The sequence below is a fragment of the Carettochelys insculpta genome, chromosome 31, assembly GCF_033958435.1.
Source record: "Carettochelys insculpta isolate YL-2023 chromosome 31, ASM3395843v1, whole genome shotgun sequence".
Lineage (NCBI taxonomy): Eukaryota > Metazoa > Chordata > Testudines > Carettochelyidae > Carettochelys > Carettochelys insculpta.
In genome coordinates, this window is record NC_134167.1 from 6923236 (window position 1) to 7067414 (window position 144179).

At 42.4% G+C, this 144179-nt stretch overlaps 1 protein-coding gene across 1 annotated transcript; it reads left to right on the top strand.

Moving 5' to 3' along the window:
* Window positions 1-34298: 34298 nt before the first annotated feature.
* KCNU1 (potassium calcium-activated channel subfamily U member 1) lies at window positions 34299-114684 on the top strand. Its single transcript, XM_074981909.1, has 24 exons — window positions 34299-34340; window positions 35891-36002; window positions 37492-37567; window positions 37943-38018; window positions 39090-39260; window positions 40965-41056; window positions 44963-45073; window positions 49542-49647; window positions 50232-50314; window positions 52493-52562; window positions 53556-53711; window positions 57387-57499; window positions 58550-58618; window positions 60461-60547; window positions 60682-60782; window positions 69792-69891; window positions 86499-86598; window positions 90632-90856; window positions 91418-91595; window positions 100245-100322; window positions 107237-107376; window positions 112109-112303; window positions 113507-113604; window positions 114576-114684. The coding sequence occupies exons 1-24, from the start codon at window positions 34299-34301 to the stop codon at window positions 114682-114684; spliced, it is 2688 nt and encodes an 895-aa protein (XP_074838010.1).
* Window positions 114685-144179: the final 29495 nt, after the last annotated feature.

Sequence of the window (144179 nt, forward strand, 5' to 3'; positions counted from 1 at the left end):
AGGAGAAAGAGGTTTGAGTCTAGTTCCAGGAAGGCACAGAACAGCTCACAATTGTTTTGTTGTTGAAGATGTAGTTCTTAAAAATATATATATGCAGTTTCTTGCTTTGGAAACTTGGAGCAATTGGAAATAATTACTGTGGCTCCACTCCTACAAATACTTAAACGTGTGTGTGACTTTACTCACTGTGAGCCACATTTTCAAAAAACATCAACTCCCAAATGAGGCACTTAAACATGAGTCAGATTTTCAAATGTTCTCAGCACCCAATTCTGGCTTCTAATCAATTTTTAAAATTCTGCAATTCTGGCTAGTGCAGAGCAGGGATACAAATGTGTGTGTGTGAATGTGTTTGTGTGTGTGCACGTGTGTGTGCACGTGTGTGTGAATATACACATTCACATGCACGTGTGTGTTGTTCGGTATGCGTTGCACACTTTTCAAGGAAGAAGTGAAAAAATATATTGAAGATCAACCTTACACACATAGGGGTTCTTCAAAAAATAAGCTAAATTAATTTAAAACATATTGGTAATACTGATTATACACATTTGTGTGTGTTTGGCTTTAACGACTAGTGGCTAGCATTCAAAGTTTAGACACAACACATCCTGCATCTTAGCTGTGGGCCAGGTTCGATGACCCTTGTATTCCCATCTAACTCTATTATTATATGATTTCCAGTTTGTGGCTCTGACTTCCATGTCATTTTGAACAGGTCATGTAACATTACTGTGCCTCAGTTTCCCTATTTGTAATAAGGTTTGATAACATTTAGCATATGGTTGTAAAATACCTTGAGACTGTCATATGAACAGGACTGTGTATGCTAAGTCTCTCAATGCCACACTTAGGAATATACTCTACTGTAAACGTATGCTTGTTGAAGTAAATGGAACTTAAGCATGTAGCTAAAAATAAGCAGACACCCAATTTCTGTCCTGAATGGGTATAGATTAGAGCATGTGCTTCAGTGACTTTCCAAACCAGGGCCTAAATAATATAGGTTGTAGTTTTTATTCACATAACTTTCCTAGGCATCATCTGTACTTGTGGCCTGAAAGAATGAAACCTATACTAGCATCATTTTGTTCTGATGAGCAATGAGTTTAAATTGCAGCAAGAGAAGTTTAGGCTGGACATTAGGAAAAATTTCGTAACTGTTAGGGTGGTTAAGTACTGGAATAAATTGCCTATGATGCTTGTAGAATCTCCATCATTGGACATATTTAAAGCACCTAGTACAATAGACTTTGATTCTTGGTTGAGGCGCTAAAATAGTAATATACCAACAATAATAGTAGAAAATAATCATCATATTTCAAAGATTTTTCCAATACCCAATTCAACAGACCTTAAAATATAAGAAATGTAGTCAATAGATAAATGTCCCATATACCTTTCCAATCAGTTTAAAGCCTATGTGGCAAATAGGAAACTTGCCTTTATTCTTTTAACGATTGTGTTACATAAAATTTTTTGCCTAAGAATGCAATTCCAGGTGAAGTATTCTATAAGGAAATATGTTATTCTCAACTCTAGTAGAACACACATGCACAAATTTACCTGTTTTTCCTAACCTCGGGTAATTATTGAAATGATCTGAACTGGGAACACGTAGCTAGAGGAAGAAGAGAGGTGGCTGGAATGATGAGCTGTTCCAACTGAAGCCAGTTGGTATTTAATTCTGCAAAACAAATGCTGTAATTGCTAAAAAGTAATAAAACTTTACATTACATTAAAGAGCATAATAGGTTTTCTAAGAGGATTCTATTAAGTTTAGCACACTGGAAATATGCTATTTATAAATGCGAGCCTTGCAAAATGTCAATAGCTTGGTATTTACCTAGGAAATTAGGCAACCACATAAAAATTAATAATTATATTAAAAACACATTTAGAGATTCTCTCGTTAGTTAAATTAATTACATAATCTTAATAGCATGGGTGGTACATAATGGTGCTGATTCCCAAAGCTCTGAACAATAAAAAGAAATGGAGAGAAAATGGGAACAAAAAAATGACAAGCTCTTTCTACCTGCTCATTTTATTTATTTTTTTAAAATGTGTGCTCGTTAATTTATTTTCAAGGTCTGTTCCTATGGCAAGAAACAGAAAAACTCACCCTGTGGTTTCAGAATCAGGGTTTTGGGACCATTGAAAGGCATCTGCCCTTATGACCCTAGTAGGAGAGAAGAAGAGGCCCTTAAAGTAGGGCATGCATTGAGACAACAATTTCCCTCACCTTGATTAGACAGCAGGGGCCAAAACGGTTGGAGGACATCAACTGAGCTCAGAGGTTGTGAGTGGTCCATAGGAGAGTACCAGGCCCAGTGAGGGACACCAAGCTGAGAGCCCCATGCAGAAAGATGGACAGCCTATCTCCAAGAGCAAATATTGAGCAGTTTCCAAGCCCTTTCAGTCTTGGAACTCTCTGCTGAGAGTCAACATGTGTATTAATTGCGATCAGTTGTGCCTACTGCTGGTGAGAGGTGGTCTAGGTCTGGGATCTGAGGGTTGGGCCAACGGTAGAAGGGGTGAGGCCTAAGGAATTCAGCCCTCCGTGCTGCTCCCCTTCCCTCCCAGTCTTGTGCAAAGGTGCAGCAGGGTTTCCACAGCAATTTGATTCCACAGAGCACCAAGCCCCTTTGAACCACAGGCCGGGAGGTAACTTCCCTCTTTGTCTCCCCCAGCTCCCCCACTTCTCCCCGCCAGGTGGGTCTGATTGTGGTGGGCAGTAATCTGTATAGCTGGCACTTGCTTACTAGGAACCGGACTAAGACCCAGTCACATGACCATCACACTCTTACCATGCAATAAGATGTTTTGATCACCACCAATCCTAGCTTAAATCCAACAGCCCAGTAGAAAAAGTCATTGTAAGTACTGACCTTTGGAGCTTTACCTTCATTACCAAAAGCAGGAGGATGGGGGTTTCACATCCAAACTGCTAACTTCAGTAGGCTATTTCAATGTAAACTAGTGGAAACAAGGTGCAGTAGTTTTTCTTCTTTGTAGGTAGTCGAGGTCATCCCTATATCATGGAGTGGAGTTTACCATGATGGCCTGCAACAAGATAGAAATTACAGTACCTTGTTTCCACTACAAAGTTATATCAAAAAAGTTGTCTTGAGTTAGCTATCCATATGTACAACCACACCCTGAGAAATAGCCCAAGATAGTGAATACTACATATGTGCAAATTTGCAAGACTGTTTGCACTTTAGTTTCGGTTAATCTTGCATTTCTAACTAGGCTTGCATTGTGCAGCACTTTGAAACCCAAAAAGTGGAGAAAGGAAAGGAAAGGAAAGCCAATACTAGTAATTATGCAGATATATAAACAGTTACCTAATTGTACTCACCTGTCTGCTCCACCTCCCTCCTCAGCAGTGGAAAAGCAGCAAGTTTCCCTTTTACTGCAGGCTATCACCACTGTCACTTTGATTCCTGCAGTTCTGAAGTGCTCTCTCGCACTAACCATGGAAGCTGAATTTCTGCTGGGCACATTTCAATTGGCTTGATTTGTACTGCTTCCCCCCGACCCCCGTTCTCTCTCTCTTGCTGTTCAGGCTTTTGTTTTGTTTTAATAGCTGTCATTTCTAACCAAACATTGTTAGTGAAAAGATGTTTAAGTTACGTGATGTGTCTCTTGTGGGGTTGCTTGTCCATGTGAATTTTAAACGTGGCTGCATGCCTCAGACAAGACAAAACCCTGTGCAAGATATTTAACTGAGGTGTGCTGAGTTGTTTATTGAAACCACAGGCAACACTGGGAGAATGCTGACTTGTAACAAGGTAAAACAGCTAGGAAAGGGTTAAGGGCTACTTGCCTGGCCCATGACTAGTAAGAGATTTAAAGAGGGGTGCTGAGAGGGGCAAGGGGAAAACAACTGAAGAATTGCTTTGTTTTTTGCTGCCCTCAAATTTTCTGTTTAACCAGTAAATTGTGTCCTGAAGAAAGAGGATGAAATGAACTTTAGCATAACATTGGTTCCTTCCTGGTTAGGGCAGAGAGCCCAGCAGTTGACATGGCTCCACCTGCTTTATTACATATTCACTGATTCTGATTTGATCACCATGACTGACCAAGCCCCCTCTTCACTTACACAACCTAAGGCTACATCTATACTTAACTGAACATTAACCTGGTCAGGATCAATCTTCTGGGGTTCAATTGAGTGCACCTAGTGGCGATGTGCTAAATCAAACCATCGGGGCTCAAGAGTTGATCCTGGTACTCCTCATTCTGACGAGGAGTAAGGGAGGGTGACGGAGGAAACTCCCATTGACCTCCCCTCTGTGAGGATGGCCTGATAAGTCAATCCTAGATACATCGATTCCAGCTATGCAATTATCTAGGATGGACTTTCAGCATTCATTGAAAAACTACATTTTTATCATGGATGCCTTACAATGTTTGTGACAGGTAAGAATATGAGAGATCCCGGTAGATTTTAGCCTGTTAGGCCCTGATCCAGAGTCCATTAAAGTCAATAGAAAGACTCCCACTGACTTCCATGGGCTTTGGATCAGGCTGTTAACCAGCCTGGCTATGTATCTTTCAGGCTGCAAATGCTATCTATCTATCTATTGAGCTATATATAGATCTATATGCTTTACTGATAATTGCCCCATGTGCATAGAGTTCAAGTAGTGTAGCAGTGCCTGCTATTTATGAAGAAAGACAGGAAACTGAGATGCCAAGTTAGGAGGGCTAAATATATTCACAAGAAGCATAGTTGTTTGTTCTGGGAACAATTCCATTGCTTCCTTTGCAGGTGTATGAAAGAACTTCCAGAGAATATCTCAAAGTGCATCTGATTATTATTTGTTTAATCTGAATTTTCTTATATTTCCAGCCAGTCTTAACTTAGCACATGCAAATGATTTTGTTGTTTACCGCAGGCGTGAGCAAGAAGGTCAGTTCTACTCATGGTTTACCAACCGTATTTCTGTTGATCAGTTAGCTTCCAATGTTGCATTAAGGATACAGCCTAGAGAGCTGATTCTACTAGTCTTGGTGTTTATATGAACCCAACAGAAACACCTTGATAGGAAGGGAATCAGAGAATCACAGAACACTATAACTGGAAGGGACCTAAAGAGGTCATCACGTTCAGTTCTCTGCCCTCTTGGCAGGACCAAACACCATCTGGACCATCCCTGATAGGTGTTTATCTAAGGGGGAATGGAGAGAAAACATTTTGCTTCAGTTACTGATCACAAAAATCCACCTGAGGATATAAGGCAACCCCATTATTGATCCCAGGCCTTGGCTCATTTCTCAGTTTGTTTGTGGCACCAAATTGAGACACTAAATTACAAAAGGTACCTGGCATGGGTTTAGTGCCACACAAAGAAAGCTTCAGTTTGATTTATCACAGTACTTTATACATGTGCAACACCTTTTATCTGAAGTTTTACAACTCTACATGCATTAATTAGTTTTAACCTCAAAACACACCTGGATGGCAGGTAGACTCTCTTCACCTATGGCTACAATGCAGCTACCTCTGGTACTGTGTATGGCAGCTGTTTAGCAGAGTGACACAATACCACACAACACTTTAGGACAGGAAATGAATAATACACTATTCACTGTGAAAGTATAGCAGCAGGGTCAGGTGGTATTAAGGAAGAAAATCACAGTTATCTATACAGGTTTTAGGCTGGCCCACAGAGGCAAATTCCCACTCTATTCTTCAAAAAAAATGCCAGGGAAAGTTTAGTACAGTAAGGTATTGAGAGTATCAGTTTTGTGTCTATATAAAAGACAACACTTCCAATAATACAGTGTCTCTTTTCACCATTGCTTAAATGTTTACACAGAAAAAAGCATGACACATTTATAGTAAATTGAAACCAGTATTCACAAGTGCTTTGGAGATCTACCGTGTTCAGAGTCCTAGTTGGCCCTATCTGCTTAGACCCAAATTGTATAAGGTATTGAGTTACTTTATTTTGAACTCGGTGCTGTCCAATCAGCACTGAAGTTTGAACTAAGGGGTTATTTCAAGGTTTCTGCTACTTGTCTCATGAGAAGGGGCAGCAGACATGGAATAGCATGCTCAAAATAGTGCTGCATTTGTATCCTGAAATAGCAACTCTAGGGCGAAACACCACAGTGGAAATAGCAGCACTATTTCGAGCATGGTATTCCATTTCCACTACCCTGGTCATGAGAGGGGTAGCAGAAACCTCAAAATAAGGTAATTTGCATTGTGCAAATAGTGAAAGCTATTTTGAGTTATGTCCACAGTGTAGCCATAGCCCTAGAGCCAGATTTTCAAGAACTCAACATCCAACATGCTGAGTGAACACATTTGGAAAAACTGGTTTATGAGCCCCTAATCTAATATCCTGAAAACCCAACAGCGGTGTTTCCATTGACTTTCATGGCAGTTGGGTCAGGCTCCAAAGAATATACTAACCTTAAACACGTGGGTAGTCCCCCTAGAGCCAGTGGGACATATCATGATCTTAAAGACACATGCGCTTAAGTTCTTTAATTTGTTAAGGCCTGAATTTTGAGAAGTAGATGGACAGAAGCAACAGATGGCATTGCTGAAAGAGGATAAAAAACAAGAGACACTTCTGAGTTTCAGGGTGTGTGGGTGTGAAAATGAATAGAAGCAGAGTAGGAGGAGTGATTTACTATTTTTCAGAATAGACTTAGAAGGGAAAAAAAGAGCAGAGAAGAGAGTCCTTGTAATACAGCAGGAAAGCAGAAAGAGGAGGCCAAAGAAGGAAAATTATAAACCACAGAGACTATTCTGGGCAAACATATCATCCGAGTAGAACACCTTGTAGTTCTTGCTCAGAGACAATAAATGTTACAGCTTTAGCAGTGAGGAGAAATGAGAACTGCCATTCCCAAAGGATACAAAATACATCTCCACGTATGACAAGCAGTTAACATTATGGATAGCATCTGCCTGGGCTTTTATCATGATTTAAATTTGTTTTCCATTCAGCAGGCTGAATTGCAGGAAATTATATTGAAATGTGTACAAACCACCGGTTACAAATTTTATTATAGCCTCTGAGGTGATCCTACTGCAGGGAGAGAAGTTTATGAGCAAACATGAGTGCAGGGTACTTAGTCACCTCTGATATTTGCAGGCTGGATTGGAAGATGTAATTGATTTTCTAATAACAGGGAGAATTCTTGGCTGGAAACACAGTATTGTGACTTAGCCTGTGTCTAAGGGGCAGGTCTACACTAGGGAGCAAAGTTGAACTAAGTTATGCAGCTCAAGCTAAGGGAATAGTGTAGCTGGAATTGATGTAACTGAGTTTGACTTATTGCAGCATCCCCACTGTGAATGGTTTGCAGGACAAATTCTCTCACTGACTTTTTGTATTCCTCACGACCACGTGGAGTACCAGCATTGACGGGAGTTGATCAGCAGTCGATTCAGAGCGTCCCTACTAGACCTGCGAAATCAATCTCTGGGTGATCAATCTCCTGAGTGTTGATCTACCAGTAAGTGTAGAGAAGCTCTAAGTGATGTCATCAGCATGATATAGTCATTTTATTCCTTTGTAGTGACTGGTTTGTAGGATTATTTGCTAACACTCTTTCTGATGGTATACGATGCTGATGACCATTAGGCTCATTAAAGAGTCCCTGGTGTTTTTCACAGGAACAAGGGTGTCAGGTGAAAAATGTCACAGTCCTGGTGGGCAACTGTCCTACAGGGTAAATTCCAGAGAATATTACTGAGTCTGTATCATAAAAAGGCATTCATTTCTTTAGGGAACAAAGCCTCAGTCTCCTCTAAACTGGTTTTCACAAAGGTGGCCTCAATTCTCATTTACACTAAGACCCTTTCATTCCACTTTTGGGGTGAAACCGTCACATAAAGATGTCAATGTGAGTTTTGACATTGGCTCAAGTGAGCTCACATTTTCACCTGGCAATGGAAAGAGGTATTAGAGTGGATGTAAATACAATAGGTAGTGAGGCTTGTTCATGCCATTGATGTCAGTCATGTTACTCCTGATTTACAATGATGTGAGCAGAGAGTTAGGCCCCTGTGAAGTACACATGAACCTTTATTTCATTCCACTGAAGTCTGTAGACAGCTAGACACTCTCCCTGAAAAAGAAGGGTGAGAAATAAATAGGAGTAGAGAAAGTTGCACATTCTGGATCAGTTTTGTTTCTACTTTCTACATAAAAACAATTCTCCCACCCCTGCACACCCACACATTCCTTCTGAAATGACTGTTTGGGTCCTGGTGAAAGTTGCCTGACTGACACTGCTAGAGAAGGGAGCTGTGCATTTTATTGACTGATGGATTGATTGATTTCAGTTTCGGTAGCACCAATCTCAAATGCCAAGTAACTGACAAAGTTTAAAAACCAGCACCAGTTGTGCTATATATATATAAAATCAAAAACTGACATTTCACTCTACAGCTCAATCAAATGATTTGCCAAGACAGACTGTGAAGGGTTTGCCTGTGGACTTTGATGCGAGTGGATCAACATTTGCATATTCACATTGGGTCGTGATGTTCTCTTGGATATGTTACATGTTTACCATAATTCTGTTGTTGGCTAACTCCCACAAATGGGAATCAAAACTCCTGGGTTGTGCTACAGGCTCTTCTACAGACTTGACTATGCAATAATTTGCAGGATTGGGGGTGGGGGTGTCTGCTCTTAACTTAGCACAATGGGATGCTGCTCTTTTGTGGAGCCCTAGGCAAAATAATAATGAATACTATTTTCTCCCTTTTTCAACTGTACAATGGCAATTAGCTCCCAAAATTTGGCATCTAAGGCTCAGATCTTGCATCTGGACACAACAGAATTCCCCCAACACAGAAAATCTCAGCTGAGATAAACTCTTCAGAGCAGGTTTGTTGCAGCCTTTCTTTGGTCTTCTGCCTCTAGAGGCTATGTTTTTATTCCCAGCAATGGACGGGAAGCTAAGCATGAAACAAACTTCCCCCACCCTACATTGTTCACTGGCAGAGAGGGGCCAGGAGAAGAGGAAAAATAAAAGCATTCAAGCACCCAAATGTAAATTAATGGCACTGAATTAGACTGTTCTGTGCAGGGCAGCTGTCAAAAGAGCAGTATCTAATGGGAACATTTACAGTGCAGTAAGATACCTGCCACTGGCCTGTTCCAGCAGCCTTGTGCTCACTGTTTCATTGCAGTGTAGACTTCTGGGCCCTAGGACATTGTGAGAGGGAAGGGTCCCAAAGAGCAGAACACCTTCCCACCCACTCCTCAGGGCAGCGGGACCAACAGCCACCATAGGCCTGGAGGAGCAAGGAGTGAGGGGGCCACCTTCATGTTCCCAGAAGGGGTGAAGCCTTGGGTGGAAGAGGCAGGGCCAAAGGCAGTCAGCCCTCAACGCCACCTGGAGCACTGCACTGTTCCCGTCTTGCACACAGCCTTCAAAAGCCAGGTGGAGTGAAACTGCAGCAATGGTGGTGGCTGGGAGCTCCATGCCCCTTTGAAACATCAGACCCCAAGGCAATGGGCCCCGATGCAACTTCCCGCCTTGCTCCCAACCCCACCCCGCTAGGCAGGATTGCCTGATGATCCTGGTTTTGGGGGTTTAATGTGATGTGGATTGGATGGAGACTGCCTTCCAAAAATCTTACTTATGCAGCAGCTTTACATGGCCTTTCCCATTCTGCACACCTTTATCATCTTAGTGTTTGATTATGAGCTTCTCCCAGCAACCCACAGTATAGGGTCTGGGCTTCCATTAAAGTTATCTATCTAGGTTTTTAACTGTACTGAGCATCAGCCAGAGCAAAGAGCTGACCACAATTTGCTCAGGAGTTAGGTCTGGTTAGCATCCAGAATATCTTTGATTGAAAAATCAAAGCTAGAAAAATCTCATACGGATAATTTTATATTTTGGCTTTTATGGCACATGTTCCTGTCATCCAGGGAGGGTGATTGTGCCCAGAGCAGATGACCCAATATGGTATATTGGCTTCTTGTCCTAGTTGAAAACAGAAGTACAGACATAGGTACAACCACAATTTTAAGAAAAGTAACACATTTCTTTCAAATAGTAACAGAGAGGGAGCCGTGCTAGTCTATATACTATCAAAACAAAAAGCAGTCAAGGAGCACTTTAAAGACTAGCAAAATAAAGCTCACAATAAATTATTTTTCTAGTCTTTAAAGTGCTACTTGACTGCTTTTTGTTTTGATTTCTTTCAAACTTTGGACAAAGGTTCTCTAAGCCACTTGGTCTGTGACTCGTATTTGTGGGTGATGAGTCAAGGCAGTGGAGTTCTGTGCTGTCAGGACTGTGTACTTCTTTGGCATTATTGGTTGTATGAGAAGCAAGCAGCTCTGCACTAGCAGCTTCTGGTACCCACATACAGCCCCGGTTGCTGCGAATGGAATTTTCTCTGTGAGCACCACCTTCAATTGTTTTTCTCTAAGTACAGGACTCTGGGAAAAATTGCAGACAAATTATACCAGCCAGTCATGCCCTCACCTTTACGTCTCTTTCTAATCCAGAGCTGAAAAAAATCTTCCATACTTATGGAAAGAGCTGTTGCTGAAGCGTGAAGCTGACAGCTAGGATGCCAGGGATTCTATTTCTGGCTCCATCCCTAACATTTGCACATGACATCACCACCTTGTGCCTCAGTTTCCCTCTCTATGTAATGAGATAACAAGATATTGTCAGGGTCAGCAGAGCCAACAGCTACTGCTAGCCCCAGGGCAAGGTGGGTGCGCACGGGGCCAAGTCCATGCCCCAGAAGAGGTGGGGCCAAGGGTGCAAAGGGCAGGGCCAATGCCAGTCAGCTCTTAGTGCCACAGAGACCACAGTGTTGGGCTTTTCTCACAGCCACAGCACTCCCACAGTAGCAGCAGCCAGAGTACCAGACCCCTTGAAATGCTAGGCTCTGGGATAACTGTCCCCTGTGTTACCCCATCAGTAGGCCTTGTCAAGTTTCATTATTTAAAGTTCAGTTACTGTTAGTAAGCAAAAATATGAGGTATCCTCAGTGCAGCAGGACCTATCCTAAATAGGTGCAAAGTGCTTTAAAGGATCCTTAGATGAAAGGCCTAGAGAAAGGGGAAATATTACCATTAGAAATTTCACTGAAATGGGTTTCTTAAGTGGTTTTCTTCAACTTGCTGGAGATACACTGGTGCAGAGTTCTGACATTTATACTTGAATTTATTTCCTGACTCCCTCCCCTGCTTCCACACCCAGATATGAGTTCTCATCAGTATTCCTGCTATACCAATTGGTATCAGTATGGTTCTCTTTCCCTGAGCTTAAAAACTTACCCATTTCATCTGCTGACAGCTTTATGCAAGCAGCTGTAAAGTTTTTTTTTTCTATTGCTCATCTTACCTGCGCCAGTGAACCTGCATCTCCTGCTACAGAAAGATGGATAGTGGGTTATTTTTATATTTTGAGCCAGATTTATGCATGCCTCAGAACTGCACGAAACCAACCACGTAATGAAAATATATATTAGCAAATGTGAGAAATGTTATGCCAAGTCTTTTCTGAACATTTCCACATATATTTCTCATATTTCTGATTATTAATATATTATCCTTAAACTCATAATGGACAGTTGACATCAGTGTCATGAATGAGAGAGATGTGAGATAAATCATGTCTCAAGTGTACTATATATATCATCATCATCAACAACCCTGGGCTCAGTGCCCATTGGTGTCTGATGCCTCCCTCACTACTTCCTTCCATCTTTCCCTGTCCAGTGCAGAGTGGCTTAGTTTCTGTAGGTTAGCTCTGAGTCAACTTATTGACCCAATGCTGAATGCTCGATTGGTGCCATGGACCTTGCTTATTTGAGTGATGTCCTTGCCGGCATCTTTTATAAGTTAGTCATACTGGCATCAGATTTCATTCATAATGTTGTTTCACAATCAATGCATTGATTCTCATCTGACCGATCCTTTTCCCTTATCTAGGCTTGGGACTGGCATGGAAACCCTAGAGGCCTCAAGTCAGAGTTTACTATATATATATATATATATACACACACACACACACACACACAAATGTGGTTGTATCTATAACTGCCCACAGGCAGACTCAAACCTGGGACCTCTGGAGCATAGTGCATAAGTCTCTACAGTTTGAGCTAAAAAACCAGGTCGTACTCACTGGAGGCTGTAGAGGAAACTTGTTCTTTCTGTGTGTAAGTAGTCTAGATGCCACCCCACGGGACAGTGAACCACACCTAGGTGTGTGGGTTACATACTTCCCCTAGCCGAGGAAGCAATCCCAAATTCTGGAGACCTAGTTGAAATCCTGGATGAGCTAACTCAGGCAGAGTTTGTTTAGGTAGGGTTAGGTTGGGGGCCTCTTCGGATGGATGGGTTAGTCCTGGGGGCTAGATTGAGGTTTAGGCAGGTTAATCCTGGGAATAGGGGGCAGATTTGGGGCTGAAAAGGGCTAAGCCGTATATATCACTGTTCTTAGGGATTCCACAGAATTCTGTCAACCTTAAAAGGGTTCCATGGCCAAATAAAATTGGGAAACTGGTCTATAATTTGAGATAAAAGTTAACTGACCCTTAGCTAAGGCTGTAGAGGACATGCATTCCTTCTCTATGTAAGTGGTCTAGGGGCCACTACATGGGATGGTGAAGCACATCTAAATGTGTGCATTGCACATCCACATGTACATACTCACTGATATACATACTTAAATGCATATACAGTCACACACAGATGAACATGTATATAACATGTAATGTACGCACAAGCATATATGTATACACATACATATTCTTACAAGTATATCTGTATGTTCACACATTGAAACTGATCTTCTGAGCATTTCTCAATGAAATATGAAGCAGGGAGGGGGAGGAATGTTTTTAACAAATATGTTGCTTTCCATAGCCAGTTTAAAACTCTGTCAGTAACTCAAGGATTAGTGCAATAAAAAAGAAAGGAAAAAAAATTAGGTTGCACAATGTAGAGAGGAAAAGTTTCTCTTTTTTTCTCTCAGCATTAATCGGAAAAGGCTGAAATGCAGAATATCAATTCTCTTGAATAAAATAGACAGAATATAAATAATTCTTAAAATATCCAGTCCTCAAAAAGTTAAAAAAAACATCCAAATCACAGTCTGAACCAGGGAATAACAGTATCTCTGCTTTGCCCATGCTCTGTATGCTCCAAAGCCTTTTGGCTTGTCTGGTAATTCTGAATAATACAGGAAGCTGAGACGTGTATATGAAACCTGGATTAATCTGTGAGATTTAATCTGGGGTTTGCTAGTACTTGGCAAATCCTGGAGAAATCAAGTCTAAAATTTCTTCCAAACAGGAACCATATATCATGTCTTGCCATAAGATGTTGTTTGATGACAAATTCCTTCTTCCGGGACATTTTTTTTATTCTTATTGAATTTAGTGCTAGCGAAAGATTTCACATGAGCACTTTAGAGTACTATGCAGACCACAGTCTTAAATTTATTAGCACAAGAATTATTAGTTTTATTACAGTAGCTCCTAAAGGCCCCACTGGGGACATTGGAATGATAATGAGCCAAGTCTTGTACTGAGGTGATGAAAAAGCCAAAGAGTTTACAGACTCTGCAAGAGATAGGACTGATAATCGCAAGAGATTAAATAAATAAATAAATAAATGAGCAGGAAGTGAGAGACAAGGTAAATAGTGGAAAACTGTTTGTTGGCTTAATAAAGAGAAGTATCAGCATTCTTAGCATCTTAGCCATTGTTAAGTGATTTGCAGGTATCTCCATACCTGCACATTTTTAAAGAATGGATTTGAAAAATATACAGTGCAGCTACCCTTAGCCTGGACTCTGACCAGGTCTACTCTAGACCTTAAAGTCAGTTGTAGAGATTCTATTACACCTAAGGCAACTGCCTACCTGAAATCAATGTATCTACAATCAACTTATGTGGCAGTTCTCAATGAGGGAGACTGACAGGAGAAACTCTTCCATTAACCTTCCTTACTCCTCACAAGATTGAAGAATACAGGAGTGACCGTTGAGCCCTGATAGTTTGATTTTGTGCATCCCCACTAACCAAGTTGGTCACCTGGGTAGTATAGATGTACCCTCAGTCTCACAAGCATCCCTGTAGCTTAGACATTTAGCTGTGGTTAGGGAGATCTTAGAGCAGATAGGAACGGTTTTGTATCACATTTCTGGGAAACGAAGAAGTTTACACTAGAAAAAAATTATTATTCTTCCAAGGTCCCTGAGAAACAAGCATTTAAGGTGTTTAATGATTAAAAACCTGATGCCCTTGAACATAAAAGTCAGATAAAAGAAATGCCAGGGATCCTAATGCCACTGAAATGATAAACATAAAGGGAGCAATAATGAATCAGCCTGAGGTGATTACATTCTCTAATTAGAACACATGTTTCATTTAGGCATGTTAATCTTTGTCTGTCTGATTCACTTTGGTTAGACTAACCTATATCCAGGGTAATTTATTTATTTTTTTAGCATAACATACATGTAGTATCACAAATCATTATACGTATGGCTGTTCTTCCAAACCATTATGTTCTAAGTGAACCACAAGACCAACAACAAGCATAATGGAGGAGATTTTAAGTGACAGGACTTAAGTGATGTCTTAGTTAACTCCCATTGCAATTCAGTGACATATGGCCCCCAAATATATTAGTCTCCTTCAAAACCCCCTCCGGTATCTCTGAAGTCAAGAAAGGGGCTTGATTTCAAAGAAGGACTCAGTCATATGTTCATCCTAAAACTGTATGTGATGTAAAACTTGTGCTCTTTAAGAGATTGAAGTCCCCCTGTAAACGTAAGGCTAACACACTGAAAGCTCATTTCATGTAAATCCATGTGACTCCACATATGTGACTTGAGATTAATGGAGCTGTACCATTTAAACCAGCTGAGTCTTGTCTGCTTGCCTAATTCTATGAGAGTCCTGACTGATGACAGCAGTTGAATTAACAGCGTTGGTTTCTGCAGGACCTAGATGCTCTTTGGAGGTTTCTTAGCCTGGTACTCGGTAGCCTGATCAGCCAAAAGTTTTGAGACTGAATAGTACAGACTCAGGTGTGTAAAAGCCAAGTACTTTTCCTGGATTCCTTCCAGATGCTTCTGCAGATATTATAGTACTAGATAGAATATTAGCAAGTTCCTCTTCTGGATTGAACCATCAGCCTCACTGAAACCAAAGGCCTAATCGTTTTTATGATCTGTAATGGTTTGAAGTCATGCTATATTGCAAATTGCTTGCTAGTTGGCCTGGTGAGAGCAGAGACTGTCTTGGAAAAAGTAACGAAGGTTGCATTAATAACATTCCAGGTTACTTTAGGACTTTGATGCAAATGCTGTTACAGTCTGCTTTTCGCCAGAACTCTTGTCAATATTATTTACCCATTCATCCATTTTCACCCTTCTGCTATACTGTACTCATTCATGTACTTTTTCATTGCTGAGAAATTTGCAAATGAGCTGATCCACTCTGATCTCTTGGGCCATGTCTACACTACAACATTACTTTGAAGTTGCTTATGTCTACACATACATTTCCAAGTAGGGTGTTACTCCATTCCTGGGAATGGAGTAAGGACTTTGAAGTTGGGCTCCCTTACTTCGAAGTTAACTTTGAAGTAAGGGAAACGTGTAGATGCTCCTCAGGCTACTTCGAAGTAGCCCCTCACTTAAAAGTTAACTACAAAGTAGGATCCTACTGCAGACATACCCTTGGAGACCTTTCAATTTGGATCCATATTTACTTATGGACATTTTGGGATGTAGAAGGATAACAAGGACAATGCAACCTTAAAACCTTATGGTTTCTACTTCAACACTTGTAGCTATAACTTTCTGCTCTTGTCCTTAAGCAAATAATTAAACTTTATGTGATGAGAATTACATTAGCACAATGATTTCTATCATAGACCATCACTAGGGTTTGAACTCTCTGGCACACTTCCCTACCATCTGAGCTTTGTGCTGAGTCACTTTGTTACCTAAAAGCAGTAGCAGGTTGTTATCTTCCATATGAATTAGCCATGTGAGGAGGGCACAACTCTTCATATAAGCTCTCCTCACTGCATGTTTGGTTTAGATATGCTGCAGAAAAAACCATAGATATATAGGGTTTTACTGGAGCACAGTGACAATTCTCCATTGGAAAATCTGGTTTACTTCAAAAAAGAAATAAGAAATTCAAAGGTGTAATAAACAGCCTATGATTGTTCCTTGCCCATCTAATTCATAGAGTAAGTAGAAGATATCGTATATTGCTCTTCTTGGCTACGTCTACACGTGAAGCCAACATCGAAATAGCTTATTTCGATGTAGCAACATCGAAATAGGCTATTTCGATGAATAACGTCTACACGTCCTCCAGGGCTGGCAACGTCGATGTTCAACTTCGACGTTGCGCGGCACCACATCGAAATAGGCGCTGCGAGGGTACGTCTACACGCCAAAGCGGCCCACATCGAAATAAGGGTGCCAGGCACAGCTGCAGACAGGGTCACAGGGCGGACTCAACAGCCAGCCGCTCCCTTAAAGGGCCCCTCCCAGACACAGTTGCACTAAACAACACAAGATACACAGAGCCTACAACTGGTTGCAGACCCTGTGCCTGCAGCATGGATCCCCAGCTGCCGCAGCAGCAGCCAGAAGCCCTGGGCTAAGGGCTGTTGCCCATGGTGACCATAGAGCCCCGCAGGGGCTGGAGAGAGAGCATCTCTCAACCCCCCAGCTGATGGCCGCCATGGAGGACCCGGCAATTTCGACGTTGCGGGACGCGGATCATCTACACGGTCCCTACTTTGACGTTGAACGTCGAAGTAGGGCGGTATTCCGATCCCCTCATGAGGTTAGCGACTTCGACGTCTCGCCGCCTAACGTCGAAGTTAACTTCGAAATAGCGCCCAACGCGTGTAGCCGCGACGGGCGCTATTTCGAAGTTAGTGCCGCTACTTCGAAGTAGCGTGCATGTGTAGACACAGCTCTTGTGTATCAAGGAGCAAATGCTGCCTATGCTCACAAATACTGAGGGTCCTGTGTCAGTCTGCTGTGAAGAATTGGAGAGGGAAGGATAAGATGATCAAACAGCACAGAACAGCTACCTGATTCTCCCTTGTCTTTCTCTTTGCTTGCAGATTCATACCCATGCACAAAGAATGGCAAATTCTACTGGATCAGAATGGTCATGTTTTCGCATTCTGCCCAGATGAAAATAGTATCACAAAGTAAAAGGTGCTGTTGAACTGAGCTTTGGGAGTTGAGATTTTTGGGTTCTGTTACTGGCTCTGTTGCTAACTCACTGCGTAGGCCTGGGAAACGAGCAAGAGGAGAGAGTAACAAAAGCTGCCTCCTGGGGAGCCCAATAAGGCTCACAGGGTTTAATTTGCAGCTTCAATGAATCAGGGGATATGAGGAATGTGATCATGGCTCTTAGTATACACTGTGCAATGAACACCTCATGAGGTGGCAATGAAGCAAGCAGGGATCCAGATTGACACTGGAGGTAAAAGACCCATAAAACTCACAGGTAAAGGCAAAAATAGAAATATAATTAGTAATCTGTTGAGTGAGTTTGCTGAGAAGAGTCAGAGTGTCACCGAAGTAAATAGTAAGGATGATCCTGGGGACAGAACACAGGTCTGGGACTCAAGAGATCCAAGTTTAATTCCATACACCCACAAGTTTCCATTATGACACTGGGCAAATCACTTAATCCACCCTGTGCCTCTATTCCCAATTTGTAAAATGGGAGAAATAGTCCTGGCTTGTAGGAAAACCCAGTGATTGAAAGGTGCTTGGATATAGTGACCAGGGTTCTGTAGACAGCCAGATGGAAGCTTCTTTTTGAGTCTGTTTCATCCTTCTGCCATCCTTCACAAGGTTCTCCTTTTGAAACACCCCTGTGCTACAGATGCTGGTTCAGGCATCTCTGCAGCTACCCAAATTTTGTGTTTCCATGGGCTTGCAGAAGGCAGGAATTGCCCCAGTTTAAGTCTATTTATCTCACGCTACCATTTTCCCTGTAATGCCTCTATGCACCAAAGAAGTCATGGAAGCAGCGCAGAGCTGGTTTGGTGCAGGGCAGATGGCTTTGGCTACGTGTCCAGAGGGCACAACTGAGAAATCCATGCGACTAGCTTTCACTAGTGTAGCTGGCAGCAAGTTTCCTTAAATGTGGTGAAGATGGACAGTGGCAGCTTGACTTTCTCCTCTCCTCCTCTGGTGATGAAAGTTGAATTTTCAGTGCCTGCTTAATACTGAGATTCACACTTGGTTGTGAGCCAAGCCTCACATATGCAGCCTGGGCAGTGTTTCCTCTAATTTTTTCCATCCATGGGTGCAATAAATTTTGTTATGTGCACTGAGGCACGTGCAGATGTGCACCACCAGTAGAAACACATGCTGCCAGCTGTAGGGGTCTGTGGGTACTCTGCTGATCAGCTGGGCAGCACCTGAATCTCTGCTGAGTGGCCACCCAAGCACTCAGCTTACAGGGAACACTGAGCCTGGGAGCTGGAATCCAGGAGTATTGGCTCCAGATACACAGGGCCTAGAAAGGAAGGAAGGAGACTGCCCCTTGAATGCTCTCCAGGTTGCCTGCACTCTGGAATTAAGGGCCATATTCTGGAATCACACAAGATGCTGCCAAGGTCTAGCACACAGCCTGCACTTTTCCTGGATATCAAAGGTGCACAGCTCCTGTTTTTAAAGTGCCACTTCTCTCAGTTCCAGTCTCTTCCTTTGAGAGTCCTTCCTTATGTTGCCTCCAAAGTGCAGCTAATTACAAGCTGTCACCATCCCTTATGTACTCAGTCTCATATTATTCCAATGGTTTTTGTACCCTCATTAGTTTTAAGAGGCCCCCATCAGGTAAAACATAATTTCCATATCAGTGTAACTGAGCCAATCAAGCAGGTTGCCTAAAGCTTTGAAAACCCTTCATTAGCCTCAAGGATCCCTTTATAATGACTGCAAAACCTGAGGGAGCTTTGGAGACCAATTGAAAAGAGGTTGTCAAGGTCAGAGACTGGTGGACAGGATTCAAGATGCTCCTGCAGGAGGAACAGGTCATCCTGAGACAAGCCATGGAGAGCACTGGAGTATCAAGCAGATGGTGTGTCCAGGAGCTGCCATTTTAGGGATGAGACACAAGACTGAGAGCCTGACCCTTCATGCTCATTAAAGGGTTTGTGGGGATGTCTCTGCAATGTTTGGGGAGTTTGTTTTAGCTTTCCTGATGGAAATATAAGATAAACTTTCAAATGCCATCTCAGGAGCCCTCAGAGAGCTTCAGAAAGATCTTAAGGTTTACCAGAGGACTCCCTGGGCACTGTGCCCATCCAACAGGTCTTGGTGACAACTGGAAGAGGACTCAGACCCTGCTGTTCCTGAAAGCAAAGCCTTCAACCAGCTAAGCTAAGATTAATATCCATTAGCAATATAGGGCCTATGACATCCAACTGAGCAATTCCCATGCTTTCCAGTAGAGGGAAGTGGCTTGTTTACACACTGGCCACTCTGCTACAATGTAATCGCTTCCATCTTTAAAAGACACTCTTCTTGCCTAGTGTCCATGCTGCATTCTTTCACTGAGGCAGCTGAGTCCCAGCAGTAGGTGCAGCAGTTGCCACCTGCTCATTTAGACAGAGCCTATAAAGCTGCTGGCGGCTGTCTCTGGCAGAGAAGCAGCACAGCAGGAACATGAAGGATTATTATTATCATAAAGAGAAAATGAGAAATGATCTCGTTCCTAAAAAATATGCCGCACTGTGAATATCCTCCACGCAAACACGTTTGATCCTCTGTCACATTGGGCAAGCTTCTCATATTAAGCAGAATAATAGCCTTTCTGAAGAAATATTAGTAGGTTATTTTCCTTTTGGTGCAGTTGGCTTTAAGATGAGGGCCCTGCCTATTGCACTGTCAGTTCATTTAGTGATTATTAGAGAAGCAGGTGATTTCTATTAAAGGGAAGTGACAGACTGTTCATTATGTATAGATGCATGTTTATTAAATTGGAAGTGTAGAGCAAGCAGCCAGTCTCATTCACATCCAAATTCCAGATCCATCTATTTTATTTTGCAGCTGGAAGTTTCAGAGCATAGCTAAAGCTGAAGCAGTTCACCAGACGGAGATGCAAAAGTGTCATGTTCATGCACAGATGTGTCTTCTATAGAAAACATGAGATTAAACTGGGGAAACACAACCTCTTCAGCAAGTCACCCCATTGAATTTCCCAGCATCTTAACTAGAGAGTTTTGGGAATGAAGGGAGGCACAAAGATGGCATGAGGATTCTGTCTTTCAGCCTAGACCTGCTGCTGCCACCTAGGTGTGTCATGACGCTTGACCAAATAGGAACGTAGCAGTTATTCTGTGTGCCCATCCAAGTAAACAACCTGTCTCTAAGAGTAGCCAGCACTGGCAAGAATTGTGCATGCAGTGGACAATTATACTGTACTCTGTCCATAGGAGAAGATTCTTCCCAGCTTCCATCAGTTATTGCAGGGGTCAGCAACCCCCAGCCAGGGTGCCAAGAATGGTCCATGAGCCAATTTTCATGGGCACATGAGGTGGGAGCTCAGCCCTACCCCTCCTCCCCCAGGCAGCCAGGAGCTCACTCAAAGCCATGCCAACTGTGGAGTAACAAAAGACAAGCTAATGCTACCAACCACCACCTAAACAGTAAAGCTCTGCATCTTAATGTATTAATAAAGCTGTTGTAAGTAGGACTATTAGTGACATTAAAAAGTATCACTGGCATTCAGACTGTACATAGAGGTCAAAAGGTCAGATTTTGGCACTTTGCCTAGGAAAGGTTGCTGATCCCTGAGTTAGTATTTTGTTTGTTCCCTGAGGTAACAGAACTTACATCCCCTTTTTTCTTCTATCTATCTATCTGTCTCTTTTAAAGTGTGTCTGGCTGTGAGTCCATCTGTCAGTATGCCTGTGAGTCTGTTTGTTCAAAAACTCCTCCTACACTGTAAGGAAGAGGACCACCAAATTTGGTACGCAGCTTCTTCTTACCCTAACTTAAAGTAAGGTTGGGGTTTCATTGTGCCTGGAAAATGGGAAGTGCCAGAAGTGGGACTGTTTTCCGTACCATGGAAAGGGAGACTACAGAGAGAGGAGGGACATGAAAGGAAGGGGCTCTGAGAGGAGGGCTGTCATACTGTGAGTGGCCACTGAGGGCAGCTGAAGCACCAAGAGAGTGGCCGGTAGGGCTGGGACTCTACCATCTTTCCTGCCACCAGCCTGGGTAAGCTCCCACAACTAGCAAGAGAGTCAAAGAAAAAAAAAAAAGCATACAAGCTCCACTTAATGGTTGGCCATGCTTCAATGCAATAGAAATAAGAGTAGCAGTGGTTTAAAAAAAAAAGGGATTTTTCTTTTCACTTTTCCCAAAACTGTTTCATAAAGACATGTTTGTTCCCCTCCGATGTCTTCATTAGGAACAGAGAACGTCATTAATTTTATCTGTGTGTGCATGGTCATGTGTGTATTAGTGTCTCTATTGGACAAATCAGAAATTCTCAGGTGTGGCTCATAGGTTTTATAGTGATAGTATCTAATAGAGATTTTCCTGTAGCTCAGGTAGTAGAGCTCTTTGCTTTTGGAGGAAGAAGAGCTGGTATCTATCCCTACAGCAATATTGAATTTCTGTGACTGATTTCTTTGTGGCATGGTGACGATCAAGTACCGTAGGCCCACACAAACTTGTTACAACACAGATCATCTGACAATAGGAAATGTAGTTAAGTGACTTAAGAGCAGGCCTGGAAGCCAGGGACAACTGAGCAGATCTAGTCAGGATTTTTTTTTTTTTTTAAAGTTTTCAAACACTGCTTCCCCCCAAGGGGAAAGTGACAATTTGCCAAAACTGAAACTTGTTGTGGGGAATGGTCAATTTTGATAAATGTTTTACCTCAATTTAAAACAAACACCTAAACAAAACCTTGCTTTAGTTTCCATATTTTCAAAACATTTGTCGAAACATTTTGATATTATCTAAACACAATTTCTGGTTTTCATGCTCAAAATAGCTTTTTATTTTGGAATTTTTGCTAATTATAGTAGAGAGGGGAAAAATAATGCTGAAATTCAGAAGGAAAACGTTTGAGTGATCTGGATGGAAACATTTTTTGTTTTGTGAGTTTTTGAGAATTTGACTTTTCATCTTAATGAAGTATGGGAAATTTTTTCAATCTCTCAAAAAGGGTTTTGTGGGAAGGGTGAACCATTTGCCATTCAATTCTGCTCCTGGGGACTGACCCCAGCTCTCCCACTGACTACTCATTTGACCCGTTCCTCAGTTTTCTAATTTGTAAAATGAGGAAAATTCTGAGTAATTTCTCAGCAGAAGTGGTTATGGAATTTTAATAATATTTATACAGAACTTTTGCACATGCACGTCTCATTCCCTCTCTCTTGGACATGGGCTGCATGCCATCCCCCAGAGCTTTTCCACCCTGTATTTAATTTGGTGTGTGTACATTTGTGAAACATAGTCTCCAACTGACTTAAAATAAAAATCTCTGCTATCTGGTGAATGCCGCTTCCTGGATTGTGGCTCTGTCATGGTGAAGATCTGTATTCTTGCTGAGTGATTGTGATTGGTAAATGACTTGGTTCTGCTCTGGGGAGACAGGCCTAAGAAATAAACTGGAGGTGTGTTGAGTCACCAGCTGGCTGCAAAATGTACAAATGCTGCCCCTTAGAGGCTGCAAGTCCTTATGGCAGCACAGCCTCAGAAGGAATGAACTGCACTCCTCTTTTGTTGTCATTGTTGTGTACATACACTGATGTCCTACCTGGCACAGGAATATACTGCTGTCTACATGGGACATTGCCTTGGCATGTAGGGTGAAAACATGCCTGAAGCCATGTGCTTGCACATGGGTATATGGCTCTCCACTTAGCTAAGCAGTGCCTCCCAGCCTATACTGCCCTCCCTCCCACCAGAGCCTGTCCCTCTTACGTGTCACCCTCTATCTCGTGGCAAAGCCATGAACAGAGTCCTAGAGTCCTAACCTGGTGCCTTTTTCAGGAATATCCTCCCTCCCAAGTGTTCTATTTTAGATCAACCAGGGGAGGAGGAGGAAGGCTGTTACTACAGTGCTTTGGGTTTCTGCACTGTAGTTTAGCAGCAGTAATAAGCAGGGAACGTACACCAAAAATCTTGCCAACAGAAGTGTTTTCCCCCTTTGAGACGTGTATCCGAGGTTAGCATTAGTCTGTATATGCAAAAACAATGAGAAGTCCTGTGGTACCTTATAGACTAACAGAGTTATTGGAACATAAGCTTTTGTGTCCAATAACCACTTCCTCAGAGGGTCTTTGCCCACAAATGCTTACGCTTGAACTAATCTGTTAGTCTATAAGGTGCCACAGGACTTCTTGTTGTTGTTCTTCTTGGAGAATCCCCTTGGGTAGGTTCCATACCTGGCAGTTCTACGCAGGGTCAGAGCTTCAGACCATTTTGCTCACTCCCTGTAACTTATGATCTCGAAACTGTTCGAGAAAAGCTGGGCAAGGAAGAGAGGTTGGGAGACACAGCCGAATTCAGTTGTGTATGAACGAAATGTGCAAAACCAGGGGCAAGTTACTCAGCTTAGGACAATAGTCCGTGTATCTCCCTTTGGGAACTGGTTTCAACAGCTTTCAATTCCTGGCTCAAGGGCTTTGGAATCTTAGATGGGTAGCTGATTGTAACTGTGGCATATCAAAGTCTAGCGGCATACCCACAAATAACAACTCTGCCCCTTAACAGTCTTCACCATTCAAAACACGTCCCATTTGTTCCAGTCACTCACAGTCCCGTTTGGCTCTCAGATGTGAGGAGGGAGGGTATTAAATAATTACTGTATTTAAAAGCTACAATAAGACATTCTATGCCCACCAGACGGCGATCCGCTAGGCTGTTATTTCACCATTCGATTTTCATGTGCACACATTCCCTCATTCAGGCGAAATCATCACTTCCACTCTCAGCTGGCCTGATTGCATAAAGAAGAATCTGATTGCATTATTCATCTGAAAAGCTTCATAAAAGACTTTTTTTAAAACTCTTGAGGAGACCTAAAGCTTTTGATGAAATTATATTTCAATGGGATAAAAAAAAAAAGACTGAGTTAACCGATTACATCTGAGCTCAACTCCCTCACAAGCTGCAGATGTGGTGTCTGTGGTAGAAGATGGGCTGTTGTTTTTATTGAGCAATATATTGAAAACGGCATGTTGTGTTGCTCCTTTCTATTGTTCGTCCCTCTGGCCCAGGCCTGGTTACCACAGCACTTCAAAGGATCTTTCTTGTATTCCAATTTAATGGCATGTGAGCTAATCGGTGAGGAAATGCTGCCACCTATGGACAGGAAGGTAGAATGGTAACTTCTCAAGAAGAACAGCTGTGTTTAGATCACATGTCCCCTCCAGTCCAGCAACAGAAGCTGGTCCAATAAAAGATATTATCTCATCTGCCTTGTCTCTCTGGCATCCTGGCACTAAAACAGATGCAAATTCTCTGCAGTCAGTCCGATCTGCCTCCTGTTCTTTTCTGGAGGGTTGTGAAGCTGAATTTGAAAGAGGAGTTTAGTTTTTTCTTAAAATGAATGGATGGAGATTAATAAACCAGGCTTTGGACAGAAGAGGAAGAGCATTCCCCTGTTTAGTTTTGGCCCTCTGAACCCTTTTCATCATCTCTTGTTTTGAAATATAAATGTCCTATTCGTGTATTTCTCTTTGAACAGATGGACACAGACAAGAACTCACAGCTGATCATCCCTGTCTCAAATGGTATGGGTGCTCAAAGGATGGAGCAGTTCTGGATTCAAATTTTCCAGTTATTCTCAATTCTTGTGGCATCATTATTTATATTGCGGTTGTGCTTGGAGGTCCCAATTGAGATGGTGCTGCACAGAGACCCAGTCCTTCCCCTATGGGTTTACAATCTAAATAGGCAAGATGAAAAAGGAACAAAAGAAAGGAAGGCTTGTTCCCCCAATTTTGCAGACCAGAAACTGAGGCTCAGAGAGACTAAATGGGATGCCCTTTTATTTAATACTCAAAGGCAGTGCAAGAGTCAGCAATTAGACCTGATTTTCTGAGATCCAGACTAGTCCTTTAACCACGAGACCATCTTCTCCCATAGACCTCCCTCTGTGAGGACAGCCAAGTAAGTCAATTGCAGGTAAGTTGATTCTAGCTATGCAATTGCTGTAGCTAGAGCTCATATCTACAATCGACTTCAATGCCTGTTGTAGGCCTCACCTATGAGACAAGAATTGCTTAAAAGGTTTTCCAGGGAAAAAGCTAGTGATTATTTATGAAGTGAATAGTAATACAGTGTGTCACTACTGCAAAAATGTATACAGAGGTATCCCTAACAATGAGAGATGGCCCAGATTCAAAAACCCTGGATCCAGATGTGTCTTTTTGCATTTCCAGCTCTTCTCTTCCTATAAAAGCAATAACATCACACTGCTACATGTTGATAATGATGTCACAATCAAACTACAAAAGCATCATATGTCTCAGAATGTCACAGCTGAGCAGTGGAAGAAGCTGAGACAGAAGCAGGCAAAGGAAACTGAGCAGTACTAACATGTCTGAGGACAGAACCTACTGTAAAAAATATGTCCAGTTTGCTTTTATCCTCTCCTCTCTGTCAATTTTCTTAGGAGGCCTGTTCCTCATATTAGTTGCCAGGATAGCCAAATATACTTACAGGTTCATCTCAAAGTACATTTGCAGTTCAAAGGTAAATACAAAGTCTTCTCAAAATAGTGCATGTTTGGATGCTGACATAGGCAAAAGATGATGGAACTCTGGAGCCTTTTAAATTTGGTTACAAAAGAGCTCAGAATTCTTAAAATTATGCTCCAAATTGGAAAGTTCTCTGCCTGGATCTTCAGCTCTGTTCTGCTGAACAGATCATATGTCCAGGGAAAATTCAGTCATTTGGCATGAATGATTCTGTACCTTACTTGCTCATTAGACATGTATACATATACTCTTAATCAATTTGTCTCAAACATGTGTGCACACCTGATCAGACTTAAATCAAACGACTTAAGAAAAATAAAGTGTCTAGTTCCTATTGAATTTCTGTGGGGTTTGGGCTCTTAACTCCCTTTGGAAAACTTAGCTGAAATCTCTCTCAACTACACTGAGACCATCTCTACACTGACGTTTACTCTCAATCTACGTCTGTTACAGAAATAGAGTAGCTGAAGTTGACATACCTACTGCGGCATCTTGCATGTGGTAAGCTCTATAGGGGCTGCTCTCCCATCGAGGCTGGCTACTCTTCTCATTTTAGTGGAGTACTAGCATCAACAGGAGCAAGCTCAAAGATCAATTTATCATGTGTAAAGTAGATACAATAAGTCGATGGCCAGTGGCTAAATCGCAGCTGTGTCAATCTGCTGCATAGCGGAGACAAGGCCTTACACAGTTGCCCACAGAATGCATTAGCATGTAAAATGAATGAATCTTGAGAGACTTGTGTTCATGTTACACACTCAGGTTGCTTAAATATGTGATGTCAAAAGATTTCCGAGCTTCTTAGCTATGTCATACTGTGCTATCTCCTGCCATTGGGGCATGCCACTTTATTAAGAACTGAGGATTTGAGATTATCAACACACCTGGATTGTGTGAGCAGAATATGAAGGGAATACCTGTGGTGCTGGCAAAGCAGAAGGTATCCTTGTTTGCCAAAGAGTTTAATTAATTTCTGATTATTGGGTGTCTTTGGCTGCTAGAGCAGATGTGGGGTTTATTGCTAGCTTCCTACCGATGCTAGAGCTGGAGAAATTCTGAGTGTAAAAGAATCTGGGCTCAGCATGATATCTTCTGTCATACACAGAGAACAGAAGCTCCAAAAATAAGTGATAAGGCAAGGAAACTAAAAGACATTTGCATTTTTGATCTGATTGTCTGAGTATTGTGATGCTCACTGTTTTCTACCATTAGACTAAATCTGCATTGGGTATGTGTTCTACTAATTTATAGCCATACCAATAGGACAAGAAAGAAGCCTGCTAATGTGTCAAATGAATTACAGCTGTGCTGACAAGGACAATGAAAGCCCCAGACCTGGGACATGTTGGGGTCACAGATAAAAGGAAAAACAGGATTGAATCCTGCAGGCTACCTTAAAACAACCACCCAGATCTGGGATATTCCAAGGCATAAGGGACAGTGATGAATGTTTAAATGATCCAAACCTCATCAGCTGAATTCATGCCTGCTGCATGCAGGAGGGCTGTCTCACAAAATCCACAGAAGCTGTGCTGGCCTACTCCAGGGCAAATTTGACCCAAGGTGTGTTCCTCCAGTCCTAGGTAACAAAAGGTCATAATGTAAGGATTGTTGGCATACATCATCCAGGAAAATATAAAATACTCCATCCTCAGGCAGGCCACTGGTCCAGGTGCTCCTATATACTATCCAAAACGGTGACCTTCCCATAGTGCTTTAGAGGAAGGCAAGCAAACCTAATGTCATAGACCTCATCAAATGCACAGTGCTGTTCATAGAGGTACAGCAGCACTAACGGCTTCCATGGGCCTATGGTTAAGGTGGGAGTGGGGCCGTCACCTTGCCCTGAAATGGGCAGGGGCAGGGCAGAAGGGGCAGGGCTTAGGGCACTCAGTCCTGGGCCCTTCCCCATGTTTCCTCAGCATCTTTGTTACGTAGCACAGTGCTCCGCAGCATTTTAAACGGACCCGGGGGAAACTGCCCGCTATGCCCCATGCTGCCAGCAGGCCTTTGCGGGGTCACATGCCTTTTCCATTCCCTGCAGTCAACTGATACCTTGAATCCTGAGGTTTGATTATTCTGGAATGCGGTATAATTCGCATTTAAGTTCAGTTTTACAGCTGATTGATGGCAATAATGCTGCTGGGAAAATACTCTTTCCCTGTTTTTGTCTCAAAATAGTGTGTGTGTAAAGAAGCATTTGTTTGTGTATCCTGTATGCTATGTTTGCCCTCAGGTGGGTAGTGGAGGATTTCGGTATGTGTGTTGTGCAAGTAGTTTGTGGGGGGTTGATTTTCTTCTGGCGGTGTGTTTTCATTAGATTTCAAACACTTACTAATTGATTATGCAGTCATGTGACTACCTTGTGGCAGACTAGAAATTAACCTAAATAATGAGGTGATGTGATGGTAGGGAGCTATTGAGTTTCTCCAGCATGATTTCTAGCCAAGTGAAGTTCAGCACAGCTCCTGCCAGCTCATCCAAGGGAATTCTTCCTGCTAGCTCCCTTGGGAGAGCAGCAGACTAGGAACGAATAAGTCCTCTTTCTAGTCTACCTATTGTGATGTGTTGCGTGCATATAGCAGGATCCCATTCAGTGTCTTTTTGGTATCTTTGCAAGCTGTGTACTATTTCCGAGGGCCCCAGACTATGTGTGTTACTCGTAGGGAGGACACAACCAACATGCTCAGTGGATGCACGAAAAGAGGAACATTTCACTTCGCTGGGAAAGAGCCTTCCTGGAGTTGGTGGAGATGATGCTGTCAGCTCAAACACGTGTGGGGCGTGTGCTGGTAAGTGGATTGGTTGGCAGGGTTTCATCCAGCATTCCCTGTAAGCTGAGCACTTGGCAGCCACACAGGAGAGATTTAGGTGCTGCCCAGCTGATCAGCAGAGCACCCACAGCCACCTGTTCTGGGCAGCATGTGTTTCTATTGATGGTGCACAGCTACACATGCCCTGGTGCACCTACTAAAATTTAGGGAACCCTGGTTTCATCCCCACCTAGGGATGATAAGACATCTCACACATACCTTCTGAGATTCATGTAGCAAGGTGAATGACCATTGGTAGATCTTTGGTGAACCATACACAGCAATTTGCCCCGTACCCCCAAACAAACATCCTTAGGCTGGGAGGGAATTCTGAAAAGTCTCCCTAAACAGAAGGAATGCATGTGAAATGGTAGATATTTACAAGCCTCTCGTCACTCCAAGTCAGGACAGAGGCAGGTTGCTGGCTCACGTTGCATACTAACTTCATCCTGTCGCTAATCAAAGGGACTCTGTCCTCATGACTCATTTGGTTCTTGTCTCCTTAACAGGGACCTGCAAATACAGGCATCAGCTGTGATGCCTATTTATTTAATGTCACTCCACTAGACTGAGAGGACCTGCTCCTTTCATCGAACACCTTCCAAAGAATAACAATCTCTGTTCACTCACGGACATAATGAAGATGATCATGTCAATCATGATCATGACTGCCTATAAGAAATGCCTATAAATGAAGTGGTCTAAAAGTTATTCCAGATCAATGCACAGCAAAACTGACATCAGCCTATTTCTTTAATGTATATGGGTCCCAGGGCTTTATAGCAGAGAGCTCCTTATTTTTGCATAATGCTTTGCATAAACATAAAAAAAACACATCTCCACCCCAAATGGCTTGTAATCTAAGATAAACAAACATTATGAACTAGACAAAATCAGGCCCAAAAATGGACCATATAGTACTGGAAAGAAAATCCATCAACAGTCTCCTTTCATTTCCAGAAGTGTTGGGTCAGGTTACTGCTACTTGGCATCAGAACTTATTGCCTTACTTCCCTATGTGTGTTACATATATGGTAAATTGGCATAATATATTAGGCTTTACTGCAGCTGTGTCAATTTACACCAGAGATGGGTAACCAATACTAGTGTGTGGGCCACATGAGTGACCTCCTACATTTTGGTGAGCCATAAGATTGTCTTGATTAGAACAAGCTCCTGGTATAGGGTAGTTTTGCTAACTGCACTTGCATACCTAGAATTTTGTGGTGTGCAGTCAGCATGCACCTCCCTTCATGTGCCCTTGTTTTACATACGTGTCCCTTTAATAATAATGGTAGAAAAAAATTACATGGATGGAAGCTACTGGAATCTGGCAACCTTGCACATGGGCAACAGGAAACAGAATGTCTTGTGGGCCATACATAGAACCCCAATAGGATGTGTGTTGCCCACCCGTGATTTACAGCATCTGAATACCTCTTGTGATCAGTGTTCCCTGTAAACTGACAGCCGCTGCTCAGCACAGATTCAGGTGGCACCAGCTGATTAACAGAGCATGCACAGCCACCCACAGCAGGCAGCATGTGTTTCTACTGGTGGTGCACATCACATATGCTTCTATGCACACAACAAAATTTTTTCTGCCTGTGGATGGAGAAAATTAGAGGAAACCCTGTTTGTCACTAACCTAAATTAAAACCCATTTCCTTCTTTGTCATGGAGGTCAAATAACTGTTTCCTGAATTTCTCCCCAAAGCCAGTGATAAATACCATAGGGATGGCTTAGAGATACCTACAAAATCTGCCATTTTCATACAAGCAGTAATATGACCTCTCCCGCTCAATGCCTCTTTTTTTAGGTGATGCTGGTGTTCCTGCTGAGCATTGGATCGCTCATCATTTACTTTATCGACTGTGCCTTGTAAGTAGCATCTGTATGTTTATCCAAAAGATTTATTGTGTCCTCGTATATGGGAATAAGCTGTAGAAGCCCAAAGTCATATATGTTTTTACCAGGAGGTTTTGTAGGTACACGTATAGGCAAAGAGCCTTAGTGAGTTGCATGCCTGTAGAATTTCAGTTGCAGTTGGGAGCCTGGCTTTCTAAGGTTCATTTGAAAATAACAGACAAATTTTAGGGAGGAAATGGCCTTATAGCTAAAACCCAGAAAAGGAATCCAGGAGTTCTAGACTCAGTTGCCATCTTTTGGTGGCCTTCACTGAGTTGCTGAGGGCCAGGTTTTCAGATCAGTTCCCACCTAAGTAAAGCGGCCAGATTCTCAAACCTACATGGTTTATCAACCAGGAGTTCCCACATGAGCTTCTTGAAATCACTTTTGATCATTTGACCTCATTTCTGTGGACTGAGCATTTTTGAACCTCTGATCCTGACTTATTGCCCCTTCTGCAGAACAGGAATGATATTTCTGTACTTGCAGGTTTGTTATAGGAATAAACTCATTAACGCCTGTGAAGTGCTCACAAGCTAAAGTGATGAGGTGCCATATAAATATCTCACAAAGCAATCTACAAATCAAATTGGCTTCACTTCAGAATTAAATGATCTTCTTCCCCTGTTGCTGATGCAGCCAAGTTAGATAATATCTACCTGACAAAATCCAGCTGCTTCTCATAACATCCACAGCAATAAAGAAGATAACTGATGATTCTGCTGATGATGTATGAGGCAGAAAGGCATCTATATAGTTCCTGCACAGAAGCATTCGATTGGAATTGCTAAAAAGAGTGGAACCCTATTTGTGTTCAAAAACATTGACAGACCTGGTGTTGGGAAATAAGGGGCTATTTTAAAATTTAGTTGTTCTGAGGATAAGAAACTGTAGAAATGTAACTTTGTGACATACTCTGATCTAGAATATCAGGCTGTGCTAATATCTTCTTAGAGTTACCCGATTGAAACTGATCAGTTGGGAAGGTTATTTTTCTAAAGGAGACACACACAACAGAGAGCAGTTATCTAATCTGTCTGAATGGAAAAGGGCAATGACAAGTGAAAAGATCCCTTCATGTCCCCGTAGGGAAAAAAAGGGAAATAAACTGAGTTATACTTTAAAATTAAGTGTTTGTGGTTACATTGTAGTTACACTGTAGTTACAAAAAACAAAATGAAGCAAAACAACCAACAAGAAGTCCTGTAGCACCTTCAAGACTAACAAATTTATTCAGGCATAAGATTTCCTGGGCTAAAACCCACTTTGTCAGATCCCATGAAAGCTGATGCCCAAATAAATCTAGTAGTCTAACACAGCTACACCTCTAATACTGTAGTTAAATTAACTAATTATGTGCTGAACCTCTCTAATCTGGCATCCTCAGGACTTGCCCGGTGCTTGACGAGAGAATTTGCCAGACCAAGGGAGGTCAATATTTCCTAGAACATTACCAACACTTCCACAGCTTACTGGGCTCCTAGAAGACATTTTTGGGAGGTGGGGGGTAAATTACAGCTAAATAACAGCACAGAACACTGAGAGCCAGGACTAGTGACTGGAAACAATTTTTATGGGAAACTTGGCCATAACCATGATAAGTAGTCATCCAGCTAACTAAAACTATTCCTGTCACAAAATTAATCTATGCAATATGTAAATATTTAGTTTACAGGCACATTAATTGTTTTGTACTTAATGCTATAATTATCCACTTGGTCATATAGTTAAATTTCCAGTTTTGCCACGTTATTAGCACTGATTTGTGTAAGAAAGGATAACTAACATGTAGTTATAGTGTAATTACAGTATAAATACATTTACTGAATTATGTAATGTGACCAGAAAAGGGAAACATCATGTGACATTTTTCTCATCAAATTTCCTTAAACTTAATTAACTTTTTTTTTCTTTTCCACTCATGAAGCTGCCTATTTCAGACAGTCTTGGAACTAGGTCTTCATGCATTCAACACCCACAGCTGGGGACAGGAGACTGGACTGTGTTACTAATCTGGCCTATTTTTTTGGTGTCTAAATTGGAGTTGAGGTCTTTCTGAAAATCTGGCCTTTGTAAACCAATTTGACAGAAATAAAATAACTAGACTGAGTAGTACTGTAGCCTCCAGCAATCTGTCACCCAAATACATATATTTTCCAGGAAGTACACAGGGATAAAAGAGATATTAGTATCTAAAGCCTTGTGATCTATTTAATATGCCACAGCAGTGTTTCTTTTCTCAGCACTTTATTTGGACTGGCGCACAACATGGGGAAAATAAATGGAATGGTAAAACAAAATAAATAAAATATAAAAGGTTTGGAACAAACTGAAGTGAGTTCAAACAGCAAGGGTAAACCACAGAAGCAGAATTATACATCAAGTGCAATCCAATATTGTGTTTAATCCCAAGATATCAGAAATCTGCCAAACAGCTAGGTGTAGCTGCAGAAGGGAATGAGTTTCTTTTCAAGAAACAAACAAGTACTTACCCTTATTTGTATACTATTCTCTCCATGAATGCTAGAAATTAATTTTTTAATGGATTGACCTATAAGGCTAGATTAGCTGGTCAGATCTCTTCAGCTAAAATGCCCCCAACATGTGAGAGTCTTCAGATGGCATTCCAGCAGCATAGCCAACCCTGGCATAGATGGCATGTCAAAAATAGCAGGTGTGAGAATCTAGCGATCTCTCAGGGTGAAATCCTGGCCCCATTGAAGTCAGTGGTGGTTTTGCCATTGACTTCAATGAGACCAAGATTTCATGCTAGGGGTATGCCTATTCTGCGTGTGAAAGTGTGATCTTCTCATGGGTGTCTACACCCCAGCTCGCTTTTAGCTAGCTAATGCGGGTAACAACCAGAGTGAAGATGTAGCCGAGCAGGGTTTATCCCAGGTTAGCTGCCTATATACAAGTTTGCCAAGAAGCCTGGTATTTGGCTTGCCAACCCATGCTGAAACCTATGTTTCCATAGCTTCCCTACTCTTGTCATCTACACAAACAAGATTAAAGATATCATAGACAGGTCTTTGCTTTGTAGATATAGCCTACAATGAAGTGGCGAATCAAATGTTATGCAGAGATATGAAAATTAAGATTTCCCATAAATATACTTGCTTTTTGAGTCAGGGAATCTTTTAGCTAACTCACTAATGTTAATGCAAACTTGATATTAGTTTACACGTCCTAAATCATCAAGAAAGCTGAGATATAAGTTGCTTGGTGGGTTCTTAACCAAGGGTTTGGGCACATTCCATAAGTGAAATAAGACAGATCAAAGCTGTTGAAAGCTTATCCATTGGTTATAATGGATATTGAATCAGGGCTTAAATGTGTAAATGAGACAACAACTGGCAGGTACACATGCACTTATCTTTTCTATGTCATAGCCCTGCCAGTGCCTCTGTTACATGGCACTACAGAAAGCTCAACAAGAGAGAGAATAAGAGTTAGAATAGGGGTCTCCAAATCTTGGGTCCCATTCCCAGTTCTGCCCCTGCTTTAATGTAGGAACTTGGGCAGATCACTTAACACTCCTGTGTCTCATTTCACTTGGGGTATGATCCAATGCCTACTGAGGTCAATGGAAAGACTCCTGTTGACTTTGATATGCCTTAGCTCAGGCTGTGGATCATCAAAAATATGGTGGAATAATCCCTAATTAATAGGCATAGTGCAATAGTTTAACAAACTAATTAGTCAAGCCTTTTGAGATTCCTGCATGAAAAGAGTAATGCCAATGCAAATGATGATGATTTTTCCTCCATTAGTCCGGTAGAGCACTATCAGTCCTTCGCAGACAACACCCTTTATGTAGATATGAGCTTCAATGCGTTCTTCCTCTTCTATTTCGGATTACGGGTAAGGGCACTTTACAACTAAGCTCAATTAAAGTTCTAACTACTGGATGATTATTTTACATCACAAAGAAACACGATAGGAATATTTTTCCTCTCTTCACAATATGAAGCAGGAATTAATTCAACTGAAATCAGTGGGTTTACAGTTATGATACTGGCACGAGATCACAATCATCTCCCAAATAGTGACTGGTAAGAGAGATTGGACATTCCTGAGAGCAAGACGGAATAAATCCTAATACCAGAGGCATCATTACAAATGGCTAGTTTTGGATATCCTTCCTCGTGTTGCATAGGACAGCATACCACTCCACCATCATCCCAATAGTGAAGTAAGGTATTCTTTCGCCATGTACAAGGTCATCAGACCCACTCCCCAGAATTAACAGCTGTAGTGGAATGGTGGTCGATGGCTATATTGGCATCCTGGCATCACAGGATCTGAACTCCGTTCCCACCTTTGCCACAGACTCCCTCAGTGAGCTTAGGCAAGTTTTGCTCTGTAAAATGGTGTTGCAAGCTTCTTTAGAGTTTGTGAGGCTCAGGTATCATGCTGATGGGGGTCATAATGATAGGTAAGATATATGTACCCCCTTATGAGCCATGTTGCTGCCAATTAAGAACATAAGATTTGCCCTATTGGTTCAGACCATGCTCATGCTTCAGAGGCAAGTGTATACCTTCTTCACTGCAGAGTCAATCTCTATTCTTTCTGTGGTGGGAAACTTCTTCTCTATTCTGACAGTCAGGTCTGTGCTTGGAAGGGTAAGATCTGACTGCCTTCACTTAGCTTTTGTAGCCACAGTATAAATGTTATCATGTCTCGTAACAATTTCATATCCTTCTGTTTCTTAATCTCTCTTTTCCCTTAGCCAGATAAATTCTTGATCAAAGTCAGTGCAGTTTAGCTAAACTAGGGATTAATTTGCCCCAAGCTGCCCTGTTTGAAAATAAACTAGGAACAGTGCATTGGGCACCCACAGAGGTGAATTGAGAGAGCGTGAGAATGAGCTGTATTCTGCAAAAGAAACCCCATCCTCCGCTTGCTAACCAGTTTTTCTCTCTTTGATGGGCTTCAGTCTCTCAAGGCTTGTCTACACTTGCCCCCAACTTTGAAAGGGGCATGGCAATCAGGGCCACAGGAGATTACTAATGAAGTGCTGCAGTGAATACGCAGCACTTCATTAGGATAATTCTCCTCCTCAGTGACTTTGAAGCATCAAACTTCGAAGTGCCGGCACGCATGTAGCCGCGGGCACTTCAAAGGGCCCACACTACTTCGAAGTCCCTTTATGCCGCAAAATGTTGAGTAAAGGGACTTCAAAGTAGCATGGGCACTTCAAAGTGCCCACGGCTACACACATGCTGCACTTGGAAGTTTAACACTTCACAGTTGCCGCAGGGGAAAATTAGCCTAATGAAGTGCTGTGTATTCACCACAGCACTTCATTTGTAATCTCCTGTGGCCCTGATCATCATACCCCCTTCGAAGTTCGGAGCAAGTGTAGATCCAGCCTCAGTGTCCTTCTACTCTTTGTCTGTTTTCTGTAGTTTATGGCAGCAGACAACAAGCTGACATTCTGGCTGGAGCTCAACTCCATTGTGGATTTCTTCACCATCCCACCAGTCTGTGTTTCCTTCTATTTGAAGACGAACTGGCTTGGTAAGTAGCACTTGGGGATCTGGTTCCCCATCATTATTTCATGTCTCACTCTCAGACCACCTTTTATTTTTAACTTCAGAGAGCTGATGGTGTCTCCTATCTTCACTTCCCTGCACTATGGAAGCTGCTGTTGTGTGAGTGGAGGGCAAAATTAGGACCAGGGGGCAACAGCAGCCATTATTTGTCCTGTGAAGAGAACTGGGACAAGCCATCTGCACAGATGAAGTTCTGCTTCAGGCATTTTTATCTGTCTAGGTTTTAATGCCATACCTGTTGCTTGTCTGAGCCCAGGGATGAGACGTTACTCTCCCAAGGAATTCAAATGAGAGAGTGCAGTGCTTCTGCTATAGACTAACTTCCTTGTATATTTTGTTGTGTAATGCTTAAGGCCAGTCTCCACTTATACCTCACTTAGGACTTTGGATACTGGCCTAGTCAGACCATTGGACTGACCGAGTGTGGCCGTTCTTATGTGTTGTAATCTTCTGACAGTGGCCAATTCCAAATGCTTCAGACAGAATGAAGAAAATGGGGTAATTTACTGAGTGATCTATTCCCTCATATCCAGTTTCACTTTCTGAAAAGGGTTTCCAGCCCCTGCAAGATTGTCCTGAAGTCCCAGGAATTAAAGATTAACCTTTAATTAAATATTATGTCGTGATGAAACCTCCAGGTATGTGTCCTACCAAAATTGTCAACTCTACTTCTGAGATTGAAGATTTAGGGACACAAACAGAGGGCTACATTCTGACCATCTTGACTAAAAGTCATGGATGGGCATAGCTTCCAGGAACTTATCTAACTCTTTCTTTTTTAATTCATTTTTGAATTTTTTGAAACAGTTTAGCTTTTGACCTTTGTAACATCCCCTGGCAATAAATTTCACAAGTTGATCATGTTGTGTCAAAACGTACTTCATTTTGTTTGTTTTAAACCCACTGCCTATAAATTTAATTAAGTAAACCCTGCTTCTTGTGTTAGATGAAGGAGTAAATAATATTTTCTTAATCACTTTTTCACACCATTCATGCTTTTTTATATTTCTATCATAACCCCCCTCATCTATCTTTTGTCAAAACAGAACCATCCCACTTTTTTTTCACCTCTTCTCATATGGAAGCTGTTACATACACTTAATCATTTTATTGCCTTTCTCTGTACCTTTTCCCAATTCTAATATAGCTTTTTGGAAATGGGGGCAACCAGACCTGCACAGAGTATTCAAGGTATGGAGGTACTATGGATATATATAGATACAGATATGGGATCCTCAGACCTTATATTTTCTTACAATACAAGGCCTATTTTGAGGGCTTTGGATATTGAACTCAAGAGCTGCATAGTCTTGTAGCACAGTTAGCTATAACATCTGCTACAGATGAAAATAGCAGTGTGTACTTGCATATGTGTGTACTTAAGCACACAGAGACATAGGCTTGTTGCTATACATTGCTTTTCCCTGTCCTCTTCCTTTGCTGTTTTCCCCCAGGTTTGCGGTTTTTGCGAGCACTCCGATTGTTAGAACTTCCCAAAATATTGCAGTTTCTCAAGATCACCAAGACTAGGTAAGTCAAAGCCTGGTCAAATGATGTCTGCCACATATCACTGGCTCTTGGCTTCTGCGTTTTGGCTGGCTTAGGAAAGGGAGGAAGTAGATGTATTGCACTGCTGGAAACTTCTGAGCCAGGATTCCATGTGGATCCATGTGTTGTATTTGGCCTCTGACCCTAACTCTGAGCTGCACAAACTTATCCATAGCCAACTTTGTGGCTCTGGCTGATCTATTCAGATGGAAGAAAGAAGACCAACAGTATTATGCCCTGCAGGAGGTCTCCTGCCAGTGGTTGGGGGTGGTAGGCAGGTGGAGTCATGCAGGCAAATGTAACTGTAATATAACTTTTGCAACATCTTTAAGGAGCTTTTCCTCTTCTTGTCCCCAGTAATTCAATCAAGCTGACCAAATTGTTAGCTGCGGTTCTCAGCACCTGGCTCACATCTGCAGGGTTTATACACTTGGTATGTACGGTCTGCTCCATTTGCTTCCTGGGTAACCATAAAACAGTACTAAGACATATTCTCTGCGTAAACTTTGCTTGGGGAATGTAGTCTTTTCTTGAGAAGATATGGTACAGGGGTAAATATTGGTCTGGGAGACCACTGTCAGGGTATGACGATCCTACAGAGATTGTACCAGCATAGATATGCAGTCATATCTATGCCAGCATCACTCCATCAGATAGAGTCAGCCTACATCATTAGATGGATATGGAGTCCCCTGTCCCAAACAATGGTACCCATGGTGATGGAAGCATTCTTCCATTAAAACAGCTGCTTCAACACTTGGCTAACATCAGAATAGTTATGTCTGTCAACGGTATGTATATTCCACACCCTGGACTGACGTACACCAACCAACTTTGAAGTATAGACAAGGCCTAGAATTAGCAAATCATCTTAATTGGAAAATAGGATAAAGAGGGAAGTACTTTTTTCTTAGCTACGTAGGGACAAGTTGTGTCTTGGCAGGGAAAAAGATGATGTGGATTCAAATATTCGTTGCCCAAGGGCGTAGGGTACTTTTAAACATTGACTCTAATTCTCAATGTTGCAACTGAGGAAGGAAAAGTTTACATCAACACACCATGCTTGGTTATGTTCCCAGATTAATCTGCATTGGTACAAGCCCCATTTGTGTTGTGTAGCATGTCTACATCAGAGGTTTGCATTTATGTTTTTCTGGCAAATAAGTTCCTCAACCCTTGCTCAGGAGGCAGGTGAAGGAGTGAAGCCCTATCATATGTTTAAATACCTGAACAGGGCAACTGGCAAATATTCCAACTGGGATATCAATAGCAAAGAATAGTTGTGACTCTTTCTAGGAAATAAACAGTAGATCCTACAGCAGCAAGAAATGCTTCTTTGAGACATTGGGGAAAATAGAGATGCAGAGACAGCAGCAAGATTGGCTACTCAATGAAACCCTTCCAAAGAGCATTGACTCTTCCAGAGTGGGCTGAAATGCATCTGTGACAGACTCATAAAATGTCTCCCTTCCAAACCTTCCCTGATCTTTTATCATTCTGGCAGGTGGAGAATTCAGGAGATCCTTGGGTTGACCATCAAAATTCCCAGTACCTGAGCTATTTTGACTGCTTATACTTGATAATGGTGACCATGTCAACAGTTGGCTTTGGAGATGTTGTGACTAAAACATCTTTGGGTCGTATTTTCATGATTTTCTTCATCATTGGTGGTTTGGTAAGAAACCATTATCTCCTTTCCACAACTGGCCAATTCTCTGAAGTTTAATGCAATGACAAGATGTTAGTTGACTTAGATACCAACAATCCAAATTCAAGGGCCCTCACTGCCAGTGACAGATGTAGTCATGACCAGCTGCACACCAAGGAACTGCACTTACTTCCCGATACAAAAACAAGGTGATGTTCAATGAAATCCAGTGGTAAAAATACAAAATGGCTGAAAATGAATATTTTTGTTCTGAACAAGGCACAGTCAGTCTGTGAAATTTACTTCCATGAGATACCATAGAGGCCATGAGCTTAGAAGGATTCAAAAAAGGGTTGGATATTGACCTATAAACAAGAATACTCAAGATTTTAATGGCAACCCCTTTTTAAAAATGCAAATATTTAAGTCCTCATGCTTGAGGATACCACCTAATCTTTGACTAATCAGAGTCAGGAAAAAAATACTAGCTATATACATCATTTCAGATCACCAGATAATCATCAATAATTTGTATTGTGCAAGAGCCTTATGAGGTAGGGATCAATTATTTACCTAGCTAGCTCAGCTGTTTGGCGTATGGTGCTAATGATGCTAAGATGTTGGGTTCAAGTCCCATGCTGGCCAGGTGATACTCAGAGGTAGATGGTCTGTCTTTCCTTGGTGGGAGAGGTCTAGATTGGATATTAGGAAAAACTATTTCACTAGGAGAGTAGTGAAACACTGGAATAAGTTACCTGGGCAGGGGTAGCAGAATCCACTCTCATAGTCTATTTAAGTCCTAGCTTGACTTTGCTCTAGTTGGGACTGGTCCTGCTTTCAGCAGATGATTGGACTTGATGACCTCCTGAAGTCTCTTCTAACTCTGAATCTATTCCCATTTTAAAGATGAGGAAATGGGACATAATGATAGAATAAATGATTTGCCCCAGGTCACAAAGGGAGATTATGGATAAGGTGGGACTAGAACATAGTTCTTTTGAATCCCAATTATGTACCTCATTCCTTTCAAGATCGTCCTTCTACCCTTGTAATAGGTAGCTGGGGTGGGTAAGCTGACTCCACTCAGAACTACCTACTTCAGGGTTTCTTGCACCTTTCTTTGAAGAAGCTAGTATTGGCAAGTACCAGAACAAGAATATTGACTTCCCTGGACCCTGTAACCAGCATGACAAATCCGATATTTACCCAAAGGATATTACCCCCTTCATCTTCAGGATGATTGTCAGACTAGCAAACAAATTCTCATCTGTGATAAATGACTCACAATGTAGTTTATGCAATTTAGCATGGGTGGTTGTGTTCACTCCACAGACTCCTGAAGGGATTCATGTGGCCCAGAGAGGGGTAATTAAGTTAGTAGGCTGTGCATAGCAGGAGATTTAGTCTTCAATGCCAAGCACTAACTGAAGATGTAGCTGATCATGGACAGCTGTAAGTGGGGGCTTGTATAAAACCAGGAAAAGAGTGCTGAAAGTAGTTACAGGGTAAAGGTCTATATAGTGATCTGGCCAGTAAGTGGAAGCGATTCCTAGAGACCAAGAGGGGTAATGGAATGAGTGACAAAAGGAAGTCAGAGTGGGGGGATTAAGGCTGGGGAAAGCTAATTCCCAGATGCAGCCTCAAGGGAGCACACCATCTATGACCAGAACCTGGGACAGTAGAAAAAGCAGAGATGGCTCTAAGAAGGATTTTATTTCATGACACTTACAGGTCCTGTTTGCAAATTTAATCCCTGAAATTGTGGATATCGTTGGAGTCAATCAACAATACCAAGAATCCTATGAGGTAGTGAGAGGGAGAAAGTAAGTCTGACTGTTTACATTGTCTTTGTAAAACAAAGAACAGTTTAGTAGAGAGGCTTCAAATTAGGTTGGAGGAAATAAGAAGGAATATACATCTTCACAAAATAACTTGAGTCAAATGGTGACACCTTCTATGTACCCACCCATACATGTTGGCCCTCATCACTGAAGTATTTAAGTGCATGTCTAGTTGTCAACAGCTCTCTTCAATATGAGTTTTATTTCTAAGGTAGATCTATAGGTACAACGCTGCAGCAGTGCAGCTCTTCTGCAGCACATCTGGGAAAGACTGGCTGCTGTTCTGCAGCACGTCTGGGAAAGACTCTTCTATGCCAACAGGAGCGAGCTTTCTGGTTGGCATAAAAATACCACCTCTGCAAGTGGCAGAAGTTAAGTTTGTATAATTAGTTCTCCCATCAACATAGTGCTGTGCACGAGTGCTTATTTCAGTGTACGCTTATGTCACTCCAGCAGATGGGTGGTCTAGTTACACCCCTGAGGATGTAAGCTGTACCAGCGTAGGCCATAACATAGACTTAGCCTAAAAGGAGAGGAAGTATAAATTAGAGAAAGAAGACACCTATCATTTCTATCCTTTTTCTATCAAACCAGGCAAGACTGTTCTGGTATATTCTTTGGTTTTTTGTCCATTCTATTTTTCAGTAAAACAGGTTGGAGTGTTTCAAATTATAAAATTCCAGTGAAACACATAACTGAAATTTAAAATTTCGACAAGAACAAGGTGGGGGTGGGGGTGGGGTTGGGGAATTGTCAGGAGGTCAACATTTTTTCATAATTTGAATTTATTTATTTTTATTTTGAATGAAAAATAAAGGAAAATAGATCTGTTAATTTGCCTTGACCTGTTGGTCAACCAATTCCTATTTTTCAATGTCTCTAGTGATGGGGCTCCTACCATTTCTGGGGAACTTTCCCACAATCTGGAAGAAATCACTTGTAGCAGTTTCTTCCTGATATTTATTCTAAATTGATCTTAGTGATAGTTTCATAGACAAATAGCTTTTAACGTTAACAGGGTCCAGTATGTTCATCTAATCTAACCTCCTGCATAACAGAGAATTTTACCCACTAATCTTGCATCAATTCCATAACTTGTAGTTGAATTAGATTATTGCCTTTAGAAAGACACCCATTCTCGAATTATAGATTTGAATTGATGAGAGTCTACCATATACAACATAAGAATGGCCATACTGGGTCAGACCAAAGGTCCATCAAGCCCAGCATCCCATCTGTCGACGGTGGCCAATGCCAGGCGCCCCAGAGAAGGAGAACAGAAGACAAGTGATTTATCTCCTGCCATCCATCTCCTGCCCTTGTTATGAAGGCTAGGGCACCATACTTTATCCCTGGCTAATAGCCATTTATGGACCTGACCTGCAAAAATTTATCAAGCTCTTTTTTAAACCCTAATAGAGTCCTGGCCTTCACAGCCGCCTCGGGCAAGGAGTTCCACAGGTTGACTGTGCGCTGTGTGAAGAAAAATTTCCTTTTATTAGTTTTGAACCCACTACCCATCAATTTCATTTGGTGTCCCCTAGTTCTTGTATTATGGGAAAAGGTAAATAATTTTTCTATATTCACTTTCTCCACACCATTCATGATTTTATATACCTCTATCATATCGCCCCTCAATCGCCTCTTTTCCAAACTGAAAAGTCCCAGTCTCTCTAGCCTCTCCCCATATGGGACCCTTTCCAAGCCCCTAATCATCTTAGTCGCCCTTTTCTGAACCTTTTCTAATGCCAATATATCTTTTTTGAGGTGAGGAGACCACATCTGCACGCAGTACTCGAGATGTGGGCGTACCATAGTTTTATATAGGGGAAGTATGATATCTTTTGTCTTATTATCGATCCCTTTTTTAATAATTCCTAACATCCTATTTGCCTTACTAACTGCCGCTGCACACTGCGTGGATGTCTTCAGAGAACTATCCACTATAACTCCAAGATCCCTTTCCTGATCTGTCGTAGCTAAATTTGACCCCATCATGTAGTACGTGTAATTTGGGTTATTTTTTCCAACATGCATTACCTTACACTTACCCACATTAAATTTCATTTGCCATTTTGCTGCCCAATCACTCAGTTTGCTGAGATCTTTTTGTAGTTCTTCACAATCCCTTTTGGTTTTGACTGTCCTGAACAACTTGGTGTCATCTGCAAACTTTGCCACCTCACTGCTTACCTCATTTTCCAGATCATTGATGAACAAGTTGAACAGGATCGGTCCCAGGACTGAGCCCTGGGGAACACCACTAGTTACCCCCCTCCATTGTGAAAATTTACCATTTATTCCAACCCTTTGTTTTCTGTCTTTTAACCAATTCCCGATCCATGAAAGGACCTTTCCTCCTATCCCATGACCACCTAATTTACATAAAAGCCTTTGGTGTGGGACCGTGTCAAAGGCTTTCTGGAAGTCTAGGTATATTATGTCCACTGGGTGCCCCTTGTCCGCATGTTTATTAACCCCTTCAAAGAATTCTAATAGATTAGACAGACACGACTTCCCTCTGCAGAAACCATGCTGACTTTTGCCCAACAATTCGTGCTCTTCTATGTGCCTTGCAATTTTACTCTTTACTAGTGTTTCTACTAATTTGCCTGGTACTGATGTTAAACTTATCGGTCTATAATTGCCAGGATCTCCTCTAGAGCCTTTTTTAAATATTGGTGTTATATTGGCCGTCTTCCAGTCATTTGGTACCAAAGTGGATTTAAAGGATAGGTTACAAACCACTGTTAATAACTCCGCAATTTCACATTTGAGTTCTTTCAGAACCCTTGGGTGAATGCCATCTGGTCCTGGAGACTTGTTACTATTCAGCTTATCAATTAATTCCAAAACCTCCTCTAATGTCACTTCAATCTGAGTGAGTTCCTCAGATTTGTCGCCTAAAAAGGCTGGCTCAGATTTAGGAACCTCTGTAACATCTTCAGCCGTGAAGACTGAAGCAAAGAAATCATTTAATCGCTCCGCAATGGCACTGTCTTCCTTGATCGCTCCTTTTATATCTTTATCATCCAAGGGCCCCACTGCTTTTTTAGCAGGCTTCCTGCTTCTAATGTATTTAAAAAACATTTTACTATTGTTTTTTGAATTTTTGGCTAGCTGTTCCTCAAACTCTTTTTTGGCTTTTCTTACTACATTATGACAGTTAATTTGGGAGTGTTTATGTTCCTTTCTATTTTCCTCACTAGGATTTGACTTCCACTTTTTAAAAGCTGCCCTTTTCTCTCTCACTGCCTTTTTAACATGGCTGTTTAGCCATGGTGGTTCTTTGTTAGGTCTCTTACTGTGTTTTTTTATTTGGGGTATACATTTAAGTTGGGCCTCTAGTATGGTGTCTTTAAACAGTTTAAACGGTAAACTGATGCAATGATTAATTACCCTCACTCATAAGAATGTGCCTCTTTATTTCCAGTTCAAATTGTCAAGCTTCAATTTTCAGTTGTTGGGATTTGGTTATGTTTTTGTCTACTTGATTAAAATAATTTGCTCCGACCAGAATCATGTCCCCTTATAAAGACCTATATTCTATTATTGAGTCACCTCTTAAACTTCTCTTCAGTATCCCTCAGCTCCTGGTAAATTAGTCCTTTTCTAAGTTGGTGTCTACATCATTTGAATACTTGTGAAGGGTTATATCTCTACCTTGTTTGCAAAACAACCCTTCTAACTTACAGGATTATAAACAGAAAGGCTTCCACGCAACTAGACTTCTAATTTTGTTGGCCATATTTACTGAGGACCACACCCCATCTAGAGCTCTGTAAGGCACACAGAGAGATCTAGTGGCTAATTAATTGTGACACACAATGTTTATAATAAGTAGTCTCCATGTCCCAAACGTGACAGTTTCTCATTATCTTTCTGTAGGTTCATTGTCGTCTGCGGGAATTTCACTGTGGAGAGTGTGACGGCTTTCTTAACAAACTTCCTGGCTGAGGACACAGGAGATGTTTGTACTGAGATTATCTTTTTGGGAGAGTGAGTATCCCCACGACACTTTTCCAATCATTTCCTAAACACAGTTGTGGTTATTTTGGGGGTGGGAGGGAGAGAGCTAGAGGTTACTTTTATTACTGGTGGCTTTTGATAAGAGAAGTCATATTATACACCTAAGTAACTAGAAATAGGAAAGAGCAGAAATACCTATGAGACCTTACCACCTTGGGAAGCTTGGTGAGCAAATATTCTCTGTGCTACATCTTTAATGAGAATAAATATGTTTTCTTTTTCAAGCTTCTTTTCTAGAATTTACGACTCACCCTAGCTGAGATTGTGACCGAAAGATCTCTTGGAGCTATCTAGAAAAGGTCATGGTTTAAATAAGGGTTACAAGGATCCCCTGGTTCTGGTATCTACTTCCTGCCAGAGAATATCATTTAATTTCTTTAGTGAAAGCCTGTGTCAGATGGGTCATCATAATCACTGAGATGTGTATGTGAAGTGTTATGTATGTAGAATAAAACTATGTTCTCTAGTTAGTTAAGGCACGTCACTGAAAGATGATCCCTAAACTATTGCCAGGTGGCAGGGCTGCGGGGAGAAACCTTTATAATCTTTCTCTGGTTGGTCATGTGCACATTAAGTATTGTAATTGACATCCATTTACAAACTGAGGAAAATGAGTGGGTATAGGGAGGTAATGGGATTTTGTCTCTGTAGTCAGCACTAATGGGACTGGCACTGAGGTAATGACATGCTGGCACTCCCATTTTGAGGGGGCTGTTGAAGAATTGGACAGGGTGTGGGAAAGAGCCAGTAAAATGATTAGAGGACTAGAGAAAATACTTGACAGTGAGAGACTTAAAGATCTCAATCTGTTTAGCTTATCAAAAAGAAAATAGAGGGTGATTTGATTAGTGTACGTATATTTTCACAGGGTGCTGCATAACAACTCTTCATAAGGATAACATAACTATCCTTATCTGTTCCTGCATCTATGCACATAATACTCCCCAAGTAGGTAAACTGCTGCACATCTTCCAGGTCATCCCTTTCCCGTATGACAGTGCTGTTGTTGGACTGGTTGATCCTCATTATCTTGGTCTTGCTCTTGTTAATCCTCAGTCCAGCCACTGAGGCAGTTTTGTCTAGTGTTGTGACCTTTTCTTCTATGCTTTCATGTTGGTGTGAAAGGAGGGTGACATCAGCAGCAAAACCAATATCCTCTAGCTGATTGAAAAGTGTCCACTGAATGCCTCGTGAACAAATAAGGATATCAGTGCCTGGATAGGGAAAGCAACAGCTGCATTCAAGACTTGCTGTCCCATATGCAGTTCACAGACAAGATCTATAAAGATGAAACTGCTGATCTTCAACACGAGTGTGAAGAGTGTGGTCTTGTATGGATGCAAGACCTGGCATACTAAATAGTCTTCAAGTCACAAGCTACAGACATTTATAAACAGATGCATGAGGTACATCCTGCACATCAAATGGCAATACTTCATCACAAATTAGGAGCTTTAGAACAGAGTAGGACAAGAACCACTTGCTGTTCAAATCAAGAGACGAAAGTGGGGATGGCTAGGCCACACTCGCAGAAAACCATCATCCAGCATAGTTTGTCAAGCTTTCACATGGAACCGGCAAGGAAACCCCAAAAGAGGAAGACCTCGGAAGACATGAAGAAGGTCTACTGAGATTGAAGCGCAACAACTAGGGTACTTCTAGAGCCAGATAAAAGTTTTGTCCCAAGACACACAGTGAAGTGGAGGAGACTTGTAGCTGATCTATGTTCCACACAGTGGCTGTGTCTACACGTGCCCCAAACTTCGAAATGGCCATGCAAATGGCCATTTCGAAGTTTACTAATGAAGCGCTGAAATGCATATTCAGCGCTTCATTAGCATGCGGGCGGCAGCGGCGCTTCGAAATTGACGAGCCTTGCCGCCGCGCGGCGCGGCCAGACGGGGCTCCTTTTCGAAAGGACGCCACCTTCTTCGAAGTCCCCTTATTCCCATGAGCTCACGGGAATAAGGGGACTTCGAAGTAGGTGGCGTGCTTTCGAAAAGGAGCCCCGTCTGGATGCGCCGCGCGGCGGCAAGGCTCGTCAATTTCGAAGCGCCGCTGCCGCCCGCATGCTAATGAAGCGCTGAATATGCATGTCAGCGCTTCATTAGTAAACTTCGAAATGGCCATTTGCATGGCCATTTCGAAGTTTGGGGCACGTGTAGACGTAGCCACAGAGTACAAGGATTAAGTAGTAGTATCTTCACAGGGAGAAACTATGGTCCTTAATACAGCAGGGGAAAAAATAAGAACCAGTGGATGGAATTTAGAACTAAACACTTCAAGTTAGAAATGAGGTGTAATTTTTTACAGTGAGAGTGATTAACCACTGGAACAAATGACTAAGGGAAGTGGTGGATTTTCATCCCTTGTTTTCAAATCAAGACTGGATGCCTTTCTTGGCATTAGTCAAACATAAATGATTGGGCTGAATACAGAGCTACTGGAGTGAAATTCTCTGGCTTCTGTTAAACAGCATGATCTAAATGATCCAGTCCCATAGCTTTGCAGGAATTTTTGTGTGGGAGAGATGCTTTTTTCTAAATGTGGACAACAGGTTTTTTGAAATATAACAGAGTTCAAAATATTTGTGCACTGAGTGGCTACGTCTACACGTGCAGCCAACATCGAAATAGGCTATTTCGATGAATAACGTCTACACGTCCTCCAGGGCCAGCAACATCGATGTTCAACTTCGACGTTGCTCAGCCCAACATCGAAATAGGCGCAGCAAGGGAACGTCTACACGTCAAAGTAGCACACATCGAAATAGGGATGCCAGGCACAGCTGCAGACAGGGTCACAGGGCAGACTCAACAGCAAGCCGCTCCCTTAAAGGGCCCCTCCCAGACACAGTTGCACTAAACAACACAAGATACACAGAGCTGACAACTGGTTGCAGACCCTGTGCCTGCAGCATAGAGCCCCAGCTGCCGCAGAAGGAGCCAGAAGCCCTGGGCTAAGGGCTGCTGCCCATGGTGACCATAGAGCCCCGCAGGGGCTGGAGAGAGAGCATCTCTCAACCCCCCAGCTGATGGCCGCCATGGAGGACCCAGCAATTTCGACGTTGCGGGACGCGGATCGTCTACACGGTCCCTACTTCGACATTGAACGTCGAAGTAGGGCGCTATTCCTATCTCCTCATGAGGTTAGCGACTTCGACGTCTCGCCGCCTAACATCGAAGTTAACTTCGAAATAGCGCCCGACGCGTGTAGACGCGACGGGCGCTATTTCGAAGTTGGTGCCGCTACTTCGAAGTAGCGTGCACGTGTAGACGCAGCCAGTGTGTATAAAAGAGGTTAATGAAAAATGTGAGTGGAAACAATGGTTTTTGTTATAACATACTAAAAATGTATACATTAATAAAAGTTTTGTAAAAATTGTCATCTGGCATCTTGCTATAATATCATAAGTGAAAAACAACATTTCCTCATCCCCTTCCCTTCTCCATTGCTAACAGCCAAGGGCATGCTGGGAAATGTAATTCCTTCTCCTCTCCAGGGCCAGCTGTCTAGGCAGTTAACCGGCCAGGGAACTACAGCTCCCAGGGTGCCTTGGGTTCCCTAATCATGCCCTGCAGGTTCCCCCTGTACAGCACAGCAGAGAGGAAGAAAGAGAAATTGGACTTGGGGGAGGGGTGCATACATAATGTGCCTGCATATAAGCCTGTGATCTCAGCTTCGAATCTAGCCTTAAAATCTATTATTCTGTGAAATGATGGTGGGTCGTATCTGTTCCATTTGGAGTAATACAGGTTGAACCTGTCTTGTCCAGCACCCTTGGGAGCTGACCTGTGCCGGAGGAGAACATTTGCAGGATGACAGGAGGTCAATATTTTCTAGCACATTACCAATACTTCTACTGTTTACTGGGCACTTAGAAGACATTTGGGAGTAAATTACAGCTAAATAACAGCACAGAACACTGACAGCCTGGACTGGTGGCTGTAAACAAACTGTACACTGTGGACTGGTGGCTGTAAACAAACTTTACAGGACCATGGGAAAGTTGGCTACACCCAGGATAATTGGTCATCCAGCTAACTAAAATAATGCTGGATTGCAGAGTTTACCAGACAACAGAGTTCCAGATTAGATAAATTCAACCTGTAGTAAATGGGAATGTATAAATGAGGAAAATAGACCCATGGTTCCACCTGAATGCAAAGTAAAGGATCAGGTACTTAGCCAGTCTCGCTTCTGCTTTGAATGCTTCTTTCAAAATCCTCTCTTTTCACTGCAATTTAAATTCTATGACTCTTAGGCTTTATAAAACCTACCTTGTGTGCTTAACTGACCTGCCAAGTCACTTTTAAGCAGATTTTAAAAACATCACATGAATGTGGACAATGTGTTTGGGAGAAAAGATCTACGACATTGTTACGAGGGGCTGATCAGCATTTTTCTTCTGTTTTGGATTTTTTTTTTTATCATGTAGAACTCTTCCCGGTCTGGAGCTGGAAACTGTATTCAAATACTATTCTGCCTATACCACTTTCCTCCATGGCTCTGTACTGAATCAGGAAGATCTCAAGAGAGTTGCGGTAAGACCCCTTTTTATCATCCACCATTTTCTTTCCATAAGTCACGTGTTTTTTTTTTTTCAAAATCCAGGCTCCAGTCATGAGCTGCCCAGCCAAATGGTCAAATTCTGCCACTAATCTCATTGATTGGAAACTTACGTCAAGCACACCCATATGTTTCAATGGAACAATTTGCAGAGTAAGGTCTGACACCAAGCGAACTAGAATAAGAGAATCTAAGGATAAATATTTGAGCCTAAAAGATTAAAATTTGTAAAGGTAGAAAATGAAAATAAATAATTGAGATGAATTTTGACTGTTTTTGGCTTGAAGAGAAGCATATAAGAAATCTAAGAAATGTAGCATTTTCTGAAAACTAAAAAGTCTCAGTGGGGTAGCCATGTTAGTTGCTAGCTCCACAAATAACAAGTAGTCCTGTAGCATCTTAGAGACTAACAAATGTATTAGGTCATGAGCTTTGGTGGGTAAAACCCACTTCTTCAGATGGAAACTGAAGACTTTTGACAATCTCAGCTTTGCACAAGGGATAATTGTATGGCATGTGGAATCAAATCCTAAGTTTGCTTTTCTCTCCTAAGAAACAGATGGGATCTGCAGATGCGTGTCTGATTCTAGCAGACATGTGCTCTTCGGATCCTTATGTGGAAGACACTTCCAATATCATAAGGTAGGTTGAGCTCTTCCAGTGTTGTATGTGTGATGGATGTTAACACCTGCAAATGCCATGAATGGGCACAGCCAAAGACAGGATGTCTTTGCCCTGCCATGTGCTTCTCTGCAAGCAGTACCCTAGTATCGCCTGATTGCTCTTTCATTTGAAAGTGTGTGACAGACCAAAAGGCTGGGCAGTTCTCTTTTCTCTCAATTCCTGAAGTAGATGTTTTTGATCTCTGCCCCTCATGAATGCTGTTACCGCTCTCAGGCAACCATGTCCTTAGGAAACAGTCATTCCACCTCAGAACAAGTACTTGCATGTGCAACTCTTATTAGGGTACATCTACACTGTGCTAGTCATCAATTCACTGACTGTTGATTTATCTTGTCTGCTTAGATGCAATAAATCAATTTCCAAGTGATCTCCCATCTATGCCAGTACTCCACCAAAACAAGAAGAGTAGCTGGTGTCAATGGGAGAGCAGCCCCTATCAACCTTACCACATAGAAGTCTCTACTGGCTTTAAGATGTTTCCATCATATACAAGAAAAACAATGAGGAGTCCTAGGGCACCTTACAGACTAACAGGTTTATTTGGGCATAAGGTTTCATGGGCAAAGACCCCTTTGTCAGTTGAAGTGGCCCACAAAAGCTTATGCCCAAAAATATCTCTTGGTTTGCAAGGTGCCTCAGGACTCCTTGTTGTTTCTGAGGAGTGAGTTAATATAGCTCCCTCTTTGAGACTTGTCATTATGTACGAGGTTTGCATTTTGTTCAATGGCTCTCACCACTTACACTATTAAAACTGATCCAATGCCATTGGGTAGGATTCTCCCATTCTTCTCTGATAGGATTACCAGGTGCCCTTTCATTAGGCACCGGCAGTCGCTGTGTTTCATTGGCGACTGGAGTGCGTCCCTCAGTACAGTTGGAATAGCAATTTGTTACATTTGTAAAACATCCTTTGGGGGATGTATATTATATACATCATACTTTTCTCTATGCCCGCCTTCTCCCACAGCACCAACCTGGGTTTGGATATATTCCACTGCAGAATGATAGAACTTTGTTTTCAAATAACTATTTTACATGCACACAAATCAGAAAGAACTCAACCCAAAGCTGTGAGCTCAATCCTTGAGAGGGCCATTTAGAGACTGGGGCAGATAGGTGTCAGGGATGGTGCTTAGCCCTGCCAAGAGAGAGAAGGGGACTGGACTTGATGATCTCCCAAGGTCCCTTCCAGTTCTAGGAGATTTGTATCTCCAATTATATATTTAAAATAATTTGCACAATACAAATTGCATAAATTATTTCAAGATACCTTATTTCAAACTTGGTGCTGTCCAAACAGTACTGAAGTCCAAAAATAAGGGCTTATTTCGACATTTCTGCTACCCCTTTCATGATGAGGGGTAGTGGAACTAGAATACCATGCTCAAAATAGCACTGCTATTTCAAGCACAGGGAGTAGCCACAGAGTTGCTATTTAAGGATACACTTTTATTGCAAAAGAGCAAACATAGTCTAAACATAGCCAAATTAACTATAATTTCAGGGCATTTCATTGGAGGGTGGCTCATGACTGACCCCACTAGTGATTCACCTGGAACAATGGGAGCCAAGTCTGGATTTTAAATGTTCCCAAAGTATGGAGAATGTCAATTGTGGGCTTAAGTTCAAGTCCTTCTCAGGATCATAGAGCTTAAGGCCAGAAGGGACCGCTAGCTCAACCAGTTTGATTTCCTCTGTATCACAAGCCACCAGCATTACCCAGCACCTCCATGCTAAACCCAGCAACCAAAAGGAGACCAAAGTATTACAACACAAAGGACATTTTAGGTATTTTACCTGCTATAAATGGATTGTGTCCAACTGCTTCCACCCCGAGGTCACCTTTGACTTATGTTCCCTCTAAACTGAGCACTTGGGCAGCTACCCTGGAGAGATTCACTTGCTGCCTAGCCGATTGGCACAGGACCTACAGCCAGTAGCATGTGTTCTATTGGTAGTGCTCATATGCATATGCCTCAGTGCATGTAACAAAATTAAAAACTTAGAGGGAAGACTGGATGTAACACCCCATATTCCTGACAGGTCTCCGGCCCCTCTCCCTGTGTTCACTGTGGTGAAACCTGAAAGCATTTCACCCAGACAGCACATTAACCAATAGGTATATTTTTCACACAGGGTGCTGTCTATCAAGAACCACTATCCACAGACAAGAATCATCATACAGATAATCCAGTCTCATAACAAGGTAGCCTGGTAGCTTTGTCAGTCTAATTTTATCCCTTTAGTGCTGATCTTCCTGCGTGAAAGCCTGGCGCCCACTGAAATCAATGACTAAGGTTTGATTGACTCCTATGTGAAGAGGATTTCATCCCAGAGGTCTTACTCCTTCCATTACTATCATATCAAATGGTTCTCTTAATGTTACTAAATGATAATTGAATTGGCTTCTCTTGGGCATACTGTGTGCCATTAAAGGGCATTATTCAGTTTTGTTTAAATTACCTTTAGTGTTTTCACTCTGCATTTTGTGCTGTTTCAATCAGAAGCTTTGCTCACCTGGCAGAGATCTATTTTTGTTTTCCAGTAAAACCTCAAGCAGATGTGGGGTATCAAATTAGAGAGAATTAATCTGACTGACCCTGGCAAGGTGCACAATCACTAGTTGGCTGAATTTCAGAATTATTGGAGCTAGGTAGAGTTCTCTGTAAGCTGAGTGCTTTGGTGGCCATCCAGGAGAGATATGAGGTGCAGTTAAGCTGATTAGCAGAGTACCCACAGCCAGCAGCATGTATTTGTACTGGTGGTACACACCCTTATGCCTTGGTGCACATAACAGAATTTATTCTGCCCATCGATAGAAAAAATAATTGAGGAAACACTGGAGCTAGGCCAATATTTTAAAAAATAGTGGGGATTTTTGATGCCTCAATGGCTTGGTGGCCAATGTGAGATCTCTTAAAGCTGCCTGATTTTTAGGAAGAGCTTAGCCTCTCTAAGGGTTCTTCAAGTAGGGCACCAACATTAATCAGAACTGAAAATCACTAGTCCCTTTTATAAAACCTGGGCTGAGAGCTGTTTACAAAACCAGTCATGAAAACTTTGAACAATTTTAAAACATTTCTTGTTTTGAAGTTTTCAAAACATTTTTTTTTCAAAATCAAAATCTGGACTCAGAAAATATTCTAGGTACCAGCCTGTCTTTATCCTCATGTACATTCATTATCTTATCCTGCAACAGGTGTATCTGTCAAATATCCCCAACTGGGACTGGAGGAGAGGCGACAGCATCATCTGTTTTGCTGAACTAAAGCTAGGCTTCATAGCACAGAGTTGCTTGGTTCCAGGCTCGTCCACACTCCTAAGGACCCTGTTCATTAGGAAAAAGAATACCAAGGTAAGCCCTTAATTTTTGCAAATAATAAGAATGGTCAATACAGAATCTATCTACCAAGCATGTGTCGTGCATTTTAGTGGAAGCAGTGCCGAGGTATTTTCAGACTCATCTTGAGCAAACTGGGACTTAAATTTGGTAGGGAGACTAGATTGCCAAACAGTCTCTTTTTTTAACATTTTAGGGTAACATCTTAGGTTTGCAGTGATGCTTTACACCATGATTACAGGTCCTGATTCTGCACTCAGGTCAGTGTAGTTTTGCTGACCTCAGAAGAATTACTCCTGATTTGAACTGACTGATGTAAATGAGAGGAGAGACCATCCCAGGATAGCTTTTCCCTGCTTTCTATTAGCTGTACCCTACTTCCCACACTTTAGGATTTCTCTGTGCTTATACATATCCTGTTTTTTGTTTTAGTCTTACAGAGTTAAGCTATGTCTACACAATGGGCTTCAGTGCTGTGGCTATTCCAGTGTCAAGCATTCTGCAGTGATGGAAAGGGTTTTTTTCCATCGCTGTAAATAATTCTCCTCTCCAAGGGAAGGTAGCTAGGTTGACAGGAGAATCCCACAGAGGGTGTGTGTGTGGGGTGGCGGGGGTGATGCAGCACCGCCAGGTTTTGCACTCGGCTTCCCTGCAGAGCTTCCAGCCTCCAGCCCCAGCACCCTCCAAGGGTCCCACTGTCCACCATCCACTCCACAGCCCCCTCTAGCTCTAACTAGGTTGCCAACTCTTTTGGACCAGATGGTGGAGGATGGCATTTGTGGCTATGGCATCTCATCCCCTGATCTAGGGGAGTTGGCCACCCTGTGCGTGGGACACTGACAGTCACACACAGATGGAGGAGAGGTTGCAGCTCAGCATCCCCACACTAAAAATAGTTGCAGTACCACTGGAGAATCCTTCCATGGATTTACTTGTATCTACACTGTGGGGTTAAGGTCAGCATAGTTATAATGCTCAATAATGAGAACTTTTCATCTCCAGGAGCACTGTACTTATGTCGGCCTAACTTTGAAATGTTTCCCAAGGCTTTGGGGTGGTCTACACATCCCTGCATTTTGTACTACAGGGGAATGAAAGCACTGTGCACCAAAGTGCTCTGGTTCACCTCCCCCAGATTGCATACAGTAGGTGTGAACTAAAGGACAAACAGGGCTACATTAATGTGAACTAGGAACTTTTTAGTTCCTACCCAGAGCATCCGAATGGGAGAGGTATGGTGCTGCACTTTGGTGCACACTCCAGTTCACACACTCCAGCCTGAACTGCTGAAGAATATAGATGTAGCCTTTTATTGAGCCTTTACAGAGGGACAGAACAAGGCCACTGAAGCACTTACACTCTCCAAATGGAATTTAATTGGGACTTAAGTGGTGCATAAGACTTAGGTACTGTCCTTCTGCAAAAGACTGAATACTAATTTACTCACACTTTCCTGAACTGTCCCTATTAAGGAAGAAATTAACAATCAAGACATTATCTTTTCAATAGACAAAACTGCTCTGCAATTCTTACAGCTAATACCAGAAGGTGTAATTGGAGGATAAAAAGAGATAACGATCAGACATTATTAAGATGTTTGGAGAAGCCCCATGTTTTCTTTTGCTGCAATGGATAAGTTTTTACTATCACCTAGTGGCCATTTGAGATGTCTTCCATAAGTGGCTTCTATGCTAATCTAATTTCCCTCTATTTTAGATTAGAACAGTGGCAAGACAATTATGCTGGCGTTTTTGATTTCTGACACTTTTCATTCTCAATTTTGCTTATTCAGATTAGAGAATGAAATGTGAAATAAAGATGGGTCTCATTCATATGCAAAAGTTCTGCCTAAAACTTGTTGGAAACGTTTTTGACTAAACATGTTTTCATCAAACTATGCTGTGTCATCAATGACAAAATATTTTCAGGAAATGTATTGATTTTTGATGGGAAGGTTTATGACGTGCAGGGTTCTCTGCTGACTAGAGGAAAAGAGATGCATTAGACACGTTCCATTTCACAAAACACTGAGAAAGGTTTGATTTTGGTTAAATTAGAAGGAACCAGTCCATGGTCAAATAGTAATTATGGCAATGGAATATATTTGCCTACGATATTAGTTTACTATTATTAATTGTTCAAGCTGGTTAGGAATTTTTTTTTACTACAAAATTTGTCACGTTTAGTTTCCAACCAAAATCTGATTTTGTTTCAGTAAAAAAAAAAGCTCCACAACAAACAAAAACGGATGGCTTTCTTTTTGTTCTGTGAAGGCCTGAAAATGTTTGACAATGGGCGTTTATTGCCAAAATTTCCATTTTTATCAAGAAAGCCATTTTTCATTTGAATAAAAACCACAAAATCTTGTTGAAAACTTTTCATCATCAACTTCATTAACTGTTTTTCGTGGGAGGTACTTCAACGCCATGGTGATGGTGGCAGTATAGAATCTAAAGATTTGTTTGCACTAGAACATTTTGCTATTTTAGTGATACTAGTATAGTTAAAGCCACCATGGCCCTATGATGAACACATTTATACTGGTTTAAGGAGCCTATAGTAGTATAGCTTATTCCAGCTGGGGAACTAAAATAAGCAATACTGATGCAAAGCAACTTTATACCAGTGTAATTGCCCTTACATGATGGCTTTTACCAGTATGACTATGTCAGCAAAAATTGTCACCCTTACTGACATATGAAAGGCCATAAGGGAAGACCAGACCTACAGTAATGAGGTAAACTGACTCAGACTATGTCTATGCTTGCAGAATTTTTGCATTCAGTTTCAGTAGTGATGGGGAGCGGATGAAAGAGAAGCCCTGGTTTGTGTACTCACTCTTCCACAGGTGGCAGAGTGCATTTACATTTGCAGCACTTCCTTTGCCCATCAGAATCATGCCTTGATGATAGCTGTCCAACAATGAGCTCTCTACATTTTGATGATAGATCTTGTAGGGAGGGAGTGAGTTATGGTGTCACTGTATAGCCTCCTCTCCCCAGACACCAGTCAGCTCCAGTAGCTCAGCATTGCTCCAAGCAGGGGATCATTTGCACCATAGAGCAGCCATTGTCATATAACCAGGTGTTGTCAGCTCTTTCCAAGCAAACGGGGAAGGGGTGGATGTCTGTTTACCTGGCATCAGAGCTGCTTGCCAGAGTGGTCACATAGGTACTATGGATCCTCCAGAAGCTAAAATCTACATAAACAGCAAGAACATGTCTTCACTTGCACATTGTCGCAAAATCATCACCGGTAAGAGCCGTACACTTCTTGTGAGGGTGGTTCTCTTTTTGCAATGAAACTTCTCAGTGTCACAAGAAAAAGTCACTGGCATATGCAGAAGTTCCCATGTTTTTGTGCAGAAAAGGGATGATGTGCACTTTAAATGACAAGTGTAGGCATACCCTAATAGTTATTGCAAAGTAAAGGAAATTTTGCTCAAAATTATTTGGCTCTGGGACTTCTTTGTATTTTACATCACTCTGTGACTTTCTCCATTTTTAGTGTTGATAAACAACCAGCCGCAATGAACATATACGTGTGAAGTGTATGATTTATGAATTAATTTGGCCCATTATTCTAAGGGGTATTCATGTGGCTGCCATCTCAGGGTTGCAGCAGCCTGCAGGCCAATATTACAGTGCCTCTTTCACAAAACAACCTTTGCTCCATGGTTATTTGTTTTAGGTGAGGAGAAAAATCCTACGGCACGGGAATGCTTTTGAAAGCAATGACTATCGAGTGATGACTTATTGGCTCTCCAATGATTTTGTGGACATGACTTTTCCAGATGTTTGCCGGTAGGTAGAACAGAGCTCAGTGTTAACCTCATCCTTCCCACTTAGGGTTTGTCTACACATGCAAGTTAATACAGAACAAGGTAGGGCAAGGGTCAGCAACCAAAGCAGAAGAGCCAATTTTTCAAATTTGACTAAAAGCTCTATAATTCAAGAGATGCAATGCATCACATGCAATGCGTGTGAATATGAGATGGTCCTTAAAAAAGAACATCAAACCATACTTTTTGTAACCCCTGTTTTAAGAACAGCACATGCAGTGATTTATAATGTGACACATGTTTACTGCTGGCTGTTCACAAATTTTTTACATATTCTATTTCCTCACACTTTACATGTGTGTGTTGACACCATTGTCTTCCAGACTTTCACTCCTGAACACATTTTAATGATGGCAACTTTATGACATGTTTAATTTCAGTTTTCTTTATTCAAATGTGTGTTGGCCTTCACAGCAGGAAGACTACAAGCTTCCTTTCCCTTTTCAAAATCAAGATTTTATTAGCAATACAGTCAAAGGACAGAAACAGGATCATATCCCACAATGCACTGCACATGTTAAAGTGGGAGTCAACTAACATTTCAAGATCATATATTGTTTGGTATTTAGATATGAGTTGTTCATTGTTAGGCTTTTAGACATTCACCTTTTATCAAAAATAATCAGGAGGGTATGTTTTTTTAACTTTGGAATTATAGTGTTCAGAGCCACAAAGAAGTCCTTAAAGAGCCACATGTGGCTCTGAAGTCACAGGTTTCAGACCCCTGAGGTACAGTGTGAATTAAAAGTGAATTAACTATTCCTGATTAACTTCATGTATTGGAAGCTCTTATTCCCAAACAGAAATGTCAGCCATAGAGTTAATCAGGAATAGCTATTCTGGAATAATTCCTTGTGTAAATAAGCTATTAGGGCCTCAATTTAATTTTCGCTTATTTCACTTCCAAAGTGAATTACCTTAAACTGAAGTACGGTCACTTTAAATCTGAATAAAGGGGCCTACACAGGGGCTTACTGCAGTTTAACACTTCAGGCCTGTTTCCTCTCCCTAGGTTGTGCTTTGTGAAGCTGGACCTTGTGTTGCTCGCCATCGAATTCAGATCTGGCATTCATGGAAACAGGTGACTAATGAAGCTGCTGATCCATATCCTGATGTAGTAGTTATTCCCACACCATGTGGTATGAAATTTGCCCCAGGCAGAAAGTTAGCCCAAGGTCTTTGCACAACATATGCCCAGCTTCACCCATATTTTGAAAATATGTGAAATAGCGTAAGAGAAAACTTTGGGCTGACCAAATGCAAAGGATGAATTTCACCCTGCATGATTAGTTTCCTCCATTCCCACTTCACCTCCAGGCAGTAAAAAGCTCAGACCTACAGGGATTGTTCAGGGTTAAAAACAGCCAACTATATGTTCTTCCTCAGACTAGAGTTTGCATTCTGAGTCACAAGGAGGGGGTTGGGGCTGAGAACCTGTGCTCTTGCCTAAGAGGGAACTTTTCTGTTGCGATCTTTAGAGACAAAATATGAGCCCCAGGCTATGGACCCAGACTCTGAGATGTGCTGCCACGTTTGTTGTTTGCAGTGTAGAGGTAGTCTTACATCTCATGGAAGCTGTGTAGCAAGACCTGAATGAGAAATACATGAAATGAGCCAGAGACGACAAAGGGGGGAAACTCTTTGAGGCAGGGATCATCTTTTTGTTCTGTATTTGTGCAGAACTGACCACAATGCGGATCTTGGTCCATACACGAGTCTTATAGGTGCTGCAATATGAAAATAATAAAAATTAATGAAAAATTCTGCCTTAGTTGTTTTCTTCAATAGTAACTGAGCAACTACAGAGGAGGAGGAGTTGAGGAGAAGTATTTTCCTTTCTTGGTGGGAAGTGAAAAGATAAATCCTTATGTGGCTAATTCGTGCTCTAGTAGTACTGCCAAGACCCATTAAAACCAGGTTGAAATCAGTAGGCTGTTAGTATGTCACTGGAACATCTAGCAGTTGAGGAGCTCTGCCTAACAGTATCTGATAAATTTAGTAACACTGCAGGGGGATTCTGCCTAGATGTGTCTAGTACTTACAGCGGCAGAGCAACTACATGCTGCCTGAATGTTCCTGGGATGTTCAGGTGTCTTTTTCCTGGAAGCAATTGTATTTTAGCAGAACAGCAGGTGCATGGAATCTACCCATCCCTAATACACTGAGCAGCACATCAGGTGTGCTTTAATGGTAGGTATTTGGCAAGACAGTGAGTGCACCTGGATATATCTGGAATATTCAAAACATGCTGCTAGCCTATGAATTTATCCATTCCATTAAAATAAATGTTTTAAATCAGTTTTGGGAATGAGGGGAGTCAGTTTTCTATGAACTTAATATAAGAAATATTTTTAAAGAGCCTAACTTTATTATTTTACGTTAATTATATGAAGGTCGGTCTTGTTAAGATACTAAATTAAGACTCAGTAGATTAGGGTTTGAGTTATGGCTCTTCCACACACTCCCCATGCATCCACAAGCAAGTCAATCACTCTCTGCCTCCCTTTCCCATCTGTAAAGTAGGGCAAGTAACACATCCCTTAATGACAGGCATGTTGTCAAACTCGAATGTGACCGTGATAGTGGACCAGTATATAATGCCCTGTAAACTGTAAAGGCAATGAAGGACCATTAAGATCACCAACTCTGATATCTTACAAAACACAAGACAAAGAATCTCATCCAATACATTCATATGGTTGGAACAATATACTAAGCATCATGATACAGTCTCTATCATGGAGCATTGTTAAATTAAGATTAAATGTTTTTCTGGAAATTCACCTCTACGAATTATTTTGGCATGTATGATGGCCTGTGTGATATAGGAACTCAGATTAGATCATCACAATGATTCCTCTTGGTCTTGGAATCTGTAACTGGTCATTTGACTTTTGTTTGTTTCCATATTGTTTTACAACAGCATCCTGGTCAACCCATCCGCCCAGATCAAGCTCCATCGAAACACAATGGGCTTTTTTATTGCCAGATCCAAGGTGGAAGTCAAAAGGTAACTTTCTGTACTATCCTACAGCAAAAAGTTCTAGACAAGTAGAGCTTTCAACAGTTAACAAAGGCATTTAGACTTATTCCTCCACTCCACTAAATCTAATCCATTTCTCCCCATTTGCTTTTGTTGTCTAGGGCTCATTTTTACTGTAAAGTCTGCCATAGTGATATTTATAATCCGGAGCTGATTAAAAAATGTCACTGTAGAAACAAGTTTCGGACAAGATCCATTTCAGGTAATGTTTTGTTCACACTAGGTTTCAATTAAAATAAAGAAGAGGATGGTTCAATAATGTAAGAATCAGGTATGAATTATGTACGTACTTCCTATTTCCGCTGCCTGTGAAAACCATTTTGAACATAACCCTTTATGCTTCATCAGGATTGAAACTGAATTGCATATAATGTATTAAGTGTAAATCTTTTAGGTAAGTTCTCCGAACACCTTTAGATCCCATCTACTCTGACTGGACATTAAAAGTTTTTGTTGCATTTTTATATGGGGTGCGCCTCCTTGGCCAACATTTCCCCAACCCCTCATGGTCATGCTGCTCTTAACTCCAGAACTGGAGTCAGGAGCAACTGCATCTTAGTGGCACTGTGCACATATAGTTTGTGATGAGCTTTGATGTGAAAGGTGCTACAGGAGGAACCCAGAAGTCCTTGCTCAGTTTGTAGTCAATGAGAAGTGCCCTAATAAATGTTGAGTATGACAATGAGTAAGCTTCTCCTGAAATGGCCCCATATAAGATATTATCCTCACCATAATACTAGGAAATAAAAATTAAGGCAGAAAAGATGTATTTGAGGTTGAAGAAGGGTGTATTGTAAGATTTAAGGAGCTTATGCTAAACATTTGGGTAAGTGTGGACTGGAGGGGAAAATTTCTGTTCATTCCAATCCCGTCCCAAATTCCCTCAGTCTGGAAATGGGATCTACAGCTTTTTAGTACTAAGTTGCTTGTTGAAATCTGCCCTAGATAGTGAGTGCTAGGTCTTTCAGTCCGTTTGGTTCTTCACTAGTGTATGTGAATATTTTGATGGATCTCCTTAGTAGATGTATGTCCATGCCGAAATGTAGGTTACTTGGTTCAAAATTAACAGCCTTCTTCCTTCACAGATTCATTGAGTTCAAGGTATCATCTAATCTGACCTTCTGTGTATAACAGGACATTCAAATTCACCCACTTCATGCTGTACTTAGAAACTTGTGGCTGACTAGAGCACAAATTGTGTGATATCAGTAAGGCTATGAAAGTGTGGCACCCCCTGCATTCCCAAAAATTATTCCATAAACACTGGCTGAAATTTTCAAAAGCATTCTCATGGAAGAGTTCTGTCTAAATCCCCTACTTTTAGTGAACAATGTGCATGTAAATCACCGAGGATCCGTCTACACTAGGAATTAATTTTGAAGTTAACTTCGAAGGTAGGCACTACATTGAAGTAGCCAGTGCAGAGTCTACACACATTTTCCCTTACTTCAAAGTTAACTTTGAAGGGAGCCCAACTTCAAAGTCCTTACTCCATTCCTGGGAATGGAGTAGTGCCCTACTTCGAAGTTTAGCCCTAGACTGGTTTGAAATTCTTAGCCACTGTGTCAGTGCCCTGGATAATTTGGACTTTTGCCATACAGTGCTATCAGTCATCAGCACCCAGCAAATTCATACACACAAGATACATATTTTAAATTACATCTTCTTTCAGCAGTAGATGGCAGCCAAGCCCCATTATTAAATATCCAACTGAAGTGCCCAGGGTTGGGATAAAGGGAAAACTCATTCATAGAGAGAGCTTGACAAAACAGGCCATGTGAACAAAACCAAACATGCTGACACCGGGAGGAGTCCATGAAGGAACGTCATTCACAGAGAGGAATTGTAGCCCATTTTTCAGTTCCACATATTTATTAAAATAGATGTAACTAAGATCCCTGAAAGCCAGATGCCTCACAGAACAGAGGCTTCTGTATAATATAAAGATATTTCAGCACAAGTCATCAAGAGACAGATGGACAGCCACTGTAAGAGCTCTCATACCTTATGGCTTTTCCTTTTCTTCCCTGTAAAAGTTAGATGGCTGGATTAAATGATAAGGTGGTATTTTAATATAAGTCTTCATAAGAAAAAAGATTCCTAGTTCTGCACCACATACACTACTGGGAAACAGTTGCCTCAGAGGAACTAGAAGTGTTGCCAGATATAAGAACTTGCCATCAGTTCCCCCTAGATTTTGGATGTGTCACAGCAAAACTCTGCATAAAACTAAATGTTTTAGTCAGTGACAATAGAAGCAATGTAGCTTAATCAGTACATAGCGTTCTGGCTCTCTGCAGTTCCACTGTCAGCTGAAGTGAGTTAAGGAATCATGAGCCAGATCCACAGCTGGTGTAAATAGGATGAATATTCAATATGGACAAATGCGAAGTACTCCACTTAGGCTACATCTTTACTACAGTGGAAGACTGACCTGCTCAGGGTCAATGTTCTGGGGTTTAATTTCATGCAAATGCAAAATGATGCTCTCCAGGGTCAAAGTAGATCCCTGTCCACCTCAAGAAAGGCGAGGAATAAGGACAGTCAAAGGGAGAATAACCCTCCCCGTATAAACAGACATGGAAGTCAACCGCAGATCCATCAATTTTTTAGCTACACAATTGCAGTAGCTAAAATTGGGTACCCGCAGTTGACTTCTATGTCTAGTGTAGACATAGCCTCAGAAAGACCAATCAGTTACACACATGCAAAATGGGAAATGACAGTATAAGAAGGAGTGCTGTGGAAAGGGATTTGGGGGTCAGAGTGGAACACAAGCAAATGTGAGTCAACAGTGTGAATATTTTTTAAAGCAAACATTATTCTGGGGTTTAACAGGAGTATTGTACATAAGATGTAATTTTTCTACTCCACACTGATTATGCCTCAAGTGGAGCACTGTGTCCAGTTCTGAGTGCCACATTTCAAGAAAGAGGTGGACAAATTGGAGAAGATCCAGAGAAGAGCAATAAAAATGATTAAAGGTCTAGAAAACATGACCTGTGAGTGAAGCTTGAAAGAATTGTATTTGTTTAAGTGTGAAAGGGGACATTATAACCAGTTAAAAGTACGTAAAAGGTTGTTAAAAGGAGGAGGGAGACAAATTATTCTCCTTAACTCCTGATAAAGAAGAAATAATGGGCTTGAACTTCAGCAAGGGAAGCTTAGGTTGGACATTAGGAAAACATTTCTAACTGTCAGGGTGGTTAAGCTCTAGAACAAATTGCCCAGAGAGATGTGGAATCTCCATCATTGGAGATTTTTTAAGAGCAGGTTAAACAAACATCTGTCAATGATAGTCTAGATTGTGCTTGGTTCTCCCATGAGTGAAGGGCTTTTCCTGCTCTACCCCCAAAATGCCTAAGTTTTGCCAATGGCTATTAGTAATAAAAGACGACCTTCTGCCATCTGGGGTGGCTATGGTATTTTTAAGAAGGGAGATATCTTGAAGTCACTAGGCACAATTATCCTCTCTATCCAGAGACCATGGACATCTCAAGTGGTTGTGAGGCCTGTTCTATGCTATAAACTTTTACTAGAATAGGTATGTTGGCATAGCTGGACTGTCGGGAGGGTGGGGGAAGAGGAAATTTCATAGCAACTAACATAGCTGTGCTGGCGCAAATGCTATTATAGATACTTTTATGTTGACAAAATAATCCCTTCTCCTATCCCTTCTCATTCCATTCATAGAATTATTTTAAGCTGTCTCAGCAGATGAATTCTTTTGTGGGTATAAGCTGTGTATCCTCTGGGACATGTGCTGAATATAGGTCTACAGGTATATCTATGCTGGCAATCCCTCCTATGTGTAGACAAGGCCTGAGCAAATGTTCCTGCCCCATCTTCCTTCACTCTGACTTGCTGTCAGAGGGGAATTCTGCCTCTGGCTCCTTCACTTTTTGTCCTCTCTGCTGATATCTGCAGCAAGGGAGGCATCCAGTGCCAACAGGGAAATGGATGGATGAAAGAAATATTACTGTCCCCATTTCTCAGTGGGGTTTTAAGGCTGCAAGGAGACGTAGATCCAATAAAGACATTTTCAAACATTCCTGGAGCTTTCTGCAGGCAAATGTATTAGCATTGCAACAATTATCTCATTATAGTCAAATCTACAGCTATACTTATACGGGCTGATCCTCTCTAATCTGGCACACTCTTATCCAGCAATAAGTTTAGTTACCTGGATGACCACTGATCATGGGTGTGTCCAATTTTCCTGCAGTCCCATAAAGTTTGTTTCCAGCCACCATTCCTGGCTTGCAGTTTTCTGTGCTGTTATTTAGCTCTACTTTATCTCTAAATGGCTATATCTACACTAGCCAAAAACTTTGAAATGGCCATGCAAATGGCCATTTCGAAGTTTACTAATGAAGCGCTGAAATACATATTCAGCGCCTCATTAGCATGAGGGTGGCCATGGCACTTCAAAATTACCGTGGCTCGCCGCCATGTGGCTTGTCCAGATGGGGCTCCTTTTCAAAAGGACCCCGGCTACTTTGAAGTCCCCTTATTCCTATGAGCAGATAGAAATAAGGGGACTTTGAAGTAGCCAGGGCCCTTTTGAAAAGGAGCCCCATCTGGATGAGCCGCGTGGCAGCAAACCATCTCAATTTTGAAGTGCCGCGGCCGCCCGCATGCTAATGAGGCACTGAATATGTATTTCAGCGCTCCATTAGTAAACTTCGAAATGGCCATTTCGAAGTTTTTGGCTAGTGTGGAGACGGCCAATGTCTTCTAAGAACCCAGTAAGCAGTGGAAGTGTTGGTAATGCTGCTAGACAATATTGACCTCTGAAGGTCTGGCAAATTCTCTCATCTGGTTCAGGTCAGGTCCTGAGGATGGTGGACAAGAGTGGATCAACCTATATTTGTATAATTATACCATTTCTACTTGTAGATAATCCCCAATTAATATAAGCCACTTGGACTTGAGCTCATGAGCCAGTTAGGACCAGATTATTTTTTAAGGCATTTTGTCTCCTACAGATGTGGATCTGCACTTCATGGGACCTTCAAAAATCCTCATTATCTAATGGTGGCCCTTATACATTTTTGAAACCCCCAGCTCAGACTCAGATAGTAGAATTCTGCCTAGCACTTCTGATGTCAATGGCCCTTATTTAGATCAGCTGAGACTCTGGCCTTATTCATATGACACAAGAGCTGCGTCTACACGTGCACGCTACTTCGAAGTAGCGGCACCAACTTCGAAATAGCACCCGTCGCGTCTACACGCGTCGGGCGCTATTTCGAAATTAACTTCGACGTTAGGCGGCGAGACGTCGAAGTCGCTAACCTCATGAGGAGATAGGAATAGCGCCCTACTTCGAAGTAGGGACCGTGTAGACGATCCGCGTCCCGCAACGTCGAAATTGCTGGGTCCTCCATGGCGGCCATCAGCTGGGGGGTTGAGAGATGCTCTCTCTCCAGCCCCTGCGGGGCTCTATGGTCACCGTGGGCAGCAGCCCTTAGCCCAGGGCTTCTGGCTGCTTCTGCGGCAGCTGGGGATCTATGCTGCAGGCACAGGGTCTGCAACCAGTTGTCAGATCTGTGTATCTTGTGTTGTTTAGTGCAACTGTGTCTGGGAGGGGCCCTTTAAGGGAGCGGCTGGCTGTTGAGTCCGCCCTGTGACCCTGTCTGCAGCTGTGCCTGGCATCCCTATTTCGATGTGTGCTGCTTTGACGTGTAGACGTTCCCTCGCTGCGCCTATTTCGATGTTGGGCTGAGCAACTTCGAAGTTGAACATCGACGTTGCCGGCCCTGGAGGACGTGTAGACGTTATTCCGTTGGCTGCACGTGTAGACGTAGCCAAGGAGTCTGTGGCAAAGCCAGCTTTTGAATCCAAATCTCCTGAGTTACTGTTAAAGGCCTTAACCTGAAGATCATCATTCCTCAAACTCAGTGGTTTCTCAGCTGCCTGTTTGTCCTGAAGCTGCTTAGGTTGTTTGTACATTTATATACGATCTCTGTCTTGGCTTGCCATGCCTTTTATGAAGTCTGATCTCCTGCAAAGATTGACAGCTGCACGCTTTCTCCTCAGAGAGCTGTTTCTTTCCCACCCACCTCTGGAAAACAATTCCCTGTTAGAGAAACATCCCTCACTTGGATAAACCAAGTGAGGGCACTGTAAGTAAGTAGAAGCTGGTTGTATGGCAGGTAGAAAGAACTATTTTATTATCAGAAGTAAACATACCTTCTTGTAACACACCTGTGTGGCACTATTACGGCTTATTAAAGTTGACGAAATGTTCAAGGCAACAAGCTTTCCTCTTTCTGCCAGGCCTATGTCTCAACTCATGAGATCTTTCAGCTGCATTAGAACAGAACAGTTACAACATCAGAAGGAAAGCAAGGGTGTGTGATAGGTTTCTGCTGTCAGACTGCAATGAGGAAATACATAGGTCTGAACTTTCCAGTTCAAGTTCCACCCTCATGCACATATTGGGCATGTAACACAGAAATCTTTGCTGAGCCTCCTGTCAGGTCCTGACTCTGACAGGAATGTCAAGTGGAAAGGCAGGTGGCAAGATGGACAAGAAGACGGTGAAGCTTAGAAACAGTAGGCCAAATCCTGGGATTGTGTATAATCATTACTCAGCAAAAATGGCCTCAGGATTTGGCCCAAAGAGGCTTAGGTAGAATTTCAGTTTACTCAGGTAAACAATATTCCAGTGGTTAGGCTGCAAGTATGCAACCTGGGAGGTCATTTTCTTGATCGGGGCTGACTGTCTGTGTGACTTGATCTCTCTGTGCCTCTCTTCTCCATCTGTAAAATGGATGAAATCTCACTGCCTCTTTCATAGGGTGCTGTGAGGATTAAAATGTTCAAGATTATGAGTTGTTTGGATCAGTAATACATCAGTAATTGTGTTCCTGTAAGTAACTAAGGCAGATTCACTTTTCCCTCCATGACTTGAATTTCTAATCAGTTAGAAGAGATTGTCCAGAGCACTTTCTCTAACCCAAGCACAAAAAAAAACAAATATCCCTGACTCTTCTCCCACAAAATTCAATCAAACACCAAGGCATAACAGGCTGTACAAATGTCTGTTTATATCGTAGGACCTAAGGGCTTGTCTATATGAGGACATTAAAGATATGCCTACACAGAGATTATACTAGTTTAACTTGCATTTTTTTCTGTTGGTGCAGGACTCCCAGAAGAAATAAGATGTGTTGACAGATATCCTCTTTCATAGAGATAGTTATGTTTACACTGGGGATTATGTTGGTAAAGTTATGTAAGCCAGAGGTGTGTTTTTTCACACCCTAGTCAACATATCTATGCAGGTATAACTTTTTAGCGTGGCCCAGGTCTCAAGAAGGTTGATCCAAATTAGATTTTAAAAGGGATTAGTTGACATGCGTTAACTCTATGTGGAGAGTCTTATGCAGAATTTTAAAATGACCTTAACTTGCTTTACTTTATTTCACTTTGGAAGTGAATCAGACTAAACTGATCAGGTTGTGCCTAAATAGCTCCCTAGTATGGACTGTGAAGATGTGAATGGCAGAGTGCATTGGGGAGCTGTGCTCTAATTGCCTCACATGGCAACTGATGCAAATTTAAAGGTACCTACTTTGTGTTAACTTAGGCTTGGGCTACACTAAACAGGTAAGTCAATTGAAGATACACAGTTCTAGCTATGGCAATTGCTTAGCTAGAATTGACTCATCTGCAATTGACTCACCTGGCCATACTCACTAAGGATGGTTGGTGAGAGAACTCTCCTGTTGCCCTCCCTTATTCCTCACGGTAGTGAAGAGTACAGGGGTTGACTGCCGACCCCTGAAAGGTCAATTTTGTGCATCTCTACCAAGTGTGCAAAACGGAACATTGGAAGATGGACCCTCAGTGGGTTGGTTTTCGGGGTAATGTAGACATGTCCATAGTCTTACTTTAAACCATACTATACCATGTCAGTATAGTATGCTCCATGATAGCCATAGTGAATACTAATGCTATATGGCTCATAGCATATAGCTATGACTTAGTGTAGTCCTTTTTTCAAACAGGACTTTGTTACCACAATCTTTTAGGTACATTTTAGTTCATACCATCAGCATCCACTTGAACCAGGTAGCTACAACAATTTTTTGGGTTGTTCTGCAATTCACACTCATACAGTTCACACTGAGTTATGGTATGGCCATTCACTGACTTAAGGCCCATTTAACTCTTAACAAATCATGTCCACACCAGGTTTAATTAATCCAATTTAAATTCACATCTTTGTTCATTTGGATTAATTTTCCAGAGTGTCCATATGCAGCCATGTGCTTAGGAGCATGGTAAAGGTACAGAATCACAAGATCATAGAATCATAGAACACTAGAACTAGAAGGGACCTCGAGAAGTCATCAAGTCCAGTCCCCTACCCTTGCTGCAGGACCAAGTAGCATCTAGTCTCTCATCTACACCATCCCTGATAGATGTCTATTTAACCTGCTCTTAAGTATCTCCAGTGACAGAGATTCCATAACCTCCTGAGGCAATTTATTTCAGTGTTTAATCAACCTAACAATTAGAATGTTTTTCCTAATATCCAACCTAAACTTCCCTTGCTGCAGTTTAAGCCCATTGCTCCTTTTCCTGTCCTCAGAGGCCAAGAAGATCAATTTCTCTCTCTCCTCCTTGTAACCCTCTTTTAGGTACTTGAAACCTGTGAGCATGTCCCCTCTCAGTCTTCTCTTTTCTAAACTAAAGACCAGTTCTTTCAGTCTTCTCCTTATCTGCCTTTCACCAAATAAGACAAGTACCAAGGATACTGGAAGAGTCTGATTTAGTCCAGTGGTACATAGCTTGGAGTTTCCATTCCCAAAAGATACGTGGGAGGGTCATCTGCTTTGGAGGGCAAAACTTTTCAGTTTTGAGTTTGCCTTTTGGATTATATGAATCCTCTAAAAAAAACACAAAAAAATTATCTGAATGGGCTTTTGAATTGAAAACGTGAGTCATGTAGCTATGTCATATTAAGTCATATATAAGTCTATCATGAACATACTAAACTATGCACCATAATATGATACTGTTGTTTATTAGCTGTGTGGTTGTTTGGATAAGCAATTACTCAAAACCCCATCACTGAGCATTTTTTAAGTCTCTGCAGAAATCTCAAATGATGCTGTGGCCCCTTGCAATCAGCATATAAATACAAACACAGGATATATCAAGAAAGTCAAGTTCCTTTTCACTGCGTTTGTTTCAGACAAGCTGAGGCTTCACCGGGAAATGCTGTACTTTCATGACGGAGAGCCAGTAAAGTCACGGTCTCTTGGGGTTCTTCCTGCTTCAGGTATCACTGCCGGGTAAGATAGACAGAACTTTCTGGTCTCATTGCTACAGTGAGCGTTTGTGTGAGAGATGAGAATGGCAGGATGTTTCCTTGAATGGAATTAAAAACCCTTTGCACGTACTTCTTGTGGCATTGCTACTGGTTTTGATTGCAGTGGATGGGTTCAATGGCGCCTCCTGCCTTGTAGAAGTTCCATTCAGTCCTGCACATACACCTTCTAGCTCTGCTAACCCATACCCTCCTCAGAGGACTCACTTCTGCAAGATGCTGTGCATTCTGAACTCAGCACCTGACACCAATGCCCAGCACCAAGCATGCCTGGAAGCTTACTGCATCTACACTCTGGTGATACATGGGAGAAGATTGTTATGAAGCCAAATGGCCTTGAGTTTCAGAAAGCCACCTTCCAGTAGCTCCACATGTCCAGCCTAAATAGTGGCTTGAATTGTTCTGCTGACCAAGGTGCTGGCAGTGACACCAGGGGAGACCTTCACAGGTTTCACTGACTAAATTCCTCCTGCTGTCTCCACTGGATCAGAAGAGCTTGAACCCAGGCATCACACTAGAGACCTTTACTGTGGGGACTAAAGGAGTCACTCCAGTCAAGACAGTTGGATACCCTTGCTCTCAGTGACTAATAATTACATTCCCAGCAGCCCTTCTGACCCTCAGTGGACCTGTTTATGGGTGAAGGGGCTACTCACCCAATACTCAGCTGTCAGCACTTGCAAGCTATTACACTGATGAACCATGCACTAAATGAGATGAAACACATACTGCCCAGAGGTATTATACAAGGACTTGTGGGGAATACAAAAGATCCTGGCCCATGAGGGACATGCAATCAACGTTTGTTACCTTCCTTCTGCAAAGCTTGAGATGCCCATTAGTAGCTCACAAACAGCACAGACCTGGAGAAAATAAGTCTTAATAAATAAATTCCACCCCAATCAATGTCTCTGTTTTGACAGCAAAAGCAAGAGCATTGGCATAGCACAAACTCCAAGGTCTCCTCTGGATAGCTTTGCAGCTGTGCAGCTATTCCTGGTACTCACCTTGTATCAAAACAATAAAACGTTGTTCATTGTTCCTGCCCTACAACCAGTTAGGTCAGTTGTAAATATTGGAAGTGCTTAGTAAACACATACACACAAGCTGTTAGATTGTGCTGACTTGTTAAATATAAGTGAAACCACAATTAATTTATAGCACATTTCTTTTTCTCCCTTTATCCATAACATAATTTACCTCAAAAAAGGGCCCTCACAACCTGCTGAAATATCATTATTAAAATGTACATGAAAAGTCAATTATGCCAGAGGGAGGTATTCAAGAGAAGTGAGTTTCCATACTCTGGCATTACACCTCAGGGATTATGTATTTCCTATTTATTTATTTTTCCCTGAGATCTTTGCTGTCGCTTAACAAAAGGGAACACAAATTTTACTGGGAAATGTTCCCGTAATTCCCTGAAGGCTCAGCCAAAGATTCAACTACATATTTCCCTTCCTCCTCAGGATTTGTCCCTTGCCATCAAATTATAAAAAAGGCAATGATGTCTTACCCAACCAAGGCATCACTGTCCTCTACACTAAATTTTGTGATGTCTAGAGTTAAATTTCACCAGGGATTGGGCTTCTACTGTTTCCCATGGGAGGACATTTTGCAGTGTTAAAGGTAGTAGCAGTTGTAGTACTTATCAGCATTATAACTGTGGCTAGAGGCTCCTATTGATGTTAGGACCATGTTATGCTAGTCACTGTATACCAGAGCCATCATGTCCATAGGATGAGGTAGAATAGCTGCCCCAGGCCCTGTGCTTTTGGGAGCCCCTCAGCAGCTGTCCCATCTCATTTTATAGACAGGAGAAGGGAGGATTACCTGGGGCTGGGCATGGGCGGTGGGGGCAGATGGTGGCAGAAGCAGGGGGTTGCCTCCCCTCGCCCCACCTGTCCCACACTCACCATGCCTTATTTCCCTTTTTGTACATGGGCACTGTATTTGTCCTTTTGGAGTCTTCTGGAATCTCTTCTGTCTTCCATGACTTTTCAAAGATGATAGCTAATGGCTCCAATACCTTCTCTATCAGCTCATTGAGTATTTTAGGATGCATCTCATCAGGTCCTGATGACTTGAAGGCATCTAACTTTTCTAACTAATTTTTTACTTTTTTTGCCCTATTTTAACTTCTGAACCTACATCCTTTTCTCCAGTATTCACTATTGTAGGCATCCAATCTCCACTAACCTTCTCGGTGAAAACCAAAACAAAGAAGTCATTAAGCATCTCAGCCACTTCTACATTTTCTGTTATTGATTTTGTCTCTTCATCAAGCAATGGATCTACCCAGTTCTTGTTCTTCCTCTTGCTTCTAATATGTTGTTTTCTTGTTATTCTTGATGTCTCTACCTAGACTGAACTCGTTTTGTGCCTTCACTTTCTTAATTTTACCCTACATGCTTGTGTTATTTGTTTATATTCATCTTTTGACCTAGTTTCCACTTTTTATAGAACTCCTTGATTTTTGGATCATTCAAGATCTCCTAGTTATGTCTGAGTGGTCTCTTGCCATACTTCCTATCATTTCTACAAAGTGGAATAGTGTGCTCTTGAGCCCTTAATAATGTCCCTTTGAAAAAATGCCAACCTTCTTCACCTGTCTTTCCTCTTAGTCTTGCTTCCCAGAGGACCTCAGCTTCCTGCTCCGTGGTTTGCTAAACCAGTCCACACGTAAACCAGTGTGGTTACAAATGACTCTGTTCTCTACTCCTGTAGACAGGAGCTTGCAGATCATTTGAATCCTTGCTTAGAAGGTAGCAAGGACTTAGGGATTTTTAAGGCACATACTTTTAATTTTCCTACATAAAAATACCACTGAAATAGACTCCATCTAGGAATGAGAGGGAAGGTAGAGTAGGTACGACAAACCCCAACAAACACACAATTAAAAGAAAACAGAATTTTTCAAAATATGTTAATAGTATGCCAGAACTTTTGAAAAGTCAAAATCAACAAACTTTTTTCACTGCTCAAGAAGTTTTCACAAGGTCCCTATTTAGTCAAAAAAGTCTCTTTTGTGATAGAATACTTGGGCTTATATTTGTTGGGAGGAGATTCTTTATCAAAAATGTATTTTCAATTTAAAATTTCATCAAAACTCCCTGAAATTTTCAGTATTTCAGGTGTCCAATTGGAGGGAATGGGGCAGGGTTACAAAATCTCAGATATGCATTGGACCCAGGTCTTGATCAGATTTTTGGTAGCATGAGGAAATTAAAAATGTCATCTCTCAAACAATACACACACAAACCTCAGATTCACATATACACATTTTTTCCACCAGAATAGATCACCAAGCAGCGGGTCTTTATATCCAGGAAATAACCTTATCTGCTACCATTTAACAAAAGAGATATTTAAAGCTGAGCTATCAGTGAATAAATGAAAACCCTTTATGACCTGAGATACATATGAGTCCTTCCCTCAATACACTTCCTTTACCAGACATGTTTTTTCCGCACGTTCTTGCCAATGGGCATGAAACTTTAATGGTGTATTTTTTTTATTGAGTTGTTGACTCTTGTTTTTCATTCCTGCTCTGTTTCTAGGTAGGTGCTAAAAATGTGTGTGCATAAGATCCCATAATGATACTTGAGTGCTGTCTTGGGCTCCTTTTTGTCCTGGATGAGAGATTGTTTAGCCAAACAAAGGATTAACAACAACTGAATTAGATGAAAGGGAAAACCAGGTTAAAGAACCAAATTTTAGTTCCTCTTTAATTGAAACTTAGTTAGCATCTGGATAATTGTTCATAAATACCTGCAGAGCTGTGAAGTCTATGTTAGGGCTTGTAACTCATTAATAAATCTTAAAGATGTAAGATCTTATTCTTTGACGCTACCCATCACACATCCCAATCCAAAAGGAAGGCAAAACAAAGCAATAATACTAAGCACTCCAGCATTCAGCTAATGTGGCGGAATGCATCAGGATATTTATGAATGTGTGTGAGGGGCTGTGCAGAAGCTTGCGAAAAGGTCATTGGTATTTTTGGAGCAATAAATCACGTAAGGGAAAGATTTGCATTTTGGCTGTATAACATCCAAGGCCGGATTAGAGAGAGAATATACTTTGAAGTAATATTTCTCTGCTGACTTGTTTTATTAGCTTCCTTTAAACATGTTACATTATTGCTTATAGAATTTCATTTACTTGGATTGGCAGCTTGATAAATATGTCTATTGGCGATGATTTGGATTGCTCTGGGCATTAATATTATTAAAACCTGTCACATGGAAATGTCTGAAAGATGACTTACTGTAAAGATTACAGCATGAAATAAATCATACAATGGTATTTGTTACCGTTTATGGCCTCTTGGAGCCGAGTCAATCCCTTTTTATGTTGCATTATTTTTCAAGTTTTTATAGCCTTACATTATATATCGTTGTCAGAAGTGAACAGATGGGGTGTCAAACACGAGCCTTCTGCATAATTCTCACCCTCGGGTTATTTGTATGAAGGACAAGTGTAAAACTGTGTTCTCAAGAAAAGGGAGAGAGATAGAGGTGGAGAAAGTGTTGTTACAGTAAGATCCTTTTTTTGTCAACATGCACTGTGTGCTTTTGATCCCTACCTGGCATTTACCCTGAAGGAGTAGGGGTTCTGGGAAAGTTTAGCTGCGTGTATTTTGGTCGGGGGAAAACAATAACTTACAAGTTAAACAAGTTTCATTTTCCTTTTGTTTTTCTGTTGATGGAAATGTCAGTCAGTGTTTAAAGCCATATAGCACAACCTCAGAGGGTTTGAGTAAACATAAAAAGTTCAGTTGGTTCTCTGCACCTCTTTTATTTTAGCACCTTCCAATGTCTTTTGGTAATTGGAATTTTAAGAGGGACACGGTATGAATAACCAAGTTAACCCTTCTGGCTGGGTTTGGAAGTTGTTTGATGAGCCATTTCTTATTTCATCCATATTTTCCCAATTCTTGTTTTGAAAATCTGATTCTCCATATGATCTTAAACAAGGACTTCTGGGGAAGTTGGGGGTGGGGGAGAATGTGAAGAGTGTGGGTAGACTCATGAAATGAACATTTTTGTTGTTGTTTTGTAAATCTATGTGAACCAAATGTAATGCAACGTTTTGTTTTGCTTTGTATTCTGGGAAGTGAGGGTCTTATTTTGTATTCTGCTCTTTGCCCTAGAGTAGAGACTCTTGTGTATTAGCAAAAAGTCATTGTCCGTATCAAGATGACAGATTTGAAAGACTGATAGATAAGATTGTGTGAAAAATGTTTATGAAGTTAATTTGACTTATCTGGGTAGGACAAATCAGATGGGAGACCTTCATCTATACTCTTTCTCTCTTCAAAACCCCTAATCCCCAGAATCCTATGGGAACCCAACTTCAACTCCACCATCTTTAAGTTAATTCCTCTGTTCCTTTGTAAATGATTTTTGAATCATCCTTATTTACTATTCTAACAAAACACTGGGTGGGTCTTGATCTCAGATATCTGATGTCCTTTTTAACTTAAGATAACTCAACCAAATAAGCCTGAAGGTTCTGCAATCCGTGTATTAGACATTATAGCTTGAACCAAGTCATGATATGATATAAGAGGCCTAGTCACAATAACTGTGCAAAGAGGGCAAAAACTGCCTAGATGTGTCTGGTTTAGTGATTTATCATAAATCTGTTTATATATAAATATGATTTATTTACTGGTACCAAAACACAAGCATCAAATGTTTACACAACCACTAGTAAGAAAGTCTCCATTTGTACCTGGAATTTCTAGAGGTGAAATCCTGTCCCTGTTGAAATCAATGGGACCATGATTTCACCAATTTATCTTTTTACTTAAACTCAGCTGAAATCTGCCTGTCAGCCTCTGTATGTTCTTGTCCTTGCTCTCCAGATGGTAGCATGTGCAGAATGTCATGCACTAAGACATGACAACTAGATATGTGATGGAATGTTTTGTTTTGTTTTTTTTGTGGGTGGGGGTGGGGAATATTGGAAACTTAGAAATAAATTCCATATTTCAAAGCAGGATGAAAAGTCAAAATCTCAAATTACACAAACCCATGAAAACTGAAACAAAATTGTTTGAGTTAATTGATAATTTTATTTAGGTAATTTAGGAATATTTTGTTTCAATCTAGACAATTAAAATATCTACAGTTAGCCCTAATTTCAAAAGGAAAAGTCTTGTGAACTATGAAGTTGTTTTTTTGTTTCAAAAATGTCAAAAAAAGGACTTTTCAACAATGTTTAAACTTTTTTCCATTTTTTTTCTAATTAAGTAATTAATTGAAACAAATCCTTTTCCGCAAACAGTTTCAGATTTAATGAATCAACGTATTTTGGCAGGAAAAACAGTTTGCTAAAAACCTTCCTGACAGATTTATTGCCATTTCAGCCCCTGCTATTTCCTGACTTCCCTGTTTATTCATGCATGTCACAGTCCAGTACAAATCTCCCTTTCTTGTTTTAAAGATGCCTATGTATTTATATCAGTCAACCTCACAGTCTTCATCTCTCACAGCTTCGCTGGCCATTCTCTTTTCCCATTTTTTCTCAGCAGTTTGCCACTGTTTGCGAGACAGCCTTCTTCTCTGGTACTTCTGCTACACCCTATACCATTGCCTTCCCTCATGTCCATTATCAAGCTTTCCAAAGGGTTTTGGGCATACACTTCCTATGCAAAATGAAGTTGCAATGCACAGTGAAAGAGTGTTGTTCCCACCCATATATTGCTAACTCCATTTCACACATTACAATATTATAATCACTTTAAAAATTTGCATGACTGACTGTGTGAGTTCTGAGTGCAGAAGGATAAGTTTCATAATTAGCCTTCCCCGTGGATTTGTGCAAACGAATCTACATTTCATTTGGTCAGCCTCTGATTTTTAATGAGGATGCAGAGAGTGACTGAAGTCTCTGGCAGCATGCACTTTGTATTTTAATTACCTACAGTAATTCTGACAATTACACAAATGTCATAAATCACATTGTAATGATCCATTAAACAAACTATTTAATTACTGCATAGGGATTTGCATTAAACAGGTATGCAGTGCATTTACAAAGAACTTGAGCTCCTTGGAATCATAGTTTGTCACTTGGACTGGCTCTAGCATGTGAAAAATACTGGTAGTCAGGCCCAGACAAAGTGTTTGTGGGGCCCAAGGAGGCACACTGAGAGCAGGGCCCAGCCAGTGGGCGGTGGATGCTGAGCATAGGGCTCTGAAGGTGTGGGTACATAGACCTTACTTTCCTTGTCCTAAGGCTGAGCCTGCTGGTGAGAAGCTTCTTGAGCTTGGTCTACACTAAGCTGGTAAGTCAATTGCAGGTACACAATTCGACTTATCTGGAATCAACTTACCTGGGTGTCCTCAATGAGGCAGATCAACAGGAGAATTTCTCCCATCAACCTCACTTACTCCTTGTGATATTGAGAAGTACAGGGGTCAACTGCTGACTCCTGATAGGTCAGCTTTGCATGTGCCTACCAGGTGTGCAAAATCAAACCCTGGAAGCTCAGCCCCAGTGGGTGAATCTTCTGGGTAGCATAGACATGGCCTTTGAAAGTGCTATCCTGAATAACTTAGTCTGCCTGGATGGAATTCACCCCGTTGTACAGGACTAGCCACTCAAGAACTCAAAATAGAGGCCTTGCGCGGGGTGAATTTCACTTTCTGTGTTCCGTCCTCTCTCAGCAAAGCTGCTCTTTGTTTCATCGGGTCCAAAGATCCGTTACTCCACCAGGAATGTCTCCTGGAGAGAGTATGATTGTTTTGTATTGTATTGTATTAAATCCACCACAGTGCAGACAGCCAACACCAGAGTCACTGTCACTTCTAAAGAAAAGTTGGTCTTGTAGTTAAGGCAGCTGAGGGAGGGCAGTCACCTGGCTGCCGCAGACTGTGACTTTAGGCAAGTTACTTGACCTCTCTGTTCCTTATCTATAAAATGCAGCGTATCATTCTTTCTTAGAGCATGTCTATACTTCAAACACTATAATGGCACAGCAACCTAATACACTACCTATGCTGACAGGAGAGATTCTGAGGCTTAGTCTATGCTAGGAATCAAAGTCGATCCCAGAATCACAATTCTAGCCATGCTATTAGCATGGCTAGAATTGACGTATCAGGATTGACTTTATCCCTTGGTGTAGATCAGGGATCTTGGGGCTTGCGCCGACATCCCTTACTCTGCACATCAGCATGGAGTACCAGGGTCGACAGCAAAATTGACCCCCAGAAGAGTAATCACAGCGTTCCACACACCCCCCGCCCCCATAAATTTAGATGTGCCCTCAGTGTTGGTAGTCCTCCTCCCTGGAAATCATAGCCAGGTCAACAGAAGAATTCTTCCATCAACCTAATCTTGTTTTTGTGGAGACTTAGAACTAAGATGGATTTTTCATACTCTTGACCTACTTTAAACTTACCTAATTTTCTGGTGTAGACCAGGCTACTGTTTATTGCATTGGGGTAGCAGCTGTCTCTGATTAGGTGTGTGCACAGCCCCTAGTGTTATAGACCCATCATGTCAGCTGAGTGCCTCTAGACACTACTGCACTAATAACACAGAGTTCCACTTTACTTTGAAGGCTTCAGAGGTACATGGCACTCCCGCTTTAAGCTTCTGCATAGGGCTATAAGGACAGTGTCTTCAATGGGAGCTACATGTGGACTGAGGACTCAGTAAGGACTGAGTAAATAGAAGAGGCCTGACTGTGGCCCAATCTGCTCTAAGGAGAAATTTGATCTCTCCCCGCATACTCACCAGCTACCCTGCATGGCCTCCCTGTATCTCCACCTATGTGTGTGGGATAGGGTTACCAATTTAGATGGATGTATTCCCAGAGATTTAATCACATCACATAATCTTTAAATTAAAAATGAATTTAAACTTCCTGGAGACTCCAGGCCAATCCTGGAGAGTTGACAACTCTAATGTGAGAGGTCCTTAGTGCAAATGCAATGCCAGTGCCCCACCCACAAGGGCGCAGACAAGAGGGAAGGGGATGGGCAGAACACTTTTGTGTCCTTTTTTTCCCCCTACCACAGCTGCGAGAGGGGCTAATAATGGGACACTGGTGATAGCCTCATTTTAAGAAGAGAGGCCTTGGAACAAGTCTATATATGCTAGTGTGTCAGTTCAACATGGTATGCTGCTGCATAGGAGTGACCCAGGTTTTGCTGGATGTCAGCCTTAGAGAAAATTCACTCCAATCATCAAAGATCTTGACTAACCCAAGTTCTGTTATTTGCATTATTTTGTGATTAATAACATCATGATAATTGGGTGGGTGTGAAGTAGCTGATAGCACTGGGTCACAAATGATCCCAACCAATGATCTCAGTCACTGTTCTCCTGCAACCATTGACAGATTGGAAGCGTTTAGCAGAGTCTTGTAACACTCAACACTTGTTTATGAGACAGTGATCTGTCCCACAATGGCTTCCAGATGAGTGTGTGCAATTTCTTAATTCAAGAATGGATTCTATGTCCTTCCACGTATATCCTGCCACCACCCCCAGCATCAGGCAACTGAAAAGCACTGCTGATAATTAAATTAACCCGCTAACTAGCTGTGCAAATTCTGGAAAGCAGTGACCAAAAATATAAAAAGAGAGAGCGAGAGAGAGAGATACCGGGAGGAAAACATTGAGAAGCTCTCAGAAAATGACAAGGTTGTCATTGGAGATTATTCATCTTTATGATCAGATTTATTTTTCCCTCTTTGCCAAGTTCAGCCTTGTTCCTTCACATGTATCAAGGGCTTTGGGGTTTGAATCAAATAATTAGGGGCCAAATTCTGTCACTCATAGACAAGTTGAGTGGTGTTTTTATCTCCAGTCAGTCTGACTGTCACTGGGAAAAGCCACTGCTGAAAGCTTGAATAGCAGAGTCAGGCCCTACTTTCTGAAAGTAACAATCCACCCCATTCTGACTGACAATGGTCTTGAATCCAAAACATTGCACTGTCAATGTCTGTGGTTATTTTACCTTAGTACAGTGTGGAACACTGTGGAAAGTTCTCTCATAGTATAGAACAAGCCAATTATGGACTTTTCACACATTTTCACCATAAAGCAAACCTCCTTGCTTCTTTCCCAGTGCACCTTCAGAAGTGTGTGCTGTGAGTGAAAGGCATTTTTTCCCCACTTCAGTAAAAAACTTCACCAACAGTACAGTGATGTCAAACATGCTGGAATTCAGGAAGAGTGGAGAGAGGAAGGACCCAAGAGCTGGACAGCTAAAGATAACTGTAATTTTGACACATTGCATGTGAGGGCAATACCTCTTCATTGTGAGATGATGTCATAGTTGGTGAATTGAGGGTGGAGCTCCCAGATTAACAGAGTTATGAGCTTCCAGAGACCTAAATCTGAAGCTACCCTGAAAGAGCAGTTTGCAATATTAAACCACTTCTAATTGCAACATAATAGAGGTGTGGGAAGGAGTGCATTTTGACTGACTCTACAGTAACCCTTGGGAACTTCAGCTGAGCTCTTCAAATGGATACCACTCACAGTGAGCTCTTGCTTTCTATTAAAACAGTTCACAGACGGAACAAATTCAGTCTGCAACAGGGGCGTCTGGCTTTCTTGTGGTAATCATACTGTTATTAAACACATCACAGCTGGAGTTATGGCACCTGGCTTTTATCTGTGTGCTGCACAATGTACAGCAAAATGTTAGCAAGCTTTCTGAGGAAGCAAATTAGAGTGGAGGGCAGTGAGGGGACATATAGATCAGATGACAGGCTCACTAATGAAGGTCAAACATCTTGGTTGCATTTAGAGGTGGAATGGATCCATTAGAGCACCTCAGACATCTCTCCAACAACTTCAGCCTTGTTACTTGTTACACCTTTGCACTCATCTTTTGTTCATCTTGTAATAATTGGCATTTTTATTAAAGTTCCAACTCCTGCAGTTATGTTAGCACATGAGACTCTTGGCTTTCATTAAAACTGAAAGTTGCTAGCCCTTGTGGTTGCAGAGTACATTATTCTTAGAGCATCTTAAAGAATCTGAAGAAGTGAGTCTCACCCAAGAAATCTCATTATCTAATAAATAAATGTGTTATCTTTTAGGTGCTACAGGAGTGCTTGCTTTTTATTCTTATAGCAAACCAGAAAGCAGCTGGTGCAGAGATGCTGCTGCTTCATGCTGTAGCGTAGTTATAGTCAATGACAAAAATATGTTGGTGGAAGCCTTGTCCCGGTGACATAGCTTACTTTGTTCGTGGAAGTGGGTTTTTCATACCAGCGGAGTATGTGTAGCTGTGTAGCTAGAATCGACTTATCAGCAATCAACTTTCTTGGCCATCCTCAGTGAGGAAGTTCAACGGGAGAGTTTCTCCCATCGACTTCCTTTATTCCTCATGAGAGCAAGGAGTACAGGGGTCAAATGTCAATCCCTGATAGGTCAATTTCACACATCCCTACCAGGCATATGAAATCAGACCCTGGAATATTAACCCAGAGCAGGTCGATCTTCTGGGTAGTGTAGACATGGCCTTAGATTAAGAGCTAGGAAATCTTGGTTCTGATCCCAGTCCTTCTATCAACCAATTGTATGACTGCATACAATAAATTACTTTCCATCCTTTTTCTTTCTTGTCTGTTCATATTGAAAGCTTTTGGGGGCAAGGACTGTCCCAGACTCTGTGCAGTGCAGTACAGTACCTGGTATATTAATGACCTGATCTCACCTATGGCCTTTAAGGGTTACTGTACTATAAGTTTTTTTTTTCTGATGCAACTTCAGTGATTCCTGTGTGACTCCACTCACTTCACAAGGGGTTGTAGGTATGTTGTCAAGGAACTGTGTAGTTCAGTGGATATAATTTAAATACTTTTTTCTTAAATGCTTATTTTGAAGATTGGTTTTACTTGTTGCCTGATGTGTTTCTTAACTGTTGGAAGATGACAAGTAATGACACAATGCAGTTATCCACAGCTCCTCTGCATATATCAATTAATTAACTCTCACAGTTCCATGCAAGATAGTTTAATATCCTTAACTGAAGTGATATACATGAATTTGTGATGTTCAACAAGCAGTATTCTCACAAGGCAACCATGGCCATCAAAGGGAGACTATAGCAACCTGTTCAGACAAAAATAATTTTTCGTTTGTGTGTGAAACCCCATTCCTCCCTGAAGTATAAGACTAACAGTGTGATGTCTGAGTGATTAAAAGGACAATAAAGAGGATTCCCAAATGGGATGTGAACTGAATAGCCTACACTTCATGCATTCACAAGGCCTCAACATGCAGAGGACAATGCCAGGCTGGTGGGCTGTGGACTTTCAAAGTTGCAGCTGTTGAATCAAGTCACCTGCTACATTTAGATATGCAGAGATTTCTTGTTTCTGAAATATTTGGCAATGGCAGCTCAGAGATTTACTGTGAGGCATAATTAAGGAGTTCAGGCATCCACCATTAATGGTAGGATGCTTTATGGTCAGTCTTATATCTTACAATGCTGGGAGACAGAAGGCAGCATTGTGTCCCATGGATCCCCAAAGGTTCTCAGCTTGCCAAACTGAAGGGAATACAAGTAAGCAAAGACCTCAGCAAACACCAAAAAGTCTTGACACCCTGGCTCACTTCAGGCTCATTCTCCTCTGTGAGACTTAAATATCCCAGGACAGAATTCTGCAGGCTGGTGATTCAAAAAATATTTCAGAGCTTTGCAGAGACATTGCGAGGGATTTAAAGATAGCTTATCAGCAGGGCATCGTTGGCAGCTGAAGATACGATAAAAGGCCTTCCATTCCTATCTTAAATGCTATAAACAACCATTAATCACTTATGCTAATTCACATATGAAGTTTGAAATCTTATGGATCTATGTTGCCCTCTGGCATACCTCAGAGCTGAAGTATGGATCCAGTGTTCACTAAGACATGACTGATGGGTTTCTGTTACAATTTGGACTATCAGTCAAACATCACCATCACTGTCTTGTCTACGTATCCTTTCAACTCTGGTGCACCTGTGATGGCTGACATCCGGATGACACTCAGTGAGGATTCTCTAGTGCTGAAACCACAAGTCTTTCTATGGCTTGATTAAATAGCCAAGCCTTTTTAAGGAAGGCTGTACATGACTCGTATCTTGATAGACAATGTGGGCTCTGATTGATTGGCAGAGCTGAGTGGAGTAAAACAGGCTTGTGAGAAGACTGTTTCCAACTTGCCAAAATACCTTTAATCCCTGGTGGGGACATTCATTATCTGGGCAGCTGGGAGGTCTTGAATACTGGGGAGGGGCAGTATAACTAATGCATATACCAGTCTCTATTTGGCATCAAACTGTAGAGATAGACTAAAGAGATCTAATGGGACACAGGCTAATTTATTTCCCTGATATATCAATTATCATAGACAGTTCCATTTAGAGAACAAGTTTAAACTTTCTTCCAGCCTTGTGAACAATAGAACAAAGGGCAAGCAAATAACACTGGAAAGTGCAAAATTCAAAATGGATGAAAGGATTCTTTTTTTCATGAAACCTGTAATTAGACAGTGACTTCCTACAGGATGTCATTAAGCTCCAGAATTTAGCAAGACTCAAAGGAGCAGACTTTTTAAATGGACAGCAATAATATCTAGAGTTTTAATAGTTAATGCTAATTAAATTTGGAAGCGATATAAAACCTTTCCTGTTCAGAGTTCAAACCACTTTCTAAAGTAAGACCATCATGGAAAGTGGATTGTCCCATATCTGTGAGGATTTTTGCACCTGCCCGTGAAACATCTGGGTCTGGTCCCTGCTGGACTAGATGGACTTGAGCATTGCTGGCATGGAGCAAACACAATGTGCCTTCTGCTGTGCTAGCTCTCAGAGAGCATGCTTACGCAATGAGGCAGACAGCCACCGTAGGCCCCAGGGCAATGGTGGGGGCCGGAGCTCTGGGCCCCTTTGAGGTGCCACCACAGTGCAGCTCTGCTGCTCTGTTGGGCTGTGGGCACGGGATGGTGCAGTACTGTGCTCTAGGTGGTGCTAAGTGCTAACTGCCCTAGGCTCTGGCCCTTTCACCCTTGGCCTTTCCCCCCCACTAGTCCTCAGAAGCTAGGTGGAGAAGTGGAGTGATGTTCCCATGGTGTTTCAAAAAGGGCTGGAGCTCCCAGCTGCCACCACTGCTGCTGTGATCCTGGCAGCATCTGGAAGCTCTGGACCCCTTTGAAAGGCCAGCTCCCTCTCCATTTTCCCCCCCCTTATTCCTCTCTGTTGGCAGGCCTGGGCTTAGGCAAGCACTCTAGTTCTGCAATGGAGCCAGCTCTCTGATTTAAAATTAAACCTATCATACATTCTAGTGAATCAAACATGTCGCAGCAAAGGCTTGAGGGCTACTTGGCAAGTGGCAGTCATTACAGCTTTACTCAGTGCCATTAACAGACCCTCTGCAGCTTTGATAGCTTACAAAAGTTTTGTGAAGGGTGAATATTTATAAAACGTGGAAAAATGTTAATTTTAAAAGAACAAGGCAACCCATTCTAATGAGGACAGCCCTGGGCTTTGTTATGAGACTAAGCCTGGTGAACGAACAGCAACCAGCTAGAACGTCCAGCCTACTCTTTGATGAGGTCTTCCGTGGAAAGAAACAAAGAAACGCCCTGCTAACATATTAAAGAAATGTCACCGTTTCCCATCACACCTCCCTCCTGCTCTTTGCAACAGCCTGACATTCAGTTAACCTCACCTTGCTAATTCTGTGTGCGCTGCATGAGACATTACTTAGGCTTGGTCCACACTAGCAATGTATGTCACTCTAACTACATTGCTCGGTCTGAATGAAGTAGTCATGCTGACCTAATTTCTGGTGTAGTTTTCCATTGGCATAGGTAGTGTCTTCAATGAAGCACTACAGTGGCACAGCTGCATTTGAAGAGTAGAGTATCCCTAAAACACCTAAGATTAGACCTCAGCTAGTGCAGGCTCAGGTAATTCTAAGGAAGCAATGAAGTTATGCCAGTTTACTCTAGCAGAAGATCTGAGCCTAGAGCTACGTGTACACGTGAAGCCTACTTCGAAGTAGCCTATTTCGATGTGGAGACATCGAAATAGGCTATTTCGATGAATAACGTCTACACGTCCTCCAGGGCTGGCAACGTCGACGTTCAACATCGACGTTGCGCAGCACCACATCAAAATAGGCGCTGCGAGGGAACGTCTACACGCCAAAGTAGCACACATCGAAATAAGGGTGCCAGGCACAGCTGCAGACAGGGTCACAGGGCGGACTCAACAGCCAGCCGCTCCCTTAAAGGGCCCCTCCCAGACACAGTTGCACTAAACAACACAAGATCCACAGAGCCGACAACTGGTTGCAGACCGTGTGCGTGCAGCATGGATCCCCAGCTGCTGCAGCAGCAGCCAGAAGCCCTGGGCTAAGGGCTGCTGCACACGGTGACCATAGAGCCCTGCAGGGGCTGGAGAGAGAGCGTCTCTCAACCCCTCAGCTGATGGCCGCCATGGCGGACCCCGCTATTTCGATGTTGCGGGATGCGGATCGGCTACACGTGCCGTACTTCGACGTTCAACTTCGAAGTAGGGCACTATTCCCATCCCCTCATGGGGTTAGCGGCTTCAACGTCTCGCCGCCTAACGTCGATGTTAACGTCGAAATAGCGCCCAACACATGTAGCCATGATGGGCGCTATTTCGAAGTTAGTGCCGCTACTTCGAAGTAGTATGCACGTATAGACACGGCTTAGGTGAGTTTTACTAATGCCCTCATTATTGTTGTCATTACACTCATATGGTGAGCAAGTAGATTGGACACCTGCATTGGTAAATTTTCTTGACAATTGTTCAAAGTTAATTTTATCCCACCTCTAGAACTGGAGAAAATTATTCTGGGTGAATTATTTATCTTGCACATTTCACCAATTTTTTTCTATCTGAGATTTGGCTGTGATCAGAGAGTGAATTTATCATAGTTACCTCATTCAAAGTGTTCACCAAACAGTGTTTGAGGCCAGTGACATTGCAACAATATGGCACTCAGAATGTAAGTTGATTGCATATGTAAGTCACATGGTCACCCTGATTAGGTGAGCATAACACTTCAAAGCACAACTACCTATTTGAAATTTACTTTCTGTCAATACTCTGCAACATGATCCTGATCCAAAACTCATTGAGTCAGTGGAAAGATTCCTCTGATTTCATTGTGTTTGGGGTCTGGACTTTCCCCTGGTCTTTTCCCATGAACATCCTTGCTGATGAATTTGACAGAGTATTCAGGAGGAAGCAAGTATGAAACAGCCACTAGAACCATCCAGGTGAATTGATGAATATGTTTTCCCTACATTTGTGTGGCTCTGCACAACATTACAAAGGGACCTAATCAAAATAAACCCCTATTGTGTTCTCTCAATTGCTGCACCACCTCTGCAACCATGTGCTAGCAAGTATAAGACAATGCTCTTGTATGTAGAGTACAGTTCCATATAACTGATCTATTTTGCTGCTATGGGAGAGACTCAGAGATGATTCTTGCCAATATGTACATTTTAATATGGCTAAACTGTCCCCATTGCTGCGATGTAGCTGATCCATTGTTCTGTCTCTTTAGGACTGCAGCTACTATGACAAAAAATTATAGCAGTAGCTTGCTGGATTCAACAGGAATGTTCCACTGGTGTGAGGCTGTCCCATTGGAACAGGCTATCTTGGTAGGTGTGGTGTAAGTAGCCAGGCTGTAGGTCATTGTTATAATTGCTTCTGGGGAAAGCCTTTTTAAGTAACCCAGGGCTGTATTGAGGACACATTCACACCTGCACTGGTCTCTCATTCACTTTACTTGTGTTCTTTCATATCCTGTAGGGATACCTTGTGCCCATTAGATGCTGATCTATGCTGCAAGACCCTGCAGGAAGCTGAGAGAGGAGTTGCGCCTCAGAGACACACACATACTCCTAAAGCAGCCAGGGGATAGAAGGGTCTAGATTAAGTTACACCATCCTTGAGGGTGGTTCCATCTGCTCCTGCTGGTTATTATTGTTAGCATGACAGTCATGGAATCATAGGGTTGGAAGAACCCTCAGGAGGTCATTGAGTCCAACCCCTTGTCAAAAACAGGACCAACCCCAACTAAATCATCCCAGTCAGGGCTTTGTCAAGCAGGAATTTAAAGACCCCCAGGGCAGGAGATTCTATCAACTCCTTAGGTAACCCATTCCAGTGCTTCGCCACTCTCCAAGTGAAATAGTTTTTCCTAAGATCCAACCTAGACCTCCTCCAATCTAAAATGCATTGCTCTTTGTTCAGTCCTCTGTCACCACTGAGAACAACCTGGCTCCATTCTCTTTGGACCCCCCCTTCATATAGTTCAAGGTGGCTAAGAAATCCCCCCTCACTCTTCTCTTCCAGTCTCATCTGGAGGCTCCAACCAAGCCAAGGACCCCATCATGGGTATGCACTGTATACAGTAGGGAGACCCTCCCTCTTCAAAAGAGTCAATACTGTAAATTGAGAATACAGACATAGGAGAATTATCCCCATTTTACAGATGGGTATCTGGGGCTAAAAAAGGCTACATAATTTGCCCAAGGTCAAATGGAGTGTCTGTGGCTCAGCTTGGAATCGAAACCCCAAGCTTTCTAAGGCTATGGGGTGCACATGGGGGGATCTCTTTAATTAATCTCCAATATAGTACTTAATAGATTCCCAGCAAGGCCTTTCCTGTGCAGCAGGTATGGGGGCAGGGAGCACCTGACTCACTAGTGGGTGCTGGCAGGTAGGCAAAGGAGAAACTGTTTTTCAAACATTTTGTTTCTAAAACAGCTTTATTGCAAATCTCAAAACTTTCCGTGTTCTGATTTTTAGCAGTCTGGGAATTTTTAAACTCTTTTTAGTTCACTTACTTACTAGAAAAGTTAGTCTTTTAAAAGAACAATACCATTCCATTTAGCAATGGCAGGCAGTGCTCTGAGCTGCCTGGACTCTGTACGGAGGAGGTAACCAAAATCTCACAGCAAGGTGATCAAAGATTTCATCAGCAATACAGAATGTTCAAGCTGTTCCGCCAGCTGGGAGGTTTGCAGCAGGTTGGAATTTATGCTGTGTGAAATGCAGCATCTTCTTTCTGAGCATGTAAAGGCATCCGAAAACCCATCAACCTCTGTAACAGAAAGCGGTAAAGGCCCAGAAGGCCTAGAGGCTCAGGACAGCTAACCCAATCATAACATTTTCAAAAACACCTAAGTCACATTTGCAAAGCTGGAGTGGATATTTACACTTGGGGCTGGGGATACCCAGCTCCAGAAATCATATCACTGCTCGGGCTGATGAAGCTACTCAAAAATAGAGCTTAGCCACAGTGCAAATGGCCTGAAGTGCTGGCCAAGTCCAGAACATATCTAGCATCTCAGATGGATATGTATGGGGTGAGGGTGCATGACAAGCCCATCCCATGACTAATACTGTACTCTTTTGAATGCACTAGAGCACTATCAGAGCTAGCATGGGAATGATTTTTCAAGATGGGAATTATACCTCAAGCTTGTAGATTTAAGTTTCTCCAAAATGACATGGCATTTCCCATTGTTCATTTATTATACGGCTAGTTGATCTAGCAACTGTATATTTCCTTCAGCAGATGCCAGAAGTAATAGGATTTTTTTTCCAATTGTTCCTATAAAATATGTTTTATAATAGGTTGTGTTTTTAATTGCTTAGCTCTGTTCAACAAACTAATCATTGGACTTAAAGGCATGTCACATTACATACATCCGAAGTCTTCATTATTCAAAATAAACTACTCCAATCCATTAGAGACGATCATTTAACTTAGTTATATGTGTAGTCTTTCATCAGGAAAGTTCTTCTGCCATAATGCTTTTGTTTCTCTGGAAAAAAAAGCAGTTGGAGCAAGAGCATTATGAGGACTTGCTAATTTGACACCTCATTAGCTGAAGTGGCCACGCACCACAGATGCATACGTTAGGGTTACCGTATTTGAACTTTCAAAAAAGAGGACACCTCTGAGAGGGAGTGTATCTGTATCGGTAGCTGCCAACTCATATTGTATCAATGTGTTATATATGCTAATATATATTGCATATTATATATATACTAGTATATATAACATATTAAAACAATGTGAATTGACAGCTACTGATACAGATACACTCCCTCTTAGGGATGTCCTCTTTTTTGAAAGTTCGAATATGGTAACCCTGACACACATTGGCATCTTTCAACTGGTTAATTTGGACACACACCAGGTACCAACTGCGTAAATGTTCCTCAGTCACATCTCATTACGTGACACTTCAGCATGCAGGGAGGATAATACGAACAATGGCCTATTGTGTCACAAGGAAACATGACATCACATGACCAGAAATGCAAAACCAGAATATGTATCTGGTCAAAAATAGAGACACAAATTCCTTAATGTTTGCTGTGCCTCTCCTCTGATTTCTGTGATTTAAATGGGATGGCATGCTCCTGGGGACAATGACTAGCTATTTCTTCCTGTACTTTGCCTTGGGCAATTGGGCCCCAACCCTGAAATTAACAATAAATACATAACAAAATAAATATGCAAATAACAAATTGACCAAATAAGTTGTTATTAATTATTTTACTGCAGTAATGTCTAAGGACCAAGCAGGAATGGGGGTCGTGCTTGGTGGTTCACAAACCCAAGGCAACAGATCTAGGGTGGAGACTATGGGCTAAAACACAAGCAGAGAGAACAATGTGATGGCAACAGGTCTCATGTTAGTGCTACACTTTATGTGAGTTTTTTGGGACCAGGTTTGGTTCTGAGGAGATCAGATAAATAGATAGCAAAGAAGGGAGCAGGGACCCCAAAGGGAAGGAGTACAAGAGGGACACAGATGAGAGGAGCAGAGATAGTGTAAAGCTGAGGAGACTGTGTAGGATGGGAGTGAAGAGGGATTAAAACTGTGCTTAACTTTGCTCTCTATGGGTGAGGCTAAGAACCGTTGCAGTGTGTTGCAGACTCTGTATTGCTAACAGGTTGCTCTGAGCGATACAGCTCTGTGCTTCTGGAGCACTATGACTGGCATTCTAATCCCACCATGGCTGCTCATCTATGATATGGAACAAACAGGAGCAACCAGCCCAGAAAGGGTGAGCAATGTCCCTTTAACATCCAGAACTCAGCAGAGGAATAGGCTCTTCTCTGATGTTCAGGTAAAATTCCACTGTTTGCAGCAATCAGCTGGTGTTGTCTGAAGGGAAGTTGCAAGTTTCATAGTATTTTCCTCATATTTTCTGTTCATATGTACTGAGAAGTGAACACTGCACAACATGTGCATGTGTGTGGATGGGGTGTGGAGACTTTGTCCACAACTCCAAGGTGAACTTCCAATCCTTAAATCTGTAATGTCTGTGGACAGCTAATAGGACCACTAAAGGCTTGGTTAAAAGGCTCCTAACCACAATGATGTCTGATATTTGTTTTACTGTCTTATGAGGCTGTAGGGTTCAGGAGATCTTGTTGGGATGTGAACATGTGGCTCTCCTCACCTTTGTAAGCTATTTTTGTGACACACAGTATTCCTGCTACTGGGTGAGTGAGTTTGAACCCAAGGGGTGCGAGACAAATTGTTTCCTTTTATACCAAAGTCTGATTCTATTTCAGGGGTATTATCCAGCACGAAAGTAATACATTTGCCTAACAGTGAAGAAAAATGTAAAAAACTACCAGTTTGGGGTCTGTTCTACTTTCAGAAGAACCAGGAGCAAACTACTTCAGCTCTGCATGATCATATTGTGGTCTGTGTCTTTGGAGATGCTAACTCAATACTAATTGGACTCCGGAATTTTGTGATGCCTTTACGAGCCAGTAATTTCACTTATCAAGAGCTGAAAGACATTGTCTTTGTCGGGTCTCTGGAATACATGAAAAGAGAGTGGAAATTTATCCAGAATTTCCCAAAGCTGCTATTGTTCCCGGTAAGAATTTCTCTGTTCTGTCTCTCACTTTCTCTCTCTCTCTCATATACACACATCCCCATCATGTTAAGACAGTTGTAAAGTTCAATATATTTTTAGTAACCATGCAGAACACTCCAAATTTGATTATTTTCCATTATGTTGGGAATTTGCATCTTTTGTCTTCTGCTATATTTTCATTAGGCAATTCTGCATTCTCATCAGGCAATGGAAAAATCTGTTCAGATCCGGCAGCTGAGCCTCTGCCCCAAACTTGAACCAAAACCCAAAACTTTCTTGACAAATGTTCACTCTTTGTTTGTTTTCTTTCATGGATGCACTCTCTCACTTCCTGCAGAAGCACTGGGAGCCTGTTCCCCACAAGAAGTAGTAAAGTATCCAAAATTTCAAAAGGGAGTCTCCAAGCTGTTGCATTTTCTATTCAGTTTTGGAACTTCTCTGGTCAGAGGAATGTTGGGGTAGTTTCTGAAATTTATTTACTTATGGGAACTAAACCTACAACCCTTTAATGTTCACCCTTCTCTGGTTCTCATACTGCAACTAGCTGTCCTTTTTCACCAGGGCAGTGCCCTCTCCACTGGAGACCTGAGGGCAGTGAACATAAGATATTGCACCATGTGCACCATCCTGTCCTCAAACCTGAGGGCTTCCACCAATCCAACTCTGGTGGACGCTGAAAGCATTTTAGCCACTCTTAACATCCTGTCCATGCAGCTGAAGGGAAGCTCAACTTCTGGAGGTAAGAATTTCTCATTTACATCAAGTATCAGAGAGGTAGCTGTGTTTGTCTGTATCTTGAAAAACAACAAGAAATCCTGTGGCACCTTGTAGACTAACAGATATTTTGGAGTATAATGAGTCATGCATCTGATGAAGTGTGTCTTTGCCCACGAAAGCTTATGCTCCAAAATATTTGTCAGTTATGTCAAAGAGCATCTTGAAGTAATGAAGTAAGGGAAACAAAAATACTGTTTTCTCTCTCAAGTAGCAGCATTAGAAGAGGAATACTTGAGCTTAGTTCTGAACAATCCTTGGCAGAGGACAAATTGGAACATATCTTTCATGCAGAGTGGTCAGGACCAGCATTTCTTCTAATTTTTTTTCATCCATGAGCAGAATAAATTCTGTTAAGTGCATGAAGGCATGTGTGGCTGCCTGGCGTAGGTGGCTGTGGGTGCTTTGCTAATCAGCTGGGTGGCCACCCAAATGCTCAGTTTACAGGGGACACTGGCAAGACTTTGTGCTAACACCATCAGTGATGCAACACACATGCACTTTGGTCGGAAATTTTTGAGGTTTCTCTAGGTCCCGCTAGCAGGCCAGCCAACAAGTATGGCCAAAAGGGGCAGTTGACCCAGGGCCCAGTGATTCAAAAGAGCCTGGGTCTCTCGATCTCTGCCACCACTCCTGCAGCAGTGGCAGTGGCCAGAGTCCTGCACAGTATCCTCTGAGAAGCTCGGAGGGTAAAGGTGGGGGGTCGCAGTGCAGTGTTCTCCAGGCAGCACTGAGGGCTGGGTGGTGATGTGGCACAGCACAGCATACTCTGGGCAGCACTGACAATAGGCTTGCATGTCAACACCATGTGAGACAGACAAGGAGGGTCCTCACCAATGTTCCCTGTAAGATCTGCACTTGTTTGACCATTCAAGAGAAATTCCAATGCCAGCCAGCTGATTACCAGAAGGCTCACAACTAGGTTTTGTTTCTATGGGTGGTGCACATTCACATGTGGCTTGGCACACATAAAATGTATTCCACACCTGGATGGAACAATTTGGCACATGGATGCAAAACATTAGAGACAATATTGTGCATAGGTGTTCCATAGTCCAGCCCTCAGTTTCTAGGAGGCCCCAGCATAAAATAACTGAAAAAAAAATAAAAACAGAGAAAGCTTAAGTAATGAGGTGAGTCAGGGAGTGTGGAGGGAAGCTTTTCAGCTTGACAAGCAGGTGTTTAATGGGAAGGAAAATTAGTGGGTCTCTGGGACCTATTCTCCCAAGTGCCTAGAGAGCCACCCACAGTGCTATAGCACAGTATGACCAAGTCAAACTGAAAAAATGTTATGAGGAATCATCTGTGTCCTGTCCCTCTCTCTCTGCCACCCCTTTAGACCTCTGGACATTGCCCCCTCATTTAACACTGCTCTGATCATTGGCCTATCCCTCCCAAAGGTAAATACGTCATTGACTCTTGCAAACTGAGAGCAATACTTTAGGTTATCACCTTCTATGGACAAGGAATGTGGGGTATATCCATGCTTTATTCTGAAGCTTAAGTTGCTCCAGTTTTCACTGGAGCTAATGGGCAGTGCTAGATGCCCACTCCCTAACCTTCAACGCAGGTAAGAACTTTGTATCTTCCCCATGGAGGCAGGAGGGTGAATGCTGCTGTTTTCAGCTAAATAGTGATCATAGCCTAGAAGTGCCATGGAAGCAAAATGACTCCAGTCCAACAGAATATTTATTGCATCTCTCTTCCTCCCTTCATTTGGCAAAGCAGCCAAGATTTGTCCTCCCCCTGGGAAAGGAGAAGTATTAATTAAGTGAAAACAGGCTGAGAAATATATGGTTCTCCTAAGTGTTTCTCCATACCTTATTATTCATACCAAGGCTTTTAAAACAATAGCTGCGCCAAAGAGAAGATTAGAGTAAGTCAGAGACACTTTTTTTAAATAATAAATTGAAAAAAAACAATATGAATATATGATTAGAAAAGAAGAAAAGATGACAGATAAGGGATGTTTGAATAAGAGGTACATGTAGCTGAAATAGATCAATAGCTTAAGAATTGATCTGTACAGCTGTATAGTTATAGATTTATATATTGATCACATAGATATAGATATTGTGAGTGTGTATACACATATATTTATCTTCTTCACGGTTGTTCATTATGAGCTGGAAATTGGCTTTTCCAAACATGAATACATTGATAATTAACCTATAGTCAATATTCCGAATATTTGCAGAAATCATGCAAACATACTAATAGAATATGCACACTCAGTGAATTACAAGGTTTTCAAGGATATGCTACATGCATAAAGCATATCCAGATGATGCCATACTCACAAACATATTTCCATAAAGAATATGGGGGCAACCTCACAGGTACTGTACTTATGTAAGGCCTAGGTTGTCAGAGGGAGGAACTGAACCTGCAGCCAGAGAGGTTGAAGCCCTGTGCATAAGCTACATGAGCTAAGGTTGTAGAGCAGAGACTTTAATCTCCTTTGTCAGTGCCTTGAGGTTACACATACATTGTTATACATATGTATTGTGATAGACAGCTAGATAGTTGAATCTAGAGGAATAATAAGACATTCTTTCTATCAGTCACTGGATCTCTTCTCTTCAACATTTTTTCCTTTGTCACCAAAACTTGTGATAAGCAGAATCCAAAAGCTTTTCCTGCAATAAATATAATAGTAAAAAGTAGAAAAACAGCCCTTTGTTTCCCATCTTGGCAGTTTCCTCAAGTTCATTTTTATCCACTTATCTTGGAAATATTTCTAGAGCTTTGTCTGTCAGAAAGTTTCAGAATTACAAACTTTAATTAACCCCAGTAAGTTCCCAGGCCTGTGGTGTGATCGCTGTATAGTTAGGCAAGTTGGCCAGGTTCTCATGGGTAAGCAGGCATTGTGACCTAAATACCTTTGTGGACCTGGACTTATGCCTGTGGTCACACATCATGAAAAGAACAAGGTAGGACTAGCTCTCAGCTGCAGGGCCAACAGCCACCCCAGGCCTTGGAAGCTAGTAGGGGTGGTGGGACCTAGAGCAGAAGGGGTGGGGCCTGGGGCTGTCAGCCCTTATCACCTCTCTGACTGTGATACTGGGCTCCTCCCACTCCCTCAGATCTGTATGAAGAAGCGCTGCCTCAGAATTTCAAAGGGGCCCTGAGCTCCAGCCGCCACCGCTGCTACATCAGCTGTGCGAGCCTGACCTCTGGCCTCCTTTGAAACACGAGCCCCAGGGTAATTGCCCTCTTTAACTCCTCCTGTTGGATGGCCTGGGTCTCAGACCCTCTGTAAAGGCTTTAAAGACGAGATCATCCTTCCTCAAACCCTTTAGCCATCCAGCAATTCTGTTGGGAGATGGACAGATATCAAGAGGATTTTTTTCATGGAAGCAGAGCATGTGGAATAAGATGCCTCTGATTTCCTCACTCCTTAAAATGACCAAAAGGGATGGGGAAAGAAATTTACATCACAGCTAGTGGAAAAATTCAGTTAATGCTCAACCCCAAAGTAGGAGACGCAGGACACTGACATGAGTATATGTAATCAGATTGTCTGGAGAAGGAGAAAGACTATTAGCACATCAGAGAACCAGGAGTCCTATGTTCTGTTTCGGGGACGGAGTCTAGTGCACTGGTTAGAGATGGTTAAAAATCAAAGCTCCTGGCTTCTCTTTCTGACTCATAGACAGATGCAGTCTAGTGAACAGAGCAAGGAATTGTGAGCCAGGGCTTCTGGATTCAGAAAAGAGGGGTGTCTGGTGCTTAGAATAAGAATCCTGGCATCAGGTCTATTCTTATCCCTACCACTGACTTGCTCTGTTTCCTTAAGCCACTTTTTAGTCATTCTGCAGCCCCATTTTACACCTGTATACTAACAGTAATAGGATTATTGTGAAACCAAAATAAAGTTTGTGATATACTTTGAGATCCTTGGCCAAGAGGCAATGTGGAAATGCAAATTATTCTTGTTTTTATTACTCACTACTGTGCTGGAGTTATTTCTAAAAGAATTACATGAATGAAAGAGATTCTGTCACCAGTGAAAGCTTTAACATCTTCTGACAAAAGACAGAATTCCCCAATACAATCCCTTTCTTACCATTCTAGGTTTGTCTCTCAGGTATTTATAAGGTGCCTCTCTCCTAACTCACTTTTTAGTGACTTCTGGATCCCTACAGTGACTACAATCCCAGTTTAATAAATCCTGATCTACTCCATTAAAGCCATTTCTCAGATTTACACTGTCTTCTGGGGAAAGAAAAGTACTATTCACTTAAAGGACATTATCATCAATAAATAAAGATGCATTTACAAAATAAGGGTAAGACACTAGCATTTCCTTTTCCCTGAGCCAGCCACTAAATCTGTTTAGTGATTCACCTTCTGAGTACAAATTAGCTCTTTCCTCTTTCTAGGTTCATTAGATTAGTTGTTAAAATAGCCAGCCTAGTTTCTTCTTTGCTGCAGTAATTATTTATAACTATAGGCCCAGATCCTGCAACTTTGGGTGCAAATGTAGGGGAGTACCTGCTGAAACAACAAAAGATTGAGGCCATATTTTACAATCCTCTATAGCTTTTCACATGAAGATCTCAGAATCATTCTACAGACACTCAGCCTCTGGAGAGAAGTAAATTATTTTATACCCTTTTTGCAAATAGATAAGTTGAGTCACAGAAAGCTTGTATGCTTAGCCAGAAGATTATGAACTACTATGAGGAGAGATTGGAATAGAATCCAGGTGTATCTCTTCCTGCTCCTATAATGACTAGATTAACTTTTACATCTTACTTATTTTGTAGTTGTTCATTTCTGCAAACCAAAAGAGTGGTCAGTAACAGTGCCAGTGGTTAAAGGGAGGAAACACAGCGAAAAGTTGTCATGTAGTAGGAAATCTATGTGCCTAACCTGGCTTTATGGATCACAGTGTTGTTCCTGTGATTTTTCCAGGTATTTACAAGTCAGCTGCTATGATGCTCAGCTTCATGCTTCCTACCCTAGGGAGCTAACCTGCTCAGCCAATTTTGAAATTCCTATTAGGTGTCTATTTGCATACTGAGATACCTAAATACCTTTGAAAATCTGGCCCCAAAGCCTGATCACAATTGAGCTTTCCTTTCTCCAGCAACATTTTTCCAGAAGGACCACTCTGTGTGGTGCTGCAGGGGTTAAAAATCTCTTGCAATAAAATTTGAGCAGGTAGCCCTGCTCCTGAGATTAGCTCAGGTGGCACTAATTGAGGGGAATACCTCCAGATGTAACAGCTAAGTAGAGCTAGTAATTAAGGAGCCTGCTGAGGTCAGCTGATGATCCTACTATAAATAAGGAAGGGAGGGTTTCTGCTTTCTTTGTCTGTTTTGGGAGGGGAGGTCTGAGCTGAGTTTGTTTATTTTTTAGCATTAAGACAAGTAAAGAATCAGAAGCAAAAGAGGTGAGAGCTCACAGAGACAGAGAATGATTTAACTGCCCAGCTCAGCTGGTGTGAGGCTGGCAAACACCATTTATATAGATGCTGTACCTCAAAAGGTCCCTGAAGATGCAAACATTCTCATGTTCTTAGGAATAAAAATGTAAACAGACTTTGTTGGGACCACTTTTGTTCTGAGAATTAAGTAGACACTTGGCCTAGATTAGGGAAATTTGCATCAGGGCATGGACAACAGTGCTACAAATCTGTAATGCAGCCCCCACTTTCTTTTTTTCTTTTATGAGGCTTTGGAGAAAAGAGTATTTATAGTCATCCATTTGCTTAGTCAGCAATTTTAATGTGTGGAGTTGGGAGCTGCACAGGGTACAGAATAGACCTATAGTTATATTTTGGAATTTTAAGGTGGAAAGAATAAGGCAGTTATATTCCCAAGAGAAGCACATTTGGGCTTTTGGTGTTGTAACTCACCACAGTGCCTCTCTGGGGATGAATTGCAAAAGCTCCATTTCACTACCAGTGCAGCACATCTACACTTGGGGCTTATGCTGGTATGACTTTAAAGTTGCAAGATGAAAACCTCACAGTGTAGACAGAGCCAAACTGTTCACAGAATTGGGATCAGGGAGGAGACCCAGCAGAAAATTAATAGGGAACCAAAACTGAAGCTAGTACAGGAGAACCAATAAAAAAGTGTGGGATTGCAGCACATCCCTTTTTGGGGGGATGTGGGTCCAGAGAACCAATGAGTGAGCAAGACCTGTCCCTGGTATCCTCTAGGTTGATCTTGGGGACTAAACAGAAAAGCATTGGCTGACAATAACTATTGGTCTGGGAAATAGGAGGGAGTATAGCTTATGAAGATCTTTAACAAAAGCAGCAGAGCTAGCAAATACAGAAGGGACAGATTTAAAATGCCTACTTGTGTACATTATGAAACAGCTGACCTGGTTTTTAAAAAAGACCTTTGAAAGCTGGGCTTTTCTGTGCAATTTTTATCAGTTGTGGGTGGAGCATTCAATTACCTAGCTTAAAATCAAGTCACCTTCCTGACCCTGATTGTCCACCATCCTGAACTTTGCAGCTACAAATAAAATCAAATTATTTCACCTTCCCAACCTTGCCAAAGTGTGTCCTGATTTGGTACAGAAGTCCTAGGTTCCCTGAGAAGTTAAGTGAACACTGCAGCAATATGATTTGAGTCTGTAGATTGTAACTAAGCTTGACTCAGTTGTGTTTCTTGGGATTTTTGGATTTCATCATACACATTTCATAGAGCTACATCCAAGCCCATTACATCTCTCCCACACCTGTTCTAATGGGCATACAACTGGAAAGAGTGAACCAGACCCCCATGGATGTAAATAGTGTTTACACACAGAAGAATGACCAAATGGGGTCAGCTTAAACGCCAAAGACTTCTACTCTTTCCCATGGAAAATTTTAGCTTTTCCAGTAATGCTGTAATTATCACTCTGTCATGTCACAAAGAGAACAGGTTGGCAAACCTAGGTAGTGAACTAAATAATCTGTGGAATAATCTAAATATATAACAGTAATTAAGTCTGACAACTTAATATGCTATTGAAATTCAAATGTACGATAGTAATCTGCAATTAAGTCATCTTTTGTAATAGCACCCTGCCAGTTTGTAAGATTTCAGGTACAGTGCTGTGTACTGGTTGGTAGCAAAAATATTGACATAAGGAAAATGTATCCAGGCAATGATCTGACATACATTCAAATCAGCTGCTACAGTAAATGGAAAGGTGGAATAAAGGAAATAATTTATTTTCAGGCATTTAGCTGATGTCACCAGCAGATGTTCAGAAATGCCAGAGCATGCCCAGGAGGTGCTGCCTGTGCAGCATTGAGTGCTTCTGTGCCCCACATTTCAAATGTTTTTTGGCAGTTCTGTCACCTGAATTTGGGAATTGTCATAATAGATTAGACCAGTGGCCCATCTAGCATCATATCTGTGTCTAGTCTGAGAGACAGTTCAATGCATTTTACTTCCAGACCCAGGTAATACTTCTCTTATCCCAGTTTTTCAGGATCTGTAAGAGAGACATGTCTAATATACTGTCTCTGATTGAGACAGGAACCTGCTTTTCATCAGAGTCCTTAGTATAGGTGGGATTCTGCCTTCTTTACTTTGAACAATGCCTTACTCAATGAGTTGTCCAATAGTCAGCCACATACTCAGGTTATATCTATACCATGTGGAAGATAAGATCGACCCAGTGAGGGTCAATATTCTGGGGTTTGATTTTGTGCGCTTGGTTGAGATGTGCAAAGTCAAACTACCTAGGGTCGGCAGTCAACTCAGTATCACAATGAGTAAGGGAGGTTGATAAGAGAGTTTGTCGCATTGACCTCCCTCTGTGAGTACAGCCAGATAAGTTAACTGCAGATAAGTTGATTTTAGCTACGCAATTGCCATAGGTAGAATTGTATATTTACAAACAACTTACATGCCTAGTTTAGCCCTGGCCTCAGGTATTACAGTGAAGGGCACTAATATGAGCACTTAAATGTTGATTGAGAGCACATAAGTAAGGGAGGCAATGGGATGGGAAAAGCAGCCAGTCTACACAATATCTGAAAACTGTCTTTAATTAAATAAAATGGGCCTGATTTTCCGCTCACTTCCACTGGTGTAAGTCAGAATTAACTCCTCCAAGGCTCCCAGGTAGTGTAAAGTCAGAGGAGAATAAGGACCAGTCGTTTCCAGGAGGGCTTACCAGGTCTCTCTCAAACTACTGACTAGTCCTTGAGTTCCAAAACACAGGCCTTTTTGCCTTCTCCTTCACTTTTGCAGCACATGTCCTATCCATTTATTTACAGCTTCCTTCAAGGAAAAAAACCCTTGGAGTGCAAATTGGCTTGCTAGGGTCTTTGTGGCTAACAACACAATTACCAATCCCATTGCTCCACAGAGGGTAATTATATTTTAGTTATGATGTCAATAAGCAGCTCCCCAGAGAGCTTTTTTTTTTTTTAATCCTTTGAAACTCTGAATGAACAAAGTGTGCCACAGAAAAGCTAACGGAGGCAAGAAACTTTCTATTTATAGGAAATGCTTTGGGATTTTCACATGAAAATGACATTTCTTTTAGGCTCAGGTATGTGCCTTTTTGCACATCAGTCTCTGAACCGTTGTCTTCCTGCCTTTACCTCCCTCTTCTTTCTCCATGTTGTTGTTGACAGTTTCTGCAGAGGCAGTTGGCAGAGTGAGAACACCGGAGAATAAGCCAGAGCCAAGTTATAAAAGGATCCCCATCACCACGGAGCTGAGTAAGTTATTCTTTGGGAACAAATTTTAGATGTGATATGCATATTGCATTATTTATTTACCCCAGGCCCTCTTTAAAATTCACAGGCAGAAAACTACAAGCATGGCATGTCCAAGTAGCATTAAAAGGGTTGACTTAAAAGTTAATAAGGTGTCTTTGAAGAAGCTGAGGGGCATAGGGAGGAACCTATAACAGAATGTTGCAACTGACCTGGACCTCAGAAAATATGCATTCAGCTCCTGGTTCTGCCCTCTGGGACCCGGGCATGTTGCTTAATTTCTCTCTGCCTCAGTTCCCCATCTGTAAAATCAGAGCTAGTAACATTTCCCTCTTTCAAGTTATTTTACTGCATTGTCACCTACAGTCATAATGCCTGATCACATGCTATGCTAATGTGATGAGCACTGTCTTGTGTCAACACTGTAAAAGGAACTAAACACCCATGTCCCTAGAGACTAGAAGTCCAGCCACACCTCTCTGCTGTCACACCAGGCCTCAGCCCCCTGTCCAAAAAGACAATGCCTGAAGCAAACAAAATGCAGCCTAAGTGCCACCTGCCTCAGAGGGGTTTGCTGTGAAGATCCTTTAGAATGACTGTGAGGAATTCAGCCACTCCTGTGCCGAGAACTGTATTAGTCTGGAGGCAGCTTGAGGGCCCAGCATATTTTACTATCAGGCCCAGGGAATGCTTCTGTCCTTCACATCCCATATTGTTCAGCCACTCTGGATTTCATTCATAACGGAGACCACCTACTATACTTTTTCATGCTCCTCTTAGCTGTCTCATCATCCTCCATGGTGATGACATACTAAATCTATTAATTAGAAACGTGCAGTTATCGACTTATTACTAGTAACATAATAGGCAGTGTGACACCAGAGTGGTATGGCTGGATTGTTAGTCTCTGGGGACATGGGTGTTTAGTTCCTTTTACAGTGCTGACACAAGACAGTGCTCATTATATTAGCTTAGCGTGTGGTCGGGCATTATGACTGGATCCTAGCTCCCTCAGCCACTGTTTCATTTGGCATGCTGCTTCAGAGTGACATTGGAACTGAACAACTCAGTGTTAGATCTGTCAGTTCCAGTTCCATTCATAACTGAACCAGAACCAATGACCTCTTTTCCTTCTTGTCCATCTGCAGTGATCCCTCAAGGTCATCACAGCACAGCTTATGGTGACGCTTTAAAAGCTGGATCCCCTGAGGAAGTGGTAGGAATAGCTGGGATGGTTTGACTAGGAGGTTTGTTTCTTTGTTTGTTATAAGGTTATTTACTGATTGATTTTCCTATTTGCATGACACTCTTTGCTTTCCAATTCCAGCTGGAGCAGGAAGTAAAAGTACTGAAATGCATTGTGGTGGTTGGCGGTGTAGCTTGTCACCTGCCCATCATTACATTTGGAGTAACAATTATTCACAGAATCACAGCACTGGAAGACACCTCAGGAGGTCAGGAAGCCCAGTCCCCTGCCCTCACAGCAGGAACAAGCACCGTTTAGAATATCCCTGACAGACGTTTGTCTAACCTGCTCTTAAATATCTCCATGATGAAGATTCTATAACCTCTCTGGGCAACTTATTCCAACGCTTAACTACCCTGACAGTTAGGAAGTTTTTCCTAATGTCTAACCTAAACCTCCCGTGCAGCAATTTAAGCCTAGTGCTGCTTATCCTATCCTCAGAGGCTAAAGAGAATAATTTTTCTCCCTCCTCTTTGTAACAACCTTTCAGGTACTTGCAAATGGTTATCATGTCCTCTCTTAGTCTTCTCTCTTCTAAACTAAACAAACACAGTTCCTTCAATCTTCTTTCATAGGTCATATTCAAAACTTTAATCATGTTTCTTGCTCTTCTCTGGATTTTCTCCAATTTGTCCACATCTTTCCTGAAATGTGGGACCCAGAACTGGAAACGCTACTCCAGTTGAGGCCTAATCAGTGCAGGGTAGAGCTGAAGAATAACTTCTCGTTTCATCCTTAGAACACTCCTGTTAGTACAGCCCTAGGTTTTCAAAAAAGAGGATACCCCTAAGAGGGAATGTATCTGTATCCGTATCTACCAACTCACATTGTATTAATATACTAGATGTACTGTGAGTAGGGCAACCATATCTCAAATACAGGACAGGAAGATATGGTGGGTGGGAAGAGTGGCTCCTCCTGGCTGCACCAAGCCCTGGGGAGCCGGTGCTTCCGGCCCAGAGTCCCGGGAGAGCAGCAGCCCATGGTCTGTCCTGGCCCAGAGCCCCAGGAGATTGGCGGCCATGGGCACTCCTGGCACAGAGCCCCAGGAAAGTGGCAGCCGCGAGCGCTCCTGCCCTCAGCCCCAGCTCCCAAGGGCCTAAATATAGGACAATTCATCCCTTTGAAAATGTAAGTTGGGACACATCTTTGGCATCACAAAAATGGGACTACCCCACCAAATATGGTACAGTTAGTTACCCTATCTATGAGACATTAAGACAATATGAGTTGTTAGATACTGATAAAGATACAGATACACTCCCTATTGGAGGTGTCCTCTCTTTTTTTTTATATGGTAAACCTATACAATACATCTCAAATGATGTTTGCTTATTTTGCAACAGTGTCACATTGTTGACTTGTATTTAGCTTGGGGTCCATGATGACTCCTAGATCCCTTTCTTCATTATTCCTTCATAGACAGTCTTTTCCCATTTTGTATGTGTGAAACTCATTGCTCCTTCCTAAGTGGAATACTTTGCATTTGTCCTTATTGAATTTCATTCTGTTTACCTCAGACCATTTCTCCAGTTGGCCAGATCATTTTGATTTATTATCCTATCTTTCAAGGTACTTGCAACTCCTTCCAGCTTGGTATTATCTGCACGTTTTATTGTACTTGCAGAGCTATTATCTAATCACTAGTGAAAATGTCGAACAAATCCAAACCCAGAACTGAACCCTTCAGAACCCCGTTCATTATGCCCTTCTAGCATGATGGTGAAACATTGATAACCACTCCCTGGGAATGGTTATCTAACCTATTTTGCATCTACCTGAGAGTATCTCATCTAGGTTCTTTCCCTCATTTGGTAATGGGAAGATCATGCACAACTGTATCAAAAGCCTTCCTAAAATCTAAATGGTTAATGAAAAATCCAGAGCCACATTAGAAAAACACCAACATTTCTCTTAGGAGATTCCAGTTGGCTGGGCTGATTGAATCTCCAGCAATTGGAGAAAAAGAAAAATGTGGCTTTCCACTGGAACTGTTCTTATGCTAGTTACAGATGGAGACCAGAGGTATGGTGAGATCTCATGACTTGCTCAGTTTAATATAGGGGTTTGGGCAGAATCAGAAACTGAGACCAGCTCTCCTGAGTTCCAATCCCATGCCTGAGCCTCAAGACCATCCAAATGAGCAGCCCGAAAACAAATCTCCCTGACTATGATCCTGGTGCTGCCTTATAACAGATTAATTTACCGGAGATGCCAGGAAAGGGGAGAACTCATGAATAAGGTTGAGCACTGAGCTTTCAGCCTGATTTAATCAGGCAGACAGAACTCCTGTCTTGGTATTGATACTTCGGAAGTAATTACAATGCTTAAATTCGGGGCATGAAGCCTCACTTAGATGGTCAGCTGTTTTGGAACACTGACCATATATTTCCACAGCACCTAACATAATGGGGTACTCACCCATGACTGGGATTCCTAGCTAATATGGCAATAAGATAATAATCAAATAAAATACTTGTTTTACCAGCATCTCAGACACGTGGGCGGCTCTGACACTTGAATTTCCCATTGTCATGTTTTGATAATAGCTCTTGCTGTGGTTTGGGCTTTTATTTCTTTGGGATCCCAGCGTCTCAGACAGCAGATATGATCCAGCCCCACCCAAGAGAAAATGTACCTTCAAGCTCATGGCTTGAGATGACCAATGAGCCATTTCCCTCCAGGAGTCCGTGTGTCACTGGAGAGGGAAACACCTGCCATCAGTTGACATGGATTTTGTACGTTTTTGTCATGTTAGAACTTTGACAAAGGAATGAATTGGAAACAATAACTTAGTCCAGGCCTCCCTGACCCAAAGGTAGCCTAGAACAGAGTAGAAATCTGTTTGCGGACTCAGGGATAAGGTAGGAAGCCAAATGCTCTAACAAATTTATGAACTGAACATACATGAACAACTGGGGGGGCAGTTTTGTGATTGACTGAATCTTGCAATCAGTCCCTCAGACAGCCCCCAGTCCACTGAAGCTCTTATGTCTGCACCTACCTTTAAGCACATGACTAGTTCCAAGCTAATGGAGGAGTTACTTAAAGTTAGCCATATGCAAAGTGCTTTGCTGGATCAGCTCTGGGTTCACCTCTGGTCACTGCTGAGTGCTACTTTACAAAGTCAGCAATAGGTTGTCAATTACCAGCATTGTCCTCTACAAAAGGTATCTTGTTGGTACCAGTCACCCACTGCTCAAAACCTGCCAAAAATCACCATAGCATCCTTGAATATCTTAGGCCCTTAATATCTTTGGGTGAAATCCTATGCAAACTGAAGTCAAGGGAAGTTATGATAATCTCCATGGAGATAGGATTTCATCCTGTCTTTTAGATGGTCGTCTCTTTTGAGCAAGGATTGCCCCTTACTATATATTTGGTTGACATTTAACACAATGGAGGCCTGATCATGATGGCCTTCAAGATCTCCCATAATACATCTGGTAACTAGTAAATTCCTAGGAGCAATTAAATCTCCATCTACCAAAGGAAGCCCATTAGGCTGCCAGCTCCCACATAGGCAAAGAAGGCATCTCAGACCCAATTTCTATGTTACAAATTGCCCTCCAGGATTTCAGATATATTGTATTAGAAACAACCTAGCTGTTTCATCAGCAATATGATCTCTCAATTGATTCAGCATTGCCAAGTGTGGCTGGCCTCAGATTTAATTACTGCTTTAATTATTGCAAGATCATGGTATCACAGGGAAATACAAAGTTTGCCCCAGCTACCATGTCATCTCCTGGAATAAGCTGAGTTGTGAGGCACAATAGGTGGAAACCAAGGGGTTTCAGTGCTAGCACAGATCCAGGACACAGACTTAAATATAGCTGTTGGGGGGATGATTCCTGCATCTGAAGGGTTATGTTGTTGCTATTATGCTCTGATAAGCCACCTCTTTTCCTTAACTTATGGGGACAAGAGGAGGACTCTGTCCAGGAAAGCAACTAGCCAAATCAGCCACCTCTCACCGTTGGGTGCAGAGGGCTTTCTTTCAAATGTAGGGAACTGCCTGGCAGGGTTTGGGTAGGAAATGGCCCATCAGCAGTGCAACATCGATTGATACAAGATGTGGGTCTGTTCCACCAAAATCTGATCACCAAATGAAATTAATGGGTAGCAGGTTTAAAACTAACAAAAGGAAGTTTTTACTTCATGAAGCACACAGTGGGTCTGTGGAACTCCTGGCTAGAGGATATTGTGAAGAGCAGGACTTTATCAGGGTTCAGAAAGAATTAGATAAATTCATGGAGGTCAAGTCCATCAATGGCAATTAGCCAGGATGGGTACGAACGGTGTCTGTAGCCTCTGTTGATCAGAGGGTAGTAATAGATGACAGGAGAGGTACCACTTTGATTACCTGTTCTGTTTACTCCCTTTGGGGCATCTGGCATTGGCCTCTGTCGGAAGACAGGACACTGGGGTAGATGGAGGTTTAGTTTGACCCAATGTGGCTGTTCTTATGTTCTTAATCCAAGTTTGGTTACATATCTGTGTACACAATACATTGCTGGATGATAACTCCAGTGTCACCAGATGTCAGGAATCTTATAAAAATGTGAAACTGGCCAATTTTAGCCACCTGCTTTAAGTATATGTTCAAATTCCTCTTATCTCTGTGGGACACAAAATACGTTAATCAGTAATCACAGAAAAGTTACATGCTCAGGTTTTATTATAAATGGGAAGAAAAAACCAAACAGATTCTTGGTCTTGATTCCTTTGCTTCCTTGTCCCACTCCAGCTGTGTTGCTGTCATTCATCAGCATTCTCCCTGATTCTGCTGGAATACGAGGATGTACCTGGTGCATTTAGCAGCTCAGCAGATTCTTCCTACATGAATTTACACAAACTATTAAAATAGAAAAGAAAGTTAAAGCAACGCCATGTTTTATTGTGAGGATTTTTTCAAAAACTGTCTGTTGGCTGTTAAATGTGGGCCAGAATGGGAACTTGCCTGAGACCCCACTATGTCCTATAACATAAGAGCTGATGGAGGGGAGGGGAAGATTAAAAATTTAACCAGATGGCATTTTTTCTTGTTTATGATTCTTATATAATTTTAATCCTATATTTTATTACAATTGATTAACCAGCAGAACTCTCTGCCATAGTTGTCAAAACTTTTAAGTGACAAAGAAGCCAAAGTCTCAATTTCAAAAAGTGACTTGGGAACTTAAGTGCCTAAGTCTTCAATAATTTTCAAAAATCGAAGTTTAGTTTAGTTTAGTTCCTACATCACTTTGGGGCTGTGGTAACGTTTATGCTATATCACTAAGGCTTGCATACTTGACATGGTTCCCCGTAAGCTGTGCACTTGTGTCATAGCTCAGAAGAAATTCAAATGCTGCCCAGGTGATTAGAAGAGCTCTCACACTGAATTTTGATTGCTACCAATGGTGCACATTCACACATGCCTCGGTGCACATAAAATTATGCCACACATGGACGGAAAAAATTAAAGAGAACATTGGTTGTTGAAGATAAGTTTTTGCTCCAGTGCATGATTGGTAAGGTATGTTACATTCCTTTTTTCTCTTCTTCCTCTAAAGCATTAGGTTCTGGCTAGAGCAGGAGACAGGACAATGAGCCATGTGAATCTTAGTTCTGTTCTTATCGTGATTGCTAATTACAATGTTTCTAAGATCTTTAATTGATTCTACAGAAGCAACATCAAATATCCAGTTCATTGATCAGCACATTAGCAACAAATCTCAGATCTCAGGACAGGAGATGGATTTCAGCACCACCTCCTCCAGTGGAGCTATCTTCTCAGACAGCTTTTTGGATTCTCTCTTGTCCACTGTAAGTGCATCACTGACTCCTCTAACTGGTTCCCTCATCAACAATGACTCATTAGGACAAGGAGCATAGCAGTTGCTGTGTGGGATAAATCCACTAAGTCTGCCATCCAGGAGGGTTTATAGCTCTTCCAAAACTCTTGTATATTTTTAATTCTTTAGCTCTTATAGTTCTGGATATTCCTGTAATCAAGAGAAATGTTTACTCCTTTTCTGAATCCTGCTCTTGGCCTCAGTGACATCTTGTGGCAGTGAATTCCACAGGTATGGGCATCCAGAACAATATCAGTTCAAGAGATATCTCATTCAGTTCACACCCCTATCGTGACTTTCATTCTCTACACTTTATAAATAAGAGTTACCTGGAGTTATTTTATGGTGTTTTCATAAGTTTGTTTTTTCTAAGAATCTTTACTTTCTGTAAAAGATATTTACGTATATAAAATATGGAAGATATACAGAATATAAATATAAAAGTCCGACATATATAAAAGTATACAAATATAAAAGTGTGACCTTTGTTAAACCATAGTTTAGCTCATGAGCAAGTTCTTTCTATGAAGGTAAATGTATCAATTCAAACAAGCATTACCTTTGACACCAATTGACTCCTTTGTTGGAAATCACAATAGTAGTGGCTAAAACGGAATGGCCGATGAGGACTCAAACATCTTGCTCATCCATGGAAGGGTGGGGCAGAGGAAGATGGAAGAGGTACCTCCAGGTCTGGCTTGAAGTGCATGGTTGAGCTGAAGCATGGAGGACAGTTACATGACTATCACCCGGCTACAGCTGACATGGCGATAAATAGAACATTTCATTCCAGTGGAATAGCCATCTGGCACCAGCATTAAAATTAACTGGGCTGGATTGCAATGTCCTGCAAAATAATGGAAGTAGTTGACTTCGGTGGGCTTTGCATCATTCAGGTGGTGTCTATTCTACAAAGGAATTTAAGGACACAACTAATTCTACTCATGTGGCTACAATCATGATCCTTCTGTGGTCCAGGGTCTGCAAGCCACATCAGATTAGGACCCTTACAAAAGTGGTAAAGTTTTGAACCTGCAAAAATTGTTGGAAATGGCTCTGTAGAACATTTGTATCTTAAGTGTATATTTAATATGGTACATGTGACTGAAGGTGTAAGGCAAGCAGAAAGAACCTGAACCTCTGTGGTGTGTTCATGTCAGATTGCTGACAGACATGATTGATGCTGATAGTAGTGACATGGATGATGGAAAGTGGCTGCTAAGCCAACATTTTGTCAGCAAGACAGCAGCTCAATTCATAGTAAGCCTACATCTCCCAAACTGGCTTCCCTTCATTCTTGACTGTGCCACATCACACCCCCTCCCAGTAACCTTCTGTGCTGCAGTCAAGTTACACATGACCTGCCTTGGGTTCAGGTGTTACCAGATACTGCTTGGGCAGCAGTTTTAAAGAAACTGAATAAATACACAGAAAACCTCTTGAAGGGATAAGCTGTCAAAAAAAAAAGTGTCAAAAGAACGCTCCAGTGTTGGGGAAAGTATTACATTGCTGCTAGTCACTGATATGTCATTCCGCCTAACTGGTAATTAAGGACTGCTGATGTCAAATGCAAAAGTAACTTGAGATCTAGCTTGACCTGTTTAAGAGGATAACATTTCACTCAGGCTTCAGATCCCAAGTCAGTTCAGGAATGATCAGCTCTTAGCTCTGATTTTTCAGCAGGACAAGGTCTTTGGTTAGATTCAGCTGGTCTTTCAATGTGGGGGAGAAAGGCATCTGCAGTGTCAGGCAGGGGGTTGGGGAAAGCCACACAAGTGAATGAGAGTAAAAAATAAAGGAAAGCATTCAGCAGTGAAATATCTCCGCTTTCCCATCACTGTGAAGATCTGCTGAAGGTTCCTGGGCTTTTGAGGCTGCCTGAGGGCTAGCCTGTTGTTTTGCTGTAACTAGTGCTAGAGAAAAGCAGGGAAAATTAGATGGGAAGAGCAGCTACAGTTGATTCTGTCACATGACACAGAACCCCCTTGGAAGCGTGAAGCAGAAGCGGCTCTTGCACTAACTTGATACTCGATTGCCAGCTGGACAGAAAGGAGCTGTATAGGGCAAGAGGAGAGAAAGGCTGGTCTTGTGATTAAGGCACTGAAAAAGAGTTCAATTCATTGTTCTACTACAGGTTTCCTGCATGATGGGAGGTAACTTATGCAGGGCCAAATTTGCAAATGCTCAGAATCTACAGTATTGGGTCTGGAATTTCCATCAGGCTCAGCACTCAGCATGGTGTGAATGGGGCTAACTGCTCAGTAACCTGAGAAGAGGTTATGCAGCCTGTCCTGCCCTGGGCAGTGACATTCCAAGGGAATCCATGCTCTTCAGCATGTAACCAAGTAACAGATTCATGGCAAGAATTTGGCCCCTTTACAGTAAGCATGAAGACTCATTTTGTGCACACTGAAACCTGCCTGCCCGCATATACTCTTACACATCTCTTTACTTGCTTTGCCTCTTTCAAACTTCTACTCCATATAACTGAGCAAAGAAAGTGCAGAATGAGGGTGACACGCAAATCCTATTAACTCACCCAAGTATGGAAATATATCCTTTTGATGTCAAAAAATACACCAACAATATGTTAAATAGCTCAGCACTCAGTGAAATATGTAAAATGCAGATTCCTCTAAAGCAGTATCGCTCAGAATAAACCTGGACTGAAGCTCCTTACTTTAAAATGCTGATAATTACTCTAACAGCATTAGAGCCTTTTACCTGACCATGTGTTTATATATCCTTAAGCAGATTTGAGTTTAGCTTGGATTTAGGAACACCATTTCTTCTCCACGGCTTGTTTAGTTTTTCCTCCTGGGAACGCAGGTGACAGATTCAATCCAATTGCTACATGTGGGAAAAGAGGTTTTGAGCATGCATAAAAATTAGATGCATTGAAATTGTAGACAGAGGGAATCAGTAGAATCAATAGAAACATGCTGTTTGCCCCCAAATATGAAGATGAACCATCCACACTTTTTTTTCTCCTGGTTACAGTGCGGGAGCACTGTAAAATGCCAGAAAGCACTCAGAATAGACAGGGGTGGAGGGCCATGATCACCTATGCCAGTTGGCATGGCACTTAAGGAAGGAAGGACACTTTTTTTGCAGGTATGCAAAAGTCTAGTTAGCTTCTCCCTTCCCCTACCTCTGTCAGCTAATGTTTCAGGGTGTGCTTTACACTTTCTTCAGGGAATTGCCTTCTCTAGCTCCTCGTTGTGTCACTTTTATTGTGAAGAGTGAGTTTCAGTGGGTTGGATTTTTTGCCCATTATGTATTGGTGTAAATGAGTTGTTCTGGGGGTGATATTTTGCAAGCTCCCAGTCTTAGTTCCATCTTTAGCAGTCTTCCAAAACTGGATGCCCAGGAAGCTAAAGAGCCCTGTGTAACTTTAAATATAACAGCCACATAAACAGAGCACTGGGCTTGGAATCAGAAGACTTGGGCTTTCTTTCCATCCCTCTCACTGACCTTACTGTGACCATGGGCCAGATCTTTTCACACTAGCTGTCTGGTTTCCTTTTCACCCCTTGTTTTACTTGTCTATTTAGACTAGGGGTAAGGTGTGGGGTGAGAGGCAAGGGTGGAAGGGGTGGAGCTTAGCGCAGTCAGCTCTGGTCCCCCATGCTCCCCCAGAACCATGTGTGGAGTGGTGGCACAGTGCTCTGTGGCATTTCAAAGAGGCCTGGAGCTCTGGCTGACAGTGCTGGTACTTCAGCAGTGATAGGCCAGAGCTCCAGCCCCCTTTGAAATGCTGGACCCCAGTCAACTGCCTCCAGTGCCCTCCCTCCACCATCAGCAGGCCTGATGTGTACCAAGAGTCTCAAACTCATGGCCTGCCAGTCATCTATGGGCCAGAGCATTCTTGCATTCTGGCCTGGGAGACCTGGTGGCCCTAAAGTGTGTGTCTAAACCTGTCTGCCAAGTCCCTCTCCTTCCTGCCACTGCCTCGCTCTCTTCCCCTTTGGCTCCCTGTCCCTCCAGGAATGTGACCTTGGGAGTTACCAAGAGTCTTGGCACTGAGCAGCAGCAGTGGTTGGGCCCCCAGCGCTCCTAGTGAGCTGTGAATTTGAGACCCCGGGTTTAGACTGTAATCCAAGGTAGATGGGAATTTTTCAACTTAATATTTTTTCGTTGGAAAATAAGATTAATAAAAAACAAATGCATTCTATGAAAAGGGTTGGTTTCAATGAGTTTCCTGTTTTGAAAAACTTTTGGGGGAAAAAAAAAAGTTTCAAACTTCCCAAGATGTCCCTTTTTGACATTTTCTAAGTGACATGTTCCATATCTTGACAACATTTTGTTTAGAAATTTAAGAGCAAAAAAATTTCAGAAAATAAAAAGCTCCAAATCAAAATGAAACATTTCTGTAGGTGCAATTTGATTTCACCCAACCGTCCCTGAGATTTCTGGTTCATTAAAAGAATTGAGAATTTTCACTTTGTCCTGATTTGGGACAGGAATTTGTTTTGATTTTCACACAGTTATTTGTGGGGTTAGGTGCAGACACAAGTCCTGCTTTCTAACAAGTCTCCTCCAAACAATGGAGTACATGCTATGGAGAATAATCTACACCAGCAGGAATTGCCATACTAGAGATGACCCAGGGCTCATTTTCATCTCTCAGTGATTAGCCGGTCACTTTTGTCAGTCTGATATCAACCAGATGTCTCACTGTCTGCTATGAACTTCCTTTCCAGACCTACCGTAACCACCATGTCTTGGCTCTGCTCCAGACTCTGGTGACGGGTGGGACAAGCCCAGAACTGGAAGAACAGCTGGCAGAGAAGAATATGCTGAGTGGCAGTTTCAACAGCATAGGGCTTGTGGCACCCAGAGCCAGGTGCAAACTTGCACTTATCCCACTGTCGAGGAGCCTGTTAATGGATTCCCGGGTGAGTTACAGCAAAGCCTTGGCAGTGTTGCCCTTCGTGGGCTTAGTTCTGATCTTGCACTCATGTAAATTAGTCATAATTCCCCAGAAGTCAATGGTAACTCATTAATGAGAGTACAGTCAGATCCCAAGAAGCAATGGGCTTAAATCGCAACAAGGGAGGTTTAAGTTGGACATTAGGAAAAATTTCCTGTCAGGCTGGTTAAGTACGTGAATAAATTGCCTAGGGTGGTTGTAGAATCATTGGACGTATTTAAGAACACACTGGATAAATATCCAGCAGGGATGATATAGATGTTACTTGGTCCTGCCATGAGGGCAGGGGACTGGACTTGATGACCTCTCAAGGTCCCTTCCGGTTCTAATATTCTATGATTCATTACTGTCTCCTTTGCACAAATCCAGAGGGACCAATGGAGGCGAGGGGCAAGGAATTCTTGCATGTAACAAAGTCAGCATGACTCTCCAGGCTAGGCAATGCTAATCCTCATTAAGCATTTATAAAAACAGTCTCCAGAGTAAGGCCTTGATCCAGCAAAACACTTCAGTCAATGCGACTTAAGTGCTTAAAGTTAAGCACGTGCTTATGTGTTTTGCTGAATCAGGATCTAATTGCTTTGGATTCATATTTTCTCTAGCTGCTGATTATGAATCTCAACCATTTCTTCATTTCCTTATGTTTAGTGGAGACATAAGACAGAGTTGACATATATAAAATTCAGGTTCATTAAATTTGATCTGCCCCTGTGAGTCGGGGTTTTAGATACCCTTAATATTACTGAGATTGTAAACTCTACGGGACAAGGTCCTTTTTTATTTTGTGCTTGTATGGCACTTAGAAACCCTTTACCTTTATAAAACCCTTAGAAAATCAACCACCAACATAACAAGACAAGAGTTAAGGAAAAAGGAAAAGAGGGTACCCAAGAAGCACCTGGCATAGAGATTTGAAGGCAGACCCTAAAAAGACAGGATAAACCTTGTCAAAACTGGAAAAGATCACCCAGGACAGGGGATGCTGGTAAATGTTTGTCCATGGCCTATGCTCCAAGATGTAAGACTGGAAGAGGCTTACAGCTACTATGGCACTTATTACTGTAGGGTTGTGGTCCATGGTGCTATAGAAATACCAAATAATAATTAATAATTCCACTAATCAACTGGTCTGTTCCAGCTAAGAGTATATTTTGTTCTTTCATTGCAGGATACGTTTGGAGACATTTACTGCAAAGTATTCAATTTGTTTGGAATCCTTTGCTTTGGTCTCTACCGTCTGACAGAAGAGCCCAATCCATATGAGAACAGGGGAGTTCACTTCATTGGAAACTGTGTTTTAGATGTATTTCAATTTGAGCTGGGCAAGAAAGAGCCAAAAGAGATCTGTTTAATCAGTCTTAATCATAATGGAGTGATTATTTAAGATAGTGGGCAAGGAGATACAATCAATTTTGGAGCGCTCATGAAAACAAAGGAGACGCAGCCTTTGCTAACAATGTGCTTAGTGTAGGCAGATGAAGCCTCATGTGGCTCTAGCAAGGCACCTTAGTCTTGGCTTGCAGCTCTGATGATAACCTTAATCTTAAACTAGAGAAGCTCCATTTGGGACAAGGTTGTGCCTCTATGATATCCTAATCTGGATCCCCTTCCTAGTTCTCAGTCAAGTTAATCATCCTTGATATGGCTCTTGGTATCCCCTGAGCAAACACTATTAAATATAACTAGTTCTGTGGTGGTTATGGTGACTACAAGGGGCCAGCATGAGAGATCACAATGCTCTGACCATTCTTGTGGCTGCTAGGCATTAGTGAGAGACCAGAGTGTGATGTTAGCAGGGCTGTCCAAGTTAACAGATTTTACAGTCAAAAGAGAGCATAATTTTCATCCAATCTGATCTCCAGTATAACCCGGGCCAGAGAGTCCATCCAGTGATTCCTGCAATGAGCCAAGAAAGCTGGTTGAACTAAAGTAACTGTCTCAGAAAAACATACTCTCTTCAGGCAATGAACCACTTATCACTTCCCTTGGAAATCTCTTTCTGTGATTAATTAACCTCGCTGTTAAAAATTTGCATTGTATGCCTGGGTTTAAGCTAGTACAGAATAATGCCCTATGAATGATACAGTATAGTATGCATCTTCTAATTATGCAACAGGATTTTTCAGGTGCAGTTAAACATTACAAAAAGCTGCTATTCTCTAGCTAGCCTGAGCAATGCTTGGCAAAGGTTAAAGGAACCTACAGAGCTGTTGGATTCTCATGTTCTGGTGCTTTTCCAGGTGTGTGATTGCTCGGCCACCCAGTGATTTCAAGATGTTACCTACAGATCTGCTGTTTTGTCTTGTCCCATTCAATAACACAGCAATTACTGACCCATCAGTTTGAGAGAGGGTTTTTTCACCAAGGATGAATCAGAGCCATATGGACAGCTCCAGAAGGCAGCAAGAAGTTAGATTTTGATGTATTCCCTGGAAATAAAAAATAACGTATTGGTTATTCAGACCACACAATGAAGTGTCTTGGTGATTGTAGCAAGCATCTGAAATGCCATAACACTGACATAAGAAGCTGGGCAGCCACTGGGGCTGGTATTTTTCAAAAGCATCCATGTTAACCTTTGCCCCAAGACCTGAGTGAAGATGATCAGGTAACTCTTTCTAAATTAATATAATTGAAACATAATTTTCTGTAGTTACTTTTACTTCACATGAGAACTTAACAGTTATTTTCAGATCAGCTTTCCAGTAGACCTGAGGCACAGTACTTAACTTGATCCTGGTCATACAGGTTGAACTTCTCTAGTCTGGCACTCTCTTCAGCGACGTCTGTAATCTGGCATGATTTAGGTTAGCTGGATGACCACTTATGGTTGTGGCCAAGTTTCCTGTCATCATTTAACGTTTGTTTTCAGGCACCAGTCCTGGCTGTCAGTGTTCTGTACTGTTATTTAGCTGTAATTCACACCTAAATGTCTTCTAAGAGCCCAGTAAGCCAGTGGAAGTGTTGGTAATGCCGCTAGACAATATTGACTTCCCATGGTCCAGCAAATACTTTTGTTCAGCTCCAGTCAGGTCATGAGTGTGCTGGACTGGAGAAGTTCAACCTGTAGTAATAGTTAGCATAAGGCCACATCATACCTAATATAAGTTACCATATGTAAGTAACCTTCATATAGAATATAGACTAGCATGGCTTTCTCTCTGTTACTATTCTTCATGTAGAAGATTTTGCAGTCTAACAGTCTATTAAAAATACGTATTGCTAAGGCTGTATTAAAGGACGTCTGGCTAAAAGGGCTGAAGAGAGAACCTTCTGTCTTGGCAAACCCTTACAACAATAGTCAGAAAGCCTAAAATAGATAGTCCAAATGCCAGTGTAGACAAGAGCTTGAGACTTAATCCAATACAGTCTCAGAAATAAGTGCATGTAAGGAATTAAACCTGATCCTCTTCAAGAACTCAGAAAGCTGAATGGTTACAACCTTAATGCTTTTCTCTTCTGAAGGGGAACCCTCAGCCCTATGGATTCATGAGTGTACAAGGTGTAAGTTCTGCTGTTCGCAGTATTAATAAAATGTATTAAATCTTTGTGCATTTGACCTATCATCTTCTTCATAATCAGTCTCTAAGTAGCCACCAAAGAGAGCCTGTGACTAGTACATTTTGCACCCCAAATTAATCAACAGGCCACACCCAGCTCCTGGGAAAGTTCAATGGGATTTGGACTTCCAGTTCCTAATTGCACCCTTGAATGTAACCCATCTACTTTCAACTTGCATTACCTTGTCAATGACAAGTGGGTATCTCTCTTGGTTATCAAACCACACAGAGGGCCACAGACAGAGCTAAGGCTTGTAACAGTGTTCCCTTATAGACAGAAACTGGGACATAAGACAGGTGGAGCCACAAGTAGCTATCTTCAGCCTTTAGGTGGAGGATGGGCACAGAAAGTTTGACCCTGTGCCTATTAAATCAGTGGCAACACTCTCATTTATTGCAATGGAGCAGAAGACCCAGGGGCCGCATCCCAGTGAATTCCTAATTGTAAAATACAAGTTTATAATTTGTCTGTTCTATTCTGCCTTCCCCTCTGTTCTTTCATTTACCATCTCATTTTCCCCTTTCCCTAGTTTTGAGCTTTCTCCCAAGTAAATGTAGGCTATAGAGTCTTGGACGCATGCCACGTGGGAGTAGACTATGTATCCATATAACACTGTGTTCTGCTTACAGGCAGTGGTGCTTACGAGAGGGTAATTCCCACCTCCATCTCACAGGTGCCAGGTGTGCCAAAGGAGAATATTGCCCTTACCTAGCTAGCTGATCTTTTTTGTGGTTAAAACCATAACAACGACAAATAGGTCAGCTGGATGGGCAAATGATGAGGGTCAAAACACCCATGACAATGATGCTAAAAAAAAAGGCTTAGAGGATCGTGCTTTTTCTCCCAGAAAATATTCTCCATTCCTGAAAAACTGACATTTCAAGATATGATTTAAAAAAAAAAATTCAAAAAGTACCAAACTGTAGAGCTGATCTAAATATGGTCCTGTGGAGGGATTTTCTGTCATTCTTGTTTGGCTTTTGAATGGATGAGAGAGATTGTGAAATTTAAAATGTCAGTGACATTTCATGATGTTGACTAGCTCAAAGGTTATTAGCAAACCAGTGTAGACCTGAGAATGGCTTTTCTCGAATTGGAGGCAGAAGATACCTCAACCTCTGCTGAGCAATGCATGGAACAGCCATAATTAACTACTCTTGGGAGATGAGTTGCTTCTTTACCCTGCTGAGGGAGAAGGGACCTCACAGTTCAAAGATTCCAGCACTCTAAAATACTGTTTTCATACAAACATAGCTGAAGATATTAGTCTGAAATACAAAAACCAAAAAGAAACTTGTGCCATAAAATTAGGCTCTGTCCTTACATTACAAAGTCAGCCAAGGGGAGGAGAAAGGGTGGGGGTTTTTTTCCCTCTGTTCCCTTAACAATAATTAGGTTTGAAAGACTGCAGCTTGTGTCCAGCCACCACATGCCGAGAAGAAAGGAACCTGAGCAGCTGAAGTAGAGCTCAGACTAAACTAACTGCAAGCTCCCCAGGGATGGCACAAGGTAAACCTGATCATCTCTGTCATTTACAATCATTATCAGACAGTCATCTCTATGTAATTTTACTAGGGAGCCAATTAATGGATCCCTGAAGCTCAGGAAGAAAGTTTTATTCCTTTCTCTGTTTTGAAGGGGAAGGCGTGGGGGTTATTGAATTAAAAGTAGCAGCATGTCAGTTCTCCAAGGCCTATACAAAGGACAAATCCAAGCTTACATTTTCATTGAGAAGGTTCATTTCCTAGCTTTTCCAGAAACCTTGTGTGTGACCAGGAAAATCACTTAATCTCTCTGCCTCATGGATGCAAGACTGGGCGTACTAAAAAGTCTTCAAATCACAAGCTTACAGACATTCATAAACAGATGCCTGAGGTACATCCTTCGCATCAAATGGCAAGATTTGGTCACAATCGAGGAGCTTTGGAACAGAGCAGGCGAAGAACCACTTGACATTCAAATCAAAGGAAGAAAGTGGGAATAGCTAGGCCACACTCTCAGAAAACCATCATCCGACATAGTCAGTCAAGCTCTCAGATGGAACCCTCTAGGAAAATGCAAAAGAGGAAGATCTCAGACAAGGTGGAGAAGATCTACTGAGGTTGAAAGAGGAGAACTGGGGTACTCCTGGAGTCACTAGAAGTTTTGTCCTGAGACAGGTTGTTTATATGTCTCTTCCTCTTCACTCTATCTTCTACCCGGAGTACAGGGGTTTAAGTCAGGTAAGTCATATTAAGGCTGATAATTCACCCTGTCTACTTCGACGAGGGATTTTCATTAGCACACAAGGTGGGAGCTCAGCCCTGCCCCTCCTCCCCCATGGAGTCTGGAGCTCACTCAAACCCATACCAACTGTGAAGTACTAAAAGACCAGCTAATGCTACCAACTACCACCTGAATGGTAAAGCTGTGCACCTTAATGCATTTATTAATGAAACTGTTGTACGTAGGACTATTAAGCTGCGTCTACACGTGCACGCTACTTCGAAGTAGCGGCAGTAACTTCAAAATAGCGCCCGTCACGTCTACACGTGTTGGGCGCTATTTCGAAGTTGAAATCGACGTTAGGCGGCGAGACGTCGAAGTCGCTAACCCCATGAGGGGATGGGAATAGCGCCCTGCTTCGACGTTCAACATCGAAGTAGGGACGTGTAGACGATCCGCGTCCCGCAACATCGAAATAGCGGGGTCCTCCATGGCGGCCATCAGCTGGGGGGTTGAGAGATACTCTCTCTCCAGCCCTTGCGGGGCTCTGTGGTCACCGTGGGCAGCAGCCCTTAGCCCAGGGCTTCTGGCTGCTGCTGCTGCAGCTGGGGGTCCGTGCTGCATATACAGGGTCTGCAACTAGTTGTTGGCTCTGTGTATCTTGCACTGTTTAATGAAAGTGTGTCTGGGAGGGGCCTTTTAAGGGAGCGACTTGCTGTTGAGTCCGCCCCGTGACCCTGTCTGCAGCTGTGCCTGGCTCCCTTATTTCGATGTGTGCTACTTTGGCGTGTAGACGTTCCCTCGCTGTGCCTATTTCGATGTTGGGCTGAGCAACGTCGAAGTTGAACATCGACGTTGCCAGCCCTGGAGGACGTGTAGACGTTATTCATCGAAATAGCCTATTTCGATGTCGCAACATGGAAATAAGCTATTTCGAAGTTGGGTGCACGTGTAGACGTAGCCTTAGTGATTTTAAAATGTATCATCGTCATTCGGACTGTACATAGAAGTCAAAAGGTCAAATTTCAGCACTCCACCTCAAAAAGATTGCTGAACTCTGATTTAGAGGGCTAGCTCTGTAGATTTTATACTATCTCTTACCCTGTGAGTTGCCTAGCACAATATGGCCCTGATCTAGGAGACAAGTGCTACCATGACAAATAATAGTCAGTCAGTATTTAGGAACAGGTGAGATCAGTAAGAAAAACAGCTGTACACATGCATACCCAAAACCAAGAAGATTGCATTAATTACTTTGGAAGTGGCAGGCTCTGAGGTGGCATCTCACCTATGGGAGGTGAGAATAAGGTGCTGACTGAAAGTAAATGTCAACGGCTTTATGAAAAGGCACATGACTGTAACAGATCACAGCTCCAGGAGGGCGATGGAGAATCACAGGCAAACCTGAATAAACTGTGATTCATAGAATTCTAGGGCTGGAAGAGACCTCCGGAGGTCATAGAGTCCAGCCCCTGCCCAAAGCAGGATCAATCCTATCTATTGTAGTTCAGTCATTCCAGAACACACACCAGGATTTTTATCTCTTCATTCAGACAAGGCGGCTGGCTTTACTTGGTGACATGGGGCTTTTTAGGATGCATTTTGCTTGATCCATTTCCTAGCTTATAGGGCCAGAAGAAACCACTGTGATTCTCTCATCTGACCTGTTTGACAAAGGCTTGAGAATTTCACTCACTGCTTCCTGCTCTGACATCTGCTAACTTCTGATGAGCTTCTCTGCACAGAGCCCTTTTGTACAGCCCCAAATCAACATGCCTTTAATGGATGATAACAGGACTTGTCTGAGATAAATTAGAACTACCCTGGACTTCCAAATTCCTGGAATACCAAAGGTTCAGTTAGATCTGAGAAACCACCCAACTTTAGGGCACTTAACTAAAACTTTTGTGTAGTCGTTCTTTTAAAATAAAGACACAAATTCCAGACCTGTAATTGAAGAGAGACTTTGTAAGCGTGTCACTGCTCAGCAGAGCCACTTTGATGGAGATAGGACTGGACAGCAACTTATACAGAGAGAAGAAGAAAATTCACTAGGAGGGCATGGATTTTGCTTCCTTCCACAACAGATTAGTGCAGGCCAATTATTTTCAAGTACAAAAGGTGAGTGTCTTAATCAGAGCCAATGTGTGGGGAATGTACAGGGCGGTTACAGGCACCCCCATCGTCCACTCTTGCACTCACCATTAGCACTGTGTCACTTCCAGGGGTGCACAACAGTTCTGCCACTCTGGGGAAAGGACTGCCTCCTCACCACTACCCTAGAATCCCCACCCCAGTCACCTCTGCTCTTAATGCTGTAGCTACTTTTTTAACATGGTGATTTGACTTCACATTAATTTCCACTGCAGCTCATGCAGGAGTCTGAGAGAAGTAAGTATGCAAAAGGAACCCAAACCAAGAGACCTGGATGGTTGTGGGGCCTTTTGCCTTTAAGTCACTAGCAGAAACACAGACCTACAGTAGTAGGATATCAATGCAATCTGCAGGCTTATGAATAGTTTATTTGAATTCTGTCAGCAGGTTCACTCATGATTTGCATTGTTTGCTGAGGCTACGCTGGACAAACCCACATTGTCTCAGAGAAGGAAGAGGGAAAAAGGACCTCACAGTTCACAGACTCCAGTATGCTAAAATACTCTTTTCATGCAATCTAAAGCCTGAAGAGGAAGAGAGAGAGAGAGAGAGAGAGAGAGAGCAGGTCTCAGAGCTGAGCTACCCTGAATGGTCTTGGGTCTTAAAGAGCAAAGAGGGTCCAGTGATTAGGGTTCCTTCCCTGGGATTTAAGAGAGAAGCATGCAATTCCTTTCTCTGTAAGTCGCTTTCTGTCTGAACTTGGACAAATCACTGAACCTCTCTGTGCCTCAGTTCTCCATCTACAATATGAGGATAATAGTATTTCCCTGCCACGTAGCAGTGTTGTGAGGCTAAATGCATTCAAATTGTGAGGTTCTCAGATACTCTGATAACAGGTCTGCTTAAGTACTTTAAACTGGTAGACAGAATCTGAAAGAGAGAGAAGACATAGTGTGTAGACTTTACAGCTATGAGCTAGGAACTCATGGGACACCTTACACTGGGGAGACTTCTTGGAGAGGACTTTGCATTGTCTTTATTAATAAAGTCAAGTCTTGCAGAGACTGGGAACAATAAATTCGGACTCTACAAGTTCAGAGTCCCTTGAAGCAAGTGAGAAATATAGATTTTTCTTTTCCTGACATCCAAATTTCAACCTTCCCCTTGTCCCAGATCAGCTAGCCTACCCCAGCATGGATGGGTAAACACTGGAGGGACTTCTTCATTATTGTGGCATCTGTAGTTCTCAGAGCTCTGTTTTATCCACCTGAAAGATGCTTGAAACATTCCAGTCCCAATTTACCCTGGGTTTACACTGCCCAGTGCAAAATTATGAATCTAGCCCTTTTTCTTTCCAGCTAAAAGAGATGCCTGAAGCTGAGTTTTTGGTTTTGTTTGTACCTTGCCTCCAAGGTCTCCTTATGTGTAGGACTGTCAGTCTTATTTCAGTCACTGTCAGTCATCAGCATGGCTGATGACTGGTGGCAGATGTTCTCTTTTCATACATGCACAAAGTTCTTGGAAGATAGAGGGGTGATATGGGAAGTGAAAAAGGAATGAACCCCACCACAAGTGAGGAAATTTTCCCTCTATGTCATATTTCCACTCGGCTTACCTGACATCCTCTACTTATCTCTGATTGGTTGTGCCCAGCGGGCAGACTTCAAGAGAGGGGACTGGGTGGTTTTCCCATTGCTTACTCTATCTTGCTTGGTTGTCATTTATGTGCAAATATATTCCGACTTTGCAGGAGAAAAAGAAAGGTGTGGGGGGGGGAATCTAAGAAAGGTAAAAGCGTTAATGGGTCAAGGCCTCCTTTGCATAAGTCTATTATCACCAGGAATATTCTGCACTAATCATGTTAGGCATGTGCTGTGGTGCATCAAAGTGGCTTGTCTTACCTTGCTTTTGATGTTACACGGGTTTAAATGCTTTGTACGGATGAGGCACCTCAGACAGCTGATCAGGACAGCATGTGCTGTTCAAGCAAAGCAGAGGACTTTTTTATGTCAACAATGCTGCATTTTCCCAGTGAGAAATAATCTCCTGTTGTCACAAGCCACAAAGCAAAGGTGTAAGAGATGTATGTGTGTGCATGGTGGTGCATTCACATGTAATCTCACTGTGATTCTTCAGCTACAGGATATTCTTATGTATCGGGTTTGTTTAGTCTGGGAGTGGACAAGGTAACAGCTTTCAAGCTCCTAAAAGGTTGCTATAAGGAGGAGGGAGAGCACCTAGGGATAAGAACACTTTGACATTTTCAGAGCTGGCTGGCTGGCAGTGAGGGCACCCTTAATATAATTACTATGTAACAATTTGCATGCATGATTTCAAGCCAATTTACAAAACAGTGAGCATCACCAACCCCTTTCTTACAGAGGGGGGGAGTTGAGACACACTACTTCACAAGGGGCCTGAAGCACCATTTTCTAATACAGCTGGGCTTCCCCGCCTCTCTCTCAGAGAACTTGGACTGCCATGGCCAATAGGTCACAGGAACAGCACCTCTGGACGCACGCAAACACTCTCACCCACGGGGTGTGTCAAGGAGCTGCAGAAATTTTTCTCTCCTCAGACAAATTCCAAATAACTAACAGCAAAGCCATGCCAGAGCCACATGCTGTCACTCTCTTGTAATCTGCCTGGTGACGTTAGCAAAAAGGCTCTCTGTTGCTATCTTCCCCATCCGTTCATGCTATCCTCCAATCCATTAAAGAAAAGAGGCCTCATTACAGAGGCTCATGATCATCAACCTAAGCCATTGGCTTTTCTGCTTCAGGGAGAAGGCCTCTGTAGCCACAGTGCTGCCCAGAATTGCACCTGCTGGACTGGAGAGCGTTCACGAGGTGGTGGCACTGACTGCAGTAGGAAAACCAAGGATGTAGCTGATGCTGTTTTGCCTGAAGCATATCACTGCTATTTCTTGGGGTTGCCTATTTATGAAAATTCCCAAAATCCTTTAATAAAATCTTGGATTTTTCTAGTCCAGGTCCCTCAGTTTTTTCCCCCTGGCTTTACAAGAATTTTGCACAGGTAGGTAGGGATAGTGACTGAACTCTGTTCCTTCTCCACTGCACAACCATTGATGGTCCAGACACCTCGGAAGGTCATGAAAGCTCCTTCCATTGATATATTCAAAAAGAGGTTGGTAAGCCGTCAGGCTTTGATGGTGTAGACCCAACAAACCAGTATCCTGCATGTAGGTGATCCTTAAGTTCACTTCTAACCCAATGGTTCTGTGACTGGGAAATATTTCTTAAATCAATCTTTGGATAACCAAATAAAACAAATGATGTTGAACTGCTGGTGATTCCCATTAGAACAGGAGGTGCTGGAGGCCTTCTGAAAATCAAGACATTTTTGTAGGAACCCAGAAGTAGATTTAGGAACCTAAGTTTACAGGCCTGTTTTTGAAAAATTTGTTCTTATCTTATATCAACACTCCATGTACAGAAACATACAAGCTGTCCTGCCCACAGGCACACACCAAAAAGAAGCTGCAGTCCTTAATGTTAGACTAACACATCAATCATATTTCCTAAGCTGCTAGCACTCGTGTAACTGCTTAAAGACCTCAACTGCCCTCTGGCACTTAGAGGAAAAAAAAAAAAATCATCTAATTAATCACAGGTGAAACAGCTTGGACCTGCTCCAAAAGCCCCTGAATTTCCTGCCGAGCTTTGATGCTAATTTTCTTTCTAAGTAACGCCCTAAAGAAATTTACAATTAGCTAATTAAAGAGATACTTAGAAGGAGTGAAAAGAAAAAAAAACCCCAGCAACCTTGAGTCAAAAGTCTTCCATCTCCTCTCCTGAAAGAGGAACATTAGTCATTTTTGTACACAAATTGTCTTTGAATACCAGGTTGGATTCCCACATAGGCTTGGGAAGTATTTTTAAGTCAATATTTGGATAACCAAATAAAACAAATGATGGAACCTCTAAACAGATAGTAATATTGGGTTGGGCTGCTAAGATGGAAAAGGCTTAGGAAACTGTCTTCATGAGCCACATGCTGTTGAACTTTCGTAACTCAAGTGGTTGCTTCCCTCATCTCCTCTGGAGTTATCATGTTGTTATCCAACACCCAGTTCATATATTGGCATGGACTTGATGCTTGTTCATATCTTCTTCAGGTGCGAGCGGGGGAGGTCTCTTCCTTTGATTTATGAATTCAGAGGGAAAAAAAAACAAAATAACCTTTGCTTTGTCCCCCCTTCCCCCCAAAAAAGTCTAAGAATCCCGTTGTTTTTTGAGACATAGAGCCAAAGCCTTGACCCTTTAGGGTTATTAAGTATCCCTTTGTAAGCCTAGAGGTGGTAACCCTAGTCCTCTGGCCCAGGTACAATTAAAGTAATTACTAGAGCCATGTGAAATGTTTTCAGTGAAACTCAAACCTACAAGCAAATAGTCTGGTTTTGTGTTCCATTTCACACTTGGAATTCAAACCAGGTTTGTACTAGAGGCAAGTACAGCTTAATTAAATAACTAATTAATAGTTGAGCATTCAGAAGATTAAAAGAAGTATGCTGTGAATGCTGAGCATTAGGTTTGATTTAGAGACTGGTGCCTATGTTGCATACCAGGTTCCAGCTTTTGAACTACTATCTCCAGCAAAGGTCAGGGATGTGTGGATCAAGGGGCTGGTTCAGCTCAAAAATGGAGGACCGCTTTAAATTTCAGGTGTGTCTGGACCTGGGGCAAACCCTTTTCGGTTACTTCCTTGTAGACTACATGTCTGGGCTAAAACCCAACTGTCGCTGTTGGGAGCCCATTCTTTTGGCCTCTGAGCCTCCGTGAAGCCTGTTCTTGAGGGCCACAGAAGGAGAAAGAGCTCCTCTTTCCAGGGGAAAAGCCTTTCTGTGGCCTAGAATGGTATTTGCCTGCTAAGACAAGATCCCTCACCTTTCCCTTCCCTACCCTTTGTTTCTGACTCCCACCAGGGTGCAAAGCAGCCAATGTTCACCAAAGCCTCTTCCCTCTGCTCTGGGATTCTGTTCACCACTCCACAATGCAGCCGACCTTCCTTTGCTCATGAATTATTGCTGACCCCATCGTGCTGTCCCCTAGTGCTTTGCTCCACACTCAGGGAAGAGATGCTGGATGATTTTAGAGGGGAGCAGCTAGGATAAAAAATGAGAAAGTGGCTGATTAGATCTGAGATGACAGGGATGAGAAATAAAAGCCATTAGAGCCCATTTGCAATGTGGCCTCATTGAGTCAAGTTTCAAGGTGTTTCTCTGGATTATTAATGGTCCAGCAGTGTCTTTTGTACAGGAATCTGATAGACGAAATAACACTTGTGCACGCACGCTGTAGCATAGAGGGGAGAGCAAACTCACCTCATTTATTCACTTGCAGGGATTTGAAAGACAGTGACTCAGCCAGCTGGATTACAGACAAAATAAACATCCGTCAGATGCCTGTACCCATAATAGTGCAGTGGTGTGAAAGAAACTATCCTAGAATCCTAAGACTGATTTCTGGAATAAATTCCCTAGGGACGTTGTGAAATCTCCATCAGTGGAGATTTTTTAAGAGCAGGCTAGGCAAACACCTGTCAAGAACGGTCTAGATCGGAGTTTCCCAACCTATGGGTCACGACCCAATGTGGGTTACAGTTACATTTTGAAAGGGTCACTGGCTGGGCTGGGGGGGGACTCCACAGGTGGCTCTTAAGAAGCTGTTCACTCTTCTGACATGGTTCTCAACTTCTTGATTGGATTAACAGCTGTCAGGGTTTTCCAGCTGTGCCAAGTGGGGGTGTCAGGGTCTTGCCTCCAGTCCTGGCTGGAGTTCCCTCAGCAGGCTGTGCTGGCCAGGGCTCTGTCCCAGCTGGCTTCCAGCTGTGGGGATCGGGGGTACCCGCCCCCCGGTCCCAGCTGGGATTTCTATGGCTGGCTCTGTCGGCCAGAGCTCTGCCCCAGTCGGCTTCCAGCCATGGGGGGTCGGGGGTTCTCCCTGGTCCCAGCTGGGATTCCCATGGCTGGTTCTGTCGGCCAGGGCTCTGCCCCAGCCAGCTTCCAGCCTTGGGGTTTGGGGGTCTCCCCCCAGTCCCAGCTGGGGTTTCCACAGCTGGCTTTGTTGGTTGGGGCTCTGCCCCAGTCAGCTTCCCGCTGCGGGGATTGGGGGTCCTGTGGCTGGCTCTGTTGGCATGGGCTCTGCCCCATCTGGCTTCCAGAGGTGAGGGTCAGGAGCCCCCGCCTCCGGTCCCAGCTGGGGTTCCAATGGCTGGCTCTCTCAGCCAGGGCTCTGCCCCAGCCAGTTTCCAGCCGCAGGAGTATCTGTTCCTCCCCTAGCCCCCTACAGCCCCTGAGTGAGAGGTTTAACCCAGAGAAGAGTTTGGGGATGAGTGTCTTTCCGCCACCACAGCGCTGATTAACTATAGTAAATGTAGTGTGAGTAGTTTATTAATATATTCCCCCTTTTCTATGAAATAACTATTATGAATATAGAAACATGAGGGCGTACAATTTTATGTGCTTGCCTCAGGTGCAAAATTAGCTAGTTAGGCACTGCTCCCTCCCTCCACCCCCATTTTTGAATTGTCTTGTGTCACCAAGTCTTTCTGTAACAGCAGTGAAGGGTCCTGTGGCACCTCATAGACTAACAGAAAAGTTTTGAGCATGAGCTTTCGTGAGCACAGATTCACTGGTGAAGTGAGTCTGCGCTAACGAAAGCTCATACTCAAAACTTTTCTGTTAGTCTATAAGGTGCCACAGGACCCTTCATTGCTGTTACAGATCCAGACTAACACGGCTACCCCTCCAATACAAGTCTTTCTGAATTGTCAAAATAGGTCCCCACCTGGAAAAGGTTGGGAACCGCTGTTTAGATGGTGCTTGCTTCAGCCGTGAGGGCAGGGTACTGGATTCTATGACCTCCCAAGGTCCCTTCCTGTTCTAGCGTTCTCTAATTATAAACTGCTCTTTATTAGATGTGAATATAGCTGGAGTGATTCCACTGGTCCAGAGTGCACTGAAGGTTGTTTAGTCCCATGCCTAACTCACAGGAGCCAGGTGTGCATCCAACAGGATGGGCAATAACCCATTTATTACTGGCTACAGCTGCTCTTTGGTTGTCTAAAAAAACTGCTGGGAATCCAATCAGCCCTCCAAACTACGTGCATTGTGTGCCGATAATGGGCCAAACACCTCAGTCAAGGGAACTATTATAACCCCTGCCAACTCCACCCGATTGCGTCCTCCAGCTCCTGATGAATGTCTTCTCCTTCTCGGGATTGAGTCCCAAAGCCAAAGAAGGAGAGAAGAAGAAGGAAACATGGGCAAGGGGGAGAGAGATGTTTAAAGGTGGAATTTGCAAAGATACAAATCCCTGAAATGGAAGATGGCTGAAGATCTGTGCTCCACAGGGCTCTTTGGGCCTGATTTTCACAGATGTTGAGCAATCTCTACTTCCATTGTAATTATGAGAAGCCTGTGAAGATTGGGCTGATATGTCTTCTGTTGCATATGAAGTGCACACACATTCACATAGAGCAGAACAGAGCTTCTCCAACCAGCATTAAAAGGCACCATCTGCTTTGCTGTGAGTGCTGATTTCTACTCAACTCTATTCTTTCTATTACTGCAACCTCCTCTCAATAGCCTCTCCTGCCCCCTACCAAATAATCTGTTTTGCCTAGTTTGACCATAAGCTGTGATGTCCCTCAACCAGGGGCTGTCAACATTGCTAGTTGTCTGTCCAGCACCTACCGTAGAACCCAGGCTGTGGTTCTTAGGAAATACCACAACACAAACAAATGCCACAGTAGTAATTAAAAAACTTGTATAGTGCAATAATTGCTAGCAATATGGTGATTGCAACATTGTTCAAAGCCACTTTTTTCATTTCTCTTTCTAGCACAAGGCAGATTTTCATGGTGCATATAAAGAAGCCTTCAATGTTGTAAGACTGGGAGAGCAAGGAGAGGAACAGAATTTACACTGAGAAGATTTCTACATATAGAGGGACATATATTATTTATCAGCATGTCTGCAACGGGGGGAAACTAGCCACCAAACAGAGTCATGCTAGAGGATTACATGATCTGAAATCCCGACAGGGACACTGAGGCGAGATTAGAACAGCAAATCTCCTTCCCGCAGCCCCCTCTCTTGTTTTAGTGGTCTTACAGTTTATAGTTTTAATAACAGGAACTGCAAATTGAATGTCCACAGCCTTGGTCAGTTCTGGCTGCTTAACAGTGTTTCTTCCTAGCAGAAGACAGAGATGAACTTAAACCACTCAGTTGGTTTCTAATGAAGCAATGCTCTCCCAGCCCCAGTGGGGCTCTGTCGGGGGCAGATGAGGCCAGCTGCAGAGACACTCCTGCTTCTGGATCAGCATCCTCCCAGGGAAGACGCATCACCTAAGGGAATGATTTAGATAACGCAGAGGGTTTTACCTTAATTCCCAGAGAAAACATTCATTGTGGCTCTCCATCCATCCTTACTGTTCCTCCTCTTTGTCAGGGTTCCCCCTATTTTTTGTCTGTCCATGGGCAGAATAAATTTTCTTATGTGCACCTGTTTGCGACTTTGCAAGATGACAGGAGTTTCAAAACTTCTGAAGAGTTTCATTAAATTGAAGGGAGAGAAAAAAAACAGACCCCAGCCCTAATGTTTACATCTGCAATTTGCAAAGTACTTTATGATCCTTCAGCACAACCCCATGTAGTAGAAAGCTGTTATTACACTATCTTTAATGATTTGTACCTACGTGGTTTTCCTAACAGCTAAAGAGACAAGTGGAATTTCTCCTTGCTGTCACCTCTCTTGCCTATATTGTGCTTGCTAGTGACTCCCTCTCACCTGACCAGATCAACAGAGCCAGACATGTGCCACGAAGCCTCTTACTACAGGACAAGCCCAAGAGAGAAACCAACAGAACACCACTAGCCATCACCTACAGTCCTCAGCTAAAACCTCTACAGCGCATCATCAGGGATTTACAACCCATCCTGGGCAATGATCCCCCACTTTCACAGGCCTTGGGAGACAGACCAGTCCTTGCCCACAGACAACCCACCAACCTGAAGCAAATCCTAACCAGCAACTATACACCGCACCACAGTCACTCTAACTCAGGGACCCCTCCATGCAACAAACCTCGTTGCCAGCTCTGCCCACATATCTACACCAGCAACACCATTACAGGACCTAACCAGATCAGCCACACCATCGTGGGTTCATTCAGCTGCACATCTACCAATATAATTTATGCCATCATGTGCCAGCAATGCCCCTCTGCTATATACATCAGACAAACTGGACAGTCTCTATGTAAAAGAATAAACTCACATAAATCAGATATCAGAAATGGCAATATACAAAAACCCGTAGGAGAGCACTTCAATCTCCTGGGCCACACAGTAGCAGACTTAAAAGTAGCTATCCTACAGCAAAGAAATTTCAGGACCAGACTCCAAAGAGAGATTGCTGAGCTACAATTCATCTGCAAATTCGACACCCTCAGCTCAGGCTTAAGCAAAGACTGCGAATGGCTGGCTAAATACAAAACCAGCTTCCCCTCCCTTGGTGTTCACACCTCCAGATCAACTGCTGGTAGTGAGCCTCACCCTTTCTGACTGAGCTAACCTTGTTATCCCCAGCATTGCTCTGGCATATTTATACCTGGCCCTGCAGATTTCCATGACCAGCATCTGAAGAAGTGAGTCTGTGCTCATGAAAGCTCATGCTCAAAACTTTTCTGTTAGTCTATAAGGTGCCACAGGACCCTTTGTTGGTGCTGCCAGTGGCACTTAACATCTGCTAAACTCCTTCCTTCAGTAAAACCTTTAACTAGCTGGATCAAATCTTCAAACAGAGGCATGTCCTTTTTCCACCATGGAAAATATCAAAAGAGAATTCTCCCCACCTTGAACATGTGAGGAATAGCAAAAGGATGCCTAGTTACATGATTCAATTTCCCTTCAGGTAAACCCCTAAGTGTTCCTATAGTTCTTATAATTAAAAGCCACATCTTATATTACAAAGTCTGCTTTGAAAACAAAGAAAAGGGGAAGATGAAAGCTCTGCTAAAGACACGTCAGTGGTCCAGCAACAGGTCTGTACATACCTGTCTCCTCCTTCCTGTTCTGAGAATTGCTCAGCACCTGAAACCCTTTTTGACATGTAGTTCTGATGACAGATGCTCCAGGCAGCCTCCCCAGGCTGCAAACAAACCCATTGTACTTGCTGTCAACTCCCCATTGAAAGGTGATTCCAGGAAGCAACAATTGGCCTCATATGTTAGCATTAGCCAGCAACCAAGCACAAACCTTAGGTGCCCTATCAAGAGAAGAGGAAACACAGGTTTAAGGCTGCAAAAAATCATAAATTGAGAGTCAGGAATCCATGGCTATGGCTGCACTATACTTGCTATTTTGGAATACAAATATATCTGGAAATAGCAACTCCATGGCTAAACACCGTGTTCGGAGTATCAGAGCTATTTTGAGTGTGCTATTCCAGGTCCAGTATCCCTCTTCATACAAGGGATAGCAGAAGCTTTGAAATAGCCACTTATTTAGAATTTTGGTGCCATGTGGATGGCACCAAGTTTGAAATAATTTAACTCTAAATAAATTACACAAGTTATTTCGAGTTACAGCTACTGTGTAGCCGTAGCCTGTTAGTACACAGTGAGTTAATGTCACTAGTTAGGATGTGAGTGAAGGACACCTGCCTCATCCAGCCTCACCTCCCCAACGTGTGAATACTGGACTGATTATTAAGTATCGGAGGGGTAGCCGTGTTAGTCTGGATCTGTAACAGCAACGAAGGGTCCTGTGGCACCTTATAGACTAACAGAAAGGTTTTGAGCATGAGCTTTTGTGAGCACAGACTCACTTCATCAGATGCATCTGATGAAGTGAGTCTGTACTCACGAAAGTTCATCCTCAAAACTTTTCTGTTATTCTATAAGGTGCCACAGGACCCTTCGTTGCTGGACTGATTATTGTGGCATTGTACAGGTGTAATGGTCACTTTCAGAGGCAGGGTGATGGTGTAGATACAGCCTGTTGTCTTCATCAGCTACATCAGAAGTAGAATAACAAACTGTAGTGCAGATTGACTGGTCTGGAAAAACAAGGCAAGAGAAACTGAACTAGAGGGACAATGGGTCTCACTCGTTGCATGGACCCAGACTAAAGAGACATGTGGTCTGATAAACATGCAGGAGGCCAGAATTGGAACTTGAGTATCCTCTACCCTGACAAGAGTCAGTATAACAGACCGTGGGAGCCACTGGTCTTGTCAAATTTGGCAACACCCATGTGCCTGTGCTTGACCTTCCAACAGAGAAGATCAACAATAGCTGCAGTGAACATTCATTGTGGAGGGATTTAAATTGCAACAACCTCTGGAGGCTGTTATAGGTTTAGATGAGTCTCCACAAGCCCCAAGAGAATTATAGCCTTATCTTGTGCTTATATCAGGACTGATGCAAGTAAGACAGCAGAATAAACCATATCCGTTGCTAAGGCCAGGTCTACAACACTGGAGGAAGTTAACCTAATATATGCAGCTCCAGCTACACTCATATCTTAGTTCAAATTTCTGAAGTGTCCCCAGCCGTGTCTACACTAGCCCCAAACTTCGAAATGGCCACGCAAATGGCCATTTCGAAGTTTACTAATGAAGCGCTGAAATGGATATTCAGCGCTTCATTAGCATGCGGGCGGCCGCGGCACTTCAAAATTGACGCAGCTCATCCAGACGGGGCTCCTTTTCGAAAGGACCCCGGCTACTTCGAAGTCCCCATATTCCCATGAGCTGATGGGAATAAAGGGACTTTGAAGTAGGTGGGGTCCTTTCAAAAAGGAGCCCCGTCGGGATGAGCCGCGCGACGGCGAGGCATGTCAATTTCGAAGTGCCATGGCCGCCCGCATGCTAATGAAGCGCTGAATATGCATTTCAGCGCTTCATTAGTAAACTTCGAAATGGCCATTTGCGTGGCCATTTTGAAGCTTGGGGCTAGTGTCAACGTAGCCCCCATGTGACATGCCGTTGCAAAAGAACGCAAACATGATTCTGGGATGCATTAACAGGAGTGTTGAGAGCAAGGCGTGAAAAGTCATTCTTCTGCTCTGCTCTGTGCTGATTAGGCCTCAGTTGAGTAGTGTGTCCGGCTCTGGGCACCACATGTCAAGAAAGATGTGGAGAAATTGGAGAAGATTAAAGGTTGAGAGAACGTGAGCTATGAGGGGAGACTGAAAGAACTGGTCTTGTTCAGTTTAGAAAAGAGAAGATTTAGAGGAGACATGACAGTGGTTTTCAAGCACCTAGAAGAGGGAGAAAAATTGTTCCCCTGGGCCTCTGAGGATAGACAAAGAACAGTGGGCTTAAACTGCAGTAAGGGAGGTTTGGGTTGGACATTAGCAAAAAACTTCCCAACTGTCGGGGTGGTTAAACACTGGAGTAAATTGCCTAGGGCGGCTGTGGAATCTCCTGTCACTGGAGATATTTAAGAGCAGGTGAGATAGACATCGATAGATATTAACCTAACTAGGTCAATCTTCTGCATAGTGTAGATATAACCTTAGTGAGATGAGAGTCAGGCCCACAAGAGTTTACAAAACTACTAATCACAATTATTGAATATGAGGTCTATCAGCTGGTTGAAAACCAGATTAAGGCTCTAGTTTTTATAATACAAGGCCCGGTGATCCTTGCTCGGTTGCCACAGAATAGCCCACGCACGAGGCAGTGAGCAACATATGGTCCTTCCAACAACACTTCTGCAAATTGTTTCCACTTAATTAATAACAGCACATACTTACAATCCGGAGCCTCCATTGTTTGCAGAGGAGTCATAGGCAACACTCTCCCAAGTTCTCGCTGTAGCAGTGTTCCAGGCTGGCATTAGTTAGAGGAGTTGGTCTTAGGTCATCACAGTAAGCTCTTAAGTACCCATGGTTGCTCAGACTTTTGTGGTACTTTTTATAAAAGTGAGGATTTTATTAGCTCTGGTTTCTGAGCCAAATTCCCCTTAGCTAATTAAATTATGCCTCCTTTGCAGTAGTTTCCTTTGAACATAATCTTGTTCTTAACCGATTAATAATGGAGGATTTCACCTATCCCCAATATTGACTGCGAACATGTCCCCTCAGAATGAGCTGTGGAGATAAAATTTCTCAACACCCTTAACAATCACTTCCTGGAGCAGCTAGTCCTGAAACCCACAAGGGGAGAGACAACTCTTGATTTAATCCCAAAAGAGAAATATAGTTGAACTGCTTGGTAGTAGTGACCATCAGGTAGCTAAATTTAACATTTTTGGGGTGGGGAAATACCACAGAATCCCACCACAATAGCAGTTAAGTTCAAAAAGGGGAACAAGACAAAAATGAGGAGGCTATTTAAATGGAGGAGTCACAAGAGTGACACACCTTTAAGCTGTATGGAAACTTTCTAAAACCATTATGATAGTGGCTCAAACTAAATGTATATCTCAAATAATGATGATTAAAAAAAAACAGACACAGGACCAAAATAAGGCCATTGGTTCAGCAACAGATTAAAAGAGGTGGTTAAAGACAAAAAAGGCATCTTTTAAAAATCAGAAGTCAAATCCTACTGAGCAAAATAGAAAAGAACATACTCTCTGCCCAGTGATGTGTAAAAGTATAATTAGTCAGGCCAAAAAATCTGAAGAGCAGCTAGGAAGACATAAAAATTAACAATTTTTAAAAGTATATCAGAAGCACTTATGCTGCTGGTCAGGAGAGATTGAAATGATGCCCAGCTAATTAAGAGAGTACCTACAGCTAGGGTTTTTTTGTTTCCACTGTTAGTGGTGCACAGTTTCACATGCTTTGGTGCACATCAAATTTATTCCTCACATGAAATAGAAAAAATCTACACATGGATACAAAAGCTTAGAGGGAACTTTCACAGGGTAGGTTCCTAACCCCTATAGAAAGAGACAGGAAGATTTTCAAAGGACAGTTAGATGCCCAGCTCCCACTGGAAGTCAGTGAAATTTGGGTGCTCAATTTCAATTGTATGCCTTTGAAGATCACCCCCACCATTATGTTATTATATATGTCCTAAAATGTTGAAAGGTGAGTTGGGAATGGGTTTGGGTTAGCTCAGTTTGGATTTACAAATTTAGACACTTCACAGCGCCGCTGAAGACTGGACTGGTGAGATACAAAGAAAGCGGGTCCTAAGTCAATGGAAGCTTTCGATAGTCGGCACCTCTGAACCAAGGGGCTGCATATTTTCCATCCAATTCCACAGAGTCTTTTTTCCACTGGTTAATAGTGAGCATCCAGCTGATTTATTGCTCTGCATGTCTCTTAGTTTGTAATAAAGTTTTCAGCACCTCCCTCCATCCCTACCCCCACACACGCACACCTTCCCACACTCACTTTGTTCTTCTCACACGTAATGGCAATGCATAAACCTTTCATCAAGTCAACCAGGTGGAAAAAACCCATTACTGAAAGAAGAGCTTGTTCGGTTTGGGGAGGGGGGCAGTGGGGGAGAACACTCCCTGACAGGAAGATAAGGGGAGGTATGCACTCTTTGCTGAAAAGCTGACTTTGCTCTGCACCTCAGGAGCCAGGCCTCCAAGAAACCTGACAACTCTGTCATGCTGGTGACAGACTATGGAATGTGCTGTGTACAGATTCCAAGAAGCAGCGCTGTGGGTCTACTATCTGGTGATGGAGGCTTCAGCACAGCTGGGCTCTGCCTGCTCAGACCAAAAATACTTGTGCTTTGGTGGGGCACTGTCTGGAGTAGGAGTCTGCCCGCTGTCCTCTCTTCTTCCACCCCCACCCCGTCAGAGATGGGAACTAGCTGTGCTGGCACATGCTAATGCACTGAAAGATAATGTCGGCTACTTGATACAGCGGGTGATGGATGATTCAGCGGAAGCCACACTGCACAGAGAAGGTGCTGAAAAAAATGGCTGCGTCGGGGGAAAGGAAGGGTGTGATGTGAAGAGCGGACAATTTGTATTCAGACAATGTGTGATTGAGACAGCGCTGGCAGCAGTGGGTGCTCAGAGAGCCCAGGCAATGCCGATTGCAGTGCCAGGAATGCCTTGGTGAGCTGCCAGCCACAAGAGGCTTTTGTGCTTTCCATGTACAGGCCTAGAAATGATCAGTGCTACCAAGTGCTGAGCACCCACAGTTCCTGTCAGTGGCAGTGTGGAGCTGGAGGATCAAAGAAATTTGCTTTTTCAGAGCCAGCCCAACCAGGCCTGGCCAGTGGGTGGGTCCTAAGACAGTAAGGTCCAGAGAGTAGACAGGGCCCAAGGTGGCACACTGACATTAGGGCCTGATCAGTGGGTGGTAGCTGCTATTACCACCCTGAAGGTGCAGGGCCCAAGGCAACTGCCTTGCTCACCATGCACTAAGGTTGGTCCTGGTCAGAGTGGGTCCCAAAACAACTGTCTCTCTACAAAAGGAAGAAGGACAGGCTTGTGACTACGGAACTGGCATAGGATTCAGGAGATCTGATTTCACAGTCACTTAATCTCTGAGTCAGGATCCACAGGTCTTGTGCTGGAGTCTGCAGGTCCCCTGGCAACTGTCCCATCCAAGTTGCCATTGGAACCCCAAATCCATAAAGGCACCACCCATAGATGTCCTGACCAGAGGAGTGTCCAACACTAATGATTGGGCCTGCTGTGCTATTTAAGGCAGGAGAAGGTACAAGAAGTTGTCTTAGGGTCCAGTGCAGCAGCTAGACAGGGATTCACTCTGTTCTACTTGTTTGCTGACTTCTGCCTTTTTCCACTGTTCTTGGCTCCTGCCTTGTTCTTCATCCCTGCTGTGGTCTCTGACTCCCAACATCAGCTCCAATGGCTCATCTAAGATGCCTGCTCCTCCATCAAGCTCTAGATGGGACACTCAGGGACTAAACTCATCCTCTAAAACAATGATGATCATGCTTCTGTCTCACAGCCTTTGACCATATAGACTGTAGGTTCTTTGAGGGTGGAACTGCTTTTAGGATACATACATGTAGTGTACAGGTCTTAATACAATAGGCCACAGATCCCAGTTTGGTTTCTAGGCACTACTGGAATACAAATAATAAAGTCAGCCCCTCAGAATGTGTGCACCCTTGGGAAAAGTGTGACTAGGACTGTTTGGGGGCAGTGAGGGAAATTAACAATTTTGTAGCAACTTTCTGAAAATGTTACTGTTTAATTTTAAATTTCAGTATCTTGTCAATATTTTTAAGTTGATGAAAAAATTTCAACATGTCTATAAGTGATTAGAAGGAGTCCCAGTACTTTTAAATAAAAATGAGGGCTTTTTTTTTTTTTTAACTCAAGTGCTCTGCCCCCAAATCAAAATTTCCCATCCTCATTATTCTACAGAATTAAATAACCCAAGAGAACATTTTCTAGAGAGTGGTGGGGATGTAGCTGGGGATGAATAGAAATTGGTCAGCGACAGAGAGGGGGAAGTTTGTTGCTACAATTTTTGAGACAAAAAAGGCTGTCATTAATTAGTGCCACCCTGCTTGCTACCTGCAGTCTCAGAAATAACAAAATATCCATAATTTCTTCATCAATTAACTCAAATCTCTCGTCTACATCATATGGGATAAGAATGGGACATCTGGTTCATGTTCTAGATGTCAGAACCACTCACCCAAGCAAATTCTAATATTGCGAGATGTAACGACTGCCTTCATTAGTGTCTCCTCAGCCTGTGTCTTATAGAGACACGCTGCTGTTGTCCCATTATGGAACTGCCTTTTCCATTGTCAACTGAAATAATAACAATGCAGTACTCGGGACTGCATAGTACCTCTCCTCCAAAGGACCCAGAACACTTTACAACATGTGTAAATATTGGTGACTTAGTTATCCAACCCCCTTTGTTTTGTTTTCACTGATGATGGATGGCAGAACAAGGAGCAATGGTCTCAAGTTGCAGTGGTTGAGGTCTAGGCTGGATATTAGGAAAAAACATTCCTCTAGAAAAGTGGTGAAGCACTGAAATGGATAATTAAGGGAGGTGGTGAAATCTCCATCCTTAGAGATTTTTGAGGCTCAGCTTGACAAAGCCCTGACTGGGATGATTTAGTTTGAATTGGTCCAGCTTTGAGCAGGGGTTTGAACTAGATGACCACCTGCATTCTCTTTCAATTCGTATTTCCTATAGTTCTATAACACAAAATACAGCTAGTTCACCAAGATATTGAAAATACATGATGGTCCATGTGGACGTCAGATTGTGGCCCCCTTCCCTACCATTTTGTAGTAAGTAGAAACCCACAACTTCTGCTTCCAGGTCAAAGCTGTGCCACCTCTGCAATGTGGTAGATAGGAAACCAGCAAGGTGCATCCTCTGTCACTGCTGATGTAGCAGAGGCAGTAGCCAGGAGTAGTGGGACCTTTTGACTTTCTGGGACCTGGGGCAATTGTTCCCTTTACCCCTCCCTCATCAGCAGGCCTGCCTACTCATGTCACCAGGGGTACTCTCCACATTATTCCTCCAGCTCCAGTTTAGACTAACGCCCAGAGAACAGACTAGGGAATGCACAGAAACACAGCAGCAGAGGATGTCAGAAGACATGGAAAGGGAGCCCAGTGGGCTTTTAGTGGGACCCAAGCATGTGCTTCATACTAGGTATATGCTTATGTGCTTGCTGGAATTGGGGCCAAAATAAATAGCATTACCTTGCCCTCCCCTCCCCTCCCCCCTAAAAATAAGCTTGCAGTCCTAAAGACGAGGCATAACAAGTGAATGAAATAAAAAGTGAGAGTAGGGTTGGATTTAGAGAACCAAAGTAATTGAAAATAAAGCATACAGGTCTTACCTGTATCTCAGGCTTTGCCCACCTAACATTTTTGTCAGCAAAACTTTTGTCAGTCAGTTGAAAAGGGAAAAACAAACAAACAAACAAGTTTCAGTGTGGACAGCATTATGTCAGCAGGAGCTGCTCTCCTGCCAACATAGCTACCATTGCTTGTTGGGGAGTGGTCTAAGTTGGTGGGAGATCTCTTTCCTGCCAACACAGAGCAGCAACACCAGAGATCTCACATTGGTGCAGCCACAAAACAAAAAGCAGTCAAGTAGCACTTTCAAGACTAGCAAAATAGTTTATTAGGTGAGCTTTCGTGGGACAGACCCACTTCTTCAGACCATAGCCAGACCAGAACAGACTCAATATTTAAGATTAAATATTGTCTGTTCTGGTCTGGCTATGGTCTGAAGAAGTGGGTCTGTCCCATGAAAGCTCACCTAATAAACTATTTTGCTAGTCTTTAAAGTGCTACTTGACTGCTTTTTGTTTTGATAGTGTATAGACTAGCACGGCTTACTCTCTGTTACTATGGAGCAGCTACAGTGGTACAACTGTGCTACTGTATGGTCCATAATGTAGACAGAGCCTCCATTTCCATTACTTCAAGAGAAAGTTTAAGCGAGAAGAATTCAAGATTGGTTTTAGTTTACTGTACCGGACTCTTGCATAAATCAATTTCACTTTACTGGCTAAAGGGATGCAATAGAGACTGCCCCACAAAAGCAAGGGTTGGGAACTCCTGAATGGAAGGTAATTTCATTCTCTGTTTATGTTTATAGTGAAGACATTTAAATACTTCCCGTAGTGTAGGCCATTTAAGTAGAGATTTTAGAGAGTTTACCAAAATCCAGCACAACGCTGCAGATTTGAGGACTTTAAACTAAGTCAGCAAATATGGAAACAAGGAAGACGACGGGTCACTGGAAACTGACACAACAACGGTTTCACTGGAATCCTCTTTATTTTACAGTTCCAGCTACTTTAATTCAGCTCAGGGTATATTAAGCCCTTGATCTAGGACTCATATCCTGGATCCTTCCAGTTGCTATAAGCAACCTTAACAAATGTTTCAACACAAATACTTGATCCCTGCTTGTTCATTTTTGGTTTTGATTTTTTAAGACAGTGAGATAGAGAGATCTGTGTGCTTGCAGAATAGACATTATAAGGGCTACTCATTAGAATCTGCAGCTGGCACTGCAAAATTTGTACCCATGACTGCACCCCACTTGCATAATTGCTATTATTGCCAAAGGCAGGCGTTCCATTACATACACTGTCATTACTAGGGGATACATTTTCAAAAGTGTTGGGCACCACCATTTATTTGTCCAACATGCTGAGCTCTTCTGGAAATCTAGCCACTTTCTTTGGTGCTACGCAGGGAGTAGAGATCATCTGGAAATCAAGATCCAAATTTGAGAATGGCCTCTATCTTTAGACCAGATTCTACAGGCTCATATGCATGGTGGAAGCAGTGTAAAGAATGAGAATGCTCCCCACCCCGATGTCTGGTTTGTCTCTCTCCCCCCCTGCTGTGCAGTGCAGGGGGAGCCTGCAGGGCATGATGGGGGAACTCAAGGCACCCTGGGAACTGTGGTTCCTTGGCCAACTTTCCACTTAGAGAGCTGGTCCTGGATCAGGAAGGGGACTACATATCCCAGTATGCACTTGGCTACTAGCAACAGGAAAGGGAGTGGGATAAATATTTTGGAATATTGTTTTTCACTTATGATATTACAGCAAGATGACAGAAGATAATTTCTTTGAAAACTTTATCACTATATACATTTTTAGTATGTTATAACATTTTATCAGACACTGTTTCTACTCATTTTTTTCATTATGCACACTCACTGCATTCCTTTATATTTAAAAAATGTGGTCCACATTTAAAAAAAAAAGCACCCTCCCCCCTCAGAAATTCCTGCATATGGAACTCCACATTGAATAGAAACTTCTCAAGTAGTTCCATGGGTGGCAGTAGTAAGGTTGCTACTGCCATGATTTTTATGGTGAGTTTCTCCATTGTTGATGTTTATCTTAAAGCCCCAGCTGCTTGGATCATGGGCTTACATGGTCTGCCCCTTATGGCTAGGGTGGAGCCCAGCGATCACGTGCTGGGAATTATCTGGCCCACCTGAATAACATTAAGTGATTGTGTTCAGTGATTCCCACTTAGAAGATAAAAAGGAGGGTGCTAGCTGCAGGCAGGAGGCTAGGGCCAGGAGAAACCATGGAGTACCTTCTCAGGTAGTTAGGAAGACTATGAGAGGGCAAGCAGATGCTGTGGACATCTCTAAATTGCAGGTGGTTCTGGCCTTTAAGATGCAGGAGGCCAGTGGTCCCTAGAATCTTGGTAAGGAATATGACTATTTCTCTATGTCAGTGGCTGTCACCCTTTCCAGACTACTGTATCCCTCTCAGGAGTCTGTTTGTCTTGCACGAAACTGAACATAAAAAGACAGTAAGAGCTTTGTTATCCAGCATGCATGGGGCATGGGGATTGTTGGTTAATCAAATGTACCACTTACTCAAGCTTTTCCACCAACCTCAAAAAATATTTGAGAAATTAAACAACCTTATGTAATACTACAATTTTTAACACTACTACCATGTACACTAATGTAATGTATTCCTCCTCTACTGCCCCAGGGCCATCAGACAACACAACTTCCCCAAACACTGGAAAATGATGCCGATAGCTATCAGAATTTTTCCAATTAACTGAAAGGGGAATTGTATTGCCATCTATGGCAGAGGCCAATTAACCGAGTTTTCCGGATATTAAAGTGCCGGATAACAAAGCTTTATCTGTACAAGAGTGCCTCTGCTCACTAGTTTTGAAAAAATGCTTACTTTGTCCTTTTCACCACATAACCATAAAATAAATAAACATTTCAGTGCACAGAGCTGCATAAACAAGCCGTTGTCTGTATGAAATTTTAGTTTGTACTGACTTTGATAGTGCTTTCCATGTAGCCTGTTGTAAAACTAGGCAAGTATCTAAATGACTTGATGTACCCCCTGGAAGACCTCCGTGTACCCTTGGTTAAGAACCACTGTTTGTTATTGCTCTAGGTTTCCCTTTTCATGCCTGGGTGTGTTGGCAAAGAATAAGCAAGGTCCTGAAGTAGGGGCTACAAACTGAACTGGGTGCAGCTGATTATTTTGCTGAGGCTGATGATGGGATGTGGCAGTTTACAGTTAGAATCTCAGATTTCAGGGTTTGGGTTTTTTTTAAAGTACCTTTCTAACCCTCACAGTTATAGAGAGAAGCTGGAAAACATCAGCCGTGAAGGCTGAAAGGAAGGAAAGTAAAAAAGGAAAAAAATGCAGGCTATTAAAAAATAAACAACTCATGAGTTTTAAGCCTATCTTGTGGCTATTCCCCACACCCTGCCCAGGGGAAGGGGAAACTTCAACATGCTTTTTGAATGCTTGAGAGTCTCAGAACTGCAGTTGGATCTACGTGTGGAATTGTGCCCTGATCTAACAAAGCAGGCGCCTAACTTTAATCATGCATTTCCGTCGACTTCAGTGGGACTACTAACATGCCTAAACCTATGCATTTGTTGAGATGCTTTTCTAGATCTGTGGCAAAGGTTGATGCGAGTATGAATAGGAGAATCGGATCCCTGAGAAGGGATCAGGTGTCTGGAAACGCACATCACTGAGCTTTGAAATCTGGGCCCATGCTTCATCTACGTTGTTAATCCCCTGTCTGTGTTAAATTCACTTCACTATGCTGAGAGGTACTTCCCCTGCCACCAAAAAAATATGATTGACAAGTTCCAACTAGAAGAATGCCAGCCAAGAGGAATAGGCATGTCAATTACAGGGAGAGTGTGGATCAGACCCCAAATGGAGACAGAAGGGATGGAAACATGTTATCCCAAGAACAAAAAGAACTTTCCAAGACTCCTCAGTGAATCTCAGCTTTCAGCCATTCACTTTTTTGGCAGAGGAGGAGTTTGAAGAGGAAAAAGAAGGGCAAATGAGTGAGAGATGCCCATCTTGTTTGGTCTCTGCATGCTCCATTTGCTCTTCCAGGTGTTAGAAATGAAGATTACACTGTGCAAAAGATCACACATCCCTTTTGGAGAAGGGAGTGGGGGGGGGGGGGGGGGGGGGGAATTGGGAATGGAAGAGAGGGGAGGTTTCTATATGAGAATAGCACCCGGCTGAGTCCAGACCAATGTGCATGTCAGTCTGGCCCTCTGGGGCAGGGGTTTTGCAACAGCACACACAGAACAAAACGGGGGTCACAATTACAATCTGAGATCATGCAATAAAAGTGGGGAGGAGCTGTCGCCTTATCCTTTCTCTCCTTTAGCCACATGCTACTACATGTGCACAGTTCATTAGTCCTAATAAATTTAAAGTAAGATTGTTGTTGGGATTTCTGCAACATCCACTGAGAGCAATTACAACAGTTTAATCTAGGCAGGTCATTTTCTCGCTCTCTTTTTTATTATTATTATTTTTAATGTTAACTTGACATAGCCAAGAAAAACTGAGCATTTTCCAGTCATCCAGAGTCATAATTATTGACTCCAGAGGAAGAATATAATGAAGATTGAATCCATGCTACAAGTTATCTGAGTTTTTGGCCTGAATAACCTTTGCCCTGAGCAGTCACTGACAGGAGTGCAAAATAAAAAGGCATTGAAATCAGCATGGGACTAACGTGTAGAAATTGTACACTGGCTCTCAGATGAGGACTTTGGTGAGTTCCATCTTTGCTGCAGGCCAGGAAGTTTGCTGCACCTCTTAGCTAAGGTTTGGCTTCGGAATGGTGTAAGGTGTTTCCAGTTTATAACAGCCCAACAAAACTTACAGTCCATTATGGTCAATTTTGCAGTCACAGAATTTTAAAAATGGTAATTTCATGAGTTGAGATATGTAAATCTGAAATTTCATGGTGTTGTAATTGTAGGGGTCCTGACCTGAAAAGGAGCTTGTAGGAGGCTCTCAAGGTTATTGTAAGCAGCTGGAGGGGGCCAAGGGGTGGGGCGGGAGGCTGCATCACTGTTGGTGGCAGTGCTGCCTTCAAAGCTGGGCAGGTGGAAGGTGGTGGCTGCTAGCTTGGAGTCCAGATCTGAAGGCAGAGCTCTGCCATCAGCAGTGCAGAAGGAAGGATGGACTGGTTTGTATTGCCACCTTATTTCTGCACTGCTGCCTGCAGATCTGGGCCCTTAATCAGCAGCTGCCACTCTCCTAATGCTGAAAGCAGCACTACAAAAGTAAAGGTAACACAGGTATGGAACTGACACCCTTCTGCATTGCTGCTGGCCAGGTGCTGCCTTCAGAGCTGGGCACCCAGCCAACATTACAACCACTGATCTCCAATTGCCCAGCTCTGAAGGTTGCACAGAAGTAAGGGTGGCAATGACCTGACTCTCCTAAAATTAAAAACTATATACTTTGGTGGCCATCCACGAGAGATTCAACTACTGCCCAGCAGATTAGCAAAGCACCGCCCACAGCCAGCAGCATGTGTCTCTACTAGTGGCGCACATCTACACCTGACTCAGTACACATAACAAAATTTATTCTGCACCATAGATGGGAAAAAAAATTAAAGGGAACATTGCTGGAGGCACCTGGTCTCTATTGTTGGTTTTGCCACACACACCGATATCACTTTAAACCAGTCACTTAGGCCAAAATTTTAAGTCCTAGAGATGCTTTAACTCAGCTTACTCTCTTCAGTAAGTAGCCTCATTTTCATATATGCTGAACACCTAAAGTTTGCGTTAACTTCAGTAGGACCTGTGAGCTCGCACCCCCACTAATTGGGTCACTTACATTTTGATGCAAGAAATATCAGAATATCACATGAAAAGCTGTAGAATTTCTGTAGCAAACCCTTTGCCTTGATAGGTAATCAGCATAGAATGAACCAGGGGACTTTCAGTACTAAAAGTAAAAGTCTACAATTGGATCTTAAAGGAATAACTCCATAAGCCTGAAGTGTCAGTAAGCTTGTATCCTTATATGTGCACCAGCCACTTTTTTAGAAAAACACATGACACATAATGAAGTAACAAGCTAAGCTTTAATGTCAGCTCTGTCATGGACGCTCGTCCTTGTGAGGTTTAGTTTCCAAATATGTGAGGGTCAGATAATTTTTTATGTCTCTAAGAAGTGAACATCCAAACATCTACAGCATCCCCCCCACCGTCTATGG

Bases quoted from the DNA above. Each gene is read 5' to 3' on its own strand.
- KCNU1 (XM_074981909.1), top strand. From the start codon at position 34,299: ATGAGCTTCAATGCGTTCTTCCTCTTCTATTTCGGATTACGG. The intron at 50,315-52,492 runs GTAGGTTGAGCT...TTTTTCACACAG, and splicing joins GACACTTCCAATATCATAAG to GGTGCTGTCTATCAAGAACC. The intron at 107,377-112,108 runs GTAAGTGCATCA...CTTCCTTTCCAG, and splicing joins TGGATTCTCTCTTGTCCACT to ACCTACCGTAACCACCATGT.